This window comes from Scyliorhinus torazame, chromosome 14 (genome assembly GCF_047496885.1).
Source record: "Scyliorhinus torazame isolate Kashiwa2021f chromosome 14, sScyTor2.1, whole genome shotgun sequence".
NCBI lineage: Eukaryota > Metazoa > Chordata > Chondrichthyes > Carcharhiniformes > Scyliorhinidae > Scyliorhinus > Scyliorhinus torazame.
The window spans coordinates 154,569,295-154,713,473 of record NC_092720.1 but is presented as its reverse complement, the minus strand read 5'-3'; the positions used below and the strand labels follow the sequence as shown (position 1 = coordinate 154,713,473).

General features: G+C 48.8%; 1 protein-coding gene across 1 annotated transcript; it reads left to right on the top strand.

The window, feature by feature from the left end:
- Nucleotides 1-25,402: 25,402 nt before the first annotated feature.
- LOC140390092 (proteasome subunit beta type-8-like) lies at nt 25,403-112,186 on the top strand. The gene is made up of 6 exons (XM_072474996.1): nt 25,403-25,601; nt 63,917-64,061; nt 91,210-91,321; nt 91,613-91,742; nt 105,156-105,360; nt 111,928-112,186. Exons 1-6 carry the CDS (start codon nt 25,458-25,460, stop codon nt 112,014-112,016), a joined length of 825 nt encoding a protein of 274 aa, XP_072331097.1. The 5' UTR covers nt 25,403-25,457; the 3' UTR covers nt 112,017-112,186.
- Nucleotides 112,187-144,179: the final 31,993 nt, after the last annotated feature.

Genomic DNA, 144,179 nt, shown 5'->3' with positions numbered 1-144,179 from the left:
CAGTCCCCAGTCCCAATGTGAATCCCCTCAGTCCCCAATCTCAATGTGAATCCCCTGAGCCCCAATCCCAATGTGAATCATCTCAGTCGCAATCCCAATGCGGAATCCTCAGACACCAAACCCAATGTGAATCCCCCTCAGAACCCAATCCCAATGCGGAATACTCAGACCACAATCCCAATGAGAATCCTCTCAGTCCCCAATCCCAATGTGAATCTCGTCAATCCCCAATGCCAATGTGAATCCTCTCAAACCCCAATCCCAATGTTAATCCCCCACCTCAATCCCAAATCCCAATGTGAATCTCCTCAATCCCCAATCCCAATGTGAATCCCATGAGTCCCCAATCCCAATGTGAATACCTTCAGTCCCCTATCACAATGTGAATCCCCTCAAACTTCAATCCCAATGTGAATCCCCATCAGACCCCAATCCTAATGTGAATCCCCTCTATCCCCAATCCCAATGTGCATCCCCTCAGTCCCCAATCCCAATGTGAATCCTCTCAGTCCCCAATCCCAATGTGACTTTCCTCAGTCCCCATTCACAATGCGATTCTCCTCAGTCCTCAATCCTAATGTGAATCTCCTCAATCCCCTATCCCAATGTGAATCCCCTCAATCCCCAATCCCAATGTGAATCCTCTCAGTCCCCAATCCCAATGTGACTTTCCTCAGTCCCCATTCACAGTGTGATTCTCCTCTGTCCTCAATCCCAATGTGAATCCCCTCAGTCCAATCCCAATGTGAATCCCCTCAGTCCCCAATCCCAATGTGAATCCCCTCAATCCCCATTCCCAATGTGAATCCCCTCAGTCAAATCCCAATGTGCCTCCCCTCAGTCCCCAATCCCAGTGTGAATCCCCTAATCCCCAATCCATGTGAATCCCCTCAATACCTAATCCCAATGTGAATCCCCTCAATCCCCAATCTCAATGTGAATCTCCTCAGTCCAAAACCCCAATGTGAATCCCCTCCGTCCCCGATCCCAATGTGAATCCTCTGAATCCCAACTCCCAGTGTGTATCCCCTCAGTCCCAAATCCCAATGTGAATCCCCTCCGTCCCCGATCTCAATATGAATTCCCTGAGTCCCAAATCCCAATGTGAATCCCCTCAGTCCCAAATCCCAATGTGAATCCCCTCAGTCCCCAAACTCAGTGTTAATCCCCTCAGTCCACAATCCCAATTCGGAATCCTCAAACCCCAATCCCAAAGTGAATCCCCTCAGTCCCCAATCCCAAGGTGAATCCCCCCCAGTATCCAATCCCAATGCGACTCTTCTCAATCCCCAATCCCAATGTGAACCCCCTCAGTCCCCAATCCCAATGTGAATCACCCTCAGACCCCAATCCCAATGTGAATCCCCTCAGTCCCCAGTCCCAATGTGAATCACCCTCAGACCCCAATCCCAATGCGGAATCCTCCGACCCCAATCCCAATGTGAATCACCCTCAGACCCCAATCCCAATGTGAATCCCCTCAGTCCCCAATCTCAATGTGAATCCCCTGAGCCCCCAATCCCAATGTGAATCATCTCAGTCGCAATTCCAATGCGGAATCCTCAGATACCCATCCCAATGTGAGTCCCCCTCAGAACCCAATCCCAATGCGGAATACTCAGACCACAATCCCAATGTGAATCCTCTCAGTCCCCAATCCCAATGTGAATCTCGTCAATCCCCAATCCCAATGTGAATCCTCTCAAACCCCAATCCCAATGTGAATCTCGTCAATCCCCAATCCCAATGTGAATCCTCCCAAACCCCAATCCCAATGTTAATCCCCCACCTCAATCCCAAATCCAAATGTGAATATCCTCAATCCCCAATCCCAATGTGAATCCCCTCAGTCCCCAATCCCAATGTGAATCCTCTCAGTCCCCAATCCCAATGTGACTTTCCTCAGTCCCCATTCACAATGTGATTCTCCTCAATCCTCAATCACAATGTGAATCTCCTCAATCCCCAATCCCAATGTGAATCCCCTCAATCCCCAATCCCAATGTGAATCCTCTCAGTCCCCAATCCCAATGGGACTTTCCTCAGTCCCCATTCACAATGTGATTCTCCTCTGTCCTCAATCCAAATGTGAATCCCCTCAATCCCCAATCCCAATGTGAATCATCTCAATCCCCAATCCCAATGTGAATCCCCTCCGTCCCCAATCCCAATGTGAATCCCCTCAGTCCCTAATCTGAATGTGAATCTCCTCAATCCCGTATCCCAATGTGATTCCCCTCAGTCCCCAATCCCAATGTGAATCCCCTCAATTCCAATTACCAATGCGAATCCCCTCAATCCCCAATCACAGTGCGGAATCCTCAGTCCCCAATCCCAATGTGAATCTCCTCAATCCTGTATCCCAATGTGAATCCCCTCAATCCCCAATCCCAATGAGAATCCCCTCAGTCCCCAATCCCAAGGTGAATCCTCCCCAGTATCCAATCCCAATGTGACTCTTCTCAATCACCAATCCCAATGTGAATCCCCTCAGTCCCCAATCCCAATGCAGAATCCTCAGGCTCCAATCCCAATGTGAATCCCCTCAGTCCCCAGTCCCAATGTGAATCCCCTCAGTCCCCAATCTCAATGTGAATCCCCTGAGACCCCAATCCCAATGTGAATCATCTCAGTCGCAATCCCAATGCGGAATCCTCCGACCCAAATCCCAATGTGAATCCCCTCAGTCCCCAATCCCAATGTGAATCACCCTCAGACCCCAATCCCAATGTGAATCCCCTCAGTCCCCAGCCCCAATGTGAATCCCCTCAGTCCCCAATCTCAATGTGAATCCCCTGAGCCCCCAATCCCAATGTGAATCATCTCAGTCGCAATCCCAATGCGGAATCCTCAGACACCAATCCCAATGTGAATCCCCCTCAGAACCCAATCCCAATGCGGAATACTCAGACCACAATCCCAATGTGAATCCTCTCAGTCCCCAATCCCAATGTGAATCTCGTCAATCCCCAATCCCAATGTGAATCCTCCCAAACCCCAATCCCAATGTTAATCCCCCACCTCAATCCCAAATCCCAATGTGAATCTTCTCAATCCCCAATCCCAATGTGAATCCCATGAGTCCCAAATCCCAATGTGAATCCCCTCAGACCCCTATCACAATGTAAATCCCCTCAAACTCCAATCCCAATGTGAATCCCCCTCAGACCCCAATCCCAATGCCAATCCCCTCTATCCCCAATCCCAATGTGAATCCCCTCAGTCCCCAATCCCAATGCGAATCCTCTCAGTCCCCAATCCCAATGTGACTTTCCTCAGTCCCCATTCACAATGTGATTCTCCTCAGTCCTCAATCACAATGTGAATCTCCTCAATCCCCAATCCCAATGTGAATCCTCTCAATCCCCAATCCCAATGTGAATTCTCTCAGTCCCCAATCCCAATGTGACTTTCCTCAGTCCCCATTCACAATGTGATTCTCCTCTGTCCTCAATCCAAATGTGAATCCCCTCAATCCCCAATCCCAATGTGAATCATCTCAATCCCCAATCCCAATGTGAATCCCCTCCGTTCCCAATCCCAATGTGAATCCCCTCAGTCCCTAATCTGAATGTGAATCTCCTCAATCCCGTATCCCAATGTGATTCCCCTCAGTCCCCAATCCCAATGTGAATCCCCTCAGTCCCAAATACCAATGTGAATCCCCTCAATCCCCAATTCCAGTGCGGAATCCTCAGTCCCCAATCCCAATGTGAATCTCCTCAATCCTGTATCCCAATGTGAATCCCCTCAATCCTGTATCCCAATGTGAATCCCCTCAATCCCCAATCCCAATGAGAATCCCCTCAGTCCACAATCAAAATGTGAATCCCATCAATCCCCAATCCCAATGTGAATCCCCTCAGTCCAATCCCAATGTGAATCCCCTCAGTCCCCAATCCCAATGTGAATCACCTCAATCCCAATTCCCAATGTGAATCCCCTCAGTCAAATCCCAATGTGAATCCCCTCAGTCCCCAATCCCAATGTGAATACCCTAATCCCCAATCCATGTGAATCCCCTGAATCTCCATTCCCAATGTGAATCCCCTCAGTCCCCAATCCCAATGTGAATCCCCTCAATACCTAATCCCAATGTGAATCCCCTCAATCCGCAATCTCAATGTGAATCTCCTCAGTCCCAAATCCCAATGTGAATCCCCTCCGTCCCCGATCCCAATGTGAATCCCCTGAGTCCCAACTCCCAATGTGTATCCCTCGGTCCCAAATCCCAATGTGAATCCCCTCCGTCCCCGATCTCAATATGAATCCCCTTAGTCCCAAATCCCAATGTGAATCCTCTCAGTCCCAAATCCCAATGTGAATCCCCTCAGTCCCGAACCCAATGTGAATCCCCTCAGTCCCAAATCCCAATGTGAATCCCCTCAGTCCCAAATCCCAATGTGAATACCCTCAGTCGCCAATCCCACTGTGAATCCCCTCAGTCCCCAAACTCAGTGTCAATCCACTCAGTCCCCACTCCCAATTCGGAATCCTAAAACCCCAATCCAAAAGTGAATCCCCTCAGTCCCCAATCCCAAGGTGAAACCCCCCAGTATCCAATCCCAATGTGAATCTCCTCAATCCCCAGTCCCAATGTGAATCCCCTCAGTCCCCAATCCCAATGCGGAATCCTCAGGCCCCAATCCCAATGTGAATCCCCTGAGTCCCCAATCCCAATGTGAATCATCTCAGTCGCAATCCCAATGCGGAATCCTCAGACACCAATCCCAATGTGAATCACCCTCAGAACCCAATCCCAATGTGGAATACTCAGACCACAATCCCAATGCGAATCCTCTCAGTCCCCAATCCCTATGTGAATCTCGTCAATCCCCAATCCCAATGTGAATCCTCTCAAACCCCAATCCCAATGTTAATCCCCCACCTCAATCCCAAATCCCAATGTGAATCTCCTCAATCCACAATCCAAATGTGAATCGCATGAGTCCCCAATCCCAATGTGAATCCCCTCTATCCCCAATCCGAATGTGAATCCCCTTAGTCCCCAATCGCAATGTGAATCCTCTCAGTCCCCAATCCCAATGTGACTTTATCAGTCCCCATTCACAATCTGATTCTCCTCAGTCCTCAATCCCAATGTGAATCCCCTCAATCCCCAATCCCAATGTGAATCCCCTCAATCCCCAATCCCAATGTGAATCCTCTCAGTCCCCAATCCCAATGTGACTTTCCTCAGTCCCCATTCACAATGTGATTCTCCTCTGTCCGCAATCCCAATGTGAATCCCCTCAATCCCCAATCCCAATGTGAATCGTCTCAATCCCCAATCCCTATGTGAATCCCCTCAATCCCTAATCCCAATGTGAATCCCCTCCGTCCCCGATCCCAATATGAATCCCCTGAGTCCCAAATCCCAATGTGAATCCCCTCAGTCCCAAATCCCAATGTGAATCCCCTCAGTCCCCGACCCCAATGTGAATCCCCTCAGTCCCAAATCCCAATGTGAATCCCCTCAGTCCCAAATCCCAATATGAATCCCCTCAGTCCCCAATCCCACTGTGAATCCCCTCAATCCCCAAACTCAGTGTTAATCCCCTCAGTCCCCAATCCCAATTCGGAATCCTCAAACCCCAATCCCAAAGTGAATCCCCTCAGTCCCCAATTCCAAAGTGAATCCCCCCCAGTATCCAATCACAATGTGACTCTTCTCAATCCTCAATCCCAATGTGAATCCCCTCAGTCCCCAATCCCAATTCGGAATCCTCAGGCCCCAATCCCAATGTGAATCCCCTCAGTCCCCAGTCCCAATGTGAATCCCCTCAGTCCCCAATCTCAATGTGAATCCCCTGAGTCCCCAATCCCAATGTGAATCATCTCAGTCGCAATCCCAATGCGGAATCCTCCGACCCAAATCCCAATGTGAATCCCCTCAGTCCCCAATCCCAATATGAATCACCCTCAGACCCCAATCCCAATGTGAATCCCCTCAGTCCCCAATCCCAATTCGAAATCCTCAAACCCCAATCCCAAAGTGAATCCGCTCAGTCCCCAATCCCAAGGTGAATCCCCCCCAGTATCCAATCCCAATGTGACTCTCCTCAATCCCCAATCCCAATGTAAATCCCCTCAGTCCACAATCCCAATGCGGAATCCTCAGGCCCCAATCACAATGTGAATCCCCTCAGTCCCCAGTCCCAATGTGAATCCCCTCAGTCCCCAATCTCAATGTGAATCCCCTGAGCCCCCAATCCCAATGTGAATCATCTCAGTCGCAATCCCAATGCGGAATACTCAGACATCAATCCCAATGTGAATCCCCCTCAGAACCCAATCCCAATGCGGAATACTCAGACCACAATCCCAATGTGAATCCTCTCAGTCCCCAATCCCAATGTGAATCTCGTCAATCCCCAATCTTAATGTGAATCCCCTGAGCCCCGAATCCCAATGTGAATCATCTCAGTCGCAATCCCAATGCGGAATCCTTAGACACCAATCTCAATGTGAATCCCCCTCAGAACCCAATCCCAATGCGGAATACTCAGACCACAATCCCAATGTGAATCCTCTCAGTCCCCAATAACAATGTGAATCTCGTTAATCCCCAATCCCAATGTGAATCCTCTCAAACCCCAATCCCAATGTTAATCCCCCACCTCAATCCCAAATCCCAATGTGAATCTCCTCAATCCCCAATCCCAATGTGAATCCCATGACTCCCCAATCCCAATGTGAATCCCCTCAAACTCCAATCCCAATGTGAATCTCCCTCAGACCCCAATCCCAATGCGAATCCCCTCTATCCCCAATCCCAATGTGAATCCCCTCAGTCCCCAATCCCAATGTGAATCCTCTTAGTCCCCAATCCCAATGTGAATCCCCTCAGTCCCCAATCCCAATGTGAATCCCCTCCGTCCCCGATCCCAATATGAATCCCCTCAATCCCCAATCTCAATGTGAATCTCCTCAATTCCCAATCCCAATGTGAATCCCCTCAGTCCCCAATCCCACTGTGAATCCCCTCAGTCCCCAAACTCAGTGTTAATCCCCTCAGTCCCCAATCCCAATTCGGAATCCTCAAACCCCAATCCCAAAGTGAATCCCCTCAGTCCCCAATCCCAAGGTGAATCCCCCCCAGTATCCAATCCCAATGTGACTCTCCTCAATCCCCAATCCCAATGTGAATCCCCTCAGTCCCCAATCCCAATGCGGAATCCTCAGTCCCCAGTCCCAATGTGAATCCCCTCAGTCCCCAATCCCAATGTGAATCACCTCAGCCCCCAATCCCAATGTGAATCATCTCAGTCGCAATCCCAATGCGGAATCCTCAGACACCAATCCCAATGTGAATCCCCCTCAGAACCCAATCCCAATGCGGAATACTCAGACCACAATCCCAATGTGAATCCCCTCAGTCCCCAATCCCAATGTGAATCGTCTCAATCCCCAATCCCAATGTGAATCCCCTCCGTCCCCGATCCCAATATGAATCCCCTCAATCCCCAATCTCAATGTGAATCTCCTCAATTCCCAATCCCAATGTGAATCCCCTCAGTCCCCAACCCCAATGTGAATCCCCTCAGTCCCCAATTCGAATGTGAATCTCCTCAGTCCCCAGTCCCAATGTGAATTCCCTCAGTCCCCAATCCCAATGTGAATCACCTCAGCCCCCAATCCCAATGTGAATCAACAACTGATTAACAATTTACTTATCTTGCAGGTCAGCTGTTTAGTTCGGGAGTGAGAGAGGGCCGGGACCTTAGAAACAGCCCGGGAATTTGAAAAAGCGCGGGAGCTGCGAGGCAGAGGGGACCGTTTAAAAGGTCGCAGCCTGGGTGAGGTAAGTACTGATTAACAACTTATTACCTTGCAGGCCCAGTCGATTTCAGCAGGAGCGGAGCAGGCTAGTCCATTTCAGCGGGGGCAGTGCGGAAGTGATTTCTGGTAGGTAAGTCTCTCCTTTAAATTTTTTTTAATTTTAATGTTTAAGGTGGGAACAGGAAGTAGACCCGCGGACTTCTGGGAAGACCCTCACCAATAAATTCTGGTGGAGAGGAAACCCGAGACACTACACGTGTAGTGTCTCCCACCCGCCCTCCTCCTCTAACCTAATAATAAAACCCATTGGTCTGAGGTAAGTACCATATTTTATTATATTATTATTATTTTTTATAAAAATTTAATTTAGTTGTTAGCCAGATCTTGGTAGAAAGTTAGAGGGATGGCAGGGAAGGGAGTGCAATGTTCCTCCTGCAGGATGTTTGAGGTGAGGGATGCCGTTAGTGTCCCTGCTGATTTTACCTGCAGGAAGTGCTGCCATCTCCAGCTCCTCCAAGGCCGAGTTAGGGAACTGGAGCTGGAGTTGGAAGAACTTCGGATCATTCGGGAGGCAGAAGGGGTCATAGATAGCAGCTTCAGGGAATTAGTTACAGCAAAGATTGGAGATAGATGGGTAACTGTAAGAGGGAATGGGAAAAAGCAGTCAGTGCAGGGATCCCCTGCGGTCGTTCCCCTGAGAAACAAGTATACCGCTTTGGATACTTGTGGGGGGGACGACTTACCAGGGGTAAGCCATGGGGTACGGGCCTCTGGCACAGAGTCTGTCCCTGTTGCTCAGAAGGGAAGGGGGGAGAGGAGCAGAGCATTAGTAATTGGGGACTCTATAGTCAGGGGCACAGATAGGAGATTTTGTGGGAGAATGAGAGACTCACGTTTGGTAGGTTGCCTCCCAGGTGCAAGGGTACGTGAGGTCTCGGATCGTGTTTTCCGGGTCCTTAAGGGGGAGGGGGAGCAGCCCCAAGTCGTGGTCCACATTGGCACTAACGACATAGGTAGGAAAGGGGACAAGGATGTCAGGCAGGCTTTCAGGGAGCTAGGATGGAAGCTCAGAACTAGAACAAACAGAGTTGTTATCTCTGGGTTATTGCCCGTGCCACGTGATAGTGAGATGAGGAATAGGGAGAGAGAGCAATTAAACACGTGGCTACAGGGATGGTGCAGGCGGGAGGGATTCAGATTTCTGGATAACTGGGGCTCTTTCTGGGGAAGGTGGGACCTCTAGGGACCTCTACAGACAGGATGGTCCACATCTGAACCTGAGGGGCACAAATATCCTGGGGGGGAGATTTGTTAGTGCTCTTTGGGGGGGTTTAAACTAATGCAGCAGGGGCATGGGAACCTGGATTGTAGTTTTAGGGTAAGGGAGAATGAGAGTATAGAGGTCAGGAGCTCAGATTTGACGTCGCAGGAGGGGGCCAGTGTTCAGGTAGGTGGTTTGAAGTGTGTCTACTTCAATGCCAGGAGTATACGAAATAAGGTAGGGGAACTGGCAGCATGGGTTGGTACCTGGGACTTCGATGTTGTGGCCATTTCGGAGACATGGATAGAGCAGGGACAGGAATGGATGTTGCAGGTTCCGGGGTTTAGGAGTTTTAGTAAGCTCAGAGAAGGAGGCAAAAGAGGGGGAGGTGTGGCGCTGCTAGTCAAGAGCAGTATTACGGTGGCGGAGAGGATGCTAGATGGGGACTCATCTTCCGAGGTAGTATGGGCTGAGGTTAGAAACATGAAAGGAGAGGTCACATTGTTGGGAGTCTTCTATAGGCCTCCAAATAGTTCTAGGGATGTCGAGGAAAGGATGGCGAGGATGATCCTGGATAAGTGCGAAAGTAACAGGGTAGTTATTATGGGAGACTTTAACTTTCCAAATATTGACTGGAAAAGATATAGTTGGAGTACATTAGATGGGTCGCTTTTTGTACAGTGTGTGCAGGAGGGTTTCCTGACACAGTTTGTTGACAGGCCAACAAGAGGCGAGGCCACATTGGATTTAGTTTTGGGTAATGAACCAGGCCAGGTGTTGGATTTGGAGGTAGGTGAGCACTTTGGGGACAGTGACCACAATTCGGTGACGTTTACGTTAAGGATGGAAAGCGATAAGTATACACCGCAGGGCAAGAGTTATAGCTGGGGGAAGGGCAATTATGATGCCATCAGACGTGACTTGGGGGGGATAAGGTGGAGAAGTAGGCTGCAAGTGTTGGACACACTGGATAAGTGGAGCTTGTTCAAGGATCAGCTACTGCGTGTTCTTGATGAGTATGTACCGGTCAGGCAGGGAGGTAGGTGCCGAGCGAGGGAACCGTGGTTTACCAAAGAAGTGGAATCTCTTGTTAAGAGGAAGAAGGAGGCCTATGTGAAGATGAGGTGTGAAGTTTCAGTTGGGGCGATAGATAGTTACAAGGTAGCGAGGAAGGATCTAAAGAGAGAGCTAAGACGAGCAAGGAGGGGACATGAGAAGTATTTGGCAGGAAGGATCAAGGAAAACCCAAAAGCTTTCTATAGGTATGTCAGGAATAAGCGAATGACTAGGGAAAGAGTAGGACCAGTCAAGGACAGGGATGGGAAGTTGTGTGTAGAGTCTGAAGAGATAGGCGAGATACTAAATGAATATTTTTTGTCAGTATTTACTCAGGAAAAAGATAATGTTGTGGAGGAGAATGCTGAGCTCCAGGTAAATAGATTAGATGGCATTGAGGTACGTAGGGAAGAGGTGTTGGCAATTCTGGACAGGCTGAAAATAGATAAGTCCCCGGGACCTGATGGGATTTATCCTAGGATTCTCTGGGAGGCCAGGGAAGAGATTGCTGGACCATTGGCTTTGATTTTTATGTCATCATTGGCTACAGGAATAGTGCCAGAGGACTGGAGGATAGCAAATGTGGTCCCTTTGTTCAAAAAGGGGAGCAGAGACAACCCCGGCAACTATAGACCGGTGAGCCTCACGTCTGTACTGGGTAAAGTCTTGGAGGGGATTATAAGAGACAAGATTTATAATCATCTAGATAGGAATAATATGATCAGGGATAGTCAGCATGGCTTTGTGAAGGGTAGGTCATGCCTCACAAACCTTATCGAGTTCTTTGAGAAGGTGACTGAACAGGTAGACGAGGGTAGAGCAGTTGATGTGGTGTATATGGATTTCAGCAAAGCGTTTGATAAGGTTCCCCACGGTAGGCTATTGCAGAAAATACGGAGGCTGGGGATTGAGGGAGATTTAGAGATGTGGATCAGAAATTGGCTAGCTGAAAGAAGACAGAGGGTGGTAGTTGATGGGAAATGTTCAGAATGGAGTTCAGTTACAAGTGGAGTACCACAAGGATCTGTTCTGGGGCCGTTGCTGTTTGTCATTTTTATCAATGACCTAGAGGAAGGCGCAGAAGGGTGGGTGAGTAAATTTGCAGACGATACTAAAGTCGGTGGTGTTGTCGATAGTGTGGAAGGATGTAGCAGGTTACAGAGGGATATAGATAAGCTGCAGAGCTGGGCTGAGAGGTGGCAAATGGAGTTTAATGTAGAGAAGTGTGAGGTGATTCACTTTGGAAGGAATAACAGGAATGCAGAATATTTGGCTAATGGTAAAGTTCTTTTAATGGAAGTGTGGATGAGCAGAGGGATCTAGGTGTCCATGTACATAGATCCCTGAAAGTTGCCACCCAGGTTGATAGGGTTGTGAAGAAGGCCTATGGAGTGTTGGCCTTTATTGGTAGAGGGATTGAGTTCCGGAGTCAGGAGGTCATGTTGCAGCTGTACAGAACTCTGGTACGGCCGCATTTGGAGTATTGCGTACAGTTCTGGTCACCGCATTACAGGAAGGGCGTGGAGGCTTTGGAGCGGGTGCAGAGGAGATTTACCAGGATGTTGCCTGGTATGGAGGGAAAATCTTATGAGGAAAGGCTGATGGACTTGAGGTTGTTTTCATTGGAGAGAAGAAGGTTAAGAGGAGACTTAATAGAGGCATACAAAATGATCAGGGGGTTAGATAGGGTGGACAGTGAGAGCCTTCTCCCGCGGATGGAAATGGCTGGCACGAGGAGACATAGCTTTAAACTGAGGGGTAATAGATATAGGACAGAGGTCAGAGGTAGGTTCTTTACGTAAAGAGTAGTGAGGCCGTGGAATGCCCTACCTGCAACAGTAGTGAGCTCGCCAACATTGAGGGCATTTAAAAGTTTATTGGATAAACATATGGATGATAATGGCATAGTGTAGGTTAGATGGCTTTTGTTTCGGTGCAACATCGTGGGCCGAAGGGCCTGTACTGCGCTGTATCGTTCTATGTTCTATGTTCTATGAAAGTGCTCCCTTACTTTAAGATCTTTAATCAAGTCTTGCTCATTACATAACACTAAGTCCAGAATGGCCTGTTCCCTCGTGGGCTCCATCACAAGCTGTTCCAAAAAGCCCTCCTGTAAACATTCAATGAATTCCCTTTCCTTGGGTCCACTGGCAGTATTATTTACCAAGTCCACCTGCATATTAAAGTCCCCCATGATCACTGTGACCTTGCCTTTCTGACATGCACTTTCTATTTTGTGGTGCATCTTGTGCCCCTGGTCCTGACCACTGTTAGGAGGCCTGTACATAACTCCCATTATGGTTTTTTTGCCTTTGTGGTTCCTCAACTCTACCCACACAGATTCCACATCATCCGACCCCATGTCGTTTAGTGCTATTGATTTAATTTCATTCCTAATTAACAAGGCAATCCCGCCCCCTCTGCCCACCTCTCTGTCTTTTCAATAGGTTGTGAATCCCTGGATGTTCATAATGTGATTGGGGATTGAGGGGATGCAATTTGGGATTGGGGATTGACGAGATTCACATTGGGATTTCGACTGAGAGGATTTACTTTGGGATTGGGGATTGAGGGGATTCACATTGGGATTGGGGAAAGAGGGGATTCACATTGGGACTGGGGACTGAGGGGATTCACGTTGAGAATCGGGACTGTGGGGATTCCAAATGGGATTGGGGATTGAGGGGATTCACATTGGGATTGGGGACTGAGGGGATTCACATTGGGATTGGGGATTGAGGGGATTCACATTGGGATTGGGGACTGAGGAGGATTCACATTCGGTTTGGGGATTGTGGGGATTCACATTGGGTTTGGGGACTGAGGGGATTCACATTGGGATTGGGGATTGTGGGGTTAACATTGGGATTGGGGATTGGGGGATTCACATTGGGATTGAGGACTGAGGGGGAATCACATTGGGATTGGGGATTGAGTGGATCCACATTGGGATTGGGGATTGAGGGGATTCACATTGGGATTGAGGACTGAGGGGGAATCACATTGGGATTGGGGATTGAGGGGATTCACATTGGGATTGGGGATTGATGGGATTCACATTGTGATTGGGGACTGAGGGGATTCTCATTGGGATTGGGGCCTGAGGATTCCGCATTGGGATTGGGGACTGAGGGGATTCACATTGGGATTGGGGATTGAGGGGATTCACATTGGGATACAGGATTGAGGAGATTCACATTGAGATTGGGGACTGAGGATTCCGCACTGGGATTGGGGATTGAGGGGATTCACATTGGGATTGGGGACTGAGGGGATTCAAAGAACAAAGAACAAAGAAATGTACAGCACAGGAACAGGCCCTTCGGCCCTCCAAGCCCGTGCCGACCATGCTGCCCGACTAAACTACAATCTTCTACACTTCCTGGGTCCGTATCCTTCTATTCCCATCCTATTCATGTATTTGTCAAGATGCCCCTTAAATGTCACTACCGTCCCTGCTTCCACCACCTCGTCCGGTAGCGAGTTCCAGGCACCCACTACCCTCTGCGTAAAAAACTTGCCTCGTACATCTACTCTAAACCTTGCCCCTGTCACCTTAAACCTATGCCCCCTAGTAATTGACCCCTCTACCCTGGGGAAAAGCCTCTGACTATCCACTCTGTCTATGCCCCTCATAATTTTGTATACCTCTATCAGGTCTCCCCTCAACCTCCTTCGTTCCAGTGAGAACAAACCGAGTTTATTCAACCGCTCCTCCTAGCTAATGCCCTCCATACCAGGCAACATTCTGGTAAATCTCTTCTGCACCCTCTCTAAAGCCTCCACATCCTTCTGGTAGTGTGGCGACCAGAATTGAACACTATACTCCAAGTGTGGCCTAACTAAGGTTCTATACAGCTGCAACATGACTTGCCAATTCTTATACTCAATGCCCCGGTCAATGAAGGCAAGCATGCCGTATGCCTTCTTGACTACCTTCTCCACCTGTGTTGCCCATTTCAATGACCTGTGGACCTGTACTCCTAGATCTCTTTGACTTTCAATACTCTTGAGGGTTCTACCATTCACTGTATATTCCCTACCTGCATTAGACCTTCCAAAATGCATTACCTCACATGTGTCCGGATTAAACTCCATCTGCCATCTCTCCGCCCAAGTCTCCAAACAATCTAAATCCTGCTGTATCCTCCGACAGTCCTCATCGCTATCCGCAATTCCACCAACCTTTGTGTCGTCTGCAAACTTACTAATCAGACCAGTTACATTTTCCTCCAAATCATTTATATATACTACAAAGAGCAAAGGTCCCAGCACTGATCCCTGTGGAACACCACTGGTCACAGCCCTCCAATGAGAAAAGCATCCTTCCATTGCTACTCTCTGCCTTCTATGGCCTAGCCAGTTCTGAATCCACCTTGCCAGCTCACCCCTGATCCCGTGTGACTTCACCTTTTGTACTAGTCTACCATGAGGGACCCTGTCAAAGGCCTTACTGAAGTCCATATAGACAACATCCACTGCCCTATCTGCATCAATCATCTGAGTGACCTCCTCGAAAAACTCTATCAAGTTAGTGAGACACGACCTCCCCTTCACAAAACCATGCTGCCTCTCACTAATACGTCCATTTGCTTCCAAATGGGAGTAGGTCCTGTCTCGAAGAATTCTCTCCAGTAATTTCCCTACCACTGAAGTAAGGCTCACCGGCCTGTAGTTCCCGGGATTATTCTTGCTACCCTTCTTAAACAGAGGAACAACATTGGCTATTCTCCAGTCCTCCGGGACATCCCCTGAAGACAGCGAGGATCCAAAGATTTCTGTCAAGGCCCCAGCAATTTCCTCTCCAGCCTCCTTCAGTATTCTGGGGTAGATCCCATCAGGCCCTGGGGACTTATCTACCTTAATATTTTTTAAGACACCCAACACCTCGTCTTTTTGGATCACAATGTGACCCAGGCTATCTACACCCCCTTCTCCAGACTCAACATCTACCAATTCCTTCTCTTTAGTGAATACTGATGCAAAGTATTCATTTAGTACCTCGCCCATTTCCTCTGGCTCCACACATAGATTCCCTTGCCTATCCTTCAGTGGGCCAACCCTTTCCCTGGCTACCCTCTTCCTTTTTATGTACGTGTAAAAAGCCTTGGGATTTTCCTTAACCCTATTTGCCAATGACTTTTCGTGACCCCTTCTAGCCCTCCTGACTCCTTGCTTAAGTTCCTTCCTACTTTCCTTATATTCCACGCAGGCTTCGTCTGTTCCCAGCCTTTTAGCCCTGACAAATGCCTCCTTTTTCTTTTTGACGAGGCCTACAATATCACTCGTCATCCAAGGTTCCCGAAAATTGCCGTATTTATCCTTCTTCCTCACAGGAACATGTCGGTCCTGTATTCCTTTCAACTGCCACTTGAAAGCCTCCCACATGTCAGATGTTGATTTGCCCTCAAACATCCGCCCCCAATCTATGTTCTTCAGTTCCCGCCTAATATTGTTATAATTAGCCTTCCCCCAATTTAGCACATTCATCCTAGGACCACTCTTATCCTTGTCCACCAGTACTTTAAAACTTACTGAATTGTGGTCACTGTTACCGAAATGTTCCCCTACTGAAACATCTACCACCTGGCCGGGCTCATTCCCCAATACCAGGTCCAGCCCCTTCCCTAGTTGGACTGTCTACATATTGTTTTAAGAAGCCCTCCTGGATGCTCCTTACAAACTCCGCCCCGTCTAAGCCCCTGGCACTAAGTGAGTCCCAGTCAATATTGGGGAAGTTGAAGTCTCCCATCACCACAACCCTGTTGTTTTTACTCTTTTCCAAAATCTGTCTACCTATCTGCTCCTCTATCTCCCGCTGTCTGTTGGGAGGCCTGTAGTATACCCCCAACATTGTGACTGCACCCTTCTTATTCCTGATCTCTACCCATATAGCCTCACTGCCCTCTGAGGTGTCCTCTCGCAGTACAGCTGTGATATTCTCCCGAACCAGTAGCGCAACTCCGCCTCCCCTTTTACATCCCCCTCTATCCCGCCTGAAACATCTAAATCCTGGAACGTTTAGCTGCCAATCCTGCCCTTCCCTCAACCAGGTCTCTGTAATGGCAACAACATCATAGTTCCAAGTACTAATCCAAGCTCTAAGTTCATCTGCCTTACCCGTAATACTTCTTGCATTAAAACATATGCACTTCAGTCCACCAGACCCGCTGTGTTCAGCAACTTCTCCCTGTCTGCTCTGCCTCAGAGCCACACTGTCCCTATTCCCTAGTTCTCCCTCAATGCTCTCACCTTCTGACCTATTGCTCCCGTGCCCACCCCCCTGCCATACCAGTTTAAACCCTCCCGTGTGACACTAGCAAACCTCGCGGCCAGGATATTTATGCCTCTCCGGTTTAGATGCAACCCGTCCTTCTTATACAGGTCACACCTGCCCCGGAAGAGCTCCCAGTGGTCCAGGTAATGGAAACCCTCCCTCCTACACCAGCTGTTTAGCCACGTGTTTAGCTGCTCTATCTTCCTATTTCTAGCCTAACTGGCACGTGGCACAGGGAGTAATCCCGAGATTACAACCCTCGAGGTCCTGTCTTTTAACTTTCTGCCTAGCTCCCTGAACTCCTGCTGCAGGACCTCATGCCCCTTCCTGCCTATGTCGTTAGTACCAATATGTACAACGACCTCTGCCAGTTTGCCCTCCCCCTTCAGGATGCCCTCTACCCATTCGGATTCACATTGGGATCGGGGACTGAGGGGATTCATAGAACATAGAACAATACAGCGCAGTACAGGCCCTTCGGCCCATGATGTTGCACCGAAACAAAAGCCATCTAACCTACACTATGCCATTATCATCCATATGTTTATCCAATAAACTTTTAAATGCCCTCAATGTTGGAGAGTTCACTGCTGTAGCAGGTAGGGCATTCCACGACCTCACTACTCTTTGCGTAAAGAACCTACCTCTGACCTCTGTCCTATATCTATTATCCCTCAGTTTAAAGTTATGTCCCTTCGTGCCAGCCATATCCATCCGCGGGAGAAGGCTCTCACTGTCCACCCTATCCAACCCCCTGATCATTTTGTATGCCTCTATTAAGTCTCCTCTTAACCTTCTTCTCTCCAACGAAAACAACCTCAAGTCCATCAGTCTTTCCTCATAAGATTTTCCCTCCATACCAGGCAACATCCTGGTAAATCTCCTCTGCACCCGCTCCAAAGCCTCCACGTCCTTCCTATAATGCGGTGACCAGAACTGTACGCAATACTCCAAATGCGGCCGTACCAGAGTTCTGTACAGCTGCAACATGACCTCCTGACTCCGGAACTCAATCCCTCTACCAATAAAGGCCAACACTCTATCGGCCTTCTTCACAACCCTATCAACCTGGGTGGCAACTTTCAGGGATCTATGTACATGGACACCTAGATCCCTCTGCTCATCCACACTTTCAAGAACTTTACCATTAGCCAAATATTCCGCATTCCTGTTATTCCTTTCAAAGTGAATCACCTCACACTTCTCTACATTAAACTCCATTTGCCACCTCTCAGCCCAGCTCTGCAGCTTATCTATATCCCTCTGTAACCTGCTACATCCTTCCACACTATCGACAACACCACCGACTTTAGTATCGTCTGCAAATTTACTCACCCACCCTTCTGCGCCTTCCTCTAGGTCATTGATAAAAATGACAAACAGCAACGGCCCCAGAACAGATCCTTGTGGTACTCCACTTGTGACTGTACTCCATTCTGAACATTTCCCATCAACCACCACCCTCTGTCTTCTTTCAGCTAGCCAATTTCTGATCCACATCTCTAAATCACCCTCATACCCCAGCCTCCGTATTTTTTGCAATAGCCTACCATGGGGAACCTTATAAAACGCTTTGCTGAAATCCATATACACCACATCAACTGCTCTACCCTCGTCTACCTGTTCAGTCACCTTCTCAAAGAACTCAATAAGGTTTGTGAGGCATGACCTACCCTTCACAAAGCCATGCTGACTATCCCTGATCATATTATTCCTATCTAGATGATTATAAATCTTGTCTCTTATAATCCCCTCCAAGACTTTACCCACTACAGGCGTGAGGCTCACCGGTCTATAGTTGCCGGGGTTGTCTCTGCTCCCCTTTTTGAACAAAGGGACCACATTTGCTGTCCTCCAGTCCTCTGGCACTATTCCTGTAGCCAATGTTGACATAAAAATCAAAGCCAAAGGTCCAGCAATCTCTTCCCTGGCCTCCCAGAGAATCCTAGGATAAATCCCATCAGGTCCCGGGGACTTATCTATTTTCAGCCTGTCCAGAATTGCCAACACCTCTTCCCTACGTACCTCAATGCCATCTATTCTATTAGCCTGGGGCTCAGCATTCTCCTCCACAACATTATCTTTATCCTGAGTGAATACTGACGAAAAATATTCATTTAGTATCTCGCCTATCTCTTCAGACTCCACACACAATTTCCCATCCCTGTCCTTGACTGGTCCTACTCTTTCTCTAGTCATTCGCTTATTCCTGACATACCTATAGAAAGCTTTTGGGTTTTCCTTGATCCTTCCTGCCAAATACTTCTCATGTCCCCTCCTTGCTCGTCTTAGCTCTCTCTTTAGATCCTTCCTCGCTACCTTGTAACTATCCATCGCCCCAACCGAAACTTCACACCTCATCTTCACATAGGCCTCCTTCTTCCTCTTAACAAGAGATTCCACTTCCTTGGTAACCCACGGTTCCCTCGCTCGACGCCTTCCTCCCTGTCTGACCGGTACATACTTATCAAGAACACGCAGTAGCTGATCCTTGAACAAGCCCCACTTATCCAGTGTGCCCAACACTTGCAGCCTACTTCTCCACCTTATCCCCCCCAAGTCACGTCTAATGGCATCATCATTGCCCTTCCCCCAGCTATAACTCTTGCCCTGCGGTGTATACTTATCCCTTTCCATCATTAACGTAAACGTCACCGAATTGTGGTCACTGTCCCCAAAGTGCTCTCCTACCTCCAAATCCAACACCTGGCCTGGTTCATTACCCAAAACCAAATCCAATGTGGCCTCGCCTCTTGTTGGCCTGTCAACATATTGTTTCAGGAAATCCTCCTGCACACACTGTACAAAAAATGACCCATCTATTGTACTCGAACTATACCTTTTCCAGTCAATATTTGGAAAGTTAAAGTATCCCATAATAACTACCCTGTTACTTTCACTCTTATCCAGAATCATCTTCGCCATCCTTTCCTCTACGTCCCTAGAACTATTAGGAGGCCTATAAAAAACTCCAACAGGGTGTCCTCTCCTTTCCTGTTTCTAACTTCAGCCCATACTACCTCGGAAGAAGAGGTAGCATCCTCTCCGCCACCGTAATACTGCTCTTGACTAGCAGCGCCACACCTCCCCCTCTTTTGCCTCCTTCTCTGAGCTTACTAAAACACCTAAACCCCGGAACCTGCAACATCCATTCCTGTCCCTGCTCTATCCATGTCTCCGAAATGGCCACAACATCGAAGTCCCAGGTACCAACCCATGCTGCTAGTTCCCCTAACTTGTTTCGTATACTCCTGGCATTGAAGTAGACACACTTCAAACCACCTACCTGAACACTGGCCCCCTCCTGCGACGTCAAATCTGTGCTCCTGACCTCTATACTCTCATTCTCCCTTACCCTAAAACTACAATCCAGGTTCCCATGCCCCTGCTGCATTAGTTTAAACCCCCCCAAAGAGCACTAACAAATCTCCCCCCCAGGATATTTGTGCCCCTCAGGTTCAGATGTAGACCATCCTGTCTGTAGAGGTCCTACCTTCCCCAGAAAGAGCCCCAGTTATCCAGAAATCTGAATCCCTCCCGCCTGCACCATCCCTGTAGCCACGTGTTTAAATGCTCTCTCTCCCTATTCCTCATCTCACTATCACGTGGCACGGGCAACAACCCAGAGATAACAACTCTGTTTGTTCTAGTTCTGAGCTTCCATCCTAGCTCCCTGAAAGCCTGCCTGACATCCTTGTCCCCTTTCCTACCTATGTCGTTAGTGCCAATGTGGACCACGACTTGGGGCTGCTCCCCCTCCCCCCTAAGGACCCGGAAAACACGATCCGAGACATCACGTACCCTTGCACCTGGGAGGCAACATACCAAACGTGAGTCTCTCACGCTCCCACAAAAAATTCCTATCTGTGCCCCTGACTATAGAGTCCCCAATTACTAATGCTCTGCTCCTCTCCCCCCTTCCCTTCTGAGCAACAGGGACAGACTCCGTGCCAGAGGCCCGTACCCCATGGCTTACCCCTGGTAAGTCATCCCCCCCACAAGTATCCAAAGCGGTATACTTGTTTCTCAGGGGAACGACCGCAGGGGATCCCTGCACTGACTGCTTTTTCCCAGTCCCTCTTACAGATACCCACCTATCTCCAATCTTTGCTGTAACTAATTCCCTGAAGCTGCTATCTATGACCCCTTCTGCCTCCCGAATGATCCGAAGTTCTTCCAACACCAGCTCCAGTTCCCTAACTCGGTCTTGGAGGAGCTGGAGATGGCAGCACTTCCTGCAGGTAAAATCAGCAGGGACACTAACTGCATCCCTCACCTCAAACATCCTGCAGGAGGAACATTGCACTCCCTTCCCTGCCATTCCTCCAACTTTCTACCAAGATCTGGCTAACAACTAAATTAAATTTTTTATAAAAAATAATAATAATATAATAAAATATGGTACTTACCTCAGACCAATGGGTTTTATTATTAGGTTAGAGGAGGAGGGCGGGTGGGAGACACTACACGTGTAGTGTCTCGGGTTTCCTCTCCACCAGAATTTATTGGTGAGGGTCTTCCCAGAAGTCCGCGGGTCTACTTCCTGTTCCCACCTTAAACATTAAAATTAAAAAAAATTTAAAGGAGAGACTTACCTCCCAGAAATCACATTGGGATTGAGGACTGAGGGGGAATCACATTGGGATTGAGGATTGAGGGGATTCACATTGGGATTGGGGATTGAGGGGATTCACATTGGGATTGAGGACTGTGGGGGAATCACATTGGGATTGGGGATTGAGGGGATTCACATTGGGATTGGGGAATGAGGGGATTCACATTGGGATTGAGGACTGAGGAGAATCACATTGTGAATGGGGACTGAGGAAAGTCACATTGGGATTGGGGACTGAGAGGATTCACATTGGGATTGGGGACTGAGGGGATTCACATTGGGATTGGGGATTGAGGGGATTCAAATTGGGATTGAGGACTGAGGAGAATCACATTGTGAATGGGGACTGAGGAAAGTCAAATTGGGATTGGGGACTGAGAGGTTTCACATCGGGATTGGGGACTGAGGGGATACACATTGGGATTGGGGGTAGAGGGGATTTACATTGGGATTGGGGTCTGAGGGGGATTCACATTGGGATTGGAGTTTGAGGGGATTCACATTGTGATAGGGGACTGAGGGGATTCACATTGGGATTGGGGACTCATGGGATTCACATTGGGATTGGGGATTGAGGAGATTCACATTGGGACTTGGGATTGAGGTGGGGGATTAATATTGGGATTGGGGTTTGAGAGGATTCACATTGGGATTGGGGATTGACGAGATTCACATTGGGATTGGGGACTGAGAGGATTCACATTGGGATTGTGGTCTGAGTATTCCCCATTGGGATTGGGGATTGGGTATTCACATTGGGATTGGGTTCTGAGGATTCCGCATTGGGATTGCGACTGAGGTGATTCACATTGGGATTGGGGACTCAGGGGATTCATATTGAGATTGGGGACTGAGGGGATTCACATTGGGACTGGGGACTGAGGGGATTCACATTGGGATTGGAGCCTGAGGATTCCGCATTGGGATTGGGGACTGAGGGGATTCACATTGGGATTGGGGACTGAGGGGATTCACATTGGGATTGGGGACAGGGGATTCACATTGGGATTGGGGACTGAGGGGGATTCACATTGGGGTTGGGGATTCATAGGATTCACAGTGAGAGCCTTCTCCCGCGGATGGAAATGGCTGGCACGAGGGGACATAGGTTTAAACTGAGGGGTAATAGATATAGGACAGAAGTCAGAGGTAGGTTCTTTACGCAAAGAGTAGTGAGGCCGTGGAATGCCCCACCTGCTACAGTAGTGAACTCGCCAACATTGAGGGCATTTAAAAGTTTATTAGATAAACATATGGATGATAATGGTATAGTGTAGGTTAGATGGCTTTTGTTTCGGTGCAACATCGTGGGCCGAAGGGCCTGTACTGCGCTGTATTGTTCTATGTTCTAATCCTCTCAGTTGCAATCCCAATGTGAATCTCGTCAATCCCCAATCCCAATGTGAATCCCCTCAATCCCAAATCCCAATGTGAATCACCCACCTCAATCCCAAATCCCAATGTAAATCTCCTCAATCCCCAATCCCAATGTGAATCCCCTCAATCCCCAATCCCAATGTAAATCCCCTCAATCCCCAATCCCAATGTGAATCCCCACAATCCCCAATCCCAATGTGAATCCTCCTCAGTCCCCAATCGCAATGTGAATCCCTTCAATCCCCAATCCCAATGTGAATCCCCTCAGTCCCCAATCCCAATGTGAATCCCCTCAATCCCCAATCCCATTTGGAATCCCCACAGTCCCGATTCTCAATGTGAATCCCCTCAGTCCCCAGTCCCAATGTGAATCCCCTCTGTCCCCAATCCCAATGTGAATCCCCTCAATCCCCAATCCCAATGAAAATCCTCTCAGTCGAAATCCCAATGTGAATCTCGTCAATCCCCAATCCCAATGTGCATCCCTTCAATCCCCAATCATATTATGAATCTCCAGCCTCCATCCCAAATCCCAAAGTGAATCTCCTCAATCCCCAATCCCAATGTGAATCGCGTCAATCCCCAATCCCAATGTGAATCCCCTCAGTCCCCAATCCTAATGTGAATCTCCTCAATCCCCAATCCCAATGTGAATCCCCTCAGTCCCCAATCCCAATGTGAATCCCCTCAGTCCCCAATCCCAATGTGAATCCTCAGTCGCAATCCCAATGTGAATCACGACAATCCCCAATCCCAATGTGAATCCCCTCAATCCCTAATCTCAGTGTGAATCCCCCGCCTCAATCCCAAATTTCAATGTGAATCTCCTCAATCCCCAATCCCAATGTGAATCGCCTCAATCCCCAATCCCAATGTGAATTCCCTCAATCCTAATGTGAATCCCCTGAATCCTCAATCCCAATGTGAATCCCCATCAGTCTCCAATCCCAATGTGAATCCCCTGTCCCCAATCCCAATGTGAATCCCCTCAGTCCCCAATCCCAATGTGAATCCCCTCAGTCCTCAATCCCAATGCGGAATCCTCAGGCCCCAATCCCAATGTGAATCCCCTCAGTCCCCAGTCCCAATGTGAATCCCCTCAGTCCCCAATCTCAATGTGAATCCCCTGAGTCCCCAATCCCAATGTGAATCATCTCAGTCGCAATCCCAATGCGGAATCCTCAGAACCCAATCCCAATGTGAATCCCCCTCAGAACCTAATCCCAATGCGGAATACTCAGACCACAATCCCAATGTGAATCCTCTCAGCCCCCAATCCCAATGTGAATCTCGTCAATCCCCAATCCCAATGTGAATCCTCTCAAACCCCAATCCCAATGTTAATCCCCCACCTCAATCCCAAATCCCAATGTGAATCTCCTCAATCCCCAATCCCAATGTGAATCCCATGAGTCCCCAATCCCAATGTGAATCCCCTCAGTCCCCTATCACAATGTGAATCCCCTCAAACTCCAATCCCAATGTGAACCTCCCTCAGACCCCAATCCCAATGTGAATCCCCTCAGTCCCCAATCCCAATGTGAATCCTCTCAGTCCCCAATCCCAATGTGACTTTCCTCAGTCCCTATTCACAATGTGATTCTCCTCAGTCCTCAATCCCAATGTGAATCCCCTCAATCCCCAATCCCAATGTGAATCCCCCACCTCAATCCCAAATCCCAATGTGAATCTCCTCAATCCCCAATCCCAATGTGAATCGCCTCAATCCCCAATCCCAAAATGAATCACCTCAGTCCCCAATCCTAATGTTAATCCCATCAGTACCCATTCCCAATTTGAATCCCCTCAATCCCCAATCCCAATGTGAATCCCCTCATCCCCAATCCCAATGTGAATCCCCACAATCCCCAATCCCAATGTGAATCCTCCTGAGTCCCCAATCGCAATGTGAAACCCCTCAATCCCCAATCCGAATGTGAATCCCCTCAATCCCCAATCCCAATGTGTATCCCCTCAATCCCCAATCCCATTTGGAATCCCTACAGTCCCGATTCTCAATGTGAATCCCCTCAGTCCCCAGTCCCAATGTGAATCCCCTCAGTCCCCAGTCCCAATGTGAATCCTCAGTCGCAATCCCAATGTGAATCTCGACAATCCCCAATCCCAATGTGAATCTCCTCAATCCCCAATCCCAATGTGAATCGCCTCAATCCCCAAGTGAATCCCCTGAATCCCCTCTAACCCCAATCCTAATGTAAATCCCCTCAGTCCCCAATCCTAATGTGAATCCCCTCAATCCCCAATCCCAATGTGAATCCCCTCAGTCCCCAATCCCAATGTGAATCCCCTCAGTCCCCAATCCCAATGTGAATCCTGTCGCAATCCCAATGTGAATCTCGACAATCCCTCAATCCCAATGTGAATCCCCTGAATCCCCAATCCCAATGTGAATCCCCCTCAGTCCCCAATCCCAATGTGAATCCCCTGTCCCCAATCCCAATGTGAATCCCCTCAGTCCCCAATTCCAATGTGAATCCCCTTAGTCCCCAATCCCAATGTGAATCCCCTCAGTCCCCAATCCCAATGTGAATCCCCTCAATCCCCAATCCCAATGTGAATCCCCTCAATCCCCAATCCCAATGTGAATCCCCTCAGTCCCCAATCCCAATGTGAATCCCCTCAGTCCCCAATCCCAATGTGAATCCTGTCGCAATCCCAATGTGAATCTCGACAATCCCTCAATCCCAATGTGAATCCCCTGAATCCCCAATCCCAATGTGAATCCCCTGTCCCCAATCCCAATGTGAATCCCCTCAGTCCCCAATTCCAATGTGAATCCCCTTAGTCCCCAATCCCAATGTGAATCCCCTCAGTCCCCAATCCCAATGTGAATCCCCTCAATCCCCAATCCCAATGTGAATCCCCTCAATCCCCAATCCCAATGTGAATCCCCTCAGTCCCCAATCCCAATGTGAATCCCCTCAATCCCCAATCCCAATGTGGAACGCCACAGTCGCCAATGTGATGGGGGCGGGTTGCTGTTGAGTTTCGGGTGATCTGAAGTTACTTTCGGTTCCACTTTCCGGGTTTGGTGAAGAAGCTCTCTCCCTCTCCGTCTCTCTCTGGACATGGCGCTGGTTGATGTTTGCAGGTTTCAGGACTGGGATCCGGCTGGATTCCCTTTCGGAGAAAAGGAGCAGTTTCTGGATCAGGGACATGGCTTTGCTTTCGGTGCCAGGAACGGGGAAATATCCGTGCCGCGGGGTTTGGATGTGAGTAATTGGAGTTTCACTCTGCTAATGTTTGAACTGGTTCCGGTTTGTTCAACATCACACTCGTTTTCTGAACTAAAAACTGTAAAGCAGAAAAACAGGAGGATTGAGCAGAGGCAGAGTGACAGACTAATCTCAAAGTCTGTGTGTGAGAGAGGATGACTGTGTGTCGGAAGAAGAGAGAACTGTGAGAGAGTGTAAGAGACACGACTGTGAGTCAGAGAGAGAGAAATGTGTGTGAAGGACAGGATTGTGTGAGAGAGAAATTTGTGATAGAAAAAGGACTCTGTATCTGAGGGAGACTCAGAAATGCGAGTGAGGGAGACAGGACTGTGTCTGAGGGAGAGAAATGTGAGTGAGAGAGAAATGAGAGTGAGTGAGAGAGACAGGATTGTGTCCGAGGGAGAGAGGAGTGAGTGAGTGAGTGCACTCACTGCCTTCTTGAAGAGAGAGAGAGAGAGACAGGGCTGTGTGTCTGAGAGAGAAATATAAGTGAGTGTGAGAGAGACAGGATTGCGTCTGAGGGAGAGAGAAATGTGAGTGAGCGAGAGACAGGATAGTGTGTCTGAGAGAGACAGAGAGAAATGTGAGAGAGACAGGGCTGTGCAGTCATGATATGCAGACACACACATAATGATATTCAGACAAGCAGCTAATGGACACAGAGAACAGGACATGACCAATAAGCAGGCAGAACACTCAGGGGTGCGATCTGACTATAAAAGACACGAGGCACTCACATTCCGCCTCTTTCCACTGATGAACATCTAGAGAGTCAGTCAAGGGTGGTGTGACAATCTCACCCCCCATGTGGTAGTACCAGGTATTGCGGTACCTGAGAGGTGGATGACCATTGGTTAGAACCAGGAGTCTACCATTGGCTGATGTACGTAGCTCCGCCCTGCGAAGAGGAGTATAAGAACCAGTGCCGTCCCAGCAGCCTTCACTTTCTGTATCGAAGCTGCTGGGGTCGAGTTCTAGCAGATTAAAGCCTCAGTTATGAATCACCTTCGTCTTGAGAGTAATTGATTGCGCATCACCCCACCACGTGACTAAGAGCTTGTCTGGTTCAGTCAGACAGAGTAACCACACTTAAGTTAGCAGCGAGTCGAACTGACAGAGAACTGTGCTAACTGTGCTCATCGTTCAATAAACCTGATTGAACTAACTTCGAGGTCTGGAGTATCTTTCTGATCTAAGCTGCATCCAGTTGCAGCCAGTGTTAGACCAGTGTACCTAACACGACATGATACCAGGAGACTACTAATTTAAGGTGGCTGACCTCAGTCCGTTCTGTGACGACCAGCAAATGTATCCCGGCACCATGGAGAAGATTCAGGCTCCTCACCAGCTCAGGACCTCCGGCAATCTCAGTGCCAACTGGCAGACATTCAAGCAAAAGTTTCTGCTGTACATCGAAGCCTCAGACCTCGAGGGTGCATCTGATGCAAGAAAGATCAGGCTTCTCCTCTCAACAGCGGGTGATCAAGCCATCGAACTCTTCAACTCGTTTAACTTCACCGAAGGCCAGGACAAGGCAAAGTTTCAGACTATCCTGGACAAGTTCGATAGTCACTGTGAAGTGGACACCAACAAAATCTTCGAGCGCTCCATATTCAAACAACTTCTTCAAGGTAAAGATGAATCTTTCAATGCCTTCTCTGCCTGCTAGCGCTGTTCTGCAACTTTGGTGATGTTGCTGACTCCATGATCAGAGACCAAATCGTGTTTGGAGTTCACTCTGATCCTCTGAGAGAGCAGCTCTTAAAAAGCAAGCCTGCCGTTCGGCATCGTCTCGGCATTGGAGGTATTTCATCGCATCATGGAACAGATGATGGAGGGCTTCGGAAGGGGTTCGTGTGTACGTGGACGACGTCATCATATGGTGCATGACCCCTGAGGAGCATGTTTCCCGTCTCCAGCAGTTATTCCGCCCTGCCCACGCCAAGGGCCTGAAGCTGAACAGGACCAAATGTTGCTTTGGCGTGTCGACACTCACGTTCTTAAGTGACCAGATCTCTCAGCAGGGCGTGTGCCCCGACACAGACAAGGTCAAGGCCATCGCGGCCATGAAGGTCCCGGAAGACAAGACGGCGGTGTTGCGCTTCCTGGGCATGGTCAATTTTCTGGGCAAGTTCATCCCAGACATGGCCTCACACACCACGGCCCTACGACACCTAGTGAAGAAGTCCACTGCCTTCGAGTGGAAGGTGGCCCATCAGGCAGAGTGGTTGGAGCTGAAAGCCAAGCTCACCACTGCACCCATATTGGCATTTTTCGATCCAGACAGGGAAACGAAAATCTCGACAGATGCGAGCCAGGATGGCATCGGTGTGATCCTGCTGCAACAGGATGACACTTCATCCTGGGCACCGGTTGCCTACGCATCAAGGGCAATGATGCCCACCGAACAAAGGTAAGCACAAATCGAGAAGGAATGCCTGGGCCTTCTCACTGGTATTCGCAAGTTTCACGACTATGCCAACATTCACAGTCGAGACGGATCACAGGCCCCTGATCCACATTATCCACAAGGACCTTAATGACATGACGCCTCGGTTGCAGCGCATCCTCCTCAAACTCAGAAGGTACGACTTTGACCTGGTCTACACACCTGGCAAGGAGCTCATCATTGCCGATACATTGTTCCGCTCCATCACCGTGCCTCGTGAACCACTGATTGTCATTCGGCAAATTGAGTCACAGGTTGAGTCACAGGTGCAGCTGTGTGTTAGCACCCTCCCGGCATCTGATGAGAAGGTGATTCGTATCCGTGAGGAGACAGCCAAAGACCCCTTCTTGCAGCGTGTTATGCAACACCTAGCCAATGGCTGGCAAAAAGGACAGTGCCCTCAATTTTTCAATATAAAGGACGACCTGATGGTGGTTGATGGTATCTTCCTCAAACTGGACCGGATTGTAATTCCACACAGTCTCCAGAGCTTGGTGCTCCATCAAATCCATGACGGCCACCTGGGTGTGGAAAAGTGCAGACGCAGAGCCAGGTAGGCTGTCTACTGGCCCGGGATCAGCCAGGACATCGTGAACATGGTCCTTAACTGTGCGACCTGTCAACGCTTCCAGCCAGCGCAGAGTAAGGAGGCACTTCAGCAGCATGAAATTGAAACCTCTCCGTGGTCCAAGGATGGCATCGACCTCTTTCATGCAAATGGTCATGATTATGTGTTAACCATTGATTACTTTTCCAATTACCCTGAAGTTATGAAGCTGTCAGACCTCAAATCTCGGACCGTCATCAAAGCCTGTGAGGAGACGTTCTCCAGGCATGGTATCCCACTCACTGTCATGAGTGACAATGGCCCGTGCTTCAGCAGCCATGAATGGTCTCTGTTTGCCCAGTCGTATCAGTTCAAACGCGTCACTTCCAGCCCACACTATCCGCAGTCAAATGGAAAAGTTGAGAAAGGGGTGCACATAGTGAAGCAGCTCATCTGCAAGGCCGCGGATTCTGCGTCTGACATTCACTTTGCGCTACTTGCATACAGGGCGACCCTACTGTCCACGGGCATGTCGCCGGCTCAACTCCTGATGAACAGGGACCTGCGAACGACACTTCCAGCCATATACGTGCCTAACCTGGATCACCTCCCGGTGCTGCAGAGGGTGCAGCAACTCCGAGACCGGCAGAAACAGGGCAATGATGCTCATGCCACCGATTTGCCCGGGTTATCCCCGTCAGACACTGTTCTGGTCAAGGTCCCTGATGGAGGCTGGTCAGCTCCAGCTGTCGTTGTTCGACAGGCTCGTATGTTGTGCGTCTGGCTGATGGTTCTGTTGTGCGATGAAACAGACGGGCACTGCGCAAAGTTGCCTGCCCGCAACCACATTCTTCTCCGTTTCCTTCTGTTGTTTTGCCACCTCCTGATACCTCGACTCACGAGGACACCAGTCAGGCTTCAATCCCGACCATCAAGGCGCTGGCGTCCCCACCACCGCCTCTCTGGTGGTCGACCAGAATCAGACGCAAGCCACAGAGACTGGACTTATGAACATTTGTTCTGTTTGCTTTGTTCTGTGTTTTCGCATTAGACAGCTGTATTTACATGTACATATGTTCACATCCACTGCATGTATATATGTTAATATTGGCCTATTCTTGTAATTACGTTCACATATGTCATCCAAACATTAAAAAAAGGGGATATGTCATGATATGCAGACACACACATAATGATATTCAGACAAGCAGCTAATGGACACAGAGAACAGGACATGACCAATAAGCAGGCAGGACACTCAGGGGTGGGATCTGACTATAAAAGACATGAGGCACTCACACTCCGCCTCTTTCCACTGATGAACATCGAGAGAGTCAGTCAAGGGTGTTGTTACAATCTCACACCTCCACCACGTGGCTAAGAGCTAGTCTGGTTCAGTCAGACAGAGTAACTACACTTAAGTTAGCAGAGAGTCGAACTCACAGAGAACTGTGCTAAATGTGCTATTAGTTCAATAAACCTGATTGAACTAACTTCGAGGTCGGGTGTATCTTTCTGGGCGGCATGGACTGGTTGGGCCGAAGGGCCTGTTTCCATGCTGTAAACGTCTATGATTCTATGATTCTATGATTCTGATCTAAGCTGCATCCAGTTGCAGCCAGTGTTAGACCAGTGTACCTAACATGACATGTGTGTCTGAGAGAGAGAAATGAGAGAGAGACAGAACTGTGTCTGAAAGAGAGAAATGTGAGAGAGACCGGACTGTGTCTGAGAGAGAGAAATGTGAGAGACAGGACTGTCTCTGAGAGAGAAATGTGAGAGAGACAGGACTGTGTCTGAGAGAAATGTGAGAGAGACAGGACTGTATCTGCGAGAGAAATGTGTGAGAGACAGGACTGTATCTGAGAGAGAAATGTGAGAGAGACAGGACTGTATCTGAGAGAGAGAAATGTGAGAGAGACGGGACTGTATCTGAGAGAGAGAAATGTGAGAGAGACGGGACTGTATCTGAGAGAGAGAAATGTGAGAGAGACAGGACTGCGTCTGAGAGAGAGAAATGTGAGAGAGACAGGACTGTGTCTGAGAGAGAGAAATGTGAGAGAGACAGGAGTGTGAAAGAGAGAAATGTGAGAGAGACAGGATTGTGTCTGAGAGAGAGAAATGTGAGAGAGACAGGACTGTATCTGAGAGAGAGAAATGTGAGAGGGACAGGACTGTGAGAGAGAGAAATGTGAGAGAGACAGGACTGTATCTGAGAGAGAAAAATGTGAGAGAGACAGGGCTGTATCTGAGAGAGAGAAATGTGAGAGAGACGGGACTGTATCTGAGAGAGAGAAATGTGAGAGAGACGGGACTGTATCTGAGAGAGAGAAATGTGAGAGAGACAGGGCTGTATCTGAGAGAGAGAAATGTGAGAGAGACAGGACTGTGAGAGAGAGAAATGTGAGAGAGACAGGACTGTATCTGAGAGAGAAAAATGTGAGAGAGACAGGACTGTGAGAGAGAGAAATGTGAGAGAGACAGGACTGTATCTGAGAGAGAGAAATGTGAGAGAGACAGGACTGTGAGAGAGAGAAATGTGAGAGAGACAGGACTGTATCTGAGAGAGAAAAATGTGAGAGAGACAGGACTGTATCTGAGAGAGAAAAATGTGAGAGAGACAGGACTGTGTCTGAGAGAGAGAAATGTGAGAGAGACAGGGCTGCGTCTGAGAGAGAGAAATGTGAGAGAGACAGGACTGTGTCTGAGAGAGAGAAATGTGAGAGAGACAGGACTGTGAGAGAGAGAAATGTGAGAGAGACAGGACTGTGTCTGAGAGAGAGAAATGTGAGAGAGACAGGATTGCGTCTGAGAGAGAGAAATGCGAGAGAGACAGGACTGTATCTGAGAGAGAAAATGTGAGAGAGACAGGACTGTGTCTGAGAGAGAGAACTGTGAGAGAGACAGGATTGCGTCTGAGAGAGAGAAATGCGAGAGAGACAGGACTGTATCTGAGAGAGAAAATGTGAGAGAGACAGGACTGTGAGAGAGAAATTTGAGAGAGACAGGACTGTGTCTGAGAGAGAGAAATGTGAGAGAGACAGGACTGTGTCTGAGAGAGAGAAATGTGAGAGAGACAGGACTGTGTCTGAGAGAGAGAAATGTGAGAGAGACAGGACTGTGTCTGAGAGAGAGAAATGTGAGAGAGACAGGACTGTGTCTGAGAGAGAGAAATGTGAGAAAGACAGGACTGGTTGAGAGAGAAATGTGATCAACAGGACTGTGTCTGTGAGAGAGAAATGTGAGAGAGACATGGAGCGCACAAAGACTCCGTGAGACGAATAGAGTGAAGACGATGAGGCTTTATTAAGCGTGTCTGTTCCCCAGCAGCTCGATAGTAGAATGGCCTGCGGGGGAGGACTCCGGCTTCTTATACTCCGCCTTCAGTGCGGAGCTAGAGGTCAACGGCCAACCAGGACCCGGGATCTGTCAGCCAATGACATTAGGGCTTCCAGTCCCACATGACCCCTAATACATACTACCACATTCACCCCTTGTCAAAAATGAACCCGGCGGGGTGATGCTTCGTATGGTGGTAAGGGTTTACAGGGCTGGTCCTGGGAGGAAAACATTCACATGGCAATACAGTATGTACAATTTTGTCCAGTTTCAACTATTTACAGAAGGTATCGGGAGAAAAGCAAAATGTTCTTGTGAAAAGTCCATATATTGATTTAGATCGACGCCACGAGTCGGTCGGGCGGTCTGGTCGTCCGTGTCGATCGCCTCGGCCCCGGTGGTGGTGGTGGTGCTTGTACCGGTGTTGTCGTCTCCGGGAGCCTTACGGTTTCATCTTGGGCTTTATTCTTGGTCGGGCCTGAGGGGAGGGGAACCGATCCTCCTGGGAAGGGGGCGGTCGCGGGGTGCGGCGGTGGCAGGAAGGGGGGGGGGTTGGGTGAATGGTGTCGGGGGTGTGTGTGTGTTGCCGGCGGGCGCCAGATCCCGCAGGGAGACCGTGTCCTGTCGGCCGTCGGGGTACTCCACGTAAGCGTACTGCGGGTTCGCGTGGAGGAGGTGAACCCTTTCGACCAACGGGTCCGCCTTGTGTGCCCGCACATGCTTTCGGAGCAAGATGGGTCCTGGGGCCGCCAGCCAGGTCGGCAGCGACGTTCCAGAGGAGGACCTCCTAGGGAAGACAAGGAGGCGCTCATGAGGCGTTTGATTAGTGCTCGTACATAATAGCGACCGGATGGAGTGGAGAGCTTCCGGGAGGACCTCCTGCCACCGTGAAACTAGGAGGTCCCTGGACCGTAGGGCCAGTAGGACGGTCTTCCAGACCGTGCCGTTCTCCCTCTCTACTTGCCCGTTCCCCCGGGGGTTGTAGCTGGTCGTCCTGCTTGAGGCTATGCCCTTGCTGAGCAGGAACTGGCGCAGCTCGTCACTCATGAAAGAGGACCCCCTGTCGCTGTGGACGTATGCGGGGCAACCGAACAGTGTGAAGATGGTGTTCAGGGCTTTAATGACTGTGGCCGCGGTCATGTCAGAGCAGGGAATGGCGAATGGGAAGCGGGAGTATTCGTCCACCACATTAAGAAAGTATGTGTTGCGGTTGGTGGAGGGGAGGGGCCCTTTGAAATCGAGACTAAGGCGTTCAAAGGGGCGGGAAGCCTTAATCAGGTGCGCACCCTCCGGCCTGAAAAAATGCGGTTTGCATTCCGCGCAGATGTGGCAGTCCCTTGTGACTGTATGGACCTCCTCTAAAGAGTATGGGAGATTGCGGGACTTGATAAAGTGGAAAAACCGAGTGACCCCCGGGTGGCAGAGGTCCTCGTGGAGGGTTTGGAGGCGGTTAATTTGTGCGTTGGCACATGTGCCGCGGGGTAGGGCATCGGACGGCTCGTTCAGCTTTCCAGGACGATACAAAATCTCGTAGTTGAAGGTGGAGAGCTCGATCCTCCACCTTAAGATCTTGTCGTTTTTGATTTTGCCCCGCAGTGCATTATCGAACATGAAGGCTACCGACCGTTGGTCGGTGAGGAGAGTGAATCTCCTGTCGGCCAGGTAATGCCTCCAATGTCGCACAACTTCCACTATGGCTTGGGCTTCCTTTTCCACTGAGGAGTGGCGGATTTCTGAGGCGTGGAGGGTCCGGGAGAAAAAGGCCACGGGTCTGCCCGCTTGGTTAAGGGTGGCCGCTAGAGCTTCTTCGGACGCGTCGCTCTCGACCTGGAAGGGGAGGGACTCGTCGATGGCGCGCATCGTGGCCTTTGCGATATCCGCTTTGATGCGGCTGAAGGCCTGGCAAGCCTCTGTCGACAGAGGGAAGGTCGTGGTCTGTATTAGGGGGCGGGCCTTGTCTGCGTACTGGGGGACCCACTGGGCGTAGTATGAAAAAAACACCAGGCAGCGTTTCAGGGCTTTTGGGCAGTGTGGGAGGGGAAATTCCATGAGGGCGCGCATACGTTCGGGGTCGGGGCCTATTATCCCATTGCGCACTACGTAGCCCAGAATGGCTAGTCAGTTGGTGCTAAAAACGCACTTGTCCTCGTTGTACGTGAGGTTCAAGGCTTTGGCGGTCTGGAGGAATTTTTGGAGGTTGGCGTCGTGGTCCTGCTGGTCGTGGCCGCAGATGGTTACATTGTCGAGATACGGGAACGTGGCCCGCAACCCATGTTGATCAACCATTCGGTCCATCTCCCGTTGGAAGACCGAGACCCCGTTTGTGACGCCAAATGGGACCCTTAGGAAATGGTATAATCGCCCGCCTGCCTCGAAGGCTGTGTACTTGCGGTCACTTGGGCGGATGGGGAGCTGATGGTAGGCGGACTTGAGGTCCACGGTGGAGAAGACTTTATATTGGGCAATCCGATTGACCATGTCGGATATGCGGGGGAGAGGGTACGCGTCTAGTTGTGTGTACCTGTTGATGGTCTGGCTATAGTCTATGACCATCCTTTGTTTCTCCCCTGTCTTCACTACTACCACCTGTGCTCTCCAGGGACTATTGCTGGCCTGGATTATGCCTTCCTTTAGTAGCCGCTGGACTTCGGACCGAATGAAGGTCCGGTCCTGGGCGCTGTACCGTCTGCTCCTAGTGGCGACGGGTTTGCAATCCGGGGTGAGGTTCGCAAACAAGGACGGGGGTTGCACCTTGAGGGTTGCGAGGCCGCAGATAGTGAGTGGGGGTATTGGGCCGCGGAATTTGAACGTAAGGCTCTGTAGATTGCACTGGAAATCTAATCCCAGTAAAGTGGGGGCGCAGAGTTGGGGAAGGACGTTTAGTTTGTAGTTTTTGAACTCCCTCCCCTGCACCGTTAGGGTAACTATGCAGAAACCTTGGATCTGTACGGAGTGGGATCCTGCAGCTAGGGAAATCTTTTGTGCGCTGGGATAGGTGGTCAAGGAACAGCGTCTTACCGTGTCGGGGTGGATAAAGCTCTCCGTGCTCCCGGAGTCGACTAGGCATGGTGTCTCGTGCCCGTTTATTAGCACCGTTGTCGTCGTCGTCTGGAGTGTCCGGGGCCGAGCTTGATCGAGCGTAATTGAAGCGAGACGTGGTTGTAGTAGTGGAGTGGGGTCCGTTGTTGCCGTCCAAGATGGCGTCGGGGATGAACAAAATGGCTGCCCCCATACATTGCACATGGCTGGGGGGTCACAAGATGGCGGTGGGGGTGGACAAAATGGCCGCCCCCACGCGTCGTACAGGTCTGGGATGGTCCAAGATGGCGGCGCCCTTCCTCCCCTCGTGGAGGCCGGGACCCAAAATGGCGGCGTCTGCGGGTCGCACATGGGGCGCTGGGGGGGTTGGGGAGCGTTAGGACCGCGCGGGGCTCCCTCATCTCTGGGGACAGCGGTGGTCGGGACCCAAGTTGGTAGCGCCGGCGGGTCAGACGTGGGGCGCGGGGGGGGGGGGGGTTTGGGTGGCGTTAGAGACGCGCAGAACTCCCTCTTCTCCGGGGAGAGCGGTGGTCGGGACCCAAAGTGGAAGCGCCGGCGGGTCATACGTGGGGGGGGGGGGGGTTGGGGAGCGTAAGTGGCGTGCAGGGCTCCCTGTTCTCCCGGGACAGCGGCGACCTCGCGGGACCGGCACACAACCGCGAAATGGCCCTTTTTCCCGCAGCTCTTGCAGATTGCTGCGCGGGCCGGGCAGCGCTGCCGGGGGTGTTTTGCCTGGCCGCAGAAATAGCAGCGGGCGCCCCCGGTGCGACTTGGCGTTTGGACCGCGCAAGTCTGTGGGGTGTCCGGGTGGGTTTGTCGCGACGGGTACGTACGGAGCCCAATGGGCTGCCGCGCGGTCGGGGCCATAGGCGCGGGTATTACGCGCGGCCACGTCTAGGGAGGCTGCGAGGGCCCGGGCCTCTGAGAGTCCTAGCGACTCTCTTTCTAGAAGTCTTTGGCGGATTTGGGAGGAATTCATACCTGCCACAAAAGCATCGCGCATTAACATGTCCGTGTGTTCATTTGCGTTCACCGAAGGGCAGCTGCAGGCTCGTCCCAAAATCAGCAGCGCGGCGTAGAATTCGTCCATCGATTCTCCGGGACCTTGCCGTCTCGTCGCGAGCTGGTAGCGAGCGTAGATTTGGTTAACTGGGCGGACATAGAGACTTTTCAGTGCTGCAAACGCCGTCTGGAAATCCTCCGCGTCTTCGATGAAAGAGAAAATCTCTGTGCTCACCCTCGAGTGCAGGACCTGTAGTTTTTGGTCTTCTGTGACCCGGCCGGTGGCCGTTCTGAGGTAGGCCTCGAAACAAGTCTGCCAGTGCTTGAAGGCTGCTGCCGCGTTCACTGCTTGGGGGCTGATCCTCAGGCATTCCGGAATGATCCTGAGCTCCATAGTCCTTTTTAGGCACGCTTAATAAATTGTAGCGCACAAAGACTCCGAGAGACGAATAGAGTGAAGTCGATGAGGCTTTATTAAGCGTGTCTGTTCCCCCGCAGCTCGATAGTAGAATGGCCTGCGGGGGAGGACTCCGGCTTCTTATACTCCGCCTTCAGGCGGATCTAGAGGTCAACGGCCAACCAGGACCCGGGATCTGTCAGCCAATGACATTAGGGCTTCCAGTCCCACATGACCCCTAATACATACTACCACAAGGCAGGACTGTGAGAGAGAGAAATGTGAGAGAGACAGGACTGAGTCTGAGAGAGAGAAATGTGAGAAAGACGGGACTGTAACTGAGAGAGAGAAATGTGAGAGAGACAGGACTGTGTCTGAGAGAGAGAAATGTGAGAAAGACGGGACTGTAACTGAGAGAGAGAAATGTGAGAGAGACAGGACTGTGTCTGAGAGAGAGAAATGTGAGAAAGACGGGACTGTAACTGAGAGAGAGAAATGTGAGAGAGACAGGACTGTGTCTGAGAGAGAGAAATGTGAGAAAGACGGGACTGTAACTGAGAGAGAGAAATGTGAGAGAGACAGGACTGTGTCTGAGAGAGAGAAATGTGAGAGAGACAGGACTGTGTCTGAGAGAGAGAAATGTGAGAAAGACGGGACTGTAACTGAGAGAGAGAAATCTGAGAGAGACAGGACTGTGAGAGAGAGAAATGTGAGAGAGACAGGATTGTGAGAGAGAGAAATGTGAGAGAGACAGGATTGTGAGAGAGAGAAATGTGAGAGAGACAGGACTGTGTCTGAGAGAGAGAAATGAGAGAGAGACAGGACTGTGAGAGAGAGAAATGTGAGAGAGACAGGACTGTGTCTGAGAGAGAGAAATGTGAGAGAGACAGGACTGTGTCTGAGAGAGAGAAATGTGAGAGAGACAGGATTGTGAGAGAGAGAAATGTGAGAGAGACAGGACTGTGTCTGAGAGAGAGAAATGTGAGAGAGACAGGACTGTGTCTGAGCGAGAGAAATGTGAGGGAGACAGGACTGCGTTTGAGAGAGAGAAATGTGAGAGAGACAGGACTGTGAGAGAGAGAAATGTGAGAGAGACAGGACTGTGAGAGAGAGAAATGTGAGAGAGACTGGACTCTGTCTGAGATGGAGAAATGTGAGAGAGACAGGACTGTGTCTGAGAGAGAGAAATGTGAGAGAGACAGGACTGTGAGAGAGAGAAATGTGAGAGAGACTGGACTCTGTCTGAGATGGAGAAATGTGAGAGAGACAGGACTGTGTCTGAGAGAGAGAAATGTGAGAGAGACAGGACTGTGTCTGAGAGAGAGAAATGTGAGAGAGACTGGACTCTGTCTGAGATGGAGAAATGTGAGAGAGACAGGACTGTGTCTGAGAGAGAGAAATGTGAGAGAGACAGGACTGTGTCTGAGAGAGAGAAATGTGAGAGAGACAGGACTGTGTCTGAGAGAGAGAAATGTGAGGGAGACAGGACTGTGTCTGGGAGAGAGAAATGTGAGAGAGACAGGACTGTGTCTGAGAGAGAGAAATGTGAGAGAGACAGGACTGTGAGAGAGAGAAATGTGAGAGAGACAGGACTGTGAGAGAGAGAAATGTGAGAGAGACAGGACTGTGTCTGAGATGGAGAAATGTGAGAGAGACAGGACTGTGTTTGAGAGAGAGAAATGTGAGAGAGACAGGACTGTGTCTGAGAGAGAGAAATGTGAGAGAGACAGGATTGTGAGAGAGAGAAATGTGAGAGAGACAGGATTGTGTCTGAGAGAGAGAAATGTGAGAGAGACAGGATTGTGAGAGAGAGAAATGTGAGATAGACAGGACTGTGTCTGAGAGAGAGAAATGTGAGAGAGACAGGATTGTGAGAGAGAGAAATGTGAGAGAGATAGGACTGTGTCTGAGAGAGAGAAATGTGAGAGAGACAGGACTGTGTCTGGGAGAGAGAAATGTGAGACAGACAGGACTGTGTCTGAGAGAGAGAAATGTGAGAGAGACAGGACTGTGTCTGGGAGAGAGAAATGTGAGAGAGATAGGACTGTGAGAGAGAGAAATGTGAGAGAGACAGGACTGTGTCTGAGAGAGAGAAATGTGAGAGAGATAGGACTGTGTCTGAGAGAGAGAAATGTGAGAGAGACAGGATTGTGAGAGAGAGAAATGTGAGAGAGATAGGACTTTGTCTGAGAGAGAGAAATGTGAGAGAGATAGGACTGTGAGAGAGAGAAATGTGAGAGAGAGAAATGTGAGAGAGACAGGACTGTGTCTGGGAGAGAGAAATGTGAGAGAGACAGGACTATGTCTGAGAGAGAAATGTGAGAGAGACAGGACTGTGTCTGGGAGAGAGAAATGTGAGAGAGACTGGACTGTGTCTAAGAGAGAGAAATGTGAGAGAGACAGGACTGTGTCTGAGAGAAGGAAATGTGAGAGAGACAGGACTGTGTCTGAGAGAGAGAAATGTGAGAGAGACAGGATTGTGAGAGAGAGAAATGTGAGAGAGATAGGACTGTGTCTGAGAGAGAGAAATGTGAGAGAGACAGGACTGTGTCTGGGAGAGAGAAATGTGAGAGAGACAGGACTGTGTCTGAGAGAGAGAAATGTGAGAGAGACAGGACTGTGTCTGGGAGAGAGAAATGTGAGAGAGATAGGACTGTGAGAGAGAGAAATGTGAGAGAGACAGGACTGTGTCTGAGAGAGAGAAATGTGAGAGAGATAGGACTGTGTCTGAGAGAGAGAAATGTGAGAGAGACAGGATTGTGAGAGAGAGAAATGTGAGAGAGATAGGACTTTGTCTGAGAGAGAGAAATGTGACAGAGATAGGACTGTGAGAGAGAGAAATGTGAGAGAGACAGGACTGTGTCTGGGAGAGAGAAATGTGAGAGAGACAGGACTGTGTCTGAGAGAGAAATGTGAGAGAGACAGGACTGTGTCTGGGAGAGAGAAATGTGAGAGAGACTGGACTGTATCTGAGAGAGAGAAATGTGAGAGAGACAGGACTGTGTCTGAGAGAAGGAAATGTGAGAGAGACAGGACTGTGTCTGAGAGAGAGAAATGTGAGAGAGACAGGACTGTGTCTGAGAGAGAGAAATGTGAGAGAGACAGGACTGTGTCTGAGAGAGAAAAATGTGAGAGAGACAGGACTGTGTCTGAGAGAGAGAAATGTGAGAGAGACAGGACTGTGAGAGAGAGAAATGTGAGAGAGACAGGACTGTGTCTGAGAGAGAGAAATGTGAGAGAGACAGGACTGTGAGAGAGAGAGAAATGTGAGAGAGACAGGACTGTGTCTGAGAGAGAGAAATGTGAGAGAGACAGGACTGTGTCTGAGAAAGAGAAATGTGAGAGAGACAGGACTGTGAGAGAGAAATGTGAGAGAGACAGGACTGTGTCTGAGAGAGAGAAATGTGAGAGAGACAGGACTGTGTCTGAGAAAGAGAAATGTGAGAGAGACAGGACTGTGTCTGAGAGAGAGAAATGAGAGAGAGACAGGATTGTGAGAGAGAGAAATGTGAGAGAGACAGGACTGTGTCTGAGAGAGAGAAATGTGAGAGAGAAAGGACTGTGTCTGAGAGAGAGAAATGTGAGAGAGACAGGACTGTGAGAGAGAGAAAATTGAGAGAGACAGGACTGTGAGAGAGAGAAATGTGAGAGAGACAGGACTGTGTTTGAGAGAGAGAAATGTGAGAGAGACAGGACTGTGAGAGAGAGAGAAATGTGAGAGAGACAGGACTGTGAGAGAGAGAAATGTGAGAGAGACAGGACTGTGTCTGAGAGAGAGAAATGTGAGAGAGACAGGACTGTGTCTGAGAGAGAAATGTGAGAGACAGGACTGTGTCTGAGAGAGAGAAATGTGAGAGAGACAGGACTGTGAGAGAGAGAAATGTGAGAGAGATAGGACTGTGTTTGAGAGAGAGAAATGTGAGAAAGACAGGACTGTGTTTGAGAGAGAAATGTGAGAGAGATAGGACTGTGTCTGAGCGAGAGAAATGTGAGGGAGACAGGACTGTGTTTGAGAGAGAGAAATGTGAGAGAGACAGGACTGTGAGAGAGAGAGAAATGTGAGAGAGACAGACTGTGTCTGAGAGAGAGAAATGTGAGAGAGACAGGACTGTGAGAGAGAGAAAATTGAGAGAGACAGGACTGTGTTTGAGAGAGAGAAATGTGAGAGAGACAGGACTGTGTTTGAGAGAGAGAAATGTGAGAGAGACAGGACTGTGAGAGAGAGAGAAATGTGAGAGAGACAGGACTGTGAGAGAGAGAAATGTGAGAGAGACAGGACTGTGTCTGAGAGAGAGAAATGTGAGAGAGACAGGACTGTGAGAGGGAGAAGTGTGAGAGACAGGACTGTGTCTGAGAGAGAGAAATGTGAGAGAGACAGGACTGTGAGAGAGAGAAATGTGAGAGAGATAGGACTGTGTCTGAGCGAGAGAAATGTGAGAGAGACAGGACTGTGAGAGAGAGAAATGTGAGAGAGACAGGACTGTGTCTGAGAGAGAGAACTGTGAGAGAGACAGGATTGCGTCTGAGAGAGAGAAATGCGAGAGAGACAGGACTGTGAGAGAGAGAGAAATGTGAGAGAGACAGGACTGTGAGAGAGAGAAATGTGAGAGAGACAGGACTGTGTCTGAGAGAGAGAAATGTGAGAGAGATAGGACTGTGTCTGAGAGAGAGAAATGTGAGAGAGACAGGATTGTGAGAGAGAGAAATGTGAGAGAGATAGGACTTTGTCTGAGAGAGAGAAATGTGACAGAGATAGGACTGTGAGAGAGAGAAATGTGAGAGAGACAGGACTGTGTCTGGGAGAGAGAAATGTGAGAGAGACAGGACTGTGTCTGAGAGAGAAATGTGAGAGAGACAGGACTGTGTCTGGGAGAGAGAAATGTGAGAGAGACTGGACTGTATCTGAGAGAGACAAATGTGAGAGAGACAGGACTGTGTCTGAGAGAAGGAAATGTGAGAGAGACAGGACTGTGTCTGAGAGAGAGAAATGTGAGAGAGACAGGACTGTGTCTGAGAGAGAGAAATGTGAGAGAGACAGGACTGTGTCTGAGAGAGAAAAATGTGAGAGAGACAGGACTGTGTCTGAGAGAGAGAAATGTGAGAGAGACAGGACTGTGAGAGAGAGAAATGTGAGAGAGACAGGACTGTGTCTGAGAGAGAGAAATGTGAGAGAGACAGGACTGTGAGAGAGAGAGAAATGTGAGAGAGACAGGACTGTGTCTGAGAGAGAGAAATGTGAGAGAGACAGGACTGTGTCTGAGAAAGAGAAATGTGAGAGAGACAGGACTGTGAGAGAGAAATGTGAGAGAGACAGGACTGTGTCTGAGAGAGAGAAATGTGAGAGAGACAGGACTGTGTCTGAGAGAGAGAAATGTGAGAGAGACAGGACTGTGAGAGAGAGAAAATTGAGAGAGACAGGACTGTGAGAGAGAGAAATGTGAGAGAGACAGGACTGTGTCTGAGAAAGAGAAATGTGAGAGAGACAGGACTGTGTCTGAGAGAGAGAAATGAGAGAGAGACAGGATTGTGAGAGAGAGAAATGTGAGAGAGACAGGACTGTGTCTGAGAGAGAGAAATGTGAGAGAGACAGGACTGTGTCTGAGAGAGAGAAATGTGAGAGAGACAGGACTGTGAGAGAGAGAAAATTGAGAGAGACAGGACTGTGAGAGAGAGAAATGTGAGAGAGACAGGACTGTGTTTGAGAGAGAGAAATGTGAGAGAGACAGGACTGTGAGAGAGAGAGAAATGTGAGAGAGACAGGACTGTGAGAGAGAGAAATGTGAGAGAGACAGGACTGTGTCTGAGAGAGAGAAATGTGAGAGAGACAGGACTGTGTCTGAGAGAGAAATGTGAGAGACAGGACTGTGTCTGAGAGAGAGAAATGTGAGAGAGACAGGACTGTGAGAGAGAGAAATGTGAGAGAGATAGGACTGTGTTTGAGAGAGAGAAATGTGAGAAAGACAGGACTGTGTTTGAGAGAGAAATGTGAGAGAGATAGGACTGTGTCTGAGCGAGAGAAATGTGAGGGAGACAGGACTGTGTTTGAGAGAGAGAAATGTGAGAGAGACAGGACTGTGAGAGAGAGAGAAATGTGAGAGAGACAGACTGTGTCTGAGAGAGAGAAATGTGAGAGAGACAGGACTGTGAGAGAGAGAAAATTGAGAGAGACAGGACTGTGTTTGAGAGAGAGAAATGTGAGAGAGACAGGACTGTGTTTGAGAGAGAGAAATGTGAGAGAGACAGGACTGTGAGAGAGAGAGAAATGTGAGAGAGACAGGACTGTGAGAGAGAGAAATGTGAGAGAGACAGGACTGTGTCTGAGAGAGAGAAATGTGAGAGAGACAGGACTGTGAGAGGGAGAAGTGTGAGAGACAGGACTGTGTCTGAGAGAGAGAAATGTGAGAGAGACAGGACTGTGAGAGAGAGAAATGTGAGAGAGATAGGACTGTGTCTGAGCGAGAGAAATGTGAGGGAGACAGGACTGTGTCTGAGAGAGAGAAATGTGAGAGAGACAGGACTGTGAGAGAGAGAGAAATGTGAGAGAGACAGGACTGTGTTTGAGAGAGAAATGTGAGAGAGATAGGACTGTGTCTGAGCGAGAGAAATGTGAGGGAGACAGGACTGTGTTTGAGAGAGAGAAATGTGAGAGAGACAGGACTGTGTCTGAGAGAGAGAAATGTGAGAGAGACAGGACTGTGAGAGAGAGAGAAATGTGAGAGAGACAGGACTGTGTCTGAGAGAGAGAAATGTGAGAGAGACAGGACTGTGTCTGAGAAAGAGAAATGTGAGAGAGACAGGACTGTGAGAGAGAGAAATGTGAGAGAGACAGGACTGTGTCTGAGAGAGAGAAATGTGAGAGCGACAGGACTGTGTCTGAGAAAGAGAAATGTGAGAGAGACAGGACTGTGTCTGAGAGAGAGAAATGAGAGAGAGACAGGATTGTGAGAGAGAGAAATGTGAGAGAGACAGGACTGTGTCTGAGAGAGAGAAATGTGAGAGAGACAGGACTGTGTCTGAGAGAGAGAAATGTGAGAGAGACAGGACTGTGAGAGAGAGAAAATTGAGAGAGACAGGACTGTGTTTGAGAGAGAGAAATGTGAGAGAGACAGGACTGTGTTTGAGAGAGAGAAATGTGAGAGAGACAGGACTGTGAGAGAGAGAGAAATGTGAGAGAGACAGGACTGTGAGAGAGAGAAATGTGAGAGAGACAGGACTGTGTCTGAGAGAGAGAAATGTGAGAGAGACAGGACTGTGAGAGAGAGAAATGTGAGAGACAGGACTGTGTCTGAGAGAGAGAAATGTGAGAGAGACAGGACTGTGAGAGAGAGAAATGTGAGAGAGATAGGACTGTGTTTGAGAGAGAGAAATGTGAGAAAGACAGGACTGTGTTTGAGAGAGAAATGTGAGAGAGATAGGACTGTGTCTGAGCGAGAGAAATGTGAGGGAGACAGGACTGTGTTTGAGAGAGAGAAATGTGAGAGAGACAGGACTGTGAGAGAGAGAGAAATGTGAGGGAGACAGGACTGTGTTTGAGAGAGAGAAATGTGAGAGAGACAGGACTGTGTCTGAGAGAGAGAAATGTGAGAGAGACAGGACTGTGAGAGAGAGAGAAATGTGAGAGAGACAGGACTGTGTTTGAGAGAGAAATGTGAGAGAGATAGGACTGTGTCTGAGCGAGAGAAATGTGAGGGAGACAGGACTGTGTTTGAGAGAGAGAAATGTGAGAGAGACAGGACTGTGTCTGAGAGAGAGAAATGTGAGAGAGACAGGACTGTGAGAGAGAGAGAAATGTGAGAGAGACAGGACTGTGTCTGAGAAAGAGAAATGTGAGAGAGACAGGACTGTGTCTGAGAAAGAGAAATGTGAGAGAGACAGGACTGTGAGAGAGAGAAATGTGAGAGAGACAGGACTGTGTCTGAGAGAGAGAAATGTGAGAGAGACAGGACTGTGTCTGAGAAAGAGAAATGTGAGAGAGACAGGACTGTGTCTGAGAGAGAGAAATGAGAGAGAGACAGGATTGTGAGAGAGAGAAATGTGAGAGAGACAGGACTGTGTCTGAGAGAGAGAAATGTGAGAGAGACAGGACTGTGTCTGAGAGAGAGAAATGTGAGAGAGACAGGACTGTGAGAGAGAGAAAATTGAGAGAGACAGGACTGTGTTTGAGAGAGAGAAATGTGAGAGAGACAGGACTGTGTTTGAGAGAGAGAAATGTGAGAGAGACAGGACTGTGAGAGAGAGAGAAATGTGAGAGAGACAGGACTGTGAGAGAGAGAAATGTGAGAGAGACAGGACTGTGTCTGAGAGAGAGAAATGTGAGAAAGACAGGACTGTGAGAGAGAGAAATGTGAGAGACAGGACTGTGTCTGAGAGAGAGAAATGTGAGAGAGACAGGTCTGTGAGAGAGAGAAATGTGAGAGAGATAGGACTGTGTTTGAGAGAGAGAAATGTGAGAAAGACAGGACTGTGTTTGAGAGAGAAATGTGAGAGAGATAGGACTGTGTCTGAGCGAAAGAAATGTGAGGGAGACAGGACTGTGTTTGAGAGAGAGAAATGTGAGAGAGACAGGACTGTGAGAGAGAGAGAAATGTGAGAGAGACAGGACTGTGAGAGAGAGAGAAATGTGAGAGAGACAGGACTGTGTCTGAGAGAGAGAAATGTGAGAGAGACAGGACTGTGAGAGAGAGAAAATTGAGAGAGACAGGACTGTGTTTGAGAGAGAGAAATGTGAGAGAGACAGGACTGTGTTTGAGAGAGAGAAATGTGAGAGAGATAGGACTGTGTCTGAGAGAGAGAAATGTGAGAGAGACAGGACTGTGAGAGAGAGAGAAATGTGAGAGACACAGGACTGTGTCTGAGAGAGAGAAATGTGAGAGAGACAGGACTGTGAGAGAGAGAGAAATGTGAGAGAGACAGGACTGTGAGAGAGAGAAATGTGAGAGACAGGACTGTGTCTGAGAGAGAGAAATGTGAGAGAGACAGGACTGTGAGAGAGAGAAATGTGAGAGAGATAGGACTGTGTCTGAGCGAGAGAAATGTGAGGGAGACAGGACTGTGTCTGAGAGAGAGAAATGTGAGAGAGACAGGACTGTGAGAGAGAGAGAAATGTGAGAGAGACAGGACTGTGTTTGAGAGAGAAATGTGAGAGAGATAGGACTGTGTCTGAGCGAGAGAAATGTGAGGGAGACAGGACTGTGTTTGAGAGAGAGAAATGTGAGAGAGACAGGACTGTGTCTGAGAGAGAGAAATGTGAGAGAGACAGGACTGTGAGAGAGAGAGAAATGTGAGAGAGACAGGATTGTGTCTGAGAGAGAGAAATGTGAGAGAGACAGGACTGTGAGAGAGAGAGAAATGTGAGAGAGACAGGACTGTGTCTGAGAGAGAGAAATGTGAGAGAGACAGGACTGTGTCTGAGAAAGAGAAATGTGAGAGAGACAGGACTGTGAGAGAGAGAAATGTGAGAGAGACAGGACTGTGTCTGAGAGAGAGAAATGTGAGAGAGACAGGACTGTGTCTGAGAAAGAGAAATGTGAGAGAGACAGGACTGTGTCTGAGAGAGAGAAATGAGAGAGAGACAGGATTGTGAGAGCGAGAAATGTGAGAGAGACAGGACTGTGTCTGAGAGAGAGAAATGTGAGAGAGACAGGACTGTGAGAGAGAGAGAAATGTGAGAGAGACAGGACTGTGAGAGAGAGAAATGTGAGAGACAGGACTGTGTCTGAGAGAGAGAAATGTGAGAGAGACAGGACTGTGAGAGAGAGAAATGTGAGAGAGATAGGACTGTGTCTGAGCGAGAGAAATGTGAGGGAGACAGGACTGTGTCTGAGAGAGAGAAATGTGAGAGAGACAGGACTGTGAGAGAGAGAGAAATGTGAGAGAGACAGGACTGTGTTTGAGAGAGAAATGTGAGAGAGATAGGACTGTGTCTGAGCGAGAGAAATGTGAGGGAGACAGGACTGTGTTTGAGAGAGAGAAATGTGAGAGAGACAGGACTGTGTCTGAGAGAGAGAAATGTGAGAGAGACAGGACTGTGAGAGAGAGAGAAATGTGAGAGAGACAGGATTGTGTCTGAGAGAGAGAAATGTGAGAGAGACAGGACTGTGTCTGAGAAAGAGAAATGTGAGAGAGACAGGACTGTGAGAGAGAGAAATGTGAGAGAGACAGGACTGTGTCTGAGAGAGAGAAATGTGAGAGAGACAGGACTGTGTCTGAGAAAGAGAAATGTGAGAGAGACAGGACTGTGAGAGAGAGAGAAATGTGAGAAAGACAGGACTGAGTCTGAGAGAGAGAAATGTGAGAGAGACAGGACTGTGAGAGAGAGAAATGTGAGAGAGACAGGACTGTGAGAGAGAGAAATGTGAGAGAGATAGGACTGTGTTTGAGAGAGAGAAATGTGAGAAAGACCGGACTGTGTTTGAGAGAGAAATGTGAGAGAGATAGGACTGTGTCTGAGCGAGTGAAATGTGAGGGAGACAGGACTGTGTTTGAGAGAGAGAAATGTGAGAGAGACAGGACTGTGAGAGAGAGAGAAATGTGAGGGAGACAGGACTGTGTTTGAGAGAGAGAAATGTGAGAGAGACAGGACTGTGTCTGAGAGAGAGAAATGTGAGAGAGACAGGACTGTGTTTGGGAGAGAAATGTGAGAGAGATAGGACTGTGTCTGAGCGAGAGAAATGTGAGGGAGACAGGACTGTGAGAGAGAGAAATGTGAGAGAGACAGGACTGTGTCTGAGAGAGAGAAATGTGAGAGAGACAGGACTGTGAGAGAGAGAGAAATGTGAGGGAGGCAGGACTGTGTTTGAGAGAGAGAAATGTGAGAGAGACAGGACTGTGTCTGAGAGAGAGAAATGTGAGAGAGACAGGACTGTGTCTGAGAGAGAGAAATGTGAGAGAGACAGGACTGTGAGAGAGAGAGAAATGTGAGAGAGACAGGACTGTGTCTGAGAGAGAGAAATGTGAGAGAGACAGGACTGTGTCTGAGAAAGAGAAATGTGAGAGAGACAGGACTGTGAGAGAGAGAAATGTGAGAGAGACAGGACTGTGTCTGAGAGAGAGAAATATGAGAGAGACAGGACTGTGTCTGAGAAAGAGAAATGTGAGAGAGACAGGACTGTGTCTGAGAGAGAGAAATGAGAGAGGGACAGGATTGTGAGAGAGAGAAATGTGAGAGAGACAGGACTGTGTTTGAGAGAGAGAAATGTGAGAGAGACAGGACTGTGTCTGAGAGAGAGAAATGTGAGAGAGACAGGACTGTGAGAGAGAGAAAATTGAGAGAGACAGGACTGTGTTTGAGAGAGAGAAATGTGAGAGAGACAGGACTGTGTCTGAGAGAGAGAAATGTGAGAGAGACAGGACTGTGTCTGAGAGAGAGAAATGTGAGAGAGACAGGACTGTGAGAGAGAGAAAATTGAGAGAGACAGGACTGTGTTTCAGAGAGAGAAATGTGAGAGAGACAGGACTGTGTTTGAGAGAGAGAAATGTGAGAGAGACAGGACTGTGAGAGAGAGAGAAATGTGAGAGAGACAGGACTGTGAGAGAGAGAAATGTGAGAGAGACAGGACTGTGTCTGAGAGAGAGAAATGTGAGAGAGACAGGACTGTGAGAGAGAGAAATGTGAGAGACAGGACTGTGTCTGAGAGAGAGAAATGTGAGAGAGACAGGACTGTGAGAGAGAGAAATGTGAGAGAGATAGGACTGTGTTTGAGAGAGAGAAATGTGAGAAAGACAGGACTGTGTTTGAGAGAGAAATGTGAGAGAGATAGGACTGTGTCTGAGCGAGTGAAATGTGAGGGAGACAGGACTGTGTTTGAGAGAGAGAAATGTGAGAGAGACAGGACTGTGAGAGAGAGAGAAATGTGAGAGAGACAGGACTGTGAGAGAGAGAGAAATGTAAGAGAGACAGGACTGTGTCTGAGAGAGAGAAATGTGAGAGACAGGACTGTGTCTGAGAAAGAGAAATGTGAGAGAGACAGGACTGTGAGAGAGAGAAATGTGAGAGAGACAGGACTGTGTCTGAGAAAGAGAAATGTGAGAGAGACAGGACTGTGTCTGAGAGAGAGAAATGAGAGAGAGACAGGATTGTGAGAGAGAGAAATGTGAGAGAGACAGGACTGTGAGAGAGAGAAATGTGAGAGAGACAGGACTGTGTCTGAGAGAGAGAAATGTGAGAGAGACAGGACTGTGTCTGAGAAAGAGAAATGTGAGAGAGACAGGACTGTGTCTGAGAGAGAGAAATGAGAGAGAGACAGGATTGTGAGAGAGAGAAATGTGAGAGAGACAGGACTGTGTCTGAGAGAGAGAAATGTGAGAGAAACAGGACTGTGTCTGAGAGAGAGAAATGTGAGAGAGACAGGACTGTGAGAGAGAGAAAATTGAGAGAGACAGGACTGTGTTTGAGAGAGAGAAATGTGAGAGAGACAGGACTGTGTTTGAGAGAGAGAAATGTGAGAGAGACAGGACTGTGAGAGAGAGAGAAATGTGAGAGAGATAGGACTGTGAGAGAGAGAAATGTGAGAGAGACAGGACTGTGTCTGAGAGAGAGAAATGTGAGAGAGACAGGACTGTGAGAGAGAGAAATGTGAGAGACAGGACTGTGTCTGAGAGAGAGAAATGTGAGAGAGACAGGTCTGTGAGAGAGAGAAATGTGAGAGAGATAGGACTGTGTTTGAGAGAGAGAAATGTGAGAAAGACAGGACTGTGTTTGAGAGAGAAATGTGAGAGAGATAGGGCTGTGTCTGAGCGAGAGAAATGTGAGGGAGACAGGACTGTGTTTGAGAGAGAGAAATGTGAGAGAGACAGGACTGTGAGAGAGAGAGAAATGTGAGAGAGACAGGACTGTGAGAGAGAGAGAAATGTGAGAGAGACAGGACTGTGTCTGAGAGAGAGAAATGTGAGAGAGACAGGACTGTGAGAGAGAGAAAATTGAGAGAGACAGGACTGTGTTTGAGAGAGAGAAATGTGAGAGAGACAGGACTGTGTTTGAGAGAGAGAAATGTGAGAGAGATAGGACTGTGTCTGAGAGAGAGAAATGTGAGAGAGACAGGACTGTGAGAGAGAGAGAAATGTGAGAGAGACAGGACTGTGTCTGAGAGAGAGAAATGTGAGAGAGACAGGACTGTGAGAGAGAGAGAAATGTGAGAGAGACAGGACTGTGAGAGAGAGAAATGTGAGAGAGATAGGACTGTGTCTGAGCGAGAGAAATGTGAGGGAGACAGGACTGTGTCTGAGAGAGAGAAATGTGAGAGAGACAGGACTGTGAGAGAGAGAGAAATGTGAGAGAGACAGGACTGTGTTTGAGAGAGAAATGTGAGAGAGATAGGACTGTGTCTGAGCGAGAGAAATGTGAGGGAGACAGGACTGTGTTTGAGAGAGAGAAATGTGAGAGAGACAGGACTGTGTCTGAGAGAGAGAAATGTGAGAGAGACAGGACTGTGAGAGAGAGAGAAATGTGAGAGAGACAGGATTGTGTCTGAGAGAGAGAAATGTGAGAGAGACAGGACTGTGTCTGAGAAAGAGAAATGTGAGAGAGACAGGACTGTGAGAGAGAGAAATGTGAGAGAGACAGGACTGTGTCTGAGAGAGAGAAATGTGAGAGAGACAGGACTGTGTCTGAGAAAGAGAAATGTGAGAGAGACAGGACTGTGAGAGAGAGAGAAATGTGAGAAAGACAGGACTGAGTCTGAGAGAGAGAAATGTGAGAGAGACAGGACTGTGAGAGAGAGAAATGTGAGAGAGACAGGACTGTGAGAGAGAGAAATGTGAGAGAGATAGGACTGTGTTTGAGAGAGAGAAATGTGAGAAAGACCGGACTGTGTTTGAGAGAGAAATGTGAGAGAGATAGGACTGTGTCTGAGCGAGTGAAATGTGAGGGAGACAGGACTGTGTTTGAGAGAGAGAAATGTGAGAGAGACAGGACTGTGAGAGAGAGAGAAATGTGAGGGAGACAGGACTGTGTTTGAGAGAGAGAAATGTGAGAGAGACAGGACTGTGTCTGAGAGAGAGAAATGTGAGAGAGACAGGACTGTGTTTGGGAGAGAAATGTGAGAGAGATAGGACTGTGTCTGAGCGAGAGAAATGTGAGGGAGACAGGACTGTGAGAGAGAGAAATGTGAGAGAGACAGGACTGTGTCTGAGAGAGAGAAATGTGAGAGAGACAGGACTGTGAGAGAGAGAGAAATGTGAGGGAGGCAGAACTGTGTTTGAGAGAGAGAAATGTGAGAGAGACAGGACTGTGTCTGAGAGAGAGAAATGTGAGAGAGACAGGACTGTGTCTGAGAGAGAGAAATGTGAGAGAGACAGGACTGTGAGAGAGAGAGAAATGTGAGAGAGACAGGACTGCGTCTGAGAGAGAGAAATGTGAGAGAGACAGGACTGTGTCTGAGAAAGAGAAATGTGAGAGAGACAGGACTGTGAGAGAGAGAAATGTGAGAGAGACAGGACTGTGTCTGAGAGAGAGAAATGTGAGAGAGACAGGACTGTGTCTGAGAAAGAGAAATGTGAGAGAGACAGGACTGTGTCTGAGAGAGAGAAATGAGAGAGAGACAGGATTGTGAGAGAGAGAAATGTGAGAGAGACAGGACTGTGTTTGAGAGAGAGAAATGTGAGAGAGACAGGACTGTGTCTGAGAGAGAGAAATGTGAGAGAGACAGGACTGTGAGAGAGAGAAAATTGAGAGAGACAGGACTGTGTTTGAGAGAGAGAAATGTGAGAGAGACAGGACTGTGTCTGAGAGAGAGAAATGTGAGAGAGACAGGACTGTGTCTGAGAGAGAGAAATGTGAGAGAGACAGGACTGTGAGAGAGAGAAAATTGAGAGAGACAGGACTGTGTTTGAGAGAGAGAAATGTGAGAGAGACAGGACTGTGTTTGAGAGAGAGAAATGTGAGAGAGACAGGACTGTGAGAGAGAGAGAAATGTGAGAGAGACAGGACTGTGAGAGAGAGAAATGTGAGAGAGACAGGACTGTGTCTGAGAGAGAGAAATGTGAGAGAGACAGGACTGTGAGAGAGAGAAATGTGAGAGACAGGACTGTGTCTGAGAGAGAGAAATGTGAGAGAGACAGGACTGTGAGAGAGAGAAATGTGAGAGAGATAGGACTGTGTTTGAGAGAGAGAAATGTGAGAAAGACAGGACTGTGTTTGAGAGAGAAATGTGAGAGAGATAGGACTGTGTCTGAGCGAGTGAAATGTGAGGGAGACAGGACTGTGTTTGAGAGAGAGAAATGTGAGAGAGACAGGACTGTGAGAGAGAGAGAAATGTGAGAGAGACAGGACTGTGAGAGAGAGAGAAATGTGAGAGAGACAGGACTGTGTCTGAGAGAGAGAAATGTGAGAGACAGGACTGTGTCTGAGAAAGAGAAATGTGAGAGAGACAGGACTGTGAGAGAGAGAAATGTGAGAGAGACAGGACTGTGTCTGAGAAAGAGAAATGTGAGAGAGACAGGACTGTGTCTGAGAGAGAGAAATGAGAGAGAGACAGGATTGTGAGAGAGAGAAATGTGAGAGAGACAGGACTGTGAGAGAGAGAAATGTGAGTGTGTGAGAGAGAGAGAGACTGGACTCTGTCTGAGATGGAGAAATGTGAGAGAGACAGGACTGTGTCTGAGAGAGAGAAATGTGAGAGAGACAGGACTGTGTCTGAGAGAGAGAAATGGAGAGAGACAGGACTGTGAGAGAGAGAAATGTGAGTCTGTGAGAGAGAGAGAGACTGGACTGTGTCTGAGATGGAGAAATGTGAGAGAGACGGGACTGTGTCTGAGAGAGAGAAATGTGAGAGAGACAGGACTGTGTCTGAGAGAGAGAAATGGAGAGAGACAGGACTGTGAGAGAGAGAAATGTGAGTCTGTGAGAGAGAGAGAGACTGGACTGTGTCTGAGATGGAGAAATGTGAGAGAGACGGGACTGTGTCTGAGAGAGAGAAATGTGAGAGAGACAGGACTGTGTCTGAGAGAGAGAAATGGAGAGAGACAGGACTGTGAGAGAGAGAAATGTGAGTCTGTGAGAGAGAGAGAGACTGGACTGTGTCTGAGATGGAGAAATGTGAGAGACAGCACTGTGTTGGAGAGAGAAATGTGAATGAATGATAGACTGACAGGACTGTGAGAGAGAAGTGTGAGCGAGAGAGTGTGGTGAACGTATTGCTACTGCAATTCACCACTGTATTGTACTGTATTATGTCTATGCCCCTGTGGGCTCCGCCTGTGGCTCCGCCCCCTCAGGGGTGGTATATAAACCTGCAGCCTGTCGGCGGCACTCAGTACAGAGCAGCGCAGGTAGGCACAGATCTAGCTTATTAAAACCACCGTTCACTTCTACTAATTGTCTCGTGTGAATTGATGGTCGCATCAATTTAATAAGCTAGGATATCGCAATGGAAGCCGCCCTCAAACCTGACCGACTGGAACTCGATCTACAGGCAGCTGAAGCAAAAGGAATCTTCTCACATTGGCTCCGCTGCTTTGAGGCCTACCTCGCCTCCTCCTCGCAACCATCACCGAGGCACACAAGCTGAGTATCCTCAACGCCTGGGTGACTCTCAGAGTCTTTTTACTAATCGAGGATGCGACCATGTACGCAGACACCGTCGCGATCCTGAAAAGACATTACGTGAGGCCAGTGAACGAAGTGTTCGCACGGCATCTGCTCACCACACGTCGACAACACCCCAGGGAATCGCTGGAGGAATATCTACATGACCTGAGAGTACTCACTCGCAACTGTAACTACAAGGACGTCACGGCCTCGCAGCACATGGAACTCGCCATCCGGGAAACCTATGTGGCTGGAGTCCGGTCCAGCTATGTCACACAGCGCTTGCTCGAAAAGGGCGCCCTCGACCTAGAAGAGACGGTAAAACTATCCACCTCGTTAGAGGTCGCCTTCCAGAGCCTAAATGCTTTCCCCTCCGACCACGCGATTTCCTCGTGGGCGCCGGAGGCGTGACCATCACCCGACCCGAGGGTGTCCCAGACCTGTGCCGCGCGGCAGCCCGCCCAACCCGGGGGGCCGTCCTGCTATTTCTGCGGTCAGAACCAGCACCCCAGGCAGCGTTGCCCAGCTCGGCGACCTGCAGCGACTGCGGCAAGAAAGGACATTTTGCCAAAGTCTGCTTGGCCCGACCCAAAGTTCCAAAACCGCAGGACCAGGCTCACAGACTCAGAGGCCCGGAGACCCCGCAGCGTGGCTGCGTGCCTGCCTGTAACGCCCCCTTCTGACACGTCATCTGCCTCATGCTATCAGTGGGCCCGCCATCTTCAACTCCGCCCGACACGTGCGATTCATGGGGGCCGCCATCTTGGGACCACCTCGCTACCACGACCACGCCGGCTACCCGCAGCCCGGCGCTGTCACTCTCGACCAGTCACGGCCCAAGCACCTCAAGAACTCCATGATGACCGTCCGGGTCAATGGGCACGAAACGCCCTGTCTGTTTGACTCCGGGAGCACGGAGAGCTTCATTCATCCGGACACAGTAAGGCGCTGCTCCCTCCAGATTTCCCCCGCGTCCCAAACAATCTCCCTTGCTTCCAGATCACATTCAGTGCAGATCCAGGGGTACTGTGTTCCGAACCTCGCGATACAAGGTGCCGAGTACACTGTGGTATTATCAGGATTATAGTATTGCAGTACCCGAGAGGCTGAAGACCATTGGTTAAATCTAGGAGTTTACCATTGGCTGTTTGGTACATAGCTCCGCCCTGACAGGCGGGGTATAAGAACCGGTGCCATCCCAGCAGACCTCATTCTGTACCGAAGCTGCTGGGGAACAGTTCTAGTCGATTAAAGCCTTCAGTTATGTTACTACTTTGTCTTTGTTCGTAATTGATGGCGCATCAATTTAATCAACTAGATTTAAGCTGAAAGGATGGATCTCCCAATCAAACCGGAGTGTCTACAACTCAGCCCCCACGCGGAGTACTCGGCAGCGATATTTAAGCACTGGCTGGCGTGCTTTAAAGGCTACCTCGAGACGGCCGGAGGCACCCCCTCAGGAGAACAGAAACTGCATCTCCTGCACTCGAGAGTAAGCTCTGGAATCTTCACCCTCATCGAGGAGGCGGAGGACTATGATGCTGCGATTGAACTGTTAAAGGGACATTCTATACGTCCTGTAAACCAGGTCTACGCACGTCACCTGCTTGCAACTAGACGGCAAAGTCCCGGGGAATCGCTGGAGGACTTCTACCATGCGCTACTGGTGCTGGGCAGAAACTGTGGCTGCCCGCAAGTTTTGGGGAGCGAGCACACGGAACGTCTAATCCGGGATGTCTTCGTAGCAGGTATGAGCTCCTCAGAGATCCGCCAAAGACTCTTGGAAAAGGACACCCTGGGACTTAGAGAGGCACGGGCCCTGGCAGGGTCCATGGGTGTTGCCTCCAGAAACGCGCAGTCCTATGCGCCCGACCGCGCAGCGGCCCACTGGGCTGCGTGGCATCCCGCAGCGGCAGCCCCACAGACCTTCCCCCTGCCCCTGCAGGCCTGCGCCATAAGACGGCCCGCTAACTCCGTCGGGCCCCACTGTTTCTTCTGCGGGCAGGCGAAGCACCCCGCACGCTGCCCGGCCCACACATCCACCTGCAAAGGGTGCAGCAAGAAGGGCCACTTTGTGGGGGTCTGCCAGGCACGAGCCGTGGCCGCGGTCTCCAGCAACTCCGGACCATCGCGGCAACCCTCCCTTCGGGCCCCAGGCGGCCAGAACTCACCGCCACCCCCCTGTATCCTAGGGCCACGTGCGACCCACGGGCGCGGCCATCTTGCCCCCCGGACACTATGCTGGACGGATGGGCGCCGCCATTTTGTCCATCCCCGCCACCATTTTGTCCATCCCCGACCACCATGGGCGACACATGGGAGACGGAATCTTGGATTGGGCCCCAGGCCCTCAGCATGGCTGACTACACGCTTCCCGATCAAAACCCGCAACTGCTCCATCTGGCCTCGGTGACTCTGGACCAAAATCGACCTCGGACACTCGCAACAGCAACGACGACGGTCTTCATCAACGGCCACAAGACGTCCTGCCTGATCGACTCTGGGAGCACGGAAAGCTTGATACACCCCGACACGGTAAGGCGCTGTTCACTTGTTACCCACACTGTAAACCAAAGAATCTCCCTGGCCTCCGGGTCACACTCGGTGGAGATAAAGGGGATCTGCCCAGCAAACCTCACTGTCCAAGGCAGGAAATTCAACAAGTTCCGCCTTTATGTCCTGCCGTACCTCTGTGCAGCTACACACCTGGGGTTGGACTTCCAATGCCATTTGCAAAGCCTGACCTTTAAATTCGGCGGCCCTATACCCCCCTTACTGTCTGCGGCCTCGCGACCCTTAAGGTCGACCCGCCTTCCCTGTTTGCGAATCTCACCCCGGATTGCAAACCCGTCGCCACCAGGAGCAGACGGTACAGTGCCCAGGATCGGACCTTCATCAGGTCTGAGGTCCAAAGGCTACTGAGGGAAGGGGTCATTGAAGCTAGCAACAGTCCCTGGAGAGCTCAAGTAGTGGTGGTGAAGACCGCGGAGAAACATAGGATGGTCATTGACTACAGTCAGACTATCAACAGGTTTACGCAGCTGGACGCGTACCCTCTCCCCCGCATATCCGACCTGGTAAACAGGAACGCGCAATACAAGGTCTTCGCCACGGTGGATCTCAAGTCCGCCTACCATCAGCTACCCCTCCGTACTAGTGACCGCAAATACACTGCCTTCGAAGCAGATGGGCAGCTCTATCAATTTTTAAGGGTTCCCTTTGGTGTCACTAATGGGGTCTCGGGCTTCCAGCGAGAGATGGACCGAATGGTTGACCGGTACGGCTTACGCGCAACGTTCCCGTATCTCGATAATGTCACCATCTGCGGCCATGGCCAGCAGGACCACGACACCAACCTCCGAAAATTTTGCCAGACCGCAAAGATCCTTAACTTAACGTATAATAAGGATAAATGCGTATTTAGCACCGACCGCCTAGCCATCCTCGGCTACGTGGTGCGAAATGGAGTTATAGGCCCCGACCCTGAGCGCATGCGCCCCCTTTTGGAGTTCGCCCTCCCTCACTGCCCCAAGACCCTGAAGCGCTGCCTCGGGTTTTTCAGTTATTACGCCCAGTGGGTCCCTAACTACGCAGACAAAGCCCGACCCCTAATCCAGTCCACAACCTTCCCCCTGTCGACGGAGGCCCGCAAGGCCTTCAGCCGCATCAAAGCAGACATTGCAAAGGCCACAATGCGCGCCATCGACGAGTCCCTCCCCTTCCAGGTTGAGAGGGATGTGTCCGACGTGGCTCTGGCGGCCACCCTCAACCAAGCGGGCAGGCCCGTGGCTTTCTTCTCCCGTACCCTCCATGCTTCTGAAATTCGCCACTCCTCAGTCGAGAAAGAGGCGCAAGCCATAATAGAAGCCGTGCGACATTGGCGGCATTACCTGGCCGGCAGGAGATTCACTCTCCTCACGAACCAACGGTCGGTTGCCTTCATGTTCGATAATGCACAGCGGGGCAAGATTAAGAACGACAAGATCTTACGGTGGAGGATAGAACTCTCCACCTTCAACTACGAGATCTTGTACCGTCCTGGGAAGCTGAACGAGACTTTCGATGCCCTGTCCCGCGGCACATGTGCCACCGCAGAAGTGGACCGCCTCCGATCCCTCCACGAGGACCTCTGCCACCCGGGGGTCACTCGCTTTTTCCACTTCATTAAGACCCGCAACCTGCCCTACTCCATCGAGGAGGTCAGGACAGTCACCAGGGACTGCCAAATCTGCGCGGAGTGCAAACCGCACTTCTACCGGCCAGAGAGGGCGCACCTGATAAAGGCTTCCCGTCCCTTTGAATGCCTCAGCATGGACTTCAAAGGCCCCCTCCCTTCCACCGTCCGCAACACGTATTTCCTGAACGTGATTGACGAGTACTCCCGGTTCCCATTCGCCATCCCCTGCCCAGACATGACCGCAACCACCGTCATCAAGGCCCTCCAGGGTATCTTTACACTGTTCAGTTTCCCCGCCTCCATACACAGTGATAGGGGGTCCTCCTTTATGAGCGACGAACTGCGTCAATTCCTGCTCAGCAGGGGCATAGCCTCGAGCAGGATGACCAGTTACAACCCCAGGGGAAACGGGTAGGTGGAGAGGGAGAATGGAACGGTCTGGAAGACCGTCCTACTGGCCCTACGGTCCAGGAACCTCCCAGTCTCCCGCTGGCAAGAAGTCCTCCTGGAGGCCCTCCACGCCATCTGGTCTCTGCTCTGTACAACTACCAATCAGACACCTCATCAACGTCTCCTTGTCTTCCCCAGAAAGTCCTCCTCCGGGACCTCGCTCCCAAACTGGCTAGCGACACCCGGACCCATCCTGCTGCGGAAACATGTGACGGCGCACAAGTCAGACCCGTTGGTCGAGAGGGTCCGCCTGCTGCACGCTAACCCCCAGTATGCCTACGTGGCGTTCCCTGACGGCCGGCAAGATACAGTCTCCCTTCGGGACCTGGCGCCCGCCGGAACCCCACGTGCACCCGAACCATTACCCCCACACCCCCCCCTCCGCAGCACTACACAGGAGGGTCAGTCCTCCCGCCGCTCCTGCCTAGGCCTCCCACCCTCCGACGCCCCTTACAGGCGCCCCCTCTCGTGACAACCGTTTGCCCCACCAGCGCCGCCTAGGGGTGACGAAGCTGCCATGGAGGCCGAAGCCACGCTCCCGGAGTCACAGACGCCCGGACCCCCACCAGAATCACCATCAAGGCAGACATTACCAAGGCCGCAATGCACATGAGTGGATGAGTCCATCCCCTTCCAGGTGGAGAGCGATGTGTCAGACGTCGCCCTGGCCGCTACCCTTAACCAGGCAGGCAGGCTTGTGGCCTTTTCCCGAAACCTCAACGCCTCCGAGATTCGACACTCTGTCGAAAAGGAAGCTCAAGCCATTGTGGAAACTGTGGCATTGGAGGCACTACCTGGCCGGTAGGAGGTTCACTCTCATCACCGACCAACGGTCGGTAGCCTTTATGTTCAACAACACACAGCGGGGCAAGATCAAAAATGTTAAGATCTTGAGGTGGAGAATCGAACTCTCCACCTGCACGTACGATATCGTGTATCGTCCTGGGAAGCTCAACAAGCCCCCAGATGCCCTGTCCCGCGGCACATGCGCCAGCGCGCAAGGTGACCGACTTTGGGCCATCCACAATGACCTCTGTCACCTCGGGGTCACCCGGCTTCTCCACTTCATCAAGGCCCGCAACCTGCCCTACTCCACCGAGGAGGTCAGAGCCATGACCAGGGACTGCCAAGCCTGCGCGGAGTGTAAACCGCACTTCTATCGGCCAGACAAGGTCCACCTGGTGAAGGCCTCCCGCCCCTTTGAGCGCCTCAGCGTCGATTTCAAAGGGCACCTCCCCTCCACTGACCGCAACGTGTACTTTCTCAACGCCGTTGACGAGTACTCCCATTTCCCCTTTGCCATCCCATGTCCCGACATGACCGCAGCCACTCTCATTGAGGCCCAGCACAGCATCGTCACCCAGTTTGGTTTCCCACTTACGTCCTGTAGCACAATCAATGACTCACGAGACGAGATGAGATGGAGTCAATCGATGGCTTTATTACGCAGACTTGTTCCCCAGCAGCACAGTTACAGAATGCGGCTGCTGGGAGAACCCGGGCTCTTATACTCCGCCTTACTGGGTGGAGCCAGTAGGCGGCTGATCCAATCAGCACCCGGCATCTATCCACCAATAGCCTCTCGGCATCACAGGGTATACCGTAATACCCCTAATGCATACCACCACATTCACCCCTTGTTAAAAAAGAACCCGGCGGAGGTAGTGGGCCGTATGGTGGTAGGGGTTTACAGAGTCGGTACCTGGGATGCCACTAACACAGCGGCTTTGCTCCGATATCAAACTACCAGTACTATTTACAATGCCGCTTTTACTGGGCAACTGAATTATGTACAGAGGCATTTCTTGCTTTGTTATAATGATTCGATGAGTCAAATGGGTGCCCTGGTCATCCTCGCTGATCGTCTCAGCCCCGGCGGTGATGCAGGCGCTGGCTCGGGCATCGTTGTCTCTGGGAGCGTAGCGATGTCTCTTCCTGCTTCACTACCCCTAGGCGGGGCCGAGGGAAGGACCGATTCACCCGGGAAGGGGGTGGCTGTGGGGCGCGCTGGTGGGTGGGAGGGGGTGATTGCTGTTGGGGGGGGTGTGGAGCTCCGGCGGGCGCCAGATCCCGCAGGGAGACCATGTCCTGTCGGCCGTCGGGGTATGCCACGTAGGCGTATTGAGGGTTCGCGTGGAGGAGATGAACCCTCTCGACCAACGGGTCCGATTTGTGCGTCCGCACATGTTTTCGGAGCAGGATTGGTCCCGGGGCTGCCAGCCAGGTCGGGAGTGACGTTCTGGAGGAGGACTTCCTAGGGAAGACAAGGAGGCGTTCGTGAGGTGTTTGATTTGTCGTGGTACAAAGCAGCGACCGGATGGAGTGGAGCGCGTCGGGGAGGACTTCCTGCCAGCGGGAAACTGGGAGACATCTGGACCGTAGGGCCAGCAGAATGGTCTTTCAGACCGTTCCGTTCTCCCTCTCTACCTGACCGTTCCCCCGGGGGTTGTAGCTGGTCGTCCTGCTCGAGGCGATGCCCTTGCTGAGCAGGAATTGATGCAGTTCATCGCTCATGAACATAGAACATAGAAAATACAGCACAGAACAGGCCCTTTGGCCCACGATGTTGTGCCGAACCTTTGTCCTAGATTAATCATAGATTATCATTGAATTTACAGTGCAGAAGGAGGCCATTCGGCCCTTTGAGTCTACACTGGCTCTTGGAAAGAACACCCTACCCAAACTCAACACCTCCACCCAACACCAAGGGCAATTTGGACATTAAGGGCAATTTATCATTGGCCAATTCACCTAACCCGCACATCTTTGGATTGTGGGAGGAAACCGGAGCACCCGGAGGAAACCCACGCAGACACGGGGAGGACGTGCAGACTCCGCACAGACAGTGACCCAAGCCGGAATCGAACCTGGGACCCTGGAGCTGTGAAGCAATTGTGCTATCCACAATGCTACCGTGCTGCCCTTAAGAACAAATAAATCTACACTATATCATTTTACCGTAATCCATGTACCTATCCAATAGCTGCTTGAAGGTCCCTAATGTTTCTGACTCAACTACTTCCACAGGCAGTGCATTCCATGCCCCCACTACTCGAAGTGGTCCTACTAGGCGTCGTGGTCCTACTAGGAGGACCCCCTATCGCTATGTATGTAGGCGGGGAAACCGAACAGTGTAAAGATGGTGCAGAGGGCTTTAATGACCGTGGCCGCGGTCATGTCAGGGTAGGGGATGGTGAATGGGAACCGGGAGTACTCGTCAACCACATTCAAGAAGTACGTGTTACGGACGGTGGAGGGGAGGGGACCTTTGAAGTCCAGACTGAGGCGCTCAAAGGGACGGGAAGCCTTTATCAGGTGCGCTTTATCTGGCCTGTAGAAGTGCGGCTTGCACTCTGTGCAGATTTGGCAGTTCCTGGTGGCTGTTCTGACCTCCTCGATGGAATAAGGCAGGTTGCAGGTCTTCACGAAGTGATAGAACCGAGTGACCCCCGGGTGGCAGAGGTCCTTGTGGAGGATTCGGAGAAGGTCCACTTGTGCGTTGGCCCAAGTGCCGCGGGATAGGGCATCGGAAGGCTCGTTCAGCTTTCCGGGACGATACAAGGTCTCATAGTTATAGGTGGAGAGTTCGATCCTCCACCGCAAGATCTTGTCGTTCTTGATCTTGCCCCGCTGTGCATTATCGGACATGAAGGCAACCGACCGTTGGTCAGTGAGGAGAGTGAATCTCCTACTGGCCAGGTAATGCCTCCAATGCCGCACAGCTTCTACTATGGCCTGGGCCTCCTTTTCCACTGAGGAATGGCGGATTTCTGAAGCGTGGAGGGTGCGTGAAAAAAAGGCCACGGGTCTGCCCGCTTGGTTGAGGGTGGCCATCAGAGCTACGTCGGATGCGTCGCTCTCGACTTGAAAGGGGAGGGATTTGTCGATCGCGTGCATCGTGGCCTTTGCGATATCCGCTTTGATGCGGCTGAAGGCCTGGCGGGCCTCTGTCGACAGGGGAAAGACAGTGGACTGAATTAGCGGACGGGCCTTGTCCGCGTCCTGGGGGACCCATTGGGCGTAATAAGAGAAAAAGCCCAGGCAGCTTTTCAGGGCCTTGGAACAGTGAAGGAGGGGGAACTCCATGAGGGGGCGCATGCGTTCAGGGTCGGGGCCCATAACTCCATTTCGCACTACGTAGCCGAGAATGGCTAGACGGTCGGTGCTAAACACGCATTTTTCCCTGTTGTATGTGAGATTCAGGGCGTTTGCGGTCTGGAGGAATTTGCGGAGGTTGGTGTCGTGGTCCTGCTGGTCGTGGCCGCAGATGGTGACGTTATCGAGGTACAGAAATGTGGCCCGCAAACCGTACTGGTCAACCATTCGGTCCATCTCGCGTTGGAAGACCGAGACCCCGTTAGTGACGCCGAATGGAACCCTTAAAAAGTGATGGAGCCCCCCATCTGCTTCAAAGGCAGTGTATTTGTGACCGCTCGGGCGGATGGGGAGCTGGTGATAGGCGGACTTAAGGTACATCGTGGAAAAGACCTTGTACTGTGCAATCCGATTGACCATGTCGGATATGCGGGGGAGAGGGTACGCATCCAGCTGCATGTACCTATTGATGGTTTAACTATAGTCTATGACCATCCTCTGCTTCGCCCAGGTCTTTGCAACTACCACCTGAGCTCTCCAGGGACCATTGCTGGCCTTCCCTCAACAGCCGCTGGACTTCTGGCCGGATAAAGGTTCGGTCCTGGGCGCTGTACCGTCTGCTCCTAGTGGCGACGGGTTTGCAATCCGGGGTGAGGTTCGCAAACAGGGCAGGCGGGTCGACCTTGAGGGTCGCGAGGCCACAGATAGTGAGTGGGGATATAGGGCCGCCGAATTGAAACGTTAAACTCTGGAGGTTGCACTGAAAATCCAACCCCAGGAGTGTGGCAGCGCAGAGGTGGGGGAGGACGTAAAGCCGGCAGTTCTTGAACTCCCTCCCCTGCACCGTGAGGTTCGCGATGCAGAACCCTTTGAACTCTACAGAATGGGATCCTGCTGCCGGGAAAATCTTTTGATCACTCGGGTGGATTGGAAGGGAACATCGTCTTACCGTATCGGGGTGTATAACACTCCCCGTGCTCCCAGAGTCGATCAGGCAGGGCGTCTCGTACCCGTTTATGAGTACCGTCATTGTTGCCGTTTGGAGCATTCAGGGCCGCGACTGGTCCAGGGTCACCGAAGCCAGTCGCTGTTGCTGCATCGGGGCGTTTTCCTCAGGCCCCGTGGAGTCGTCCATTCCGGGGTCCTTAGCCGTCAGCCAAGATCGCGCCACCCATTGATCGCACGTGGCTGGGGAGCACAAAATGACGGCGCTCATCCCTCCCGCATGGAGTCCGGGACCCAAGATGCCCGTTGGCCGCACATGGATCGTTGGGGGGGGGTGGGTTGAGTTTGGGGTCCTGGTTCTCCCCCGGAGATTGCGGCGACCCCCCGGGCCTGGCACACCGCTGCAAAGTGCCCCTTTTTGCCGCACCCTTTGCAGAGGGCTGAGCGGGCTGGGCAGCGCAGTGTTTCGTTTTGTTTTGTTTTGTGTTTCGTTTGACCGCAAAAGTAGCAGCGGGGCCCCCCCCAGGTCGTCTGGCGCTCTGGCAGCACAGGTGGGGGGTGCCGGGTGGTCGGTCGCGGCGGGGGTCCACCGTGCCCAAGGGGCTGCCGCGCGGTCGGGGGCGTAGGCGCGGGCGTTCTGTGATGCCACACCGAGCGAGGCAGCGAGGGCCCGTGCCTCCTTGAGGCCTAGTGAGTCTCTTTCCAGCAATCGCTGGCGAATTTGCTCCTATGTCTTATAGTCTTATGGAATGTATGTATGTGTGTGGGAGAGAGAGAGAGACAGGCTGTGAGTGTGTGAGAAAGAAGCAGAACAGTATGCGAGAGAGAGCGAAAAATGAGTTTATCACAAAAACAAGCATTTTTTTTATTGTGTCTGGTTCACAGCTTGGAAGCAAATTTCCAATACCTAAAAATGACTACACTGAATTGTTTGCCAGTCTGTTTCTCACTAAATCAAGAAAACATTATATTCATAAGTTTTCAAAAGGTGGCAATGTGTTCTTGAAAGAAATGTGCACAGCCCCCTCGAAGGCTTGCCAACTGGCACAATGAACAAAAACACATCAAGGTGTGGATTTGCTGTGAGGCGGGGGGGGGGGGGGGGGGGGAGGGGGGGCGGGGAATGGCCAGTTACATGGATGTGGCCAGATTTTGGTTCATGTTTTTAAACTAGCTCAAAAGATTGCAGGGTCTCAGTTTGAGTTGGATGTAACTTGCAGTTGAAGTTCTGCAATCTTTGATCAACTTGGGATGAATTGTTCTGATAGAGATTCAGCTCTTGTCTTTATCCATTTAAATTTTCTCTTCATAACACTAAATATTTCTTACATGTGAATCTTTTCACAGCCAGTGAAATTTCTTAAACCGTACACTGATGGTGATGACGAAGTCCAGATCAAACTCCATCATGGGACAACCACTCTGGCCTTTAAGTTTCAACATGGGGTGATGGTCGCTGTGGATTCCAGAGCATCTGCAGGCTCCTACATCAGTAAGTAGTTAGATCTTCCATGGCTCCATTCCCCCACGAGTCCAAGCATTATGTCATTAATCCCCACTCCAGGATACGATTAGCAAGATCAATAATCGATTTTCCTCATGGCTCATGGGTTAATTTTCTTACATATTTTCTAAGGACCAGAATCTCCCATAGAAGATGACAGAAGTCACTATAGCCTATTTCACAAACTGGGGATAAGAGAGTTCTGACTATTCTGCCTGCCTTCAGACATGTAGAGATAGTAAACATCAAACAACTATTTCCGAGCACGACCATTCCTTTTGGGCAGTAATCCGAGATGCCAGAGATGCCTTTCATTTCAATCCTGTGCATCTTGGTTCACCAGAGGAGGAACATTATGGGGTGAATGTCCAGCCATTTTGACAAACTGGACATATCAGTGAACTGACCGGCTGCTCGTACCAACAAAGGAGTAGGCGATTCGGCCCCCCGAGGCTCCTCTGCCATTCAATAAGATCATGGTTGATCTGATTGTAACCTCAACCCCACATTCCTAACCCCCCCCCCCCTCAATAACTTTCACCCCCGTATCAATCAGGAATCTATTTCACACTGCCTTAAAAATATTCAGAGATTTTGCTTCTACTGCCTTTTGGGGAGAGAGTTCCAGAGACTCACATCTCTGAGAGAAAGAAAAATTCTCCTCATCTATGATCTCTGTCTTAAATTATCGACCCCTTATTTTTAAACAGTGACCCCCTAGTTCTAGATTCTCCCCAAGAGGAAACAACTTCTCCACAGCCACCCTGTCAAGACCCCTCAGGATGTTAAAGGTTTGGATCAAATCAAAGTGGATACAAACTAAACATGTCCATCACATCTTCTTAAGATAACCCACCTGTTCCTGATATTAGTCTTGAAACCTTCTCTGAACTGTTTCTGCCACATTTACATCTTTCCTTAACTAAGGAAACCAAAACTGTACACAATACTCCAGATGTGGTCTCATCAATGCCCTGTACAATTGAAGTATAACCTCCCTACTTTTATGTTCAATTTCCCTCACAATAAATAATAATATCTATTAACTGTCCTAATTACTTGCTGTATCTGCATACCAGCCTTTTGTGATTTATGCACTGGGACACCCAGATCCCTCTGCATCAATTGGGAGGTGGTGGTATTGTGGTATTGTCACTGGACAAATAATCCAGAAGCCCAGGGCTCTGGGGATCTAGGCTTGAATCCCACCATGGCAGATGGTGAAATTTGAATGTTGTTTATGAAAGGGAACCTGCTGTCCTTATTATGCGACCCCAGATCTGTAGTAATATGGTCAATGCTGAACTACCCTCCAAAATGGTCTTGCAAGCCACTCAGTTCAGGTGCAATTAAGGGTGGGTAATAAATGATGGCTAGTGAGGCCCACATCCCATGAATGAATATAGATAAGACATCTCAAAGCTCTGCAAACTCTCACCATTTAGAAAATAAGTTTTTTTATCCTTCCTGCCAAAATGGACCATTTCACATTTGCCCACATCACACTCAATTTGCCAGATCTTTTCCCACTCACTTAACCTATTTTTGTTCCCTTTGTAACCTCGGGTCACATGGTGGCACAGTGGTTAGCACTGCTGCATCACAACGCCAGGGACCCGGGTTCAATTCTGGCCTTAGGTGACTGTGTGGAGTTTGCACCTTTGCTATGTGTGGCACAATAGGTACCACTGTTGCTTCACAGCTCCAGGGTTCCAGGTTCGATTCCTGGCTTGGGTCACTGCATGTTTGGGTTTCCTCCGGGTGCTCCGGTTTCCTCCCACAAGTCCCGAAAGACATGCCGTTAGGTGAATTGGACATTCTGAATTCTCCCTCTGTGTACCCGCCAGAGTGTGGCGACTAGGGGATTTTCACAGTAACTTCATTGCAATGTTAATGTAAGCCTATTTGTGACAAAACTAAAGATTATTATTATTATGTGTCTGCATGGGTTTCCTCCGAGTGCTCTGGTTTCCTCCCACAGTCCAAAGATGTGCAGGTTAGGTGGATTGGCCAGGATAAATTGCCCCTTAGTATCCAACAGTTACGTTGTGGGTTACAGGGATGGGGCAGCGGAGTGGGCTGAGGCTAGGGTGCTCTTTCAGAGAGTCGGTGCAAAACCAATAGGCCGAATGGTCTCCTGCACTCTAGGGATTCTATGATTCTATTCTTCGATGATTCCTTATGTCCTCTTCATTATTTACTTTCCTACCTATCTTTGTGTTGTCAGTAAATTGAGCAACCACGGGTGAGATTCTCCGACCCCCCGCCGGGTCGGGGAATCGCCGGGGGCTGGCGTGAATCCCGCCCCTGCCGGTTGCCGAATTCTCCACCACCGGATATTCGGCGGGGCGGGAATCGCGCCGCGCCGGTTGGCGGGCCACCCCCCGCGATTCTCCGGCCCGGATGGGCCGAAGTCCCGCCGCTAAAATGCCTGTCCCGCTGGCGTAAATTAAACCACCTACCTTACCGGCGGGACAAGGCGACGCGGGCGGGCTCCGGGTTCCTGGGGGGGGGGCTGCGGGGTGATCTGGCCCCGGGGGGGTGCCCCCACGGTGGCCTGGCCCGCGATCGGGGCCCACCGATCCACGGGCGGGCCCTGTGCCGTGGGGGCACTCTTTTCCTTCCGCCTTCGCCACGGCCTCCACCATGGCGGAGGCGGAAGAGACTCTCTCCACTGCGCATGCGCGGGAATGCTGTCAGCGGCCGCTGACGCTCCCGCACATGCGCCGCCCGGAGATGTCATTTCCGCGCCAGCTGGCGGGGCACCAAAGGCCTTTTCCGCCAGCTGGCGGGAAGGAAATTCGTCAGGCCCCGGCCTAGCCCCTCAAGGTTGGGGCTAGGCCCCCAAAGATGCGGAGCAATCCGGACCTTTGGGGCGGCGCGTTGCCCGACTGATTTGCGCCGTTTTGGGCACCAGTCGGCGGATATCGCGCCGTTTCCGGAGAATTTCGCCCCACATCTTCAGTCCCTTCATCTAAATCATTTATATAAATTGTAGACTTGAGACTCATTGCTGCTAATAGAAACTAGGGTTTGCAAAGTGTCTCGGTTATTGCTTGCTTTTTTAATGGGAGCTAAATGATAAAATGTAAATCATGTATTTTAGTTCTTTTTAATAAGGAACAATATTGAATAAAGTGAAAGGAAGCCTTCACTGTAAATTAAAAGGCACACCAACTAATATTGACAATCCATGCCTTAGAATGATAAAAGGCTATTTTTCAGACCATATGGACCTCTCGGTGGTGCCTGCCTTGGTGGGTCAGAACACCCGCTAGAGGGCGGTGTGAAACTAAGTTGCATCCCGTTATGACCCTTCCCCCTGATGTGTTGGGTGTTCTGGATCACATACAGGTGAGCTCTGTGCTCCTAGCTAGCTGCCACTCAAATGAGCGGGAACTCTGATGTCCCCTGTCTTTATAGTGCGTGTGCTCTCACTGGTGATTGGCTGCGGTGTTGTGCATGTTGATTGGTCCCACTGTGTGTCCATCAGTGTGTGTTTGCACCATGATATACTGGTGTATATTATGACATCCCCCCTTTTATATAAAGAAAATGTGCCTGCGTGACAATAAATAATGTGTGGTGAATGTTCCTGAAACCACTTGAACGATTAAACGGAAGAACAGAACAGACCAGATAGTCCATTTGTGCAAAGTTCACAAATTAAGTCTCTGAGGTGGGCGCGAATTCTGGTTGACCGTCAGGGTGGCACACCACTTATCGTCTGGATCGATGCTGTATACCGACAGCGGCTGGTGTCTTTGCTTCGGGGACAGCCTGTTTTTCGTTACGACACCGACTCAAAAATGCGCCTTCGGGTCCTCGGTGTCACTGCTGTGTGGGAGGTCGGAATCGGACTCCGTGACCGTGGGTTGAATTGCCCGAACATTTCTGCGAGGCTGGCTGAAGCGATATGAATTGGAAGGCTGAGCTGCACGACAGCAGGCAGCATAGTGGCCAAGTCTTCCACATCGTAGGCATTGTCAAGATTTTGCGGGGCATTGCCGCTTTAAATGGGCGGAGCCACAGTTGCCGCACGTCGTGACGTCAGCACGTTCGCTGCGCCACCGCGCATGCGCGGTGCGGTCCTGCGTGCTGCGCGCCTGCGCATTACGTTCTTTCACGTCGCCGTTCCCTGGTTTGGTGCATACAAGCGTGGGAGTCCGCGAAAAGGCCGCCCTCATCCAGGCTGAGGCCCTGGAGGTGTTCAATCACTTGGACCCGTTCCGCCTCGTGTGGACATTGCCGCGCCGTTACAGCCGCTTGTATATGGGAGTACCGACTGGTGGCATTTTCATGTAGGACACAGGTCTCAATGGCGGTCGCTAGGGTGAGTTGCTTTACTTTGAGGAGCTGCTGACGTAGGGGGTCTGACTGAACACCGAAAACGATCTGGTCGCGTATCATGGAGTCGGAGGTGGGCCCGTAGCTGCAAGATTGCGCAAGGATGCGGAGGTGCGTGAAAAAGGATTGGAAAGGTTCGTTCTTACCCTGCAAACGCTGCTGGAACACGTAGCGTTCAAAACTTTCATTCACCTCTACGCTGCAGTGAGTGTCAAATTTGAGGAGAACCGTCTTGAACTTCGTCTTGTCTTCGTCACCTGTAAAGGTGAGAGAGTTGAAAATGTGGATGGCATGGTCCCCGGCCGTGGAGAGGAGAAGAGCAATCTTTCTGGTGTCCGAGGCGCCCTCCCTGTCTGTGGCTTCGAGGTAGAGCTGGAAAATCTTCCAGTTGGCCCCGAGGTTGCCGGCGATGCGGAGCGGCGGCGGCGGGCTGATGTCCATGTTGCAGAATGATGGAATGCTGGCAGAAGGCAGATCACTTGCAGGTAGGTCTAAGGAGTGCTAGTATGCAACCACTCCTGGTATCATGATGTGTTGGGTGTTCTGGATCATATACAGGTCACCAACACTTGAAGTAGTGCAACACAATTTTATTTAAAAGGTTAACTATTTAAACATACTTGAACTGTGGGTAAATACGATACCAACTTTAACGAAAAACCTTTGCCTTGTCCTAACCAGTTGATGCACTCAGCACATGGTGAATGTCTGTGTTGCAGGCTGTGAGCTCTGTGCTCCTAGCTAGCTGCTACTCAAATGAGCGGGAACTCTGATGTTCCCTGTCTTTATAGTGCGTGTGCTCTCACTGGTGATTGGCTGCGGTGTTGTGTATGTTGATTGGTCCCACTGTGTGTCCATCAGTGTGTGTCTGCACCATGATATACTGGTGTATATTATGACACCCCCCACACCAGATTCTCCACAACCCTGGTGTGAAACATATTCATACAGCTGTTGGAACTCACCTAACAAAGAACAAAGAACAAAGAAATGTACAGCACAGGAACAGGCCCTTCGGCCCTCCAAGCCCGTGCCGACCATACTGCCCGACTAAACTACAATCTTCTACACTTCCTGGGTCCGTATCCTTCTATTCCCATCCTATTCATATATTTGTCAAGATGCCCCTTAAATGTCCCTATCGTCCCTGCCTCCACTACCTCCTCCGGTAGTGAGTTCCAGGCACCCACTACCCTCTGCGTAAAAAACTTGCCTCGTACATCTACTCTAAACTTTGCCCCTCTCACCTTAAACCTATGCCCCCTAGTAATTAACCCCTCTACCCTGGGGAAAAGCCTCTGACTATCCACTCTGTCTATGCCCCTCATAATTTTGTATACCTCTATCAGGTCGCCCCTCAACCTCCTTCGTTCCAGTGAGAACAAACCGAGTTTATTCAATCGCTCCTCATAGCTTATGCCCTCCATACCAGGCAACATTCTGGTAAATCTCTTCTGCACCCTCTCTAAAGCCTCCACATCCTTCTGGTAGTGTGGCGACCAGAATTGAACACTATACTCCAAGTGTGGCCTAACTAAGGTTCTATACAGCTGCAACATGACTTGCCAATTCTTATACTCAATGCCCCGGCCAATGAAGGCAAGCATGCCGTATGCCTTCTTGACTACCTTCTCCACCTGTGTAGCCCCTTTCAGTGATCTGTGGACCTGTACTCCTAGATCTCTTTGACTTTCAATACTCTTGAGGGTTCTACCATTCACTGTATATTCCCTACCTGCATTAGCCCTTCCAAAATGCATTACCTCACATTTGTCCAGGTTAAACTCCATCTGCCATCTCTCCGCCCAAGTCTCCAGACAATCTAAATCCTGCTGTATCCTCAGACAGTCCTCATCGCTATCCGCAATTCCACCAACCTTTGTGTCGTCTGCAAACTTACTAATCAGACCAGTTACATTTTCCTCCAAATCATTTATATATACTACAAAGAGCAAAGGTCCCAGCACTGATCCCTGTGGAACACCACTGGTCACAGCCCTCCAATTGGAAAAGCATCCCTCCATTGCTACCCTCTGCCTTCTATGGCCTAGCCAGTTCTGTATCCACCTTGCCAGTTCACCCCTGATCCCGTGTGACTTCAATGTCTGGGATTGCCTCTGGAGTTCTGAAGGAGGCCGCCCGCAAGCCCGGACCATCACCTGGGTTGGAGAAGCATCTACAGGTGGATCTTGCAGACTCGGTGTCCTGGAAGGAGTTCATCTGCCAAGCTCAGAGTGTTCCCGGAGATCCATCTTCATTTCCAGAAGGCCGACCTTTTTTCTGCAACAGTAGGTCAGTAGTGTTGGATGTCTTTTCAATATGGCGCCCAGATACAACAGTGGACTACACCCCAACCTGCCCCACTATGGAATACAGTGTGGAATACCAGGGTGCATAATGAATGAGATCAGGGCTGGAGGATGGGGTGTGTTTTCCTGCTAGCTTCCGCAGGCTCAAAATGTGAGATGTCCACCTATGGGATGGTGTTCCCCAGAGGTCAGTACGACGATCATTGCTTTAATATATATTAATGACTTGGATTTGTGGGTTGGATCCAGATTGGCAAATTTACATATTAAAGTGCTGCGGTAAGCACTTATTATGCACTCGCTGGAGTTACTCAGGGCACGGGATTTAATCCCCGTGCCTCGGAGACCCCAAGCAAGTGCCAGTTAGCACCTCCACATACAGGGACCAGGCGAACCGGCACTTGGGATCTTCCAGGTGATCGGAGGCACCTGGGTAGTCAGACTCTGGGAAGGGTAGTACCCTGGCACTCTTGATGCCACCTGGGCATCTTGGCAATTCCAGGATGTCACCCTGTCAGGGTTCCAGGTTGGCAGTGCCAAGGTGCAAGGGTGGCATTTTGCCCACGCTGGAGATCGGGCCCAGAGGGGTACCCTGCCCTTATGAGGTGGGGTGCGGGGCCTCAATGACTCCCTTATAGATGTGTTGGGGGGGTTCGGAGGCCATGGTGGGCAGTCTAGAGATTGGATCTCTTCCTGCACTGGCGAACGGAGCTCGTTCCTCGCTGAGGCCCCAAAATTCCCATTTGATAGTGGGGTCTTGATGCTGCAAACACCTGGAAAAACCCGGCTACACGCGCTTGTCACAGGACTCTGTTTCATTTCTGTTAAATGCCCCTATAATGGACTTCCGATGATGGGGATGTGCTGAGTAGTTGCACATCAGGTGGCTCTCCTACGAACCTGAAAATAGGTTATTTTGTCCATAATAGCTCACTAATACAAGGAAAAAAATATCCCCGCACCTCGATCAACATCACTGCATAAGAAGATGCCGCATAACAGTCACTCCAGAGACTGTGTAGAAACAAGAAGAGGAACAAGCCAGGAGAAGCAAATGGCTGAGCCGGCTGACGCACGAGGTGATGAAGCTCGGGCCTCACCAGAGCGAGAAGGACTGACCCGCCGCACAAGGAGCCTTCCTCGCCAGGGGTTGGCTGCAGGATGTTCCTTTCAAGAGAACTGAGCGAACATAGAGAGGAGATGAAAACCGAAATCCAGGCTGTGGTCAGGGTGGCGGTGGTGGAAGCAACCATGAAGATGGTCCTAGACGAGGCGGAGAGGCGATTGGAAGCCCAGGAAAGCACCATAAAGGAGCTACACAATGCCTCAACAGACCAGAGCAATTGGATCGCCGCACTGGAAAAGGAAATATCAAAGTTAATCGCAATGCTGGGGAGGCTGAAAAGAAAGATTGAGGATCAGGAAAACCGATCGAAGCACCAAAACCTCGGGATTGTGGGTCTGTCAGAGGGAATCGAAGGCAGGAACCCCACAGAATATATGGTCCAAATACTGGGCAATCTGGTGTGAAGCGATAGTTTCCCCAACCCACCAGAAATAGACAGAGCCCTCCGGTCACTTCGTCCAAAACCAAAATCTGGAGAACAGCTGAGGGCTAACCCTTTCTTTCCATGGATTGATGGTGGGTGCAGTGTGACACCTCGGGTATCGAAAGGAAGATTTGCATTGATATATCACCTTTTACAGCTACCAGACATCTTGAAATGTTTTGCAGCCATTAGAGTGCTTTTGAGGTGTGGTCGCTGTTGTAATTCAGGAAAGGTGGCAGATTGCCCTGAGTGTCAGGTGGGGTTACTGGGTTTTGGGGATAGGGTGGAGGTGTTGACCTTGGGTAGGGTGCTCTTTCCAAGAGCTAGTGCAGACTCAATGGGCCGAATGGCCTCCTTCTGCACTGTAAATTCTATGATATCCATGATATCGCAGCAAGATCCCACCAACAGCCATGTGACAATGAGCGAATAATCTGTTTTTAACTTTATGATGTGGCCAGAACACAGGAAATAACCCTCCCACTCAGTGGCTACGAGATCTTTATGTCCATTGGTGAGCCAGACAGGGCCTGGATTTGTCATCTGAGGAAGTACCTCTGACAGCGCGGCTCTCCCTCCGTACTGCACCAGAAAGTCAACCTAGATTCTTCCAAAGTCCTGGAGTGAGATTTGAACGCACAACCTTTCGACTCAGAGGCAAGTGTGGTACCAACTGAACCACAGCATATTATACTGTGTATAATAAACAGATAATATACAGAGTGGGACTAAAACGCTTACACCTGGCACTTGTTCATGTTTACAGTTCTGGTCTAAAAAGACGTTATTCAAATTAAAATTAATGTCCATATTTAGCTAAGTCAGCTATCATCCTTTCATTTTACAAGTTATGGAGTTAAAATAATCATTCATTGGCTTGTAACTTCCTGGCTCCCTAGTGCTGGATTTGGTCAGGAGGGTTCCCCAATGATGCGCTACGGAATCCCTGTAAGAAGTTTTCATGTAAAGGTTTACCTGGCAATTGTCCAGAAGTGCTACCTTCCTCTGGACAACTACGCTAGGCTGGAAGTGATTTAAATCACTTACTTCAGACTGTTCTGCCAGTTGGAAGGAACAAGATATAGGAACTGAAGATGACTAGAAGGGGAGGGGGAAGTCAGGAAGAAAAGGGGAGGGGAAGGTTGGGGACCCAGCTGGAAGTAAGTAATAGTTAATTTTGAAAGAGTTAGAAGGAAAAAAACTCAATAATAACTTCAGCGTATAGAACCTTGGTAAGGCTGCACTTGGAATATGCGCACAATTCTGGTCTCCACACTGCCAGAAGGATGTGGAGGCTTTGGAGAGGGTGCAGAGGAAGTTTACCAGCATGTTGTCTGGTCTGGAGGGTGTCAGCTGTGCGGAGAGGCTGAATAGACTCAGACTGTTTTCATTAGAATGACGAAGGTTGAGGGGTGACCTGAGAGGTCGACAAGATTATGAGGGGCATGGATAGAGTGGATGGGCAGGCCCTCTTTCCCAGTGTGGAGTGGTCAGTCACCAGGGGGCAGAGGTTTAAGGTTTGTGGGGCAAGGTTTAGAGGAGATGTGGGGGGCAGGAATTTAATGCAGAGGGTGGTGAGTGCCTGGAATGCATTGCCAGGGGAAGTTGTGAAAGCAGATACATTAACGATGTTCAAAAGGCATCTTTTTAAAAAAAAAATATTTTATTCAAGTTTTTCGGTCAAACAAAGACAAAGCAAAATTTTCCATTTTACAACTTTAAAATAATATATGTAATGACCGTTTTTTAAATAAATAATATGCTAGCTAATCTGCAACTGCCAACAACAAATTTAAAAAAAACAACAGAAGTAATAACTAATAACTAAAATGATAACTTCACAAAATCCGATATAAATAACTAATATATAAACACATGTGTAAAACCCCTGAGGACCCGAATGAGTCCTCCCCTCCCCCCCCCCCCCCCCACCCCCTGGGTTGCTGCTGCTGCCTTTCCTATTTTCCCTTATCGCTCTGCGAGATAGTTGAGGAACAGTTGCCACCGCCTGGTGAACCCTTGAGCCGAACCTCTTAGTGCGTACTTTATCCGCTCCAATTTTATAAACCCTGCCATGTCATTTATCCAGGCCTCCACGCCCGGGGGTTTAGCTTCTTTCCACATAAGTAATATCCTTCGCCGGGCTACTAGGGATGCAAAGGCCAAAACATGTGGGTGTGGTTCACCCTGCACTCCTGGCTCATCTGCAACTCCGAATATAGCTAACCCCTAGCCTGGTTCGAACCGGGCCCCCACCACCTTTGATATCACATTCGCCACACCCACCCAGAACCCATGCAGTACCGGACATGACCAAAACATGTGGGTGTGGTTCGCCGGGCTTCCCGCGCATCTCCCGCACCTATCCTCCACTCGAAAAAATCTACTTAGCCTTGCTCCCGTCATATGCGCCCTGTGTAGAACCTTGAATTGTATCAGGCTGAGCCTGGCGCACGAGGACGAAGAGTTTACCCTACTTAGGGCATCTGCCCACAGCCCCTCCTCAATCTCTTCCCTCAGCTCCTCTTCCCATTTTCCCTTCAGCTCCTCTACCATCGTCTCCCCCTCGTCTCTCATTTCCCTATATATATCTGACACCCTACCATCACCCACCCATGCCCCCAAAATCACTCTGTCCTGGATCTCTTGCGCTGGGAGCTGCGGGAATTCCCTCACCTGTTGCCTCGCAAATGCCCTCACTTGCATATATCGAAATGCATTCCCCGGTGGCAACCCATATTTTTCCGTCAGTGCTCCCAGACTCGCAAACGTCCCGTCTAAGAACAAGTCCTTCAATTTCGCAATTCCTGCTCGCTGCCAAGATTTAAATCCCCCATCTATCCTTCCCGGGACGAACCTGTGGTTGTTCCTTATCGGGGACCACACCGAGGCACCCGTCACTCCCTTATGTCGTCTCCACTGCCCCCAAATTTTCAGAGTTGCCACCACCACTGGGCTTGTGGTGTATTTTTTCGGGGAGAACGGTAAAGGCACCGTCGCCAATGCTTTTAGGCTGGTTCCCCTACAGGACGCCATCTCTAGTCTTTTCCACGCCGCTCCCTCCCCTTCCCTCATCCACTTGCATATCATTGACACGTTGGCGGCCCAATAATAATCACTTAGACTCGCCAGTGTCCCTGCTGCGCTGCAGAAACCCCCTCTTCACTCTTGGGGTCTTTCCAGCCCACACAAAGCTCATAATACTCTTATCCACTTTCTTGAAAAAGGCCTTTGTAATCAGTACGGGGAGGCACTGGAACACAAAAAGAAACCTCGGAAGGGCCACCATTTTAACCGCCTGCACCCTGCCCGCCAATGACAGGGGCACCATGTCCCACCTCCTAAAGTCCTCTTCCATCTGCTCTACCAGTCGTGCCAAGTTAAGCTTATGCAAGGTTCCCCAGTTCCTGGCCATCTGGATCCCTAGATACCGAAAATCCCTTGTTACTCTCCTCAACGGCAAATCATCTATTCCCCTGCCCTGTTCCCCGGGGTGCATCACAAACAGTTCACTCTTCCCCATATTCAATTTATATCCTGAAAATTCCCCAAACTCCCTGAGTGTCTGCATTATCTCGGGCATCCCCTCCACTGGGTCCGCGACATACAACAACAAATCATCCGTGTATAATGACACCCGATGTTCTTCTCCTCTTCTAAGTACCCCCCTCCACTTCCTAGACCCCCTCAGCGCTATGGCCAGTGGCTCAATTGCCAACGCGAACAGTAACGGGGACAGGGGACATCCCTGTCTTGTACCCCTGTATAGTCGGAAGTGGTCAGATCGTTGCCTATTTGTAGTCACACTTGCCACCGGGGCTCGAGATAGGAGCTGAACCCATCCAATGAACCCCTCTCCAAATCCAAATCTCCTCAACACTTCCCACAGGTAGTCCCACTCCACTCTGTCAAATGCTTTCTCTGCATCCATCGCCAACACTATCTCCGCCTCCCCCTCCGGTGGGGGCATCATCATCACCCCCAACAGCCTCCGTATGTTAGTATTCAATTGTCTCCCCTTAACAAACCCCGTTTGATCCTCATGGACCACCCCTGGGACACAATCCTCTATCCTCGTCGCCATCACCTTGGCCAAAAGCTTGGCATCTACATTCAAGAGGGAAATAGGCCTGTATGACCCGCTGCTTTTCAAGATCAGCGATATCGTCGCCTCCGACATCGTCGGGGGTAGTGTCCCCATTTCCCTAGCCTCATTAAAGGTTCTCATCAGAAGTGGGGCCAGCAGGTCCACGTATTTCCTATAGAATTCCACCGGGAACCCATCCGGTCCCGGGGCCTTCCCTGCCTGCATGCTCCCAATTCCTTTTACCACCTCCTCCACCTCAATCTGCGCTCCCAGTCCTGTCCTCTCCTGCTCCTCAACCTTCGGGAACTCCAACTGATCTAGGAAGTGCATCATTCCCTCCTTCCCTTCCGGGGGTTGAGCCTTATATAGCCTCTCGTAAAATGCCTTAAACACCCCGTTCACCCTCTCCGCTCCCCATTCCATCTTACCCTCCTTGTCCCTAACCCCTCCAATCTCCCTCGCCGCCCCCTCTTCCTAAGTTGTTGGCCAGCAATCGGCTCGCCTTCTCTCCGTACTCATACTGTACTCCCTGTGCCTTCTTCCATTGTGCCTCCGCCTTGCCCGTGGTCAACAAATCAAATTCCGTATGCAATCTTTGTCTTTCCCTGTGTAGCCCTTCATCTGGAGCCTCCGCATATTGCCTATCCACCCTCAAAATCTCCCTCAACAATCTCTCCCTTTCTTTATTCTCTTGTTTCCCCTTATGGGCCCTTATGGAGATCAGTTCCCCTCTGACCACCGCCTTCAGCGCCTCCCAGACCACTCCCACCTGGACCTCTCCATCATCATTGACCTCTAGGTATCTTTCAATACATCTTCTCACCCTTCCACATACCCCCTCGTCTGCCAACAATCCCATATCTAATCTCCAGAGTGGGTGCTGTTCCTTTTCCTCTCCTACTTCCAGATCTACCCAATGTGGGGCATGATCTGAAATGGCTATAGCCGAGTACTCCGTCCCTGCCACCTTCGGGATCAGCGCCCTTCCCAGGACAAAGAAGTCTATCCGAGAATACACTTTGTGGACATGGGAGAAGAAGGAGAACTCTTTACTCCTTGGCCTAGTAAATCTCCAGGGATCCACTCCTCCCATCTGCTCCATGAAGTCCTTAAGCACCTTGGCCGCTGCCGGCCTCCTCCCGGTCCTAGATCTGGACCGGTCCAGCCCTGGGTCTAGCACCGTGTTGAAGTCTCCCCCCGTTACCAACTTTCCCACCTCCAGATCCGGGATACGCCCCAGCATACGCTTCATGAAGTTCGCGTCATCCCAGTTCGGGGCATATACGTTCACCAGCACCACCGCCTCACCTTGCAATCTGCCACTCACCATCACGTACCTGCCCCCACTGTCCGCCACTACGGTCTTCGCCTCAAACGATACCCGTTTCCCCACCAGTATTGCCACCCCTCTATTTTTCGCATCCAAGCCTGAGTGAAATACCTGTCCCACCCATCCTTTTCGTAATCTGACCTGATCCGCCAGTTTCAGATGCGTCTCCTGAAGCATGACCACATCAGCCTTTAGCTTCTTTAGGTGCGCAAATACCCTTGCCCTCTTAATCGGCCCATTCAACCCTCTCACCTTCCACGTGATCAACCGGGTTGGGGGGCTCTTTACCCCCCCCCTCATCGACTAGCCATCCCCTTTTTTAGACCAGCTCCTCACCCGGTTCCCACGCACCCACTTATCCCCCCGACGGCGCCCTCCCGTCCCAACCATCCCATCCCGTAGCAGCTCCCCCTTCCCCTTAGCAGCAGCAACCCAGTTAACCCCCCCCCCCCCCCCTGCTAGATCCCTCTCTAGCTTAGTTGCTCCCCCCATGTTGCTTCCGGAAGTCAGCAAACTCTGGCTGACCTCGGCTTCCCCCGTTTATCCTTAGCCTCCCATTATGTGAGGCCCCCTCCTTCCTGCACCCCCTTTTCCTGCCACAGTTTCCATAGCGCGGGAACAAAGCCCGTGCTTCCCTCTCGGCCCCGCCCCTAATGGCGCAGCTCCCTCTCTCCTTCTCCCTCCCCTTCCCCACCGGCGCCCACATTTCTTCATGTCCCCCCCCCCCTTCGAGGGGAAAGAAAATTTTCCCCATCCGATTCCCAGTCCCTTGCAACCACCTCACTACTTCATTTCAAACACTCTTTCTCCAATCTAGTCCAACTTCTCCTCTTCAATAAATGTCCACGCCTCTTCTGCCGTCTCAAAGTAGTGGTGTTTTCCCTGGTGCGTAACCCACAGTCTTGCCGGCTGCAACATTCCAAATTTCACTTTCCTCTTGTGGAGCACCGCCTTGGCCCGATTGAAACTCGCCCTCCTTCTCGCCACCTAAGCACTCCAATCCTGATACACGCGGATCACCGCGTTCTCCCACCTGCTGCTCCGTGTCTTTTTCGCCCATCTCAGGACCATCTCCCTGTCTTTGTAACGGTGGAACCTCACCACTATGGCTCGAGGTATTTCTCCTGCCTTTGGTCTTCTCGCGAGGACTCGATACGCTCCCTCCACTTCCAGGGGGCCCGTCGGGGCCTCAGCTCCCATTAAGGAATGAAGCATCGTGCTCACGTACACCCCAACGTCCGCTCCCTCTGCACCTTCGGGAAGACCCAAGACTCTTAGGTTCTTCCTCCTCGAGCTATTCTCCAGGGCTTCCAGCCTCTCCATACACCTCTTGTGTAGTGCCTCGTGCATCTCCGTCTTCACCACCAAGCCCTGTATCTCGTCCTCATTTTCGGCAGCCTTTGCCTTCACTCCACGAAGCTCCATCTCTTGGGTCTTCTGCGCCTCCTTTAACCCCTCGATCGCCTGCAGCATCGGCGCCAGCACCTCCTTCTTGAGCTCCTCCACACATCGCCGAAGGAACTCCTGCTGTTCCAGGCCCCATACCAATTGGCCTCCCTCCTCCGCCATCTTGCTTCTCGCTTCCCTTCTTTGCCGCTGCTCCAGAGGATCCTCTGCAATCTGGCCACTATTATCTCCTCTATCCATTCACATCCGGGGGGACTCCCTTCTATATCGCCGCACAATGGGTTTAGCCTTCGAAAATTGCCGTTGGGGCTCCCGATAAGAGCCCAAAAGTCCGTTAAAACGGGAGGTGCCGAAACGTGCGACTTAGCTGGTCATCGCCGCACCCGGAAGTCTCGTTCAAAAGGCATCTTGACGGCTTCCGGTGGCGCTCTCGAGGAAGCAGGTCGCAGGTCGGATCGCTCCCGCCCGCGATGGGCAAACGGACCTGTTTTGCAGGATTTCTTCGGGACCTGGCGGCCTGAATCGGTGGAGGAGACGAAAAGAAGAGGTTTTCCTCCCGGGGTATGGACAGTCGGACCAGAAGTGGTCGAGTGGAGCGGCGAAGTTCGAAGCAGGAGCAGCGGGGACCTCTGGCCGGGCGGCGAAGCATGGCGGCCAGCGGGGAACAGGGAGCTGCTGTTCAACTGGCCAAGGGAGCAGCAGATGGAGTTTTTCCGGAGCTGCTTCGCCGACTTGAAGAGGGACACGTTGGACCCGATGAGGGCGGTGATGGATCGAATGGTCAAGGCGCAGGCGGTCCAAGAGAAGGCGCTCAGGGAGGTTGAGGTGAAGCTCTCCACCCAGGCGGACACAGTAAAGGAGCTGGAGCATGAGGTAGAGGAGCTGAACGCCCGCCAGAGGGGGATGCAGGAGCAGCTTGAAGAGCTGGGGAACAGAACCAGGAGGCAGAACCTGAGGATCGTGGGCCTCCCCCAGGGCTGTGAGGGATCGGATGCGGACGCATACGTGATGGGTATGCTCGAGGCGCTGATGGGACCGGAGGCCTTCCCTCGACCCCTGGAGTTGGATGGGCGCATAGAAGGAAGCCCAGGACGGGTGACCGACCGAGGGCCTTGGTGGTTCGCTTTCACCGGCTTGCCGACAGGGATCGTGTGCTGCGATGGGCCAAGGTGGAGAGGAGCAGCAGATGGGAGAACTGCGAGGTGCGCATCTACCAGGACTTGGGAGCGGAGCTGGCCAAGAGGCGTGCAGGATTCATCAAGGTAAAGGCAGCCCTCTCCAAAAATCAGGTGAGATTTGGAATGCTGTATCCTGCGAAGCTTTGGGTGACGTTTGAGGAACTTCATCACTACTTCGAGACACCAGAACAGGTTTGGGCATTTATTAAAGAGAGGAAGCTGGACTTGAACTAACGGACATTTGGTTTGTGTTTCAATGCTCTACAGTGGTGGCGGTCTGTTAACCTAACTTGTTTTGACTAGGAATGGACTTTTATTAAAAGAAGAAGCTGGACTTGAACTAAAGGACTCTGGGCTCACAGAGCTGTTGTGTGGCGGCGGTCCGTTAAATTATCCTGCACTGTAATGTTTATTTCAGATTGTATTCAGCCTGGACAGAGAACGGGGCCTGGAGGGCGCACTGCTTAGGGCGAGTTTGGGAGCTTGCAACGGGGGGGGGGCGTTAATGGGTCTTTGGGGTGTGGGGGGAGGGCCCGAGCATTCGGGCGGGAGACAGCCAGGCGCTAAGGGCAGGGGTCAACGTAGTTAGCGTAGGTCGGGGGGCACCAGGGAGAGTAGGAGAAGGGGCGGGCTAGGGCCAAGCGCGGGGCGGACCTGGCAGGGCAGGCCTCGGGGGGGTCGGGAGGGGGGGGGGGGGCAGCCGGGAGGGAGACCAGAGAAGATTTAAGAGGGTAAGGGGGAGGCGGGGGGGGAGGGATCAGAAATCCCCGGGGGAGATAGTCGCTTGCAGGGAATAGCATAGGAAACCGACAGCAGCAGCACCCGGGGGGGAGGGTAAGTGGGGGTGGGGGGGTTAGAGCCACATTAGGTTAGTTGAGCACGTGGGGCATGGGTAAATAGAGCTAGTTGGGGAAGTGCTTTATTAATATGTTTATTCTCTCCCACTGTTCGTTTTCAATATGTTAAGGCTTTTGTATATGGCCTTTTTCTCTGTAAATGTTACAAATCTGTTTTAAATAAAAAACATATTTTTTAAAAAAGGCATCTTGACAAACAAATGCATAGGATGGGTATGCAGGGATATGGCACAAGGAAGTGCTGAGGGTTTTGGCAAAGGTTGGTATCATGACCGGTACAGGCTTGGAGGGCCGAAGAGCCTGTTCTTTGTAAGTACTTTAAACACCCAGACCAAGCCCTGCACTGGACAACCTCCACATTCCAGAACATCGATCCCTTGATGAATCAACTCCCAGGATATTCCCAGCCCCCCGACCCAACCGCCTACCATGGGATTTCCCCCAGCCCTCCAAACCTCAGCCGCACATGCTGATCAAGGCAAGAATATAACAGTCATCCATATTGCCAATGCAATGAGAAGATAAACCATAGAAGCAGAGAAAAATTGCAGCAAAGAAAAAGGCCATTCAGCCCACAGTGTCTGTGCTGTAAAGAAAGCGAATGCAAGCACAACTTTTATAGGGTTAGGTTCCATGCTGGATAAAAAACAGAAAGTGAAGTATGTACAAATAAGGCATCCAAGGGAACCGTGGTTTACCAAGGAAGTGGAATCTCTTGTTAAGAGGAAGAAGGAGGCCATTGTGAAGATGAGGTGTGAAGTTTCGGTTGGGGCGATGGATAGTTACAAGGTAGCGAGGAAGGATCTAAAGAGAGAGCTAAGACGAGCAAGGAGGGGACATGAGAAGTATTTGGCAGGAAGGATCAAGGAAAACCCAAAAGCTTTCTGTAGGTATGCCAGGAATAAGCGAATGACTAGGGAAAGAGTAGGACCAGTCAAGGACAGGGATGGGAAATTGTGTGTGGAGTCTGAAGAGATAGGCGAGATACTAAATGAATATTTTTCGTCAGTATTCACTCAGGAAAAAGATAATGTTGTGGAGGAGAATGCTGAGCCCCAGGCTAATAGAATAGATGGCATTGAGGTATGTAGGGAAGAGGTGTTGGCAATTCTGGACAGGCTGAAAATAGATAAGTCCCCGGGACCTGATGGGATTTATCCTAAGATTCTCTGGGAGGCCAGGGAAGAGATTGCTGGACCTTTGGCTTTGATTTTTATGTCATCATTGGCTACAGGAATAGTGCCAGAGGACTGGAGGACAGCAAATGTGGTCCCTTTGTTCAAAAAGGGGAGCAGAGACAACCCCGGTAACTATAGACCGGTGAGCCTCACGTCTGTAGTGGGTAAAGTCTTGGAGGGGATTATAAGAGACAAGATTTATAATCATATAGATAGGAATAATATGATCAGGGATAGTCAGCATGGCTTTGTGAAGGGTAGGTCATGCCTCACACAACCTTATTGAGTTCTTTGAGAAGGTGACTGAACAGGTAGACGAGGGTAGAGCAGTTGATGTGGTGTATATGGATTTCAGCAAAGCGTTTGATAAGGTTCCCCACGGTAGGCTATTGCAAAAAATACGGAGGCTGGGGATTGAGGGTGATTGAGAGATGTGGATCAGAAATTGGCTAGCTGAAAGAAGACAGAGGGTGGTGGTTGATGGGAAATGTTCAGAATGGAGTACAGTCACAAGTGGAGTACCACAAGGCTCTGTTCTGGGGCCGTTGCTGTTTGTCATTTTTATCAATGACCTAGAGGAAGGTGCAGAGGGGTAGGTGAGTAAATTTGCAGACGATACTAAAGTCAGTGGTGTTGTCGATAGTGTGGAAGGATGTAGCAGGTTGCAGAGGGATATAGATAAGCTGCAGAGCTGGGCTGAGAGGTGGCAAATGGAGTTTAATGTAGAGAAGTGTGAGGTGATTCACTTTGGAAGGAATAACAGGAATCCGGAATATTTGGCTAATGGTAAAGTTCTTGAAAGTGTGGATGAGCAGAGGGATCTAGGTGTCCATGTACATAGATCCCGCTGCTCATCCACACTTTCAAGAACTTTACCATTAGCCAAATATTCCGCATTCGGGAGGTCATGTTGCAGCTGTACAGAACTCTGGTACGGCCGCATTTGGAGTATTGCGTACAGTTCTGGTCACCGCATTATAGGAAGGACGTGGAGGCTTTGGAGCGGGTGCAGAGGAGATTTACCAGGATGTTGCCTGGTATGGAGGGAAAATCTTATGAGGAAAGGCTGATGGACTTGAGGTTGTTTTCGTTGGAGAGAAGAAGGTTAAGAGGAGACTTAATAGAGGCATACAAAATGATCAGGGGGTTGGATAGGGTGGACAGTGAGAGCCTTCTCCCGCGGATGGATATGGCTGGCACGAGGGGACATAGCTTTAAACTGAGGGGTAATAGATATAGGACAGAGGTAGTGAGGCCGTGGAATGCCCTACCTGCTACAGTAGTGAACTCGCCAACATTGAGGGCATTTAAAAGTTTATTGGATAAACATATGGATGATAATGGCATAGTGTAGGTTAGATGGCTTTTGTTTCGGTGCAACATCGTGGGCCGAAGGGCCTGTACTGCGCTGTATTGTTCTATGTTCTATGTTCATATAGACAGGGACAGAGATAGACATGTACATTGACACAGATACAGATATATAGATGAGCAGCCACACATACACACATGATGATAGAATAATAAAGTAAGTAAAATCACCAGATTCTCAGATGACCAGGAGATATGACTGGTGGTGATTTAACCTGAGGGTCACCATACCTCAGGCAAGGAGAAAGGTTGAGAAGGCGGGCCTTCATGAATAACCACAGCCAGTGCGGGAATTAAACTCACTTGTTGGTCTCGCTCTACATTACAAACCAGCTGTCCAGCTGACTGAGCTAAACTGGCCCCTATGCAGACAGACATATGTGTACGTACACATGCATATATGTCTGGACACACAGATTTTTAAATATTCATTGACAGGATGTGGGTGTCGCTGGTTAGGCCAGCATTTATTGCCCATCCCTAGTTGTCCTTCAGAAGGTGGTGGTGAGTTGCCCTCTTAAACCGCTGCAGTCCTTGATGTGTAGGTACACCCACTGTGCTGTTCAGGAGGGAGTTCCAGGATGTTGCTCCAGCGACAGTGTAGGAACGGTGACATATTTCCAAATTAGGGTGCTGAGTGACTTGGAGGAGTTCCCAGGTACCTGCTGCTCTTGTCCTTCTAGATGGTAGTGGTCATGGATTTGGAAGGTGCTGGCCTTGGTGAGTTTCTGCATCTTGTAGATGGTACACGTGCTGCCAAGTTTGTTGGTGGTGGAGGGTTTGAATGTTTGCGGAAGGAGGAGCAATCAAGCGGGCTGTTTTGTCTTGGATGGTGTCGAGCTTCTTGAGTGCTGTTCGAGCTGCACTCATCCAGGCAAGTGGAGAGTATTCCATTTCACTCCTGACTTGTGCCTTGTAGAAGGCTGACAGTCTGTAGGGGGTCAGGAGGTTAGTTACTGTCCGCAGGATTCCTAGCCTTTGACCTGCCCTGGTAGCCACAGTATTAATATGGCTAGTCCAATTCTGTTTCCGATCAATGTTGATTGTAGGGGATTCAGCGATAGTAAAGCCATTGAATGTCATTACCTGATACTTGTGTGACGCGAGTGTAACTTAGAACATAAGAACTAGGAGCAGGAGTAGGCCATCTGGCCCCTCGAGCCTGCTCCACCATTCAATGAGATCATGGCTGATCTTTTGTGGACTCAGCTCCACTTTACGGCCCGAACACCATAACCCTTAATCCCTTTATTCTTCCAAAAACTATCTATCTTTATCTTAAAAACATTTAATGAAGGAGCCTCTACTGCTTCACTGGGCAAGGAATTCCATAGATTCACAACCGTTTGGGTGAAGAAGTTCCTCCTAAACTCAGTCATAAATCTACTTCCCCTTATTTTGACGCTATGCCCCCTAGTTCTGCTTTCACCCGCCAGTGGAAACAACCTGCCCGCATCTATCCTATCTATTCCCTTCATAATCTTATATGTTTCTATAAGATCCCCCCTCATCCTTCTAAATTCCAGCGAGTACAGTCCCAGTCTACTCAACCTCTCCTCGTAATCCAACCCCTTCAGCTCTGGGATTAACCTAGTGAATCTCCTCTGCACACCCTCCAGTGCCAGTATGTCCTTTCTCAAGTAAGGAGACCAAAACTGAACACAATACTCCAGGTGTGGCCTCACTAACACCTTATACAATTGCAGCATAACCTCCCTAGTCTTAAACTCCATCCCTCCAGCAATGAGGGACAAAATTCCATTTGCCTTCTTAAACACCTGTTGCACCTGTAAACCAACTTTTTGTGACTCATGCACTAGCACACCCATGTCTCTCTGCACAGCAGCATGTTTTAATATTTTATCATTTAAATAATAATCCCTTTTGCTGTTATTCCTACCAAAATGGATAACCTCACATTTGTCAACATTGTATTCCATCTGCCAGGCCCTAGCCCATTCACTTAGCCTATCCAAATCCCTCTGCAGACTTCCAGTATCCTCTGCACTTTTTGCTTTACCACTCATCTTAGTGTCGTCTGCAAACTTGGACACATTGCCCTTGGTCCCCAACTCCAAATCATCGATGTAAATTGTGAACAATTGTGGGCCCAACACTGATCCCTGAGGGACACCACTAGCTACTGATTGCCAACCAGAGAAACACCCATTAATCCCCACTCTTTGCTTTCTATTAATTAACCAATCCTCTATCCATGCTACTACTTTCCCCTTAATGCCATGCATCTTTATCTTATGCAGCAACCTTTTGTGTGGCACCTTGTCAAAGGCTTTCTGGAAATCCAGATATACCACATCCATTGGCTCCCCGTTATCTACCGCACTGGTAATGTCCTCAAAAAATTCAACTAATTTAGTTAGGCACGACCTGCCCTTTATGAACCCATGCTGCGTCTGCCCAATGGGACAAATACCTTCCAGATGCCTCGCTATTTCTTCCTTGATGATAGATTCCAACATCTTCCCTACTACCGAAGTTAAGCTCACTGGCCTATAATTACCCGCTTTCTGCCTACCTCCTTTTTTAAACAGTGGTGTCACGTTTGCTAATTTCCAATCTGCCGGGACCACTCCAGAGTCCAGTGAATTTTGGTAAATTATCACTAGTGCATTTGCAATTTCCCAAGCCATCTCTTTTAGCACTCTGGGATGCATTCCATCAGGGCCAGGAGACTTGTCTACCTTTAGCCCCATTAGCTTGCTTATCACTACCTCCCTAGTGATAACAATTCTCTCAAGCTCCTCACCCGTCATAACCTTATTTCCATCAGTCACTGGCATGTTATTTATGTCTTCCACTGTGAAGACCGACCCAAAAAACCTGTTCAGTTCCTCAGCCATTTCCTCATCTCCCATTATTAAATCTCCCTTCTCATCCTCTAAAGGACCAATATTTACCTTAGCCACTCTTTTTTGTTTTATGTATTTGTAGAAACTTTTACTATCTGTTTTTATATTCTGAGCAAGTTTACTCTCATCATCTATCTTACTCTTCTTTATAGCTTTTTTAGTAGCTTTCTGTTGCCCCCTAAAGATTTCCCAGTCCTCTAGTCTCCCACTAATCTTTGCTACTATGTATGCTTTTTCCTTCAATTTGATACTCTCCCCTATTTCCTTAGATATCCACGGTCGATTTTCCCTCTTTCTACCGTCCTTCCTTTTTATTGGTATAAACCTTTGCTGAGCACTGTGAAAAATCGCTTGGAAGGTTCTCCACTGTTCCTCAACTGTTTCACCATAAAGTCTTTGCTCCCAGTCTACCTTAGCTAGTTCTTCTCTCATCCCATTGTAATATCCTTTGTTTAAGCACATAACACTAGTGTTTGATTTTACCTTTTCACCCTCCATCTGTATTTTAAATTCCACCACATTGTGATCGCTCCTTCCGAGAGGATCCCTAACTATGAGATCCTGAATCAATCCTGTCTCATTACATAGGACCAGATCTAGGACCGCTTGTTCCCTCGTAGGTTCCATTACATACTGTTCTAGGAAACTATCGCGGATACATTCTCTAAACTCCTCCTCAAGGCTACCTTGACCGACCTGGTTAAACCAATCAACATATAGATTAAAATCCCCCATGATAACTGCTGTACCATTTCTACATGCCTCAGTTATTTCTTTGTTTGTTGCCTGCCCCACCATAATCTTACTATTTGGTGCCCTGTAGACGACTCCTATCAGTGACTTTTTCACCTTACTATTCCTGATTTCAACCCAAATGGATTCAACCTTACCCTCCATAGTACCGATGTCATCTCTTACTATTGCCCGGATGTCATCCTTAAATAACAGAGCTACACCACCTCCCTTACCATCCACTCTGTCCTTCCGAATAGTTTGATACCCTCGGATATTTAACTCCCAGCAGTGACCATCCTTTAACCATGTTTCAGTAATGGCCACTAAATCATAATCATTCACGTTGATTTGCGCCATCAACTCATTTACCTTATTCCGAATACTACGAGCATTCAGGTAAAGTACACTTATGTTGGCTTTTTTACCTCTGTTCTGAATCTTTACACCTCAATCAGTAACCTCTCCAAAGTTATATTCCCTCTTAACCTTTCTCCTAATTTTCCTTGTCGTTGAACCCATATCTTCATGTAACAACTTGCCGTGTCGCTTACCATTAATGTTTTTTCTTTCCGTTTTATTCTTTTAGTATTCTTGGTCCTATTCACTTAACTCCCCTCAGTCACTGTATCTTGTACTGTCGTCCTTTTTTATTTTTGACTATGGCTTCTCTGCCTTACACTTTCCCCCTTACTGCCTTTTTTTTGTGTCCCTGTTTTACTACCTTCCAACTTCTTGCATCGGTTCCCATCCCCCTGCCACATTAGTTTAAACTCTCCCCAACAGCTTGTAACTTGCCATTTGTCAGCCCAGGCCTTGGTATTGTTTAGGTTTTACTGCATTTGGACACTGACTGCTTCATTATCTGAGGAGTCGCGAATAGTGCTGAACATTGTGCAGTCATCCGCAAACATCCCCACTTCTGACGTTATGATGGAAGGCAGGTCATTGATGGAGCATCTGAAGATGATTGGGCCTAGGACACTATCCTGTGGAACTCCTGCAGTGATGTCCTGGAGCTGAGATGATTAAACTCCAACCACCAAAACCATCTTCCTTTGTGTCAGGTATGACTCCAACCAGCAGAGAGTTTTCCCCCAATTCCCATTGACCCCAGTTTAGCTAAGGCTCCTTGATACCCTTCTGATTAGCAAGTTTTCAGATTATGCGAAGATTGATGGAGTTGCAGAAAGCGAGGGGGACTGTCAGAGAATACAGCAAAATATAGATAGATTGGGGGGTTGGGCAGAGAAATGACAGATGGAGTTCAATCCAGGTAAATGCGAGGTGATGCATTTTGGAAGATCCAATTCAAGAGCGGACTATACGATCAATGGAAGAATTCTGGCGAAAATGTACAGAGAGACCTGGGAGTTCAGGTCCATTGTACTCTGAAGGTGGCAAAGCAGGTCGATAGAGTGGTCAAGAAGGCATACAGCATGCTTGCCTTCATCGAACGGGGTATTGAGTACAAGAGTCGGCAGGTCATGTTACAGTTGTATAGGACTTTGGTTAGGCCACATTTGGAATACTGCGTGCAGTTCTGGTCGCCACATTACCAGAAGAATGCGGATGTTTTAGAGAGGGTGCAGAGGAGGTTCACCAGGATGTTGCCTGGTATGGAGGGTGCTAGCTATGAAGAAAGGTTGAGTAGATTAGGATTGTTTTCGTTGGAAAGACGGAGGTTGAGGGGGGACCTGATTGAGGTCTACAAAATTATGAGAGGTATGGACAGGGTGAATAGCAACAAGCTTTTTCCAAGAGTGGGGGTGTCAATTACAAGGGGATCACGATTTCAAGGTGAGAGGGGGAGAGTTTAAGGGAGATGTGCGTGGAAAGTTTTTTACGCAGAGGGTGGTGGGTGCCTGGAACCCTTTGCCAGCGGAGGTGGTAGAGGTGGGCACGATAGCATCATTTAAGATGCATCTAGACAGATATATGAATGGGCGGGGAACAGAGGGAAGTAGATCCTTGGAAAATAGGCAACAGGTTTAGATAAAGGATCTGGATCGGCACAGGCTGGGAGGGCCAAAGGGCCTGTTCCTGTGCTGTCATTTTCTTTGTTCTTTGTTCTACTGAGTCAAATGCTGCCTTGATGTCAAGGGCAGTCACTCTCACCTCACTCTGGCATTCAGCTTTTTTGTCCATGTTTGAACCAAGGCTGTAATGAGGTCAAGAGCTGAGTGACCCTGGCGGAACCCAAATTGAGCGTCCGTGAGCAGATTATTGCTCAGTAAGTGCCACTTTATAGCACTGTTGATGACTCCTTCCATCACTTTGCTGATGATTGAGAGTAGAGTGATAGGGTGGTAATTGGCTGGGTTGGATTTATCCTGTTTCTTGTGTACAGGACACATCTGGGTAATTTTCCACATTGCCGGCTAGATGCCAGTGTTGTAGCTGCATTGGAACAGCTTGGCTAGGGGTGAGCAAGTTCTAGAGCACAAGTCTTCAGCACTATTGCCGGAATATTATCAGGACCCATCCCCTTTGCAGTATCTGGTACCTTCAGCCGTTTCTTGATATCACGTGGTGTGAATCGTATTGGCCGAAGACTGACATCTGCGATGCTGGGGACTTTTGGAGGAGACCGAGATGGATCATCCACTCGGCACTTTTGGCTGAAGATTTTTGCGAATGCCTCAGCCTTGTCTTTTGCTCGTATATGCTGGACTCCTCCATCATTGAGGATGGGGATATTTGTTGAGCCTCCTCGTCCAGTGAGTTGTTTAATAGTCCACCACCATTCACGACTTAGATCTGATGCATTGGTTGTGGAATCGTTTAGCTCTGTTTATCACTTGCTGCTTATGTTGTTTGGCACACAAGTAGTCCTGTGTTGTAGCTTCACCAGGTTGACACCTTTTTGGGTATGCCTGGTGTTGCTCCTGGCATGTTCTCCTGCACTCTTCATTGATGCATACTGTTATGGGCCAGGGTTTAGAGAACACCAAAGTGTATCATGGAGTTCACCTGCCCCACAACCTTTAATAGATTTTGGTTATGGGGAGCACAAGGGCCCACTTTACAGGTGTGATGCAACAGAGATCTAAAGTACTTTTAAAACAAAACAATGTTTATTCTATGAATGCAGATAACATTTTATAACACACAGTAAACACCTTAGCAACTATCAACTCAAATACTCTCCCCAAAGAATACAGTACTCTATAGTAACCCTTAATTTTTCCTCGCAACATCCATACGACAAATACCCTCTTTAATAAAGTCAGCAGGTTTTTAATTCTCTGCTGAGAGCAGTTATCACTTTTAAATTAGCAAGTGATCTGAAGACATTCTTTATATGCAGAGAGAGATCAAAATCACACCTTGTTTGGCTGGATGCAGCTCCAACTCTGAAAACGAAACTAAAACACAGACACACACCGGCTTTTTTCTCAAAGTGAAAGTAAAAAGACACAGACCAAAATCCAGTTCCATCCACACTCTGACATCACTGCAGCTATTTGATAAACACCCATTTCTTAAAGGTACACCCACTACAGCTACTTGATAAACACCCATTTCTTAAAGGGACTCTCACATGACAATACAGCACGGTAGCATTGTGGATAGCACAATTGCTTCACAGCTCCAGGGTCCCAGGTTCGATTCCGGCTTGGGTCGCTGTCTGTGCGGAGTCTGCACGTCCTCCCAGTGTGTGCGTGGGTTTCCTCCGGGTGCTCCGGTTTCCTCCCACAGTCCAAAGATGTGCAGGTTAGGTGGATTGGCCATGATAAATTGCCCTCAGTGTCCAAAATTGCCCTTATTGTTGGGTGGGATTACTGGGTTATGGGGCTAGGGTGGAGGTGCAGACTCGATGGGCCGAATAGCCTCCTTCTGCACTGTAAATTCTATGATACACAGTAATTTAAAGCACCTACAGAATGTTAAAAATATAATTGTACTGTTTTGTTTAGGCACCCAGGCGTTCAAGAAGGTGATTGAGATTAACCCTTACCTGCTGGGAACAATGTCTGGCAGTGCTGCGGACTGTGTGTACTGGGAGAGAATGCTTGCCAAACAGTGCAGGTAATAAAATCATTAGAACATCAAACTTTCAATTATTGGGAAATCTCAGAGTAAAAACAATACTAAGAGTTTAATTTGTTCAAATTATTGATAATGATTAAATATTCCAGGTCAGTAATTGTACATGGACAGTCACACATGCACACACATGATAGAATAATGAAGTAAGTAAAGTCGCCATAGACCCAGATGACCATAGGCTGCTAATGTCAAGAATAATGTAAAGATTAATGTCACGAGTACATATCTGCTCAGTGTTTGCAGTAATGTTCTGATGGTCATATTTTCCAGGATTTATAAACTGCGGAATAAGAAACGTATTTCAGTGTCGGCTGCCTCCAAACTATTGGCGAACATGGTTGCAGAATATAGAGGCATGGGACTGTCAATGGGAACCATGGTCTGTGGCTGGGATGAGAAGGTGAGTGAGGGATGGAGGGAGTGAGGGTTGGAGGAATTGAGGGAGTCGGGAGCGATGAGAGAGTGAAGGGGAAGTGAGGAGTTAGAACAAAGAACAATACAGCACAGGTCCATGCCCTTCTGCCCTCCAAGCCTGTACCGGTCATGATACCAACCTTTGCCAAACCCCTCAGCACTTCCTTGTGCAGTGTCCCTCTATAACCATCCTATCCATGTATTTGTCAAGATGCCTTTTGAACGTCGTTAATGAGCTTTCACAACCTCCCTGGGAAGGCGTTCCAGGCACTCACCACTCTCTCTGTAAAAAACCTGCCTCGCACATCTCCTCTAAACTTTGTCCCACGGGCCTTAAACCTATACCCTCTCGTGACTGACTCCTCCACCCTGGGAAAGAGTGCCTTCCATCCACTCTATCCATGCCCCTCATAATCTTGTAGACCTCTATCAGGTCACCCCTCAACCTCCATTGTTCTAATGAAACCAGTGCAAGTCTATTCAGCCTCTCCGGATAGCTGACACCCTCCAAACCAGGCAACATCCTGGTAAACCTCCTCTGCACCCTCTCCAAAGCCTCCACATCCTTCTGGTAGTGTGGCGACCAGAATTGTGCACAATATTCCTTATCAAAGTTCTATTCAATTGTAGCACAACTTGCCAGTTTTTATACTCGATGCCCCGCTCAAGCATTCCGTATGCTTTCTTGACGACCTTGTCCACTTGTGTTGCCAGTTTCAAAGATCTGTGGACCTGCGTGCCCAGATCTCTCTGACTTTCTATATTCCTAAGAGTTTTGTCATTTACAGTATATTTCTCCTCTATGTTAGACCTACCAAAATGCATTATCTCAGATTTGTCTGGATTAAACTCTATTTGCCATTTCTCTGCCCAAGTTTCCAACCTATCTATGTCCTGCTGTATCCTCCGACAATCCTCAACACTATCTGCCACTCCACCAACCAAGTGTCATCCGCAAACTTACTAATCAGACCAGCTACATTTTCCTCCAAATCGTTTATGTACTCCACAAACAACAGAGGTCCAAGCACAGATCCCTGTGGAACACCACTAGTCACAACCTTCCATTCAGAAAAAAACACCCTTCTACTGCTACCCTTCTGTGACCGAGCCAGTTCTGAATCCATCTTACCACCTCACCTCTGAACCTGTGTGACTTCACCTTTTGTACCAATCTGCCATGAGGCATCTTGTCAAAGGCTTTACTGAAGTCCATGTAAAAAACATCCACCTCCCTCCCCATATCAATCATCTTCGTCACTTCCTCAAAAAACTCGATCACATCAGTGAGGCATGACCTCCCCTTCATAAAACTATGTTATCTATCGCTAATGACAGAGTGGGGAATATAGAGTCATAGATGTTTACAGCATGGAAACAGGCCCTTCAGCCCAGTTTGTCAATAACGCCCAGTTCCTATCACGAAGCTAGTCCCACTTGCTCGCATTTGGCCCATCTCACTCTCTACCCACCCTGCCCATGTAACTGTCGCACTGTTTTGTAAAGGAAAAAATTGTACCCGCCTCTACCACTACCTCTGGCAGCTCATTCCAGATGTTCACCACCCTCTGTATGAAAACATTGCCCCTCTGGACCCTTTTGTATCTCTCCCCTCTCACCTTAAATCTATGTCCTCTAGTTCTAGACTCCTCAACCATGACAAATCCCAAATTTCTTTACCCGTCAGTCTGACCTCAATAAAAGTCGAGATGGATTTGCATGTACAGCATTAGTTATTTTATTTGACTTGCAAGTCTTTCTCAATTCACAGCGATACAAAACACAGCTTGCTTCGTACACCTCTGGAATCAAGTGAGTCTGTAGGACAAAGGGATCTCTACTACTCACCCAACTGGCATCAAGTTTCACATACACGATTCCCATAGGTCATCCTATACCCCTCCTGACCTATCCATACACTCTAATTGGCTCACTTCCAATCCCTTCCTCTGGCCCCTATTACCCAGCATCCTTTTCTCCTCCTTTGGTGGACACACCTCCTCCTTGCTTTTCCATGCGGTCTGAAATCCTTTGTCTGTGAACTCACCAGGATGAGACTGGCCTATCTCTACATTACAGTAACTAATATCTCTAAAGTAACTATTTTATATCACATTCGTCACCTTTGGGAAAAGATGTTGATTATCTACATTATCTATACTCCTCATTATTTTATAGACCTCTATAAGGTCACCCCTCAGCCTCCTACGCTCCAGGGAAAAAAGTCCCAATCTATCCAGCCTCTCCTTATAACTCAAACCATCAAGTCCTGGTAACATCCTCGTAAATCTCTTCTGCACTTTTTCTAGTTTAACAATATCCTTCCTATAATAGGGTGACCAGGATTGAACACAGTATTCCATGTGTGTTCTTACCAATGTGTTGTACAACTTCAACAAGATGTTCCAACTCCTGTATTCAATATTCTGACCAACAAAACCAAGCATGCCGAATGCCTTCTTTACCACCCTGTCCACCTGCGACTCAACCTTCAAGGAGCTATGAACCTGTAACCCTAGATCTTTTTGTTCTGTAACTCTCCCCAACTCCCTGCCATTAACTGAGTAGGTCCTGCCCTGACTTGATCGACCAAAATGCATCACCTCACATTTATCCAAATTAAACTCCATCTGCCATTCATTGGCCCACTGGCCCAATTGCTCAAGATCCTGTTGCAATCGTATATAACATTCTTCACTGTCCACTATGCCTCCAATCTTGGTGTCAGCTGCCAACTTACTTACCATGTCTCCTACATTCTCATCCAAATCATTAATATGTATAACAAATAACAGTGGACCCAGCACCGATCCCTGAGGCACTCCGCTGGTCACAGGCCTCCAGTTTGAAAAACAACCCTCCACAGTGCTGGGACATGAGGTTGCAGATTGCGGTTGAATACAATTCTGCTGCTGCTGATGGTCCATGCAGCTGGCCAGGCCCCCGAGTCGGTGAACCTGGAGGTGTTTCGAGCACGCCAGCCCAGGCGCACATCTTGTGCAGGCTCCCGTGCCTGCCTGGGCGCCATATCCTCGCCCTTCTCAGCATCTTGCTTGTCAGACAAGGACTGACATTCATCCTCCTCCTCCAGCACGTCGTCCCTCTACTGCGTGATGATGTGGAGGACGCAACAGGCCACCACAATGCGGGCGACCCTCCCAGCGCTATACTTGAGGGCCCCTCCAGAGCGGTCCAGGCAAATGAACCGCATCTTCAGGATGCTGAAGCATAGCTCGATCACGCCCCTGGTCGCTGCATGGGCATCGTTGTAGTGGGTCTCTGCGTCGGTCTGTGGTCTCCGGATAATTGTCAGCCACAGATGCAGCGGATGACCCCTGTCACCCAGCAACCAGCCCCTCTGCCGTGGCGTGGGCTTGAAGAGGCCAGGAACTGTTGGGTGTGGCAGGATGAAGGCATAGTGCACACTGGCCGGGTATTGGGTGCAGACGTGTATGATGCGCGTCACATGGTCACGCACCAGCTGCATATTCATTGAGTGTATCCCCTTTCAGTTTGTGAAGACCTGCATGTCATCTGCAGATGCTCGTAGGGGGACATGCATCCCATCGATCAACCCCTTGGACCTGGGGCATCTCGCCGATGGCAGTAAAACCCACTGCCCAGGCATCCTGGTGAGCTCAGTCCACATTGAAGTCGATCTGTTGTGCTGACCAGGCATGCAGGGCCTCCGTGATGAAGCGGAATCATCTGTGCACCGAGCTCTGTGAGATCCCAGACAGTCCCCAATCGACGCCTGAAGAACCCTGTGGCACAGATTTTCAGTGCGACCATCACCTTATCGGCCACCGGGTGGTGCTTTCCCCCATTGCCCCCGCAGTGCCAGGTGCGCCATGATCTGGCAGATATGTTTACTCTGCCTCTGTTAACCTAGTGCATACCCCTGTGCCCCACCAGGTCCAACAGTCTACATGGTGGCCCCGATTGGCACAGCAGACCCTGCCCCGCATGTCCTTTTCCCCACACCCCTGACCCCGTCGATGCCTGGCACCGTACAGACCTCTGGCCCTGGCACCTGCCCCTGCTGCCAGGGGTACTGGTGGCTGCCTCTACCCATACCAGCAGTACGCTCTTCAGTCCCTGTCCGGCACCCCCCCTATAGGGGTTACATGGGTGTTGCCCTCGGGTGTACTGCGTGATGCCCTGACGGCGGGTGCCGGAAGTTTGGAGGGGGGAGGTGGAGGGTAGGGGCTGGGGTGTGGTGGCACCCAAATGGCCAGTGGCACTCTGCACAAACAGGGGCCACGGTGAGTTGTCAGTGCTGCAAGGTGGCTGCCTTTCAGGCTGCAGCAAAGGTGCCTGGACACCCCGGTCCCTTGGGGGGGTCGCCCCGGCCTCATGCCCCGTCGCCTGGTCCCCACTGTCACCCCCCCTCTCCCACACCCCCCCTGTCAGGACCGGCAGCCCATGGTCACGCCTCCACTCTCCTACCTCCTCTCTCTCCTTCAACAGCCATGGTGCCTGTTTCACAATTTTAAAAGCCAAATATTGCAACCAGCAGGCACGATTCTAAGATTGTCTGAAAAATCTTGGATATTGTGTCAAAAAAGGAGGCCCAGTATCCAGCAAGCTTAGAACAAGACCAGAACGCATGCGTGTGGTTAGGCCTTGTAAGTGAACAGCAGTTATACTTGTTCTCCACGTCTTGAAAGAATCCACTCATCTTTGCCTTCGTCCAGCGCATTCTATGTAGTACTTTGAACTGGGCAGCACGGTAGCACAGTGGTTAGCACAGTTGCTTTGCAGCTCCAGGGTCCCAGGTTCGATTCCCCGTTTAGGTCACTGTCTGTGCGGCGTCTGCGCGTTCTCCCCGTGTGTGCGTGGGTTTCCTCCGGGTGCTCCGGTTTCCTCCCACGGTCCAAAGATGTGCATGTTAGGCAGATTGGCCATGCTAAATAGCCCTTAGTGTCCAAAAAAGGTTAGATGGGGTTACGGGGACAGGGTGGAGTTGTGGGCTTAAGTAGGGTGCACTTTCCAAGGCAGACTCGATGAGCCGAATGGCCTCCTTCTGCACTGTAAATTCTGTGATTCTATGAAACTCAGTCTGGCAAGTGGAATACACCCTGTCGAGGACTTCAAACCTCCTCAGTAAGCACAGAGCCTAGTTTCTCCACCCATTTCTCATATACTCAATTCAAAGAGGCAGGAGCAGAAGATGGAATGTGGCTGTTCAGATTTGAATTTGACCCCCTCCCCTGCCCTGCCAAGGTCAATACCATTTCCAACAGGGAAGAAGGGGGAGCCCGTGGGGAAGGATGAATAAAACTTTCATGAGAAATCCCGAATTTGAAAAAAATGGGAAAGGTTGGAACTGATTGTATCTGTCTGAGAGTTTTTCGAGGCTGGCAAAGCTTCCATCTAGGAATAAATCCCCAAAGTGTACCCGTTCTCCGGAACCCGAACGATGGATCCAAGCCCGAGGGCACGAAGAGGTGGTTGTCACGTATCGGGGCAAGTGAGGAGATTGAACTGCTGCCGAAACTGCTTCCATATCCTGAGCGATGAAGTCACCAAGGTTTAGAGGAAAGGCCTACCAGGGAGAAAGTCAGCACTGCGGTAATTATAGTGTGTGGGGAGGAGGCTGTGGCACAAGGCCATGCCTTTAATCTACTCCATTTTGATTTTGGATCAGTCATTGTCGGATTTCCTGCATGTTGGCAGCCCATAGTAAAACAGGAGATTCGGGGAGACCGAGCCTTCCGACCCTCTGCCTCTCTGAAGCAGAGCGCTGCTGACACTGGGACTCTTATCTGCCCAGACAAATGCCGATATTAATTTGTTGACCGTAGTAAAAATGCTTTGGATAAAAAAATGGGGCTACTTTGAAATAAGAACAAAACCTAGGCATCACATTCATCTTAACAGTTTGGATCCTGCCTGCTGGAGTCAGGGGAATGTTGTTCTCCCTCTGTAAGGCCATTTTGATCTTGCTGACGAGTTTTGAAAAGTTCAGTTTGTGGAGTCAGTCCCAGTTATGGGCCACGCAGTTCCCAGATATTGAAAATTAAAGGACAAGAGGGGTAACGGCTGCAAACCAAGCTGAGCCCCTCTGGCCATTGAGTTCACTGGGAAACACTCACTTTACTGATGTCTAATTTATAGCCTGAGAATGTTCCAAATCTCGTGAATATCTTCATGGTGTTTTCTATTGAGGAGACCAGAGCCGTAATATATAAAAGTAGGTCACCTGCATACAGTGAAATCCAGTGCTCCTCCCCCTCTCAGTGTCGTCCCTTCCATCTCGCTGACGACCTCAACTCTATCAGCAGATGTTCAATGGCCATTGCGAAGAGCGGTGAAGAATGAGGACAGCCCTGCCTAATGAAAAGTATTCGGAGGCGGTCCTATCTGTTCAGATGTTGGTTTTAGGGGAATTGTACATCAAACAACCCAGGAGGAGAATTTGGGGCCAAAATCGAATCTATTCAAAATCTCAAATCGGTAGTTTCACTCCACCCTATCAAACACCTTTTCTGCATCCAAAGATACTGGGTGGAATTTACCGGCTGTTCACGCCGGTGGGATCTTCCGGTCCCACCGATGGCACACAGGTTTCCTGACGACGAGAGGTGTAGTCAATGGGAAATCCCGTTGACAATAGCTGGACTAGAAAGTCCCGCTGGCGGGCCGCCTCCGCCGCCAAAAAAACACGGGGCGGATTGCTCGGTAAATCCCACCTACCATAACTTCAGGTTTCTGAGCAGATTAGGTTGATAGGACAATGTTCAAGAGAGGTCGGACATTGGCCGATAACTGTGTCTACCTGTGATAACGCCCGTTTGATCCTCTGAAATTATACCTGGAAGACATGACTCCATCCGGGTTGCCAGGACTCTCCCCATTATCTTAACATTCATGTTAAGGAGTGAAATGGGTCAGTATGACCCACACTCCTTACCATCTTTCAGCAACACCGAGATTGTGGCTTGGACGAAGGACGGGGGTAATGATCCCCTAAGACAGTGAATCATTGAGCATGTCCAAAATGAAAGGTTATAGTTGCTCTGAGAGCCTCTTGTAAAATTCAGGTGGGAGGCCATCAGGATGCCGGGCTTTGTCAGATTGCAGCCGACCGATACATTTCTCTATTTCTTCTGGGCTTAAGGGGGATTCCAGCTCCCGTTTCCTGACTTCCTCAATAGTCGGGATGTGTAAACTATCTAAAAACCCTCAACATGTCTTACGTATCTGGAGGAGGCTCTGACTCAGTAGCTCATGGTGAAACGTACTGAAAGCCACATTTACCTGGAGAGGGGCTGAGACTAGATTACCTTCTTTGCTCCGAATCGGAAGGATTTCTCGGGAGGCTGCCTGCTTCTTGGGTAGATGCGCAAGAAGAAGGCTGCCTTCTCCCCATGATCATACAAGGTGCCCCGAGAACATCGTAACCGATGCACCGCTTTGTTCGTGGTCATCAATTCAAATTGCAGTTGCAACATTTCTGTGAATCAGTAATTCCAGCGTTGGGGGCAGCAGAATATTGGTGGTCAACTTCCAAGATGGAGTCCATCAGCCTTTGTCATTCCTCACTCTCCTTTTTCACAATGTGAGCTTTATATGAGTTAATTTACCCCTTTGACGGCCTTTAGGGTTTCCCATAGTGTCGGCTGAGAGATTAACTCTGTTTTGTTGAATTTGATAAAGTCTGTTACAGCAGCAGACAATTACTCACAAAATTTGTCATTAGACAATAAGGTGGTATCTAGTCTCCAGGGTGTGCGCTCAGGAGGGCCAAAATCAAAGCAAAATTCAACAAAATGAGGGACATGGACTGAAATGACAATTGCTGAGTATGCAGCTGTTCTCAATGAGGGGAGGAGGGACTTGTCAACAACAAAAAAATCAATTCGGGAGTAGGCGCAGTGAACATGCAAAAACAAAAGAACATTTTTTACTGATTGGATGCAGAAAACGCCACGGATCAACCCCTCCAATCCCAGCCATGAAAAATGTCAATGTCCCAGACATTCCAGTTTGGGGCCAGGATTTGGACATGGAGCAGTCCAGTTTAGAACATAGAACATAGAACAATACAGCGCAGTACAGGCCCTTCGGCCCACGATGTTGCACCGAAACAAAAGCCATCTAACCTACATTATGCCATTATCATCCATATGTTTATCCAATAAACTTTTAAATGCCCTCAATGTTGGCGAGTTCACTACTGTAGCAGGTAGGGCATTCCACGGCCTCACTACTCTTTGCGTAAAGAACCTACCTCTGTCTTTTATATATTACCCCTCAGTTTAAAGTTATGTCCCCTCGTGCCAGCCATATCCATCCGCGGGAGAAGGCTCTCACTGTCCACCCTATCCAACCCCCTGATCATTTTGTATGCCTCTATTAAGTCTCCTCTTAACCTTCTTCTCTCCAACGAAAACAACCTCAAGTCCATCAGCCTTTCCTCATAAGATTTTCCCTCCATACCAGGCAACATCCTGGTAAATCTCCTCTGCACCCGCTCCAAAGCCTCCACGTCCTTCCTATAATGCGGTGACCAGAACTGTACGCAATACTCCAAATGCGGCCGTACCAGAGTTCTGTACAGCTGCAACATGACCTCCCGACTCCGGAACTCAATCCCTCTACCAATAAAGGCCAACACTCCATAGGCCTTCTTCACAACCCTATCAACCTGGGTGGCAACTTTCAGGGATCTATGTACATGAACACCTAGATCCCTCTGCTCATCCACACTTTCAAGAACTTTACCATTAGCCAAATATTCCGCATTCCTGTTATTCCTTCCAAAGTGAATCACCTCACACTTCTCTACATTAAACTCCATTTGCCACCTCTCAGCCCAGCTCTGCAGCTTATCTATATCCCTCTGTAACCTGCTACATCCTTCCACACTATCGACAACACCACCGACTTTAGTATCGTCTGCAAATTTACTCACCCACCCTTCTGCGCCTTCCTCTAGGTCATTGATAAAAATGACAAACAGCAACGGCCCCAGAACAGATCCGTGTGGTACTCCACTTGTGACTGTACTCCATTCTGAACATTTCCCATCAACCACCACCCTCTGTCTTCTTTCAGCTAGCCAATTTCTGATCCACATCTCTAAATCACCCTCAATCCCCAGCCTCCGTATTTTTTGCAATAGCCTACCGTGGGGAACCTTATCAAACGCTTTGCTGAAATCCATATACACCACATCAACTGCTCTACCCTCGTCTACCTGTTCAGTCACCTTCTCAAAGAACTCAATAAGGTTGTGTGAGGCATGACCTACCCTTCACAAAGCCATGCTGACTATCCCTGATCATATTATTCCTATCTATATGATTATAAATCTTGTCTCTTATAATCCCCTCCAAGACTTTACCCACTACAGACATGAGGCTCACCGGTCTATAGTTACCGGGGTTGTCTCTGCTCCCCTTTTTGAACAAAGGGACCACATTTGCTGTCCTCCAGTCCTCTGGCACTATTCCTGTAGCCAATGATGACATAAAAATCAAAGCCAAAGGTCCAGCAATCTCTTCCCTGGCCTCCCAGAGAATCCTAGGATAAATCCCATCAGGTCCCGGGGACTTATCTATTTTCAGCCTGTCCAGAATTGCCAACACCTCTTCCCTACGTACCTCAATGCCATCTATTCTATTAGCCTGGGGCTCAGCATTCTCCTCCACAACATTATCTTTTTCCTGAGTGAATACTGACGAAAAATATTCATTTAGTATCTCGCCTATCTCTTCAGACTCCACACACAATTTCCCATCCCTGTCCTTGACTGGTCCTACTCTTTCCCTAGTCATTCGCTTATTCCTGGCATACCTATAGAAAGATTTTGGGTTTTCCTTGATCCTTCCTGCCAAATACTTCTCATGTCCCCTCCTTGCTCGTCTTAGCTCTCTCTTTAGATCCTTCCTCGCTACCTTGTAACTATCCATCGCCCCAACCGAAACTTCACACTTCATCTTCACATAGGCTTCCTTCTTCCTCTTAACAAGGTTTAGGGTCCAAGACACAATTTAAATCGCCGCCCAGAAAGGAAGGCATGGTGGCGCAGTGGTTAGCACTGCTGCCTCAAGGCGCCAAGGACCTGGTTCGATTCCGGCCCCGGGTCACTGTCCGTGTGGAGTTTGCACATCTCCCCATGTCTGAATGGGTCTCACCCCTACGACCCAAACATTTGCAGGTTAGGTGGATTGGCCACGCTACATTGCCTCTGAATTGGAATTTTTTTTAAATCTCCTCCCAGAATAGTCCGATGTGAGTCTGAATCGGGGAGAGCGTCCATCAGGGAATCCATGAAGCTCAGGTTGTCCCAATTGGGGGCATAAATATTCACCAAAATATCCAGAGTGTTCCCCAGTGAACCACAGACAATAATGTAGCGAGCATAGGGACCATCCATAATCTGGGAAGGAGTAAATTGTATTTTTCTGTGGATTAATATTGCCATGCCTCTGGCCCAACCATTAAAGCCTGAGTGAAAGATTTGTCCCACCCAATTTTTGCAAAGTCTCATCTGGTCCTTCACCGCAAGTGGGTCCCCTGTAGGAACACAACACCCCGGACCAGTCCTTTCAAGGCAAAAATCCTTGCCTGCTTCACTGGTCCATTGAAACCCCTCACATTCCAGGTTATAAGGCGGAGAGAAGAACCTCGACCGCCTCTCCCACTATGATCAGCCATTATATCCAGAATTCAGCAGGCAAGAAACTTCATAACGCTTTGGCGAGGAGACCCCACCAGCACAGAGGTCTGTTCCGGTCCTAACACTGGTCAAGTACAAATTAGTGGACAGCAGGGGCTGTTTAGCACAGGGCTAAATCGCTGGCTTTGAAAGCAGACCAAGGCAGGCCAGCAGCACGGTTCGATTCCCGTAACAGCCTCCCCGAACAGGCGCCGGAATGTGGCGACTAGGGGCTTTTCACAGTAACTTCATTTGAAGCCTACTTGTGACAATAAGCGATTTTCATTTCATTTTTCAACATCAGACTACCAACCATGCCCCCCTCACTTTTCCTATCCACCCCTAACCCTGCAATCCCCAACAAAGACATCAAATTTATATAAAACCTAAACACTCTCACACTAAAATCTAAGCTCCCCTTGACAAATATTTGTGTGTGGGAGCTGCAGAATACCCACACTTACGACTTCCTTTCTCTCGGCCCATCTCTAGCTACAGCTCTCCAACCGACCCTGATAAAAGTTAAGAAACCTCATTAACATTATTCAAAAACAAAAATTTCACTTATAATGATTCCCTGGTAACAATCGCACTATAAGAACAAAAAATATTAGACTAGCATAATGAGAAAAAAACGGGAACACTTCAACAGTAAGAACAGTGTAAATCAGCCAAATAAACAACAATGATATAACTTCCGAACATACAGCAATTTAACCTATAAGCTACAATAGAGAGAGATTTACACAGAATTCAAACCCAGCTTCTTAACAAAGGTGTTTGCCTTGTATTGGGAGTCCCTCGACCGAAACTCGAAGACGGGCTGGGAAATGTAGCCCAAACAGAATACCTTTCTTGAATAGGGCAGATTTTGCCCCATTAAATGCTGCTCTTTTCTTTGTTAATTCAGCGCTAATGTCCTGGTAAAGCCGGATTTTGTGCCCCCCCCACCCCCCCCCCCCATTTAACATCATGTTGCTCCCTGGCCCATCACAGGACCTGCTCTTTTTCTTTGAAGTTATGGAACCTTCAGGTCATTGCTCGAGGTGTTCCTCTGCACAAGGTCTTGGTGGCAGTACACGATGAGCCCGCTCTAGCTCCGGGTGGGACTTCAGCACCATTTTAAATAACATGCTGGCTATGAATTATGTGGGAGTTTACTTTATTCTTCAGAAACTTATTCACATCCAGAACCGAGCACAGTTTTCCCAGCTCTGTGATCCGCTCACTGTGATCGATGACGACCACCTCCATAGTCTGGACCATATTACCCCACACTTCCATTTTTTTATCCATCCCCTCCAACTTGCTCGAGATTTGACTTAGGGACTCATCCACTGGCCTTTTTATTTCTCCGGCCAGGTCCCTAAGATGCTTTTTCAACTCAGCCGTCACAATGCAGCTGATGTCTTCAACTGATGGCCACGCGGTCACCTGGGGGAGGGGGGGCGGGGGGGGGGGGTGGAGGGGGGGTAGGAGCCCACTGCTGCCACCATTTGACGACTCCAACAAAGTCTCAGAGTCTGAGGAGCACATTTGGCTGCCCCCTCTCTTTATGTTAATTTTGGGCCTATTAAGCTGCTGTATGTTTCTCCTCGTCTTCAGTTTAAATTTTTTCCCAGTTAGCGCTGCCTACGATGCACTTTGTGAGTCGGGTCAGAGTGTCTCCTGGTGCATGTCCTCTGCTCACAGCCGCCACTGGATGTTCCAAACAATAACTCTTAACTGGACGCAAACAACAAGAAGCCCCAAAACAACCCTTCAATCCAAGGAATAATACCCCCCCCCCAACACACAAATTTGTCCTTCCCCCCCCTTTTTATACCCTCCCTCCCCCACCCCCTCTAACAGTGACCAACTCTCTGAAATACAATGGAAATGGCCGCCATCTCCAGCAGAACTCTTCAATCTTCTGGTCTTCTGAGACAATCATACCAGTGCCAGCTCTTCGTTAGATGAATTTCACTCACATGCTCTTTCTCCATATTCTCAGAGGGAAAGACCATTGATGTGACCACATCTGGAGCATTGAGCACAATACTGGTTCCCTCTTTTAAGGAAAGATGTAAATACCTTTGAAGCAGTTCAAACTAGACTAATACCAGAAATGGGTGGGTTGTCTGATGAAGGACGGTTGGAGAGGTTAGGTTTATATCCACTAGAGCTTAGAAGACTAAGAGGTGACTTGATTGAAACCTTTACGATCCTGAGGGATATTTGACAGGCTGGATGTGGACAGGATATTTCCTCTTGTGGGATAATCTAGAACTAGGGGTCACAGATTAAAAATAAGGGATTGATCATATATAACGAAGATAAAGAGAATTTTTCTCTCTGAGGGTGGTGGGTCTCTGGAGCTCTCTGCCTCAAAAGGCGGTGGAAGCAGAATCTCTGAATATTTTTAAGGCAGAGCTGGATAGATTCTTGATTATGAAGGGGGTGAAAGGTTATCGGGGGTAGACAGGAATTTGGGATTGAGGTTACAATCAGATCAACCCTGATCAAATTGCGGAGCAGACCCGAGGGGCTCCTAGTTTGTATTTTCATTTACTCTCATTTGCCTGTCCAGCTGATGTTTTACTTCACAAATATAAATCTTTATTTTCAAATAAACGTGTCCTCCACAGGAATGCTGGCCTAAAGCTGCTGATTCCAGGATCAACTGGGTCATTGGTTGAGCAGCAGTTGAAAGTCACCTGATAGTAATTTTATTCTCCATTTGTTTTCCAGGGTCCAGGCCTTTACTATGTGGATGAGAATGGAGTGAGACTTTCTGGTAGCATGTTTTCCACTGGATCAGGCTATGGATACGCATATGGTGTTATGGACAGCGGATATAAATATGATCTGACAGTGAAGGAGGCTTATAATCTGGCCCAGCGTGCTATTTACCATGCCACCCATCGGGATGCTTATTCTGGAGGCACAGTTAACAGTGAGCAGTATATTTCTGAATTACATCATCATACAGTGAACTCTAAATTGAATAATGGAATTGTACAGCTAGGAGAACGTCTGGTTGGGGAAGTTAAAAATAAATTGCAGCTGATGAGCAGATAGAAGTAGAGGTGAGGCACAAACTGGGAGTGCAGGACAGTACTGGAGAAGTTGTTCTATAATAGATGGGAGCAGTCTAAGGAGGACTATCAGGGATAGAAAGATAGGATGCCGGACTGTCCGGCCTTTCCCACCAGCGGGATCCTCTGGTCCTGCCAAAGCTGACCCTCTGCGGCGGTCTCCCCAGCAACAGGACGGGCGCGCCACGTAAAATGCTGTAGACATCGGCGGGACTGAAAGACACCGCTGGTGGCCAAGCCGAACTGACTCTGCTGCGGGATGGGCGTGTGGAAAATCGCACCCAGGATTACAAATTACGTACACAAACTGCCAAAGTGTGCTGAATAAGGTTGGTGAGCTCCAAGTACAAATAGCGATCTGGGAATGTGATGCAGTGCCAATAACATAAACATGCCATAAAAAGTGGTGAGGACTGGGAGCTTAATGGAGAAGATTATGGTGTGTTCAGAGAAGATAGGGAAGGAGAAAAGGGGAAGTGGAGTTTGCAGTATTGAGTAATAATAATCTTTATAGGGCAGCACGGTGGCACAGTGGGTTAGCTCTGATGCCTCATGGCGCCGAGGTCCCAGGTTCGATCCCGACTCTGGGTCACTGTCCGTGTGGAGTTTGCACATTTTCCCCGTGTTTGCGTGGGTTTCCCCACATCCCAAAAGATGTGCAGGTTAGGTGGATTGGCCAAGCTAAACTGCACCTTAATTGGAAAAGAAAATGAATTGGGTACTCTGAATTTATAAAATAATAATAATAATAATCTTTATTATTGTCACAAGTAGGCTTACATTAACACTGCAATGAAGTTACTATGAAAAGCCCCTCGTCGCCACATTCTGGCGCCTGTTCGGGTACACAGAGGGATAATTCAGAATGTCCAAATTACCTAACAGCACATCTTTCGGGACTTGTGGGAGGAAACCGGAGCACCCGGAGGAAACCCACACAGACACGGGGCGAACATGCAGACTCCACACAGACAGTGACCCAAGCTGGGAATCAAACCTGGGACCCTGGCCCTGAGAAGCAACAGTACTACCCACTATGCTACCGTTAGGAAAGGCAGTGTGGTATTAGAAAGAGGGTGAAAAGACAGAATCCTATTGGTTACAGCTGAGAAGCAAAAAAATGGACTGCTCACAGTGCTCAGGGTATTCTAACAGTCTCCAACTAGTGAGAGAGAAATAGGAGCAAATCTGCTGGGAAACCTGAGATATGCAACAACTGTGGAGTGGTGATATTGGGAGATTTTAATGACCCAAATATGGTCTGAGAGAATGTCTGTGGGGAAACGTGGATAAGAATGATCATCATATCATAAGGTTTAGATTAGAAAAATCTAAAGTCAAACTTCTACGTGGGAAGAGGGTGAACCTCAATGGGATCAGAGTGGATCGAGCTAAGGAAAAATGGAACCGAACTTTAACAGGAAAATGTGTAAAGGAACAATGAATGATCTTTAATGAAGAAGTGTTTCAGGTACAGGCTCGATACATTCCAACAAGAAAGCCAGGGGGTACCAAAGGCGGCGCTCCTTGGATGATGAGATAGTTTAAGAATATAATGAAACAAAAATAAAGGGGTTGTGACTCAGGTCAGGTGAATTCTTCAAACAAGAACCAGGTCAAACATAATGAAGGTGACAGGGGAAGTGAAGAGGAAAATAAGCTGGCAAAGGGACAACCTGAGGATAGAATGACAGTTGACATAAAAAGGAACATCAACCTCTCCTAGCATGTGAATAGTAAGTGTGCTCAAAGGTTTTGAAAATTTAATTTTCCAGGTTTCAACAAACTGGATTTTGAAATTTAAATTGAGGCAGAACAAACTACTTAAAAATGCACGACCACCTTCCAAGGGGTTTGGAGAGGTTTGAGTTAATTAAAGAGAGTCAGCACAAATTTGTAAAAGACGAATCCTGTTTGATTAATCAAGTTGAATGTTTTGATGAAGGAACAGAGACGTTTGATGAAGGATTGGGCTCAGTTTCATAAGTTAAACTTACAAGTCTGGTGGGTAGGGTTAAGGCTGACCTACAGAGATGGGATAGCCTCACTCTGACCTTGACAGGCCGGTGCAGTCCGTGAAGATAAACATTTTGCCATGGTTTCTGTTCCTATTCCAATGGCTACCGTTTTTTTTGCAGGGGTGGAAAGTCTACTTTCATCCTTAATTTGGGCAAGTAAGGTAGCTAGGATTCAGCGAACGGTCCGGCAGAGGGACGGGCAGTCGGGAGGCCTGGCGTTGCCAAGCTTGATCCACTAGTATTGGAGAAGGTGTTGGGTTGGTTTGGGGACCAGGAGGCAGTGTGGGTGAGGATGGAGTTGGGAACCTATAGGGGGACGAAGTTGTGGACACTGCCGTTCTCCCCAGGGAAGTATCCAGGTAACCCAGTAGTGGTTGTAACTTTGAAAATTTGGCATCAATTTAAATTCGGAAGGATGTGGAAATGGGCACCGATTTGTGACAAGCATATATTTGAGCCGGCAAGACTGAATGGCAAATTTCAAGGGGGTAGAGGGCATGGGGACTTGTTTCTGGAGGGGGGGGGTTCCCGAGCCTGGAGGAGCTGTCAGAAACTTTGGGTTTCACGGACAAAACGCTTTAGATATCTTCAGGTGGGAGACTTTGCGGGGAAGGTTTTCCTGTCGTTTCCGGTAGCGCTGCCATCCTCATTGTTGGAAATGGTTTTGACACTGGGGGGATGGAAGAAGGAAGTACCTCAGGAATTTACGGGTGGATATTATAGGAGGACGTTGCATCTTGGAAGGGGTTAAGGTCAAGTGGGAGAGGAGTTGGGGGTGGGATTTGTTGTGCTTTTCTTCTCTTACTCTTTTACTCTGTCTTTTCTGTGTCTCTGTTTCAATTATGGCAATCAGTGAGTTTGCACTTCTTTCTATGTTATGTATTCTAATGCTTAGAGTCGCCAGGTATCGATGGGCCGGATGGGATTTATCCTAGGATTCTCTGGGAAGCTAGGGAGGAGATTGCTGAGCCTTTGGCTTTGATCTTTAAGTCATCTTTGTCTACAGGAATAGTGCCAGAAGACTGGAGGATAGCAAATGTTGTCCCCTGTTCAAGAAGGGAAGTAGAGACAACCCCGGTAACTATAGACCAGTGAGCCTTACTTCTGCTGTGGGCAAAATCTTGGAAAGGTTTATAAGAGATAGGGTGTATAATCATCTGGAAAGGAATAGTTTGATTAGAGATAGTCAACACGGTTTTGTGAAGGGTAGTTCGTGCCTCACAAACCTTGTTGAGTTCTTTGAGAAGGTGACCAAACAGGTGGATGAGGGTAAAGCAGTTGATGTGATGTAAATGGATTTCAGTAAAGCATTTGATAAGGTTCCCCACGGTAGGCTACTGCAGAAAATACCATGGGATTCAGGGTGATTTAGCAGTTTGGATCAGAAATTGGCTAGCTGGAAGAAGACAAAGGATGGTGGTTGATGGGAAATGTTCAGACTGGTGTACCACAAGGATCTGTTTTGGGGCCACTGCTGTTTGTCATTTTTATAAATGACCTGGAGGAGGGCATGGAAGGATGGGTGAGTAAATTTGCAGATGACACTAAAGTCGGTGGAGTTGTGGACAGTGCGGAAGGATGTTACAAGTTACAGAGGGACACAGCTGCAGGGCTGGGCTGAGAGGTGGCAAATGGAGTTTAATGCAGAAAAGTGTGAGGTGATTCATTTTGGAAGGAATAACAGGAAGACAGTGTACTGGGCTAATGGTAAGATTCCTGGCAGTGTGGATGAGCAGAGAGATCTCGGTGTCCATGTACATAGATCCCTGAAAGTTGCCACCCAGGTTGAGAGTGTTGTTAAGAAGGCGTACGGTGTGTTAGTTTTTATTGGTAGAGGGATTGAGTTTCGGAACCATGAGGTCATGTTGCAGCTTTACAAAACTCTGGTGCGGCCGCATTTGGAGTATTGCGTGCAATTCTGGTCGCCGCATTATAGGAAGGATGTGGAAGCATTGGAAAGGGTGCAGAGGAGATTTACCAGAATGTTGCCTGGTATGGAGGGAAGATCTTATGAGGAAAGGCTGAGGACTTGAGGCTGTTTTTAGAAGAAGGTTAAGAGGTGACTTAATTGAGGCATACAAGATGATCAGAGGATTGGATAGGGTGGACAGTGAGAGCCTTTTTCCTCGGATGTGATATTTAGCACGAGGGGACATAGCTTTAAATTGAGGGGAGATAGATATAAGACAGATGCCAGAGGTAGGTTCTTTACTCAGAGAGTAGTAAGGGTGTGGAATGCCCTGCCTGCAACAGTGGTAGACTCGCCAACACTAAGGGCATTCAAATGGTCATTGGATAGACATAAGGACGATAAGGGAATAGTGTAGATGGGCTTGAGAGTGGTTTCACAGGTCGGCGCAACATCGAGGGCTGAAGGGCCTGTACTGCGCTGTAATGTTCTATGTTCTAATGATACCACTACAAGGTTCAACCGGCTATCGATCAAAGAGCCAAACACCAGTTAATTAGTTCAAGGTCAAGGGTACTTTATTTACACACAATTAGTCATGCAACATAAACACTACTAGTTAACTACACCTATCAACAAAGACAACCTGTACTTAACTTCGGGTACCCGGCTTAGGTCAGAGAAACACTGGCCGCTGTTCAATTCTGGATTTTCTCGAGATCTTCTCAGCTAGGCTCATCCGTCTGGTAGTGAGCGTTGAACTTGGACTTGCTTCTGGTGTTGCTGCAATTGGACAAAGAACAACAAAGAACAAAGAAATGTACAGCACAGGAACAGGCCCTTCGGCCCTCCAAGCCCGTGCCGACCATGCTGCCCGACTAAACTACAATCTTCTACACTTCCTGGGTCCGTATCCCTCTATTCCCATCCTATTCATGTATTTGTCAAGATGCCCCTTAAATGTCCCTATCGTCCCTGCTTCCACCACCTCCTCCGGTAGCGAGTTCCAGGCACCCACTACCCTCTGTGTAAAAAACTTGCCTCGTACATCTACTCTAAACCTTGCCCCTCTCACCTTAAACCTATGCCCCCTAGTAATTGACCCCTCTGCCCTGGGGAAAAGCCTCTGACTATCCACTCTGTCTATGCCCCTCATAATTTTGTAGACCTCTATCAGGTCTCCCCTCAACCTCCTTCGTTCCAGTGAGAACAAACCAAGTTTATTCAACCGCTCCTCATAGTTCATGCCCTCCATACCAGGCAACATTCTGGTAAATCTCTTCTGCACCCGCTCTAAAGCCTCCACATCCTTCTGGTAGTGTGGCGACCAGAATTGAACACTATACTCCAAGTGTGGCCTAACTAAGGTTCTATAGCTGCAACATGACTTGCTAATTCTTATACTCAATGCCCCGGCCAATGAAGGCAAGCATGCCGTATGCCTTCTTGACTACCTTCTCCACCTGTGTTGCCCCTTTCAATGACCTGTGGACCTGTACTCCTAGATCTCTTTGACTTTCAATACTCTTGAGGGTTCTACTATTCACTGTATATTCCCTACCTGCATTAGACCTTCCAAAATGCATTACCTCACATTTGTCCGGATTAAACTCCATCTGCCATCTCTCCGCCCAAGTCTCCAAACAATCTAAATCCTGCTGTATCCTCTGACAGTCCTCATCGCTATCCGCAATTCCACCAACCTTTGTGTCGTCTGCAAACTTACTAATCAGACCAGTTACATTTTCCTCCAAATCATTTATATATACTACAAAGAGCAAAGGTCCCAGTACTGAGCCCTGTGGTCACAGCCCTCCAATTAGAAAAGCATCCTTCCATTGGTCATTTCAGGAATTAACATTGGTGGGAGGATCGAAAGCCAGTGGGCCGGAGAACCGCCGGGGGGGGGGGCCGTCAACCGGCCCTGCGCGATTCCCACCCCCGCCGAATATCCGGTGCCGGAGAATTTGGCAACCGGCAGGGGCGGGATTCACACCAGCCCCCGGCAATTCTCCGGGGGGGGGTCGGAGAATCCCGCCCCGGAGATGGCCGTGACCGCCGTACCAGGTCCAAGATGGGACGAATATGTGGCGGACTATTCTTCTTATACTTGGGGGTTTTCGCGCTCTTTTGGGCGGTCCTTCAGTTTGGGCCCCACAAATTGGGTGACCCCTGGGGCGGGATTCTCCGACCCCCCGCCGGGTCGGAGAATTGCCGGGGGCTGGCGTGAATCCCGCCCCTGCCGGTTGCCAAATTCTCCGGTACCGGATATTCGGCGGGGGTGGGAATCGCGCCGCGCCGGTTGCCGGGCCCCCCCCGGCGATTCTGCGGCCCACTGGCTTTCGATCCTCCCACCAATGTTAATTCCTGAAATGACACCTGTGCTCACTTGCACAGCAAGTTCCTCTTTGTGAGTTTGTCATGAAACTAAAGTTGCAGGACTGAAATTTGTTGCTTTTGTAGTCTGAGAAATAACTGTGCCTTGTTTTGTTTCACAGTGTATCACATGAGAGAAAATGGGTGGATCAAAGTGTCTCAGGAGGATGTTGGTGATCTGCACCACAGGTATGCTGCAGAGGCACAATGAGCTGAAGAAGATATCTCTTCAATCAAATCGAAACCAAGACCAGCAATGGAATAGTTACCAAATAATTTCACTGTCTCAGGAAGGGGAGTGAATGATTTTCAATTTTCGATTTCTTAAAGTGCCCTCCTCTTTGTGAATTTAAAATAAATATAATGCTTCTGTAAACATCATTGGAGTATGCAATTACAGTTTTCTTAGTTCACAGTAAGATGGTAAAATGTCGATGTTTACTCTCTCCAGAAACTTTGGGGCGATTCTCGCGCCGGGCCGGAGAATCGGCGCAACCGCGCCCCGACGCTCCGAGGTGCGGAGAATCGGCGCCATTTGCGCCGCAGCGTCTGACGTGGCGCGGGCTGCTGGAATCGGCAGGGGCGCCGATTCTCCGGCCCGGATGGGCCAAGCGGCCGCGCGGATACGACAGACTCCCGCCAGCGCCGTTCAGCTCTGGTCGCTGCCAGCGGCAACTCTGCGCGAAGGGCCGGGGGGCGGCCAGTGGGGGGGATGGGGGGGTCTCCGTCCCCGGGGGGGCCTCTGATGGGGTCTGGCCCGCGATCGGGGCCCACCAATCAGCGGGCTGGCCTCTCCTCCTCCCCCCCCCGGGCCTACTTTCCTGCGTGGCTGGCACCTGAACACCGACACCATGTTGCGTCGGGGCCAGCGCGCAGAAGAAGTCCCCCCGCGCATGCGCAGGTTGGCACGGTGCCCATTTGGTGCCAGGAAGGGAGGCTGAAGCGACGTGAACCACTCCAGCTGGCCCCCTGTGGGGGACAGAATAGGTCATACCCGGGCCCGGTTCACGCCGTCGTGAAACGCGACGGCTTTCATGACGGGGCGAACACTTGGGCTCCATTTGGGAGAATCGCCCCCCCGTGTACCTGCACAAAAGTATTCACATCCTAAACTATTGCAAAGACAGGGGAGTTCGACCTCAGTCACCATCACAAAAGGAGAGGTGATGGTTCAGCGGTATTATCACTGAACTAATAATCCAGAGACCCAGGGTAATGCTCTGGGAACCCGGCTACGAATTTGAATTCGACAATAAAAATCAAGAATTAAAAGCTTAATGCCGACCATGAAACCGTTGTCAATTGTTTTAAAAACGCTTCTAGTTCACTAATGTTCTTTAGGGAAAGAAACCTGCTGTCCTTTCCTAGTCTGGCCTACATGTGACTCCAGACCCACAGCAATGTGACTCTGAAATTCCCTCAGAAACGGCCCAGCAAGCCACTCAGTTTAAAGGCAATTAGGGACGGCTATGTAGGGAGCTTGCTATGCTCATATTGGCGGCCACATTCCTACATTACAACAGTGACTAAATTTCAAAAATTATTTCATTAGCTGTCAAGTGTTTTGAGATATGGGTAATTGGGTAAAGCATTAAAATACATTTTTTGTTTATACTGGTTGTTCAACGAAACATTGTAGAAACAATTTGCATTCAAAAACCTGCAAACTTGGGCTTTACAGATTTAAAAAAGACAGTTAAGATCACAAAGAATGAGCAGAAAGTGATACATAAAGTAATAATACACAATAAAAATTGAAACAACCTGTTTAAAACCACTGACAATTGACTAAAATGTATTTTCCCCCTTTCTGGTATCCCCTACTGTTGATCCTCGACTAATGCTTTGGGATGTGAACCTCACGGTGAGAACTGATTCAGACGTTTTATGAACGAGCAATAAATGAAGTCAGTGGGTCAATACAGTATAGAATTGCAAATAGCTTTGAACAAGGGAAGCAGAGATGGGGGGGGGGGGGGGGGGGACATTTCCAAGATTGAACATCATGGGCACACCCTGTCTCACACAGCAGCTGGTCAGAATGTGTCATGGCTGACATGAACCAGAGGCAGCATATCCACAATTGAAAGATAGTCCTGGAGAGTCCCTGAAAATATATCGATGTCTATTAACGGTCACGTTCAACACAGAAGTAATGGGGTGAGTGGAGGGGCTGTTTGAAGGGGTGAGGCGGTCAGGCTTTAAAGAATATGCTGCTGAGAATCCAAATTAATTAAGTAAAAGTTTGCCAGAAAGAAACCTAGAGCTACAATACAAAAGAACAGATCAAGCAAACAGAAAAGCTACCCTGCCGTCACCTGGTATTCTTCCAGCTTCTGAGTATTCTTCCAGCTTCTGAAACAATAGCACAGCCACTTCACCTGGAGAACCAGCTTGGAGTTGGCAGCCCTCCCAGTTGATGCAATGGTTCACGCCTTGAACCTTTGCTCATTGTTGTACACCCCGTGTTTGTTCCACTGCTGCACCCATCCCAAACTTTCTTAATTTCTCCAAACACGCTCATGCAAAACACCAAGTTCCACTGCACAGTCATGGTGTAGGAAGTTGCTTGGTGAGAAAAAGTGGCAACTTGGGCAAATGTGGCCCACAAATTATAATATTTTCTAACCAATGAGAAGCCAGGAGCACAGAGATTGTGAGGGCCTAATCACAAAGGTTGCATATGCGTGACATCAGAAACGCCACCCATATCCACCTCCACAACATTGTCCACCTCAGCTCATCTGCTGCTGAAACTTGGCTCCTGCTGTTACCTCTGGGTTCAACTATTCCAACACTCCTGGCTGCTCTATAACATTCTACCCTTTGTACACCTGAAGTCATCCAAATCTATGCATGTCGTGTTCCGCTCCCCTATCTTCCCTTTGTTCACTGACCTGCACTGTTTCACGGTTAAGCAATAACTTGACTAAGGATTTCTGTGGTAAGTATTTATCACAGTTACACCGGACCGGATTACATTTAGGCTTAGACAGTCCCATATAACATGCAACTCCTTTCAAGCAATAAATTGTCCCAAGATGCTTCACAGGTATGTTAACAAAATTTGACATTGAGCTACAGAAGGCTTGGTCGCAAAAGTAGGTCTTAACAATCATGTTCCAGGGAGGTGGAAACATTTAGGGAGGGAATTGCAGAGGTTGGAGCTCAGGCAGCTGAAGGCACAGCCAATGGTGCCTTGTTTTGTGAATCACTTTAAATCTGTGTCCTCTCATCCTTTACCCTTTTCCAGTAACGCCCTGCTCACTAATCATATTGAGTGGTTAAAATTGGGGCTGCTCAGGAAACAGAATTAGAAGTGCAGTGATCTGACAGGGCTGTGGGTCTGGAGGAAACTACAGAGAAAAGGAGGGGAGAGGCCTCAGAGAGATTAGAAAGCTCATGTAATAATTTTAAACTGAAGGCTTTGCTTAACCGTGAGTAAATCAGGCAACAGATGGATCATGTGAGAATTTTGGACAACCTCAAGTTTACAGAGAGTAGAATGTGAAATGAAAATGAAATGAAAATCGCTTATTGTCACAAGTAGGCTTCAAATGAAGTTACTGTGAAAAGCCCCTAGTCGCCACATCCCGGCGCCTGTTCGGGGAGGCCGGTACGGGAATGTGGGAGAGCAGACAGAAGTGTGTTGGAATAGTCAAGTCTAGAGGCATGAAGGCAGGAGTGAGGGTGTCAGCAGCAGATGACCTGAGACAGGAGTGAAGTCAGGACACATTGGAGAGGTGGAATTAGGTGGTCTTAGTGATCACAGAATTGTTACAGTGCAGATTGATGATACAGGCCCATCATGTCAGCACCAACTCTCCAAACGAGCATCATGGCTTCGTGCAATTCCCCTGCCTTTACCCGGTACCACTGCACATGTGACACCAAGGTTATGAACAGTCTGGTTCAGCCTCCGACAGTTTAGATAACCACAGACAGTGGTTAGCATTGCTGCCTCATAGTGCCAGGGATCTGGGTTCAATTCCGGCTTTGAGTGACTGTGTGGAGTTTGCACTTTCTCATCCGTGTCTCCGACGGTTTCCTCCAAGTTCTCTGGTTCCCACCGACTGTCCAAATGAGCAGGTTAGGTAGATTGGCCATGATCAATTACCCCTTAGTGCCCAAAGATGTGCAGGTTATGTGGATAGGTCATGCTGCATTGCCCCTTAGTGCTCAGGCCTGTGCAGGGTAGGATAGTGAAATGGGGTGGGTGGGGGAGTGGGCCTAGGTAGGGTACTCTTTCAGAAGGTTGATGAAGACTTGACGTGTCGAATGGCCTGTTCTGCACCGTAGGGATTCTATGAGTTGTCAGTGAGAAGGCTGGAGTTGGTAAAGAAAGCAATGTTTATAGAGGGGGCTAACCACAATGGCTGGGATTTTCAAGCTCCCCTTTGCAGCAGGTTTTCCTCTGGCAGAGGCAGCTTGCCATTGGTGACCGGTGTGATATTCCGCTCTTGCCAAAATCAGTGACTATTTGAGTTGCTCGCGCATCCCACTGAAGGGGAACCCAGGGACCGAAGATCCCACTGGCTGGAAGGGCTGGAAAATCCCACCAATGATTTTGATCTACCAAATAATGAATTGGAGGAAATTTCTGTTCATTGAGTACTGGATGTAGGACAATTAAAATGCTGGTTTGGAGAGAAGCAAGAGGGGTTGAGAGAGGTGGTGCTCTTGGAGAGCAGGATGTTATCAGTTACAGCTGGAAACTGAACCTGTGTTTTTGAATAAAGTAGTCATTGGGCAGCATTTAGGTGGGAAATATTAAAGCAGGAAAATACCACAATTATACAAAATGTTATCACATTTATAAAAGCGACTTTATAGAGGGCAATGGAACGAGTGCAAGATGTGGGATTAATTTGGAATTGAGAGAGAGTGGGGCAATGAGATTAGTTTTCAAGTGATAGATTGGTATTAGGAGACTGAGTAGGATATTAAAGAGTGTGGGAGAGTAACCATGGGCTCGCGTTTAGACTGGATATGGTAATAAAGAGCTGGTTGGACAAATAGTGGTCCCTTAGCTGTGCTTCTGTGGGTAGCAGTCATGCATCTGAGTCAGAGGTTTGTGGCTTCAATCATCTTTGAGAGCCTTGAGTTTATAAGTTGGGCGGCACAGGGTTTAGCACTACTGCCTCATAGCACCAGCGACGCAGGTTCAAATCTGACCTTGGGTGACTGTCGTGGAAATCATAATAAAGACAAATTCCTCGAGGTTCGATTTAAGGACATTTATTTACAGAAATATATTTGCGGAGTGTTCCAGCTGCAAAAGCCAAAGCACTGCACTCTGAGATTCGATTGAAGGGAGCATATCTTCATAGTCTGAAATAACAGCTTGAAGTAAACAGGCATGTTTATATTAAATAGACCTTGGAAAGTACGCAAGATGAAATACGTGGTACGTATGTTCTTGCCCATGGCTAAAAACAACTCGAATACACATTTTGTTATCTTTCAGAGGACAATGTGTTATCATAATAAGGCCGAGACCAGAATATTAAGCAGTATTTCGTTTGTGTTACCTGACCTACTTATTTTCACTAAAAAGCAGTGTTGAACTATAGTCAAGCATTTCCCAGCATGCTTCCAAGTTGGTTTATGTTAATTTCCCTTCCACAGTGACAGTCTATGGGGAGTTTGCACATCTCCCCATATCTGTGTGGGTTTCCTTTGGGTGCTCCGATTTCCTCCCATAGTCCACAGGTGTGCAGGTTAGGTGGATTGGCCATGCCTAATTGCCTCTTAGTGTCCAAAGGTCAGGTGGAGTTACGGAGGTAGGGCAGGGGTCTACGTAGTGTACTCTTTCAGAGGGTCAGTGAGGACTCGAAGAGCCAATTAGCCTCCTGTATTGTAGGAATTCTATGACCTGACACTACAGGACAAAGGCAGCATTGCATTGTTGCAGATGCATGGGAGGCGGCACGGTGGTTAGCACTGCTGCCTCACGGTGCTGAGGACCCAGGTTCAATCCTGGCCCTGAGTCACTGTCCGTGTGGAGTTTGCACATTCTCCCCATGTCTGAATGGGTCTTACTCCCACAACCCAAAACGATGTGCAGGGTAGGTAGATTGGCTACGCTAAATTGCTTTTTAGTCGGAAAAAAATAATTGGGTATTCGAAATTTATAAAAAAATAACCAAAAAATAAAAAAAGAACATGGGAGTTATCACCACTCTCCTGTTCAATATCGATTTACCTCCAATCAACATATCAAAAACAGGTTATAGTTACTATCACTTTGCTACCTGTGGGATCTTGCTGTGCACTAACAGGCTGTGAGGATTCTAACATAACAACATTTAAGAGTATTTCAGTGGCTGTAAAGTTCTTTGGAATATACTGTGGATGGGAAAGGCGCTACAGCAATATAACTCTTTCTTTCTCCGCTCTAATACTCTGACATTGTGAAGCAGGTTGTGTAGTCAGAGCCCCAGAATATAACTAACCTGTTCCAATCTCATCTACCCAGTAACACATGATGAAAAGACACAGGGCAGCCTGATTGGTGTGTTTGAAATATCTGGACTGTATTTGAATGTGGAGAATGGACAGAAAGGGAGTGAAATCAAATGTGTTTAACACAGGGGGAATTCCAGGAAATATTAGTCAGGAAGAAGCTGATTGGAAAATCCCAGAGAGTGGTGGAGAATAAACAGAAAAAAGGGGCAGGTTAGGGACAGAGAGAGAACAGAGGGGAGAGAGTCCAAGTGTCAAACTGGGAAATGAGACAGGGCGAGAAAGATCGGCACTAAATCCTCACTCTGAAAGAGAGACACTCACTGGAAATCCCCAGGGCCAGTGCAACTATTTGGCAAACTGGATGGTGGCCTAAATGGTAAACTTTGAGGGCAGTAAAGTCACTGTTGATGAAGCTGTATGGGCTGAAAGATCCACATATACGGACTTAGATAAATTCCAGTGCAGTCTGTCAATTTCATATTCCTCATGTTGTTTATGTGACAGCTTTATAAATTTGTACAACTATTCTAAAACTGGAGGCCGCCCTGTCAGAGTGTGCTCTTACTGACACTCAGATTTTTATACACTGACAACTCAGAGGGTTGTGGCTGTGATCAGACACAGTGGACAAGAAGAGATCCGATAAAGTGACTGTGCATCACGTAATGACACGGTAATGTCACTGGACCTGTATTCCAGAGGCCCATGCTAATGCTCAGGGGACACTGTTTCAAATCCATGGTAGCTTGTGAAAATTCAATTCCATCAAATGAATCTGGGATTAAATAGTGGCCATGAAATTATTATTGATTATTGTTTTAAAAAATAAATCTGGTTCACTAATGTCCTATGGGAAGGAAAACAGCCCTTCTTATCTGTTTGGGCCTATATGTGACTCCAGACCCACATCAATGTGGTTGACTCTTGAATGCCCCCTGAATTGACCTAGCTAGCCACTCAGTTGTATGAAACCGGTGCAGAAACATTGATTTAGGATGAAACTGGAGAGACCAGAAGCAACAGAAAACCAAGCCCTGTCAACCCTGTAAAGCTCTCTAAATGGGATAGATTTCGAACAGGTCTCGCAACTCAAGACTGGACATCCATGAGGCGCTGTGGGTCATCAACAGCAGCAGAATAGTATCCAACACAATTTGCAACCTCATGGCACAACATATGCGCCATCTTCCCTGGTTCAATGAAGAGTGCAGGAGGGCATGCCAGGAGCAACATCAGGCATACCAAAAAATGAGGTGTCAACTTGGTGAAGCTACAACACAGGACTCCTTGCATGCCAAACAACATAAGCAGCAAGTAACAGACAGAGCTAAGAAATCCCACAACCAACGGATCAGATTTAAGCTCTGCAATCCTGTCACATCCAGTCTTCAATGGTGGTGGACAATTAAAAAAATAATTAGAGGAGGAGGCTGTAGAAGCCAGGTATTTCGAATACAACTAGTATAGGTAAAAGATAGCTGTTTAAGTACTCATTTTAAAAATGAGAATTTCAGCACACATAAATTCAGGACTTCAATATGATACATGAAACAGCATAAAATTCCATTATAGATTATAACAGCACAGTTGCAAGACAATTTGACACTGTTGTGCTGATTGTAAAGGACAAGGACTGAGTTCCATGGCAACGAGGTGGCAGGAGTCCAATGCAGTTTGTAAGAGCATTGAATCATATATATTTTACTCAATCTTTCTCGATATGAAGTCTCAATTGTTACATTAGCCAAGCCAGCTTACAACCAGTTTATTGCTGGTAAAGATTAGCAGAATATCACATTCCAGAACATGTAGACATGAAACAATTAAAAAGCTGATGTTACACATTGAAGATGGACGGCTTGCCATCAAATCAAATGTGTTTGAGTCTAACTCAAACCAATTAGGATTATATTGGGGTTTGATTAGATGACTTAAGACAGATATGAAAGTGTACAACTGAAAAGTTTCCGCCCGCCATTTTAGGGTGTTGTCTTTGGGGTGTTGTCTTGTGTATTGTCTGTCCTTAATTTCTGTCTTTGATTCTGTCAGTGAGTCTTTCTATAGTGTCTTTGTGTTGTGTTGTCTTTCTGTTAGTTTAGTCAGTTTTGTCCTTAATAGTCTCCATTTTAGAGATGTATTTTGGGGGTTCTGTCAGTCTGTCAGTCTGTGTCAGTGATGGAGTGCACTTTTGACTTTGAGTTTAGCTGAAGATTAGCTCTCTCTCTCTCTTTTCATGTTTCATTGCCAGACTTTGACCGTTTAAAAGTTACTTTCGAGCTGTCTGCCTAAGCAAAAAAGATAATGTCTGTAATTCTCTGAAAGCTTCGAATTGTCTACGAATTGCCTTTTAAATGACTTTCAAATTGTAATCAAGCGACTACAAATAAAACAATTATTTTTGGCACCTGAGAACTTTTAACTGAAGTTTCTGCTGAGTCCCAGTATTCGCAAAGTGCTACTGGTAACCGAATAGCAGAGATAATATAAATTCCTTCAACTTTACACTATCGAATAATACAAGGAATTGAACAACTTGGCATAGTCCAAAAATATTACAAATCTTACAACTTGTCGTATTGCGCCAGGACTTTGTTTCATCAACTAAGCTTCCCCCAAACTTGGCGTAGTTCGACAGGTTAAGATCCCATAAATTACAGATTCCCCCAAACTTGGCGTAGTTCGGCAAGTTAAGATCCCATCAATTATAGATTCCTACATTTGGCGTAGTCAGCAGCTGGGGGGGGGAGTACTGAACGACCTTCGGAGGCCCAGGTGATGACGGAAAGCTTCAAAGATAATCGGAGGAGGTCCGGAACCTTCGGGAAGCTTCGGAGATAATTGGAGGAGGCCCAGAAGACAGCCGGAACCCACGGCTAGACTAGGGTAAGAAATATCTTTTTCACCCATTAAAAGTCTTAAAGCCGCATCAATCAGTACTTCGACCCTTGAAAAGAACATTTTTTATAGACTGTGTTAAATAAATCAAGTGCCAGTCGTTCAGACTAACATAGATGTGACTGGAAGATTAGTCACTGCAGTAACTAAAATAAAACGGGACTAAAAAAAAAAAAATTGTCACGGCAGTCAGCGATCAAGAAAAGTTATGGCTGTTCCAAATCAAAGTGTAGATTCAGAGCCTTTAGCAGGCAGAAAATTACTCCCCACTACATCCAAGGGGGGTACTGGAATACCAAATGTTTCTGTTGAAGATATGTTGGGGGATTGTAGATCTTTCACTCGTAGACAATTTAACCTATGTGAAACCTCAAAAAAAATTGAATCAAAGTATGATATCCCCAGAGGACAGGGGTCCTTCAATAATATCAAGAGAGCATGGGGAAAATGCAAACGATTACACGGTGCAGAATGTGTAAAATGGTCCCTGGTAATTACGGGACAGATACACAGTCAGCAAAAGATCATTATTAAAAATAAAAGTGATCATCAGCTTCAGTCCACGAAAGACCAACTAATTGCAGTTGTTGAAGAATTGCAAGATGCAAAATCCAAACTTGAGCATTATGATGAAAGTAAAACAGATTTGCAAGTTGCAAAATCCAAACTTGAGCATTATGATGAAATTAGAACAGATTTGCAAAATAAAACCTCTGAACTCCAGCAGTTATCTGTTCAAATCGGAGAATTTCAAAATCAAGTTTTTTAAGTGGAGTCAAAATACCAACAGTCGCAATTAAATACTGAGCAAAGTGATGAGGAATATAGGTCCACTAAAAACCAACTAATTGCAGTTGTTGAAGAATTGCAAGATGCAAAATCCAAACTTGAGCATTATGATGAAATTAAAACAGATTTGCGAGTTGCAAAATCCAAACTTGAGCATTATGATGAAATTAAAACAGATTTGCAAAACAAAACCTCTGAACTCCAGCAGTTATCTTTTCAAATAACAGAATTCCAAAATCAAGTCTTTGAAGTGGAGTCAAAATACCGACAATTGCAATTAAAAACTGAGCGAATTGAACTTGAAAATTGCAAGTTAATGAAAGAAAGATGTGTTTTAGAGAGAGATATAAACAACGTAACTGAACACTGCAATTCTTTGACAAACAGGCTTTCTGTGCAGAAAATTGAACAAACTCAGAAAGCAGCCCAAGCACCCCACTTAGTGGCACAATCGGCAATTGCATAGCCGGGATCAATTGTTAAAAATAAATCAGTTCCTTTGTCAGATTAATCAGACGAAGATAGTGTTCAAATCCAGCCCATGTTACCTGCTGCTCCAGCGGCGGCTGTTGCAGCACCTGCAGGAATATCAGCAGTAACTACAATTTCACCACCAGCGCTAGAACAAACATGTACCCTTGCTCCATTAAAATCACGTAAGGAAATACCAAAATGTCTTTTCTGTGGTAGAGTAGGACACTGGATGGCAAAATGCTATCCAAAACAACGGATGGATTCAAGAGATGATAATGAAGTAGACAATGTTCACTACAATACATTTCCACCTCATGGTCAACCATGTAACACGTACCAACAAGACACACCCAGTTTGGCTTCTGGTCAGCAACACTGGCTAAGCAACTACAACCATGGTTTGCTTTTACAGTTAATCAACAACAGTATCATAATAGCCCAACTGTTTACCACATGGCTTTACAGAATCATCTCAGGCAACTGCCTGTTCGGCCTTCCACCATTATCCAATATGAAGATGATGTTCTGATAACCTCCATCAATAAAGATGATCATGACAAAGACTTACAGGTGGTCTTGAACCACCTCAGTACTAATAGTCACAAAGCTAGCTTTCACAAAGCACAAATTGCCCAGAAAGATGTTTACTTGGGACAGAAAATTTCCAAAGGAAAAAGAGAACTTACTCAGAAGAGAACGGCTGCCATCAAAGCAGCTAAAGAACCCTCAATGTATCGCTAAAAAGTTGCCAAGTACTGTCAATTTAAGAAAACTGTCATTATTCTGAACGTTGCTTTATTAATTTAAAGAAATTAACATATCTTGTTAGCTGTGTTTCCTTTAACAGAATCGACAAATTCATCTACAGAAAATCAAGATACAGCAAAAGATTGGTTCAGTTATATATTTAATAAGTTATTGTATTTGGTATTTTAAAATAAATGTTTGGAATTAGCCTGGAAATTAAAACTTCAAACAATGTGGAAGCTGGTTTAAAAAAAACACCAACAATCTTTGATTAAAAGCCAAAAGAACAGGTTGTTCAAAGAAATTTGATAACGGGAATTTGGCAGCAATCCAACTTTTACTCCCAGTCCATTTGAGTGACAAAAAAAAAGTTTAAAGATGCTAATGGCATCATTCCAAGCAATACGCCTCTTTTTTGTCTCTAAGAAAATTAACACTTTCAACAAGCTTTTGTGTATAATCCAGAGGATGTCAATTGTGATAATCATTTTACCATTTATTACTAGATCATATGTTCAACTTTTATTGTATAATCATTTTATTTGTATACATGAAGTTATTATTAATTGTTTATTGCTGAATTATGTAATCATGATATCAATTTTCAATCAGTATATCAATGTTAAGATCTGTAAAATGTTAACCGTAGTATTACAAAATCGAATGGCACTTGACTATGTGCTAGCTGAAAAAGGTGGCACCTGCGCCCTGATTGGTGCAGAGTGTTGCACTTTCATTCCAGATAACTCTAAAGAAGTTAAAGATTTGGCATTACATATCCAAAAAGAAATCAAAAACTTGATCCACCCCAATTTATCTCTCTCTGGGATAAAATTTGTGGGTGGTTTGGACACACTGAAATGTCCACAATAAGAATTCTTCCTATTCTCCTGTGTAGCTGTATTCATCATTTACATAACATACCAATGTGATCAAATTTGATTAATTTATTAATTATAATAATTATTTTGACTGTGTTATTAACATTGTATAATTTATTAATACTGAATCAGTAGGGTCAAATTTGATTAATTTATTAATTTTAATAATTATTTTGAAATGCCTGTTGTATTTTAAGTGTCCATTTTATTGTTTAAAACTGCAATGATTCTTTGCGCTTTTACCTATCCTATTGCATTAATGATGTATTTAACCTTTTCTGATATATCTCACTTAATTTTTCGATTTACCAAAGGGCCGACTGTAGAAGCCAGGTATTTCGAATACAACTAGTATAGGTAAAAGATAGCTGTTTAAGTACTCATTTTAAAAATGAGAATTTCAGCACACATAAATTCAGGACTTCAATATGATACATGAAACAGCATAAAATTCCATTATAGATTATAACAGCACAGTTGCAAGACAATTTGACACTGCTTGTGCTAATTGTCAAGGACAAGGACTGAGTTCCATGGCAACGAGGTGGCAGGAGTCCAATGCAGTTTGTAAGAGCATTGAATCATATATATTTCACTCAATCTTTCTCGATATGAAGTCTCAATTGTTACATTAGCCAAGCCAGCTTACAACCAGTTTATTGCTGGTAAAGATTAGCAGAATATCACATTCCATAACATGTAGACATGAAACAATTAAAAAGCTGATGTTGCACATTGAAGATGGACGGCTTGCCATCAAATCAAATGTGTTTGAGTCTAACCCAAACCAATTAGGATTATATTGGGGTGTGATTAGATGACTTAAGACAGATATGAAAGGATACAAATGAAAAGTTTCCGCCCGCCATTTTAGGGTGTTGTCTTTGGGGTGTTGTCTTGTGTATTGTCTGTCCTTACTTTCTGTCTTTGATTCTGTCAGGGAGTCTTTCTATAGTGTCTTTGTGTTGTGTTGTCTTTCTGTTAGTTTAGTCCTCATTAGTCTCCATTTTAGAGATGTCTTTTGGGGGTTCTGTCAGTCTGTGTCAGTGATGGAGTGCACTTTTGACTTTGAGTTTAGCTGAAGATTAGCTCTCTCTCTCTTTTCATGTTTCATTGCCAGACTTTGACCGTTTAAAAGTTACTTTCGAGCTGTCTGCCTAAGCAAAAAAGATAGTGGGCAAAATTCTCCCCAAACGGCGCGATGTCCGCCGACTGGCGCCCAAAACGGCGCCAATCAGACGGGCATCGCGCCGCCCCAAAGGTGTGGAATGCTCCGCATCTTTGGGGGCCGAGCCCCAACATTGAGGGGCTAGGCCGGCGGCGGAGGGATTTCTGCCCCGCCAGCTGGCGGAAACGGCCTTTGTTGCCCCGCCAGCTGGCGCGGAAATGACATGTCGGGGCGGCGCATGCGCGGGAGCGTCAGCGGCCGCTGACAGTTTCCCGCACATGCGCAGTGGAGGGAGTCTCTTCCGCCTCCGCCATGGTGGAGACCGTTGCGGAGGCGGAAGCGAAAGAGTGCCCCCATGGCACAGGCCCGCCCGCGGATCGGTGGGCCCCGATCGCGGGCCAGGCCACCGTGGGGGCAACCCCCGGGGTCAGATCGCCCCGCGCCCCCCCCCCCGGAGCCCGCCCATGCCGCCTTGTCCCGCCGGTAAATAGCTACTCTGATTTACGCCGGCAGGACAGGCATTTTATTGGCGGGACTTCGGCCAATCCGGGCCGGAGAATCGAGCGGGGGCCCTGCCAACCGGCGCGGCCCGAATCCCGCCCCCGCCCAATCTCCGGTACCGGAGACTTCGGCAACCGGCGAGAGCGGGATTCACGGCGGCCAACGGCCATTCTTCGACCCGGCGGGGGGTCGGAGAATGACGCCCAATGTCTGCAATTCTCTGAAAGTTTCGAATTGTCTACGAATTGCCTTTTAAATGACTTTCAAATTGTAATCAAGCGACTACAAATAAAACAATTCTTTTTGACACCTGAGAAGTTTTAACTGAAATTTCTGCTGAGTTCCAGTATTCGCAAAGTTCTACTGATAACCGAATAGCAGAGATAATATAAATTCCTTCAACTTTACACAGTCGAATAATACAAGGAATCGAACAACTTGGCAAAGTCCAGAAATATTACAAATCTTACAACTTGTCGTATTTCGCCAGGACTTTGATTCATCAACTAAGCTTCCCCCAAACTTGGCGTAGTTCGACAGGTTAAGATCCCAACAATTATAGATTCCTACAGAGGCTCCACAAATATCCCCATTCTCAATGCCAGAGGCACCCAGCATATCAGTGCAAAAGATACGGCTGAGGCTGTGAGGCATTCACAACAATCTTCAGCCAGGAGTGCTGAGTGGATGATCCATCTCAGTTTCCTCCAGAGGTTCCCAGAATCATAGATGTCTGTCTTCAGCTGATTCGATTCACTCCATGTGATATCAAGAAACGGTGAAGGCACTGGATACTGCAAAGGCTACAAATAAATAAGAAAAAATACCAGAGTGACCCTGGCAGAACCCAAACCTAGCATCAGTGAACAAGTTATTGCTAAGTAAGTGCCGCTTGTTAGCACTGTTGGAGACTCCTTCCATCACTTTGCTGATGATGGAGAGTCGACTGATGGGCCCTGACAATATTCTGGCAATAGTACTGACGCTTAGCCAAGCTGTTCCAGTACAGCTACAACACTGGCATCTACCCGGCAATGTGGAAAATTGCCCAGGTATGTCCTGTACACAAGGAACAAGCCAAATCCAATCCAGCAAATTGCTGCCCCGTCAGTTTGACCCAGTGACAATGAAGGAACAGCCAATATATTTCCAAATCAGGATGGTGACTGGCTTGGAAGGGAACTTCCAGGGGATAGTGTTCCCATGTATCTGCTGCCCTTGTCCCTCTTTAGGTGGTAGAGGTCACGAGTTTGGAAGATGCTATTGAAGGAGACTTAGTCAGTTCCTGCAGTGCATCTAGTGTGGTAGACACGGCTGCTACTGTTCGCTGATGTTGGGAAGAGTGAATGAGGTGTCAATTAAGTGGGTTCTTTGTCTTGGATGATGTTGAGCTTCTTGAGTGTTGTTGGAGCTACACTCATGCAGGCAAGTGGAGAGGATTCCATCACACTCCTGACTTGTGCTTTGCAGGTGGTGGACAGGCTTTGGGGAGGCAGTGGCTTAGTGATATTGTCACTGGATTAATAATCCAGAAATGTTCAGGGTCCTGGGTTTGAAACCCACCACAGCAAATGGTGGAAGTTGAATTCAATTTTATATAAAAGTCTGGAATTATTGTCGATTGTTGTAAAAACCCATCTGGTTCACTCATGCCCTTTAGGAATTAAATCTGCCATCCTGATGTGGTCTGGCCTTAATGTGTCTCCAGACCCACGACAATGTCCTCTGAAATGGACAACCAAATCACTCAGTTCAGTTAAGGATGGGCAATAAATGTTTGCCCGGCCAACGACAGTCTCATTCCAGGAATTAATTTTTTAAAAGGTTGCAAGTTACTTACTGCATAATTCCTAACCTTTGACTTGCTCTTGCCGAGCATTTATATGGATAGCCCAGTTCAGTTTCCTGCACGTGGTGACTCCAAACCCTGAGAGAGACTAGAGCGGGGGTGATCCCCGCAAATGTACAGAACCTGTGGGGATCAGAGGGAGGGTTTTTTACAATCATAGAATTTACAGTGCAGGTGGCCATTCGGCCCATCGAGTCTGCACCGGCCCTTGGAAAGAGCACCCTACTTAAGCACACCCTTCCACCCTATCCCCATAACCCAGAACCCCACCTAACCTTTTTTTTGGACACAAAGGGCAATTTAGCATGGCCAGCCCACCTGCACATCTTTGGACTATGGGAGGAAACCGGAGCACCCGGAGGAAACCCACGAAGACACGGGGAGAAACTGCAAACTCCATACAATTGCCCCAGGCCCGACTTGAACACGGGTCCCTGGAGCTGTGACGCAGCAGTGCGAACCACTGTGCCACCGTGTCGTCCATCTTGTGTTTGAGTCAGTGGATTGTACATGTTTCCAGGACTTTGAGCACATCATGTAATGAGCTGCCAGTACTGTACCAGGGCAGCACTGCATTGCTGAAAATGCAGACTTTTGATTGAACTCCAAACCAACCTTTCCGCATCCTGTCAGGTGGACATCAGAAATCCCATTCGATTATTCAAAGCGTGGTGGATGTTTCCCAGTGTCCCAGCACAGAAACAGGCTATAGTTATCACACCGGTCTGTGGGACCTTGTTGAGCGCAAGTAGGCTGCGAGGCCTCTAACATTACAACTTTAACAGTATTTAAATTGGCTGTAAAGCTATTTTGGAATATACTGTGGATGAGCAAGGCGTTACAGAAATGTAACTTTTTTTCTCCGCTCTCACACTGACATTGTGAAGCAGGTTGTGTGCTCAGAGTCCCAGAAAACTAACCTGTTCCAATCTAATCTACCCAGTAACACATGATGAAATGACACAGGGCAGCCTGATTGGTGTGTTTGAAATATTCTGTTTGGTAAAGTTTGTGTGTTTGAATGTGGAGAATGGGAGAGAAAATCAAATCTGTTTAACACAGGGAAAATTCCAGGGAATATTAGTCAGGAAGAGGAGAGAGGTGGAGAATAAGCAGAAAGTGGGGGCAGGTCAGGGACAGAGAGAGAACAGGGAAGGAGAGGGAGTTCAAACTGGGAAATGAGACAGGGTGAGAAAGATCAGCATGAAACCCTCACTCTGTGATACAGAGACATTCACTGGAAATCCCCAGGGCCTTTCCAGTGCGACAGCTTAACCAAGCCTGTGAAAAGTGTGGGGAATTCCCTTCTAAATTCATTTTCGTGTTTTTGCAATGACCTCACCAATATTTAGAAACAGGTTTTGAGTTGTACAGCCTTTCTGCTCAAGGAAGTACAATTGGGCAACGCGCCTGAACAGGAGAGGGACGTGGTCAGTAGCTGCCGGGAGAGGCCTCCCCCGGGCTCCCTGACAGCCCGTATGCCTTGTGAAATCATGAGGCGTCACGATCTGGCTCCCGGCATCTATCGGCCTCCCCAAGGAGACCCCAGCCGGGTGCTGTTTAGTACTGGTCCACTCAAAGGTGTACCAAGCGGAGTGGAAAGTGGGCGTCTCCCATGCTGTCGGTGGCCTTTGGGTTGTCAGGGACAGGCAAGGTGGCTCACTGGCCCTCCCACTGGCACATGGGCACTGTCACCTAGTACTGCCAAGGTGTCTGGGTGGTACTGTCAAGCTGGCTGGAGTACTGCCAGGGTGCCAGTGTCTAGGTGCCATGATGCCACTGCCAATGGAGAGGGCTGAGGGAGACCATGCCCATGAAAGGAAGTTGGAGGGAGTGTATGAAGGATGGGGGTCTCCGGAGGGTTGGCTGGGTGACATGAAAGGGGGCGTGGGAAGGCCTGAAAAGGAAGGGTCCACATTGACCCAATAGCAGAGTGGCATCACTTGTGGGGATGTGGGGTAATGCCAATGTGTGTGTGTGGGGGGGGGGGGGGGGTAACTGCCCATGAGTGGGGTGTGTTGGGGACCCTCAAGCCCACTTAGAGATTGGGGCACCCTTTCAAAATGGCAGTCTGATCTCTGAGGAGCCGGTCAGCTCCCCAGTGTTGAAAATAATTCTCAGTGTCGGCTTGACAGGGCTAAAAGGCTGGGAACAGACGAAGCCTGTGTGGCATATAAGGAAAGTAGGAAGGAACTTAAGCAGGGAGTCAGGAGGGCTAGAAGGGGTCATGAAAAGTCATTGGCAAATAGGGTTAAGGAAAATCCCAAGGCTTTTTACACTTACATAAAAAGCAAGAGGGTAGCCAGGGAAAGGGTTGGCCCACTGAAGGATAGGCAAGGGAATCTATGTGTGGAGCCAGAGGAAATGGGCGAGGTACTAAATGAATACTTTGCATCAGTATTCACCAAAGAGAAGGAATTGGTAGATGTTGAGTCTGGAGAAGGGGGTGTAGATAGCCTGGGTCACATTGTGATCCAAAAAGACGAGGTGTTGGGTGTCTTAAAAAATATTAAGGTAGATAAGTCCCCAGGGCCGGATGGGATCTACCCCAGAATACTGAAGGAGGCTGGAGAGGAAATTGCTGAGGCCTTGACAGAAATCTTTGGATCCTCACTGTCTTCAGGGGATGTCCCGGAGGACTGGAGAATAGCCAATGTTGTTCCTCTGTTTAAGAAGGGTAGCAAGGATAATCCCGGGAACTACAGGCCGGTGAGCCTTACTTCAGTGGTAGGGAAATTACTGGAGAGAATTCTTCGAGACAGGACCTACTCCCATTTGGAAGCAAATGGACGTATTAGTGAGAGGCAGCACGGTTTTGTGAAGGGGAGGTCGTGTCTCACTAACTTGATAGAGTTTTTCGAGGAGGTCACTAAGATGATTGATGCAGGTAGGGCAGTAGATGTTGTCTATATGGACTTCAGTAAGGCCTTTGACAAGGTCCCTCATGGTAGACTAGTACAAAAGGTGAAGTCACACGGGATCAGGGGTGAACTGGCAAGGTGGATACAGAACTGGCTAGGCCATAGAAGGCAGAGGGTAGCAATGGAGGGATGCTTTTCTAATTGGAGGGCTGTGACCAGTGGTGTTCCACAGGGATCAGTGCTGGGACCTTTGCTCTTTGTAGTATATATAAATGATTTGGAGGAAAATGTAACTGGTCTGATTAGTAAGTTTGCAGACGACACAAAGGTTGGTGGAATTGCGGATAGCGATGAGGACTGTCTGAGGATACAGCAGGATTTAGATTGTCTGGAGACTTGGGCGGAGAGATGGCAGATGGAGTTTAACCTGGACAAATGTGAGGTAATGCATTTTGGAAGGGCTAATGCAGGTAGGGAATATACAGTGAATGGTAGAACCCTCAAGAGTATTGAAAGTCAAAGAGATCTAGGAGTACAGGTCCACAGATCACTGAAAGGGGCTACACAGGTGGAGAAGGTAGTCAAGAAGGCATACGGCATGCTTGCCTTCATTGGCCGGGGCATTGAGTATAAGAATTGGCAAGTCATGTTGCAGCTGTATAGAACCTTAGTTAGGCCACACTTGGAGTATAGTGTTCAATTCTGGTCGCCACACTACCAGAAGGATGTGGAGGCTTTAGAGAGGGTGCAGAAGAGATTTACCAGAATGTTGCCTGGTATGGAGGGCATAAGCTATGAGGAGCGATTGAATAAACTCGGTTTGTTCTCACTGGAACGAAGGAGGTTGAGGGGCGACCTGATAGAGGTATACAAAATTATGAGGGGCATAGACAGAGTGGATAGTCAGAGGCTTTTCCCCAGGGTAGAGGGGTCAATTACTAGGGGGCATAGGTTTAAGGTGAGAGGGGCAAGGTTTAGAGTAGATGTACGAGGCAAGTTTTTTACGCAGAGGGTAGTGGGTGCCTGGAACTCGCTACCGGAGGAGGTAGTGGAAGCAGGGACGATAGGGACATTTAAGGGGCATCTTGACAAATATATGAATAGGATGGGAATAGAAGGATACGGACCCAGGAAGTGTAGAAGATTGTAGTTTAGTCGGGCAGTATGGTCGGCACGGGCTTGGAGGGCCGAAGGGCCTGTTCCTGTGCTGTACATTTCTTTGTTCTTTGTTCTTTGTTTGACCGGTGAGAAACTTTCCAGGGCCCAAAAAGTGACTAAGTGTGATTAGATAGCGGGAACTCGCCGACAGAGCCGGGGAGGAACTCCCAGCAAAATCTGTCACATGGCACTTTGAAGCTTTTCTGTTCGATTGTGTCCAACATATCAGGGAATTAGTCGCTCTTTATATTTTAGTGTCATCTCTAGCTGAACATTTAACTTCATCTCCTTTGGCTCTGGATTTGAATAGGGAACTAATGCATTGTCACTTGACACAACCATGAAGATCTATCAGATAACCTGAGACACCAGCTCCCATGACAGCTTCAATTCTGTCAGGTGCCCATTTACATCTCGCCAGCACTCCTTTATATCTCCCAGGAAGGTACTTTCCTGCTCATCAAAGTGTGGAATTTCTTGAATGGAGGTTCCTTTAGCAGGTTGGTCCTTCTGTCTTGTATGCACAGAGATTCTGGAACGCCAGACCAGGAAAGGACAGCACCTCTCTCCTTACAAAGTCCCGAACCTGCAGGTATCTGAAGCCATCCCCCCTGGGCAATTCATACACTTCCTCCAGCCCTGCAAATTTGCCCTCTATAAACAAGTCGTTGGAGCGCACAATCCCTGCCTGCCGCCACCCCCAAATCTCGCATCCAGCCCCGCTGACGCAAACCTATGGTTATTACAAACTGATGTCCACCATGAGGCACCCTCCAGTCACAAATGCTGCCTTCACTGCCCCCACACACTTTGCGCTGCCACCACCACTGGCCTCACGGAGTACCTGGCCGACTAGAGCGGTAAAGGCGCCAACAACAAAGCCGTCAAACATGTGACCCTACACGATGCCATCTTCACCCGCCCCCACACTGGCCCCTCCCCCACAGCCCATTTCCTCACCATAGCAATGTTCACAGCCCAATAATAGTTCATCATATTCAGCAATGCCAGTCCCACACCCCCCTCTCCCCCATGTGGTCCTCCCCGCCCACACAAACCCAGAGATCAGCCCATATACCTTCCCAAGAAACAAAGTGGGAATAAAGGTTGGGAAGTTCTGAAATACAAACAAAAACATCAGCAGCACTGTTATTTTCACTGTCTGCACCTGCCCTGCCAGCGACAGCGGCAGCACATCCCACCTCCTAAAGTCGGCCTTCATTCAGTCCATCAGTCGAGCCAAGTTCAGTTTATGCAACTGCGCCCAACTCTGCGCCACCTGGATACTCAAATACCTGAAACTCACACCCACCACCCGAAACGGCAATTCCCCTAGCCTCCTTTCCTGGCCTCTGGCCTCAATCGGGAACATCTCGCTCTTTCCCAATTCAATTTGTATCACAAAAAACGGCTAAATTCCCCCAGGATCACCATGATGCCTCCAATGCTGCCCACCGGGTCCAAAATATTTAACAACAGGTCATCAGCATACGATGAGACCCTGTGTTTGGCACTCCCTCCAATCCCCCCTTCCCCCCCTCAATCCCTCGAAGCCCTAAGCACTACTGCCAGCAGCTCCATTACCAAGGCTAACAGCAATGGGGACAGCGGGCACCACTGCCCCGTCCCACGATGTAGCCCGAAGTACCCCAAACTCACGGTTCAGCAATTGGTCCCTGTCCATAAATCCCTGTCCGAACTCGAACCGCCCCAACAACTCGAGCGGATACGCCCACTCCACCCGGTCAAACGTCTTCTCCGCTTCCATCGCCATCACAACCTCAACCTCCGGCATCATGATTACATTGAGTAGCCTCCTCACATTCGCTGACAGCTGCCTTCCCTTCACAAAACCTAATCCTGGCCTATCACCCCCAGCACACAGTCCTCAATTCATGAGGCCAACATCTTCGCCAATAACTTGGCATCCACATTCAATAATGATATCAGGCGTTACGACTCATGCTGCTCTGGATACTTATCCCTCTTCAAAATCAGGGAGGTGGAAGACTGCGACAATGTAATGGGGAGTTACACCCTCTCCCTCGCTTCATTATACACCCTCACCAGCAATGGCCCCTGGTCCACACCAAACATTTTATAAAACTCTACTGGGAACCTGTCCGGCCCTGAGGCCTTCCCTGCCTGCACCTTCCCCATACTCCATCACCTCCCTCAGCCAAATTGTGGCCCCTAGCCCCTGAACCAGCCCCATCTCCACTTTAGAAAACTCCAACCCATCCAGGCACCGCAGCACCCCCTTCTCCCCGGTCGGGGGCTCCGACTCGTAGAGCCTCCTATTAAAAGGCCTCAAACTCGCTATTCACCCCCTCCGGGTTCATCACCACCTTACCCTTATCATCCCTCACCCTGCCGATCTCCCTCGGCACTGTCTGCTTTCTCTGATGGGCCAACATCCTGTGGAGGGTCAGAGGGGCAAAGTACTCATACCCTGCCCCTCTGCAGCTGCCCCACTGCCTTTCCCATAGAAACTAACAGAAACTCCATCTGGAACCTCTGCCTCTCCTTCAACAACTCTGCCTCCGGCACCTCGGAGTATCTCCTGACCATCCTCAAAACCTCATCCACCAACCTTGCCCTCTCCTCCCCCTCCACCTTCTCCCTATGCGCCCAAATTGATGTAAACTTCCCCCCCCCCCCACTAGCGACAGCCTCCCACAGTGTGGCGGCCGTGACCTCCCCCGTGTCGTTTAGCCCCACGAAGCCACGAATGACAGCCGTCGCCCCTCACACACCTCCTCATGCGCCAGCAGCCCCACATCCAGCCTCCAGGGAGGCCGCTGGGTCTCCCCACGAGACACCCTCAAATCAGCCCAATGCGGCACATGGTCAGAACAACAATTGTTGAATACTGCGCGCCGGCCACACTCGCCAGCAACGCCTTGTCCAACACAAAAAGAATCAATCCGGGAGTACACCCAGTGCACAGGGGAGAAGGACGAAAACTCCTTCGCCCTCGGCCTCCCAAACCTCGGAAGAAAAGAACCCCCCCCCCCCCCCATGCGCTCCTTAAACCCCCTCAGCTCGCTCGCCACTGACAAAACCTTTGATGACTTGGGTCTCAACTGGTCCAAGCTCGGATCTATGAACATGTTGAAATCACCCCCCATAATCAACTAATTCAAATCCAAATCCGGAATCTTTCCCAACACCCGCCTCATAAAATCTATGTTGTCTCAATTCGTGGCATAAACATTTAACGGAACCATCGGCATCTCCTCCAGCAAACCATCACGTATCCCCCTCCCCCCGGATCGGACACAATGCTCCCTACCTCGAACACAACCCGCTTATTAACAAACACCATCCCCCTCGCCTTCGTATCCAGCCCCGAATGGAACACCTGCTCCACCCATCCCTTTCTCAGCCTCATCTGAACTCCCAACGTCAGGTGCGTTTCCTGCAAATAAGTCACTTCTGCCTTCAAACTCCTTGGGTGAACACATGCGACCATTTAACTGGCCCATTCAACCCTCTTACGTTCCACGTGACTAGCCTGGTCGGGGGGCTCTCACCCCCTCCCACTGTTGGTCAGCCATATCCGTTTTTGAGCCAGTCCCAAGCCCGAGTCATGTGACCCTCCAGACCCACCCCCAGATGTCCACTGCCATCGGTCCCTTCCCAATTGCGCCACACCAACCACACCCATGTCAGCAAATCTCCCCTCCTCCTCTCCCCACTCTCAAACAAAAAACTATTCCCCTCCCCGCCTTCCTCCTGACAACCCCCACTTCACTCCTGTTAACTAGCTCACCCAGTTAGCATGGTGGCCCCTCCCTTCCTCCCTCCAATTCCCCTCCCCCAACCATCAGAACCATCGATCCCTGAAGAGTAACAAAAGGCACTCACCATCACTGCTCCCTCGCCAAGTCCTGCCCCAGAATACCCATCCCTAAACACTTTACAAAGCACACAAAACTCCTCCAAAGTTCAATGTCCTCACACTCCTCCCAGTCCATTGTCCCTCATAAATTCCATCGCCTCCTCTGGCGTGTCAAAATAAAGCTCCCGTTTCTTCTCAAAAAGGGCAGCCTCAATCCGATTGAACCCGGCTCTCCTCTTTGCCAGCTCCGCACCCAGGTCCAGATACACACTCGGCTCGTTCCCTTCCCAGGTACATTTCCTGGTTTGCCTCGCTCACCGAAGGATCTCCTCCTTGTCCAGAAAGCAGTGCAACCGCAGCTCCATCCCCTCGGCGGCTCGGCCACATGCGGCCTCCACCTCAGCGCCGTGCGCTCGGTCCACCTCCAGAGGCCGATCGAAGGCTCCCTCCCCCATCAATCTCTCTAGAATCCTTGCCACATCCACCGTGGCCTTCGCACTTTCAATCTCTTCAGAAATCCCAACAATCTTTACATTCTGCCTCCTGGAGCGATTCTCCCGATCCTCCACCTTCTTCCTCAGCCTCTCTGACTCTCCCGCATCAATCCTACCTCCACCACCAACAAGGCCAACCGCTCCTTGTGCTCCCCCACTGCCTCTTCCACTTTCTGATCGCCAGGCCTTGGGGCTCCAACCTCTGCTCAACCCGCTCGATCCCACCATCTTGTCTAAGTCTTCCAGGGCCTCTTTCCTCTGCTGCAGGAACCTATTGTTCAGGAACACTACCAACCGCTCCGTCGACCACTGGGTGGGCAGCACAGCCCTCCCTGATCCTCGGGCATCTTTTCCTGTGACGTACCACAAAGCCTCTCCTGCTCCAGCTGCTCTTTCGTCCCAGCACCACTCCTAGTCCATGATTCCATCCACCAGCCACACCAGAGGAGTATTACCTTCCCCAGGCCCTCCTTTACCTTTTGCCCTCAAGTACTACACCCTTCGGGCAGGAGCAGCCCGAAAAAATTCCCCTTGAGCGGGAGCCACCAAATGTGCGACCACTCACTCCATGGCCGCCACCAGAAGTCTCCCCTCATATGTCTGACAAAACCCTTATCCTGCCTCTTCTCTTTAGTCTGTCTGGCTAACTGCATGACTTTACTTCAATTTAAATTTTCCTCAGATTGCAAGGAGTCAGATAGATTCACATCTAGAACTCCACTGACTGTTCCATCTCTGATTATGTCATTTTCAAGTGTTTCCATACTCATAATTTTTAAAAAAATTTTTAAAATAGAATTTACAGTGCAGAAGGAGGCCATTCGGCCCATCGAGTCTGCACCGGCTCTTGGAAAGAGCACCCTACCCAAGGTCAACACCTCCACCCTATCCCCATAACCCAGCAACCTCACTCAACACTAAGGGCAATTTTGGACACTAAGGGCAATTTAGCATAGCCAATCCACCTAATCTGCATGTCTTTGGACTGTGGGAGGAAACCGGAGCACCCGGACGAAACCCACGCACACACGGGGAGGATGTGCAGACTCCACACAGACAGTGACCCAAGCCGGAATCGAACTTGGGACCCTGGAGCTGTGAAGCAATTGTGCTATCCACAATGCTACCGTGCTGCCCTGTTTGGCTAATGTTTGACTAGGAGGTCCAATTTGACGAATGAGTCAACCTGCCACTCTGTTTTTGACTATGTTTATTATGTTTATCCTCCCAATGATAATACTTTACAAAGACTGAAGTATGAGTCAAATTCTCTAAAGACACCTGTGTAGGAGGCTGTCTCTTTGTTCGTCCCCCATGTCCGGTGAACACGTTGCCTGCTGTGCTCCGAACAACATATAACAAAGTGCGAACATGATCATTGTTTTCTTTACTCATGAGGCCTGAGGTGTTGTGATATTGGGTAAAATATCTTTGCCAATTGACATTGGTCAGCTGGTCTGTGGCCCTGAACATTTTGAAATGATTCTGGTCAGGGCAAGGTAGTAGCCATTTCTCACCCGGAAATTGAGGTTGCCTTTTCTTGCTCTGCTCTGTCTAACCAGTCGCTGGGTTACCCTTGTTATAGTGTTTCTGATGGGTTGGCAAAGTCTCCACCCACTCAGTTCACAGCTGAGGGGTTTCACTGGAGGCTTTCCCACCATTTTCTTCTGTTTCTCTGTGGATGTAGTCACTGCTGCACCATCTGTTATCGCGGTTGGATCCTGGGATTTGTTAGCTTCTTACTCCAGAAGAGATCTTGCGGGAGTCTTGGTTCAAAACACAATTATTTACGGGTTAACTATTTACACAGATTAAATAAGACCAAGACCAAGACTTTCCAGTCTCTTCCCTCCTCCAGCAGATTTTCCCACACCGGATGCAGTCAGCCATTGGTCTTCCGGTCCTGCTGAAATCTACAGCATCATGCATGGATTATCCAACAGCCCACCCCACCGCTGGGGAACCTGCCGCAGGGCATTGACTGGCCAGATGGGAGAATCCTGCCAGCAGGATAGGCTGGAAAATCGTGCTCGCAGACTCAGCTCCAGCTACTCTGAGATGTTACTCACCCATCTACCTATGGGTGACTTCACTGTGGCATAGATCCTTATGCTCACATACTCAGTAGCTATCATTAAAGATAACCTTTTACTATTCTGATACTATGAACCAGTAAACCATAAAGACGCAGGAAGCTGAATAGTAGGGTGAACACTGGTTTATTCACCATCAGAAGAATCTGCCCTAAAGCAGTAAATACACACACAATATTACTCCCATTCGGGACAAGCCATGTGCCGGTCCCTGTCCAGGCCGGCCTTTACACAAGCCCCTGCTGGGCAGGCCTCCGCCCACTAATGGGAAGTTCATAGCACAAGTCCCATGGGGAGATCAATTAGGGTATCCCCATAGACCTCGTGAGGGGTATTACACCCCTCCCCTTCCCAAGTTCAAATGCTCCCCTTCAGTAACCACCTGAAGAAACCTTCTTCGCCACTTTGCACGCGGTTGTACTTCTGGCAGCTGTGGATCGTGGTTGGGTGGCGTTTAGCAGTTTGCCGATCGCCTTTACCGAGATAACCGACGGAGTTCAGCTCCAGACACAAAGTCGTCTATCAATACGAATACTTTGATGTCCATCGCTGAGCCGGAGTCGTCATGGTCCTGACGGCCTGGACCTTGGACCATGGTGGGTTGCACTCCTTGGCTATGGAGTGGTCCAATAGGCGGTGGCGGTATCAGCGTTCCTGGCATAGCTTCCTCCGAGATGCTCTCTGCCTTTCAGGTGGTCGACATGTTTATGTACAGTCTTACCTCGGGTTCTGACCGTCTCCGATATGGGCCTGTCTTCTCCAACATGATCCCAGGGAGTCAATGGGCATTCCGGACATATACAGCGCACCCGTTAGGAACATCTGCCAGGCGCCATGTGGTCCTGATATTTCTTCTGACTATTCTGTTTTAACTCGATCTTAATGCGCGGACTTGGGGAAAGTCAGATACAAGTGAGTTCAGAGGTGTCGGCCCATCAGCAGCTCTGCTGGTGCTACCTGTATCGTGACATGCGGCATGGTCCTGTAATGAAAAAGGAACCTTGCCAGTTGTGCATCCAGAGAGCCCATGGCCTGCTACCTCATGCTTTACTTAAATATTTGTATCGCCAGCTTATGTCAAGCCATTAGAGGACGGGTGCTACGGGGTGGGGGGGGGGGGGGGGGGGGGTGTCCGGTTTCTTATCCTGTTGGCACTCAGAATTCCTTGCATTATCTGCAACCAGTACCTCTGGTATACCATGAGTACTAAACTAGCACTGCAATTCATCAATAGTGACTCTCAAGGTGGTGGAGGTCATCTGGTGCCCATCTAGCCACTTAGAGTGGGTGTCTACAACGACTACAATCATGGACTCCATGTAACGTCCAGCGAAGTCAATGTGTAACCGCACCAAAGGATGCCGCAGCCATTCCCAGGGGTGCAGCAAGGCCGAAGGAGGGACTTTCTGCTGTTCTTGACACACCTGGCATCTTTTCACCACTCTCTCACTGCCACCATCAATCCCTGGCCACCACCTTTCCAGCATCTGCATCTTTGAAGTCCCTGGGTGACCACTGTGAGGTCCTGCAGGACACGAGCTCCCCTCAGGAGGATGCCGTCCTCCACGCTCAGCTCCTGTTGCTTCATAATGCAGGGCTGCCAAGGGGTTCCCCGTAATTCACCATGCAAAATAATGTGGTGAAGTTTCGACAATGTGGGATCTCTCTGCGCTCAAATCTGTGCGGCTGTTACTGGCAGAGTATCTATGAAATTCAAAGTTGTGTCATGTGAGAGTACGTTTAAGAAATGGGTGTTTATTAGACAGCTGCAGTGTTGCAGAGTGTGGGTGGAGCTGGGCTGTCTGTCAGCGTTTACTTTTGCTTTGGACTTGCAGCTACAGGGTGTGTTTTAGTTTTGTTTTGAGAGCTGGATAGCTGCAGGCAAAGCAAGCAGCTGTAAGGATCTCTCTCTACAAGCTACAGACTGACTTCAGCTCATTTGAGGCTTTCAAAGTGGTACAAGTCTCAGTAGAGAAGTTAAACCTGATGTCTTTCTGTAAAAAGGTTTTTTTTGTCTTATGGATGTTGCAAGGAAAGATTAAGAGCTACTTATAGAGTACTGTATTCTTTGGGGGATTTATTGGTGTTGATAGTTGTTAAGATGTTTACTGTGGGTTCATAAAGTGTTAACCGGTTTCATAAATAAACATTATTTTAATTTAAAAGTACTGTAAAATTTTGTTACATCACACCTATGAGGTAGGCCCTTGTGCTCCCCATAACCACAATCTATTCAAAATTGTGGGTCAGGTGAGCTCCATGATACACTTTGGGGCTCTCTAAACCCTGGCCCATAACAGTTGCCACAACTACATCCGCCACTGGTGGGGGGGCTCACAAGCAGCAGAAGATGGCAAAGGGCACTGGCATGTGCTATTTTGGCCCTGTGACCGATGTTGAAATGTATATTCATACGCTGCTTGTAATAGAGCCCAGCGTTGGATTTGGGTTGAGGCTATGGAGGAAATCCTTTAAAAGACCCAGCAGTGGCTTATGGTCCATGGTGATGAAAAAATGCCACCCTGAGACATAAAAATGCCACCCTTTCACCACATTTATCACAGCCAAGCTTTCTTTCCCAATTTGGGCTTAGTGGCATTCTGCATCTGTCAGGGTTCTGGAAGGGTATGCTATAGGGCATTCGGTGCCATCGTCCCAGCGATGGGACAGCACTGTCCAAATGCCATGCCGGGTGGTGTCAGGCATGAGAAAGAGCGAGTGAAAGATGGTAATGGGTCAGCAGCTGGGAGGATAACAGCTGTCTCTTCACCCTGGCGAAGCTTCTTGTAGAGCTCCACACACCCACTTTTGTTTAGCACAGGGCTAAATCGCTGGCTTTGAAAGCAGACCAAGGCAGGCCAGCAGCACGGTTCAATTCCCGTAACAGCCTCCCCGAACAGGTGCCGGAATGTGGCGACGAGGGGCTTTTCACAGTAACTTCATTGAAGCCTACTTGTGACAATAAGCGATTTTCATTTCATTTCATTTCATTTCTTCTTTAACAAGTGAAGAGGTGCCAACAAGGTGGCCAAATTGGGACTAATAATTTACGATTCCCAGAAATGATCTTAATTCTGTCACGTTTAGTGGAGTTGGGGCTCCTGTTATGGCCTGGACCTCTTTCTCCACTGGGTACAAGCCATCTTTATCCATGCGGTAACACAAGTACATTGCAGCCTTTTCTTGAAAGAAGCATTTGCTTCTCTGCAGGCAGATGCCCATTGGGAGAATGGACTGAGGACCTTTTCCACATGGTCGAGTGCTCCTTCTCAGTGGCCCCCGTAATGAGCATGTCATCCAAGTATACTGTCGCTTTGGGTAGTACCTGGAGGATGCCTTCCATTACTCTCTGGAATATTACAGAAGCAGAAGAAACCCTGAAGGGAAGGTGAGTACAAACAGCCCCCCTGTGGGTATTTATGGTCTCGTACTTTTGTGTTGCAGTGTCCAATTCTAACTGCAGATATGCGTGACTCATATCCAGTTTGGTGAATGAGCATCTTCCAGACAGTTTCATGTAAAAATCCTCCACATATGGCATGGGATAACAGTCTAGGTGGAATTCCCTGTTTACGGTCAGTTTAGAATCCCTGCAGAGGCAAAATGACTTATCCAGCTTCATCACTGCGACCAATGGTGTGGCCCACTCTGCCAATCGCACTGGGCGGATGATGCCCAAACTTTCCAAGTGCTGTAACTGTGCCACCGGTCGTGCTCCAAAGTATTTGGGCTGGGCCTCCGTTTTGACAGAAATTCATGCCTTTTTAGCCATCTAAAATGGCCACCTACAAAGGACCATGGGAATTGTGATCAACTTGGACACAGAGAAGTACACAGCCTCTGTGTATTGTGCAAAGAATCAAGACCTGACTGAAACTTGTGTCCATTAAGAGTCAATCACCATTTCCCCCAGGACAATAGAGTTTGAATCAAGGAGTTACAACAATAGCAGACTAACCGGCGCCACTTCCCCTTATTTGGAAAGGCCTACATGCCTAGGACAATGATACCTGAGACCTGCCCAGCCACTGAGGTATCCGCCCCCTAATTGGCCAGGATCAATGAGGGTGATCGAAACCTTATCGATCCATTGGACCTGGAGATTGGACCGCCCAAAAGGGTGCGAAAGAGAAGAAGGATAAGAAGCCCTGTGCACTAGGGATCGGCCTCTTTTGGACAAGCCTGTGTGCGACCAATTGCATCGTGTAAACTTGCCAAGTTCAAGGACCCGTGATCGCTACCTGAAGGATGAGCCCAGCCGAGACGAACCTGAAGATTTTCAACTGACCCACATGGACACAGATAAAGGCCTTATCTCTCACACAGAGCCGGTCACCCCGGTACGTAAAGGTCATCTTAGTTATTAAGTCTAGTTTAGTGTGCAGTCGCGTGTATTACTGCATATAGAAATAAGTCTTGTGTTATTAATAAACTGTCTTTGAACTAATACACTAGTTGTGTGGTCAATATAAGAAACAGCTTGTGGTTCACATAGAAATAAAAAAGTCAACACCTTCACTCCCAACAGCCAGCAGGAGATAGAGGAGCAGATAGGTAGACAGATTTTGGAAAAGAGTAAAAACAACAGGGTTGTGGTGATGGGAGACTTCAACTTCCCCAATATTGACTGGGACTCACTTAGTGCCAGGGGCTTAGACGGGGCGGAGTTTGTAAGGAGCATCCAGGAGGGCTTCTTAAAACAATATGTGGACAGTCCAACTAGGGAAGGGGCGGTACTGGACCTGGTATTGGGGAATGAGCCCGGCCAGGTGGTAGATGTTTCAGTAGGGGAGCATTTCAGTAACAGTGACATCAATTCAGTAAGTTTTAAAGTACTGGTGGACAAGGATAAGAGTGGTCCTAGGATGAATGTGCTAAATTGGGGGAAGGCTAATTATAACAATATTAGGCGGGAACTGAAGAACATAGATTGGGGGCGAATGTTTGAGGGCAAATCAACATCTGACATGTGGGAGACTTTCAAGTGTCAATTGAAAGGAATTCAGGACCGGCATGTTCCTGTGAGGAAGAAGGATAAATACGGCAATTTTCGGGAACCTTGGATAACGAGAGATATTGTAGGCATCGTCAAAAAGAAAAAGGAGGCATTTGTCAGGGCTAAAAGGCTGGGAACAGACGAAGCCTGCGTGGAATAAAAGGAAAGTAGGAAGGAACTTAAGCAAGGAGTCAGGAGGGCTAGAAGGGGTCACGAAAAGTCATTGGCAAATAGGGTTAAGGAACGTACATAAAAAGCAAGAGGGTAGCCAGGGAAAGGGTTGGCCCACTGAAGGATAGGCAAGGGAATCTATGTGTGGAGCCAGAGGAAATGGGCGAGGTACTAAATTAATACTTTGCATCAGTATTCACCAAACAGAAGAAATTGGTAAATGTTGAGTCTGGAGAAGGGTGTGTAGATAGCCTGGGTCACATTGAGATCCAAAAAGACGAGGTGTTGGGTGTCTTAAAAAATATTACGGTAGATAAGTCCCCAGGGCCTGATGGGATCTACCCCAGAATACTGAAGGAGGCTGGAGAGGAAATTGCTGAGGCCTTGACAGAAATCTTTGGATCCTCACTGTCTTCAGGGGATGTCCCGGAGGACTGGAGAATAGCCAATGTTGTTCCTCTGTTTAAGAAGGGTAGCAAGGATAATCCCGGGAACTACAGGCCGGTGAGCCTTACTTCAGTGGTAGGGAAATTACTGGAGAGAATTCTTCGAGACAGGACCTACTCCCATTTGGAAGCAAATGGACGTATTAGTGAGAGGCAGCATGGTTTTGTGAAGGGGAGGTCGTGTCTCACTAACTTGATAGAGTTTTTCGAGGAGGTCACTAAGATGATGGATGCAGGTATTGCAGTGGATGTTGTCTATATGGACTTCACTAAGGCCTTTGACAAGGTCCCTCATGGTACAAAAGGTGAAGTCACACGGGATCAGGGGTGAGCTGGCAAGGTGGATACAGAACTGGCTAGGTCATAGAAGGCAGAGAGTAGCAATGGAAGGATGCTTTTCTAATTGGAGGGCTGTGACCAGTGGTGTTCCACAGGGATCAGTGCTGGGACCTTTGCTCTTTGTAGTTTATATAAATGATTTGGAGGAAAATGTAACTGGTCTGATTAGTAAGTTTGCAGACGACACAAAGGTTGGTGGA

Coding starts and splice junctions, on each gene's coding strand:
- LOC140390092 (XM_072474996.1), top strand. CDS start 25,458: ATGGCGCTGGTTGATGTTTGCAGGTTTCAGGACTGGGATCCGGCTGGA. Junction 25,602..63,916: donor CCGTGCCGCGGGGTTTGGAT/GTGAGTAATTGG, acceptor ATCTTTTCACAG/CCAGTGAAATTTCTTAAACC. Junction 64,062..91,209: donor ATCTGCAGGCTCCTACATCA/GTAAGTAGTTAG, acceptor TGTTTTGTTTAG/GCACCCAGGCGTTCAAGAAG.